At 37.5% G+C, this 126,134-nt stretch overlaps 49 protein-coding genes across 49 annotated transcripts in view; 24 read left to right on the plus strand and 25 right to left on the minus strand.

Annotated features, from left to right (window-relative positions):
- The first annotated feature begins 1,573 nt into the window (after positions 1-1,573).
- Positions 1,574-2,128, plus strand: EV154DRAFT_33737 (uncharacterized protein). The gene has a single exon (XM_051595007.1). The coding sequence runs from the start codon at positions 1,656-1,658 to the stop codon at positions 1,965-1,967; it is 312 nt and encodes a 103-aa protein (XP_051461523.1). The 5' UTR covers positions 1,574-1,655; the 3' UTR covers positions 1,968-2,128.
- A 161-nt stretch (positions 2,129-2,289) lies between these two features.
- Positions 2,290-3,851, plus strand: EV154DRAFT_536219 (uncharacterized protein; the record flags this gene model as incomplete). The annotated part of the gene is made up of 3 exons (XM_051604119.1): positions 2,290-2,619; positions 2,711-2,981; positions 3,055-3,851. 3 exons carry the CDS (start codon positions 2,290-2,292, stop codon positions 3,849-3,851), a joined length of 1,398 nt encoding a protein of 465 aa, XP_051461524.1.
- Positions 3,852-4,202: 351 nt separating this feature from the next.
- Positions 4,203-4,903, minus strand: EV154DRAFT_495937 (40S ribosomal protein S9). Its single transcript, XM_051600097.1, has one exon. The coding sequence runs from the start codon at positions 4,776-4,778 to the stop codon at positions 4,209-4,211; it is 570 nt and encodes a 189-aa protein (XP_051461525.1). The 5' UTR covers positions 4,779-4,903; the 3' UTR covers positions 4,203-4,208.
- Positions 4,904-5,042: 139 nt separating this feature from the next.
- On the plus strand, positions 5,043-6,086 carry EV154DRAFT_495938 (60S ribosomal protein L21-A). The gene is made up of 4 exons (XM_051600098.1): positions 5,043-5,278; positions 5,417-5,573; positions 5,633-5,826; positions 5,894-6,086. The coding sequence occupies exons 1-4, from the start codon at positions 5,260-5,262 to the stop codon at positions 6,004-6,006; spliced, it is 483 nt and encodes a 160-aa protein (XP_051461526.1). The 5' UTR covers positions 5,043-5,259; the 3' UTR covers positions 6,007-6,086.
- A 7-nt stretch (positions 6,087-6,093) lies between these two features.
- On the minus strand, positions 6,094-8,214 carry EV154DRAFT_495939 (MIF4G-domain-containing protein). Its single transcript, XM_051600099.1, has 3 exons — positions 7,768-8,214; positions 7,001-7,702; positions 6,094-6,935 (listed from the first exon to the last, which is right to left on the minus strand). Exons 1-3 carry the CDS (start codon positions 8,170-8,172, stop codon positions 6,141-6,143), a joined length of 1,902 nt encoding a protein of 633 aa, XP_051461527.1. The 5' UTR covers positions 8,173-8,214; the 3' UTR covers positions 6,094-6,140.
- Positions 8,215-8,312: 98 nt separating this feature from the next.
- Positions 8,313-13,840, minus strand: EV154DRAFT_599336 (transcription factor/nuclear export subunit protein 2-domain-containing protein). Its single transcript, XM_051607108.1, has 5 exons — positions 13,445-13,840; positions 13,241-13,368; positions 12,689-13,163; positions 12,524-12,619; positions 8,313-12,466 (listed from the first exon to the last, which is right to left on the minus strand). Exons 1-5 carry the CDS (start codon positions 13,826-13,828, stop codon positions 8,378-8,380), a joined length of 5,172 nt encoding a protein of 1,723 aa, XP_051461528.1. The 5' UTR covers positions 13,829-13,840; the 3' UTR covers positions 8,313-8,377.
- Positions 13,841-15,397: 1,557 nt separating this feature from the next.
- EV154DRAFT_413690 (uncharacterized protein) lies at positions 15,398-17,248 on the plus strand (the record flags this gene model as incomplete). Its single annotated transcript, XM_051595576.1, has 7 exons — positions 15,398-15,492; positions 15,570-15,620; positions 15,672-15,784; positions 15,905-16,106; positions 16,169-16,221; positions 16,428-16,973; positions 17,049-17,248. The coding sequence occupies 7 exons, from the start codon at positions 15,398-15,400 to the stop codon at positions 17,246-17,248; spliced, it is 1,260 nt and encodes a 419-aa protein (XP_051461529.1).
- Positions 17,249-17,967: 719 nt separating this feature from the next.
- EV154DRAFT_495947 (uncharacterized protein) lies at positions 17,968-19,479 on the plus strand. Its single transcript, XM_051600100.1, has 3 exons — positions 17,968-18,978; positions 19,029-19,150; positions 19,209-19,479. The coding sequence occupies exons 1-3, from the start codon at positions 17,981-17,983 to the stop codon at positions 19,376-19,378; spliced, it is 1,290 nt and encodes a 429-aa protein (XP_051461530.1). The 5' UTR covers positions 17,968-17,980; the 3' UTR covers positions 19,379-19,479.
- Positions 19,479-21,667, minus strand: EV154DRAFT_548398 (ribosomal protein S5 domain 2-type protein; the record flags this gene model as incomplete). The annotated part of the gene is made up of 7 exons (XM_051604801.1): positions 21,536-21,667; positions 21,332-21,474; positions 21,206-21,277; positions 20,646-21,148; positions 20,121-20,590; positions 19,879-20,064; positions 19,479-19,817 (listed from the first exon to the last, which is right to left on the minus strand). The coding sequence occupies exons 1-7, from the start codon at positions 21,608-21,610 to the stop codon at positions 19,479-19,481; spliced, it is 1,788 nt and encodes a 595-aa protein (XP_051461531.1). The 5' UTR covers positions 21,611-21,667.
- Positions 21,668-22,303: 636 nt separating this feature from the next.
- Positions 22,304-24,440, plus strand: EV154DRAFT_536224 (uncharacterized protein; the record flags this gene model as incomplete). The annotated part of the gene is made up of 8 exons (XM_051604120.1): positions 22,304-22,405; positions 22,471-22,791; positions 22,849-22,887; positions 23,319-23,523; positions 23,588-23,787; positions 23,850-24,086; positions 24,141-24,293; positions 24,360-24,440. 8 exons carry the CDS (start codon positions 22,304-22,306, stop codon positions 24,438-24,440), a joined length of 1,338 nt encoding a protein of 445 aa, XP_051461532.1.
- Positions 24,441-24,693: 253 nt separating this feature from the next.
- On the plus strand, positions 24,694-27,314 carry EV154DRAFT_599341 (uncharacterized protein). Its single transcript, XM_051607109.1, has 3 exons — positions 24,694-26,144; positions 26,201-26,319; positions 26,359-27,314. Exons 1-3 carry the CDS (start codon positions 24,832-24,834, stop codon positions 27,174-27,176), a joined length of 2,250 nt encoding a protein of 749 aa, XP_051461533.1. The 5' UTR covers positions 24,694-24,831; the 3' UTR covers positions 27,177-27,314.
- Positions 27,315-27,365: 51 nt separating this feature from the next.
- EV154DRAFT_436883 (uncharacterized protein) lies at positions 27,366-28,598 on the plus strand. Its single transcript, XM_051596835.1, has 5 exons — positions 27,366-27,498; positions 27,557-27,812; positions 27,881-27,960; positions 28,018-28,105; positions 28,170-28,598. Exons 1-5 carry the CDS (start codon positions 27,422-27,424, stop codon positions 28,461-28,463), a joined length of 795 nt encoding a protein of 264 aa, XP_051461534.1. The 5' UTR covers positions 27,366-27,421; the 3' UTR covers positions 28,464-28,598.
- A 1,461-nt stretch (positions 28,599-30,059) lies between these two features.
- On the plus strand, positions 30,060-32,659 carry EV154DRAFT_33959 (uncharacterized protein). The gene is made up of 3 exons (XM_051595008.1): positions 30,060-31,949; positions 32,113-32,406; positions 32,478-32,659. The coding sequence occupies exons 1-3, from the start codon at positions 30,138-30,140 to the stop codon at positions 32,484-32,486; spliced, it is 2,115 nt and encodes a 704-aa protein (XP_051461535.1). The 5' UTR covers positions 30,060-30,137; the 3' UTR covers positions 32,487-32,659.
- A 754-nt stretch (positions 32,660-33,413) lies between these two features.
- On the plus strand, positions 33,414-34,548 carry EV154DRAFT_34002 (uncharacterized protein). Its single transcript, XM_051595009.1, has 4 exons — positions 33,414-33,661; positions 33,722-33,796; positions 33,853-34,229; positions 34,292-34,548. Exons 1-4 carry the CDS (start codon positions 33,497-33,499, stop codon positions 34,347-34,349), a joined length of 675 nt encoding a protein of 224 aa, XP_051461536.1. The 5' UTR covers positions 33,414-33,496; the 3' UTR covers positions 34,350-34,548.
- Positions 34,549-35,232: 684 nt separating this feature from the next.
- EV154DRAFT_548403 (uncharacterized protein) lies at positions 35,233-35,964 on the minus strand (the record flags this gene model as incomplete). The annotated part of the gene is made up of 2 exons (XM_051604802.1): positions 35,233-35,793; positions 35,865-35,964. The coding sequence occupies 2 exons, from the start codon at positions 35,962-35,964 to the stop codon at positions 35,252-35,254; spliced, it is 642 nt and encodes a 213-aa protein (XP_051461537.1). The 3' UTR covers positions 35,233-35,251.
- Positions 35,965-38,549: 2,585 nt separating this feature from the next.
- EV154DRAFT_495960 (uncharacterized protein) lies at positions 38,550-39,049 on the plus strand. Its single transcript, XM_051600101.1, has one exon. The coding sequence runs from the start codon at positions 38,560-38,562 to the stop codon at positions 38,902-38,904; it is 345 nt and encodes a 114-aa protein (XP_051461538.1). The 5' UTR covers positions 38,550-38,559; the 3' UTR covers positions 38,905-39,049.
- A 1,529-nt stretch (positions 39,050-40,578) lies between these two features.
- Positions 40,579-42,027, minus strand: EV154DRAFT_477572 (uncharacterized protein; the record flags this gene model as incomplete). The annotated part of the gene is made up of 7 exons (XM_051598113.1): positions 40,579-40,655; positions 40,733-40,906; positions 40,948-41,127; positions 41,210-41,327; positions 41,440-41,466; positions 41,541-41,651; positions 41,953-42,027. The coding sequence occupies 7 exons, from the start codon at positions 42,025-42,027 to the stop codon at positions 40,579-40,581; spliced, it is 762 nt and encodes a 253-aa protein (XP_051461539.1).
- A 1,841-nt stretch (positions 42,028-43,868) lies between these two features.
- On the plus strand, positions 43,869-44,639 carry EV154DRAFT_477573 (uncharacterized protein; the record flags this gene model as incomplete). The annotated part of the gene is made up of 1 exon (XM_051598114.1): positions 43,869-44,639. One exon carries the CDS (start codon positions 43,869-43,871, stop codon positions 44,637-44,639), a length of 771 nt encoding a protein of 256 aa, XP_051461540.1.
- Positions 44,640-44,985: 346 nt separating this feature from the next.
- Positions 44,986-46,858, minus strand: EV154DRAFT_536226 (uncharacterized protein; the record flags this gene model as incomplete). Its single annotated transcript, XM_051604121.1, has 8 exons — positions 44,986-45,052; positions 45,082-45,150; positions 45,186-45,329; positions 45,469-45,572; positions 45,757-45,911; positions 45,962-45,997; positions 46,069-46,159; positions 46,823-46,858. 8 exons carry the CDS (start codon positions 46,856-46,858, stop codon positions 44,986-44,988), a joined length of 702 nt encoding a protein of 233 aa, XP_051461541.1.
- Positions 46,859-50,306: 3,448 nt separating this feature from the next.
- On the minus strand, positions 50,307-50,754 carry EV154DRAFT_34023 (uncharacterized protein). Its single transcript, XM_051595010.1, has one exon. The coding sequence runs from the start codon at positions 50,702-50,704 to the stop codon at positions 50,471-50,473; it is 234 nt and encodes a 77-aa protein (XP_051461542.1). The 5' UTR covers positions 50,705-50,754; the 3' UTR covers positions 50,307-50,470.
- Positions 50,755-53,099: 2,345 nt separating this feature from the next.
- EV154DRAFT_458057 (uncharacterized protein) lies at positions 53,100-54,774 on the plus strand. Its single transcript, XM_051597433.1, has 5 exons — positions 53,100-53,353; positions 53,406-53,919; positions 53,977-54,140; positions 54,200-54,290; positions 54,349-54,774. Exons 1-5 carry the CDS (start codon positions 53,245-53,247, stop codon positions 54,410-54,412), a joined length of 942 nt encoding a protein of 313 aa, XP_051461543.1. The 5' UTR covers positions 53,100-53,244; the 3' UTR covers positions 54,413-54,774.
- Positions 54,775-55,728: 954 nt separating this feature from the next.
- EV154DRAFT_495991 (t-SNARE) lies at positions 55,729-56,710 on the minus strand. The gene has a single exon (XM_051600102.1). The coding sequence runs from the start codon at positions 56,685-56,687 to the stop codon at positions 55,752-55,754; it is 936 nt and encodes a 311-aa protein (XP_051461544.1). The 5' UTR covers positions 56,688-56,710; the 3' UTR covers positions 55,729-55,751.
- A 114-nt stretch (positions 56,711-56,824) lies between these two features.
- Positions 56,825-58,193, minus strand: EV154DRAFT_495995 (uncharacterized protein). Its single transcript, XM_051600103.1, has 6 exons — positions 57,876-58,193; positions 57,745-57,811; positions 57,521-57,672; positions 57,413-57,464; positions 57,233-57,328; positions 56,825-57,174 (listed from the first exon to the last, which is right to left on the minus strand). Exons 1-6 carry the CDS (start codon positions 58,149-58,151, stop codon positions 56,864-56,866), a joined length of 954 nt encoding a protein of 317 aa, XP_051461545.1. The 5' UTR covers positions 58,152-58,193; the 3' UTR covers positions 56,825-56,863.
- EV154DRAFT_599349 (uncharacterized protein) lies at positions 58,176-59,177 on the minus strand. The gene is made up of 3 exons (XM_051607110.1): positions 59,038-59,177; positions 58,816-58,941; positions 58,176-58,721 (listed from the first exon to the last, which is right to left on the minus strand). The coding sequence occupies exons 1-3, from the start codon at positions 59,112-59,114 to the stop codon at positions 58,286-58,288; spliced, it is 639 nt and encodes a 212-aa protein (XP_051461546.1). The 5' UTR covers positions 59,115-59,177; the 3' UTR covers positions 58,176-58,285.
- A 68-nt stretch (positions 59,178-59,245) lies between these two features.
- Positions 59,246-61,127, minus strand: EV154DRAFT_542074 (threonine ammonia-lyase, biosynthetic). The gene is made up of 4 exons (XM_051604504.1): positions 60,840-61,127; positions 60,672-60,760; positions 59,536-60,598; positions 59,246-59,455 (listed from the first exon to the last, which is right to left on the minus strand). Exons 1-4 carry the CDS (start codon positions 61,087-61,089, stop codon positions 59,322-59,324), a joined length of 1,536 nt encoding a protein of 511 aa, XP_051461547.1. The 5' UTR covers positions 61,090-61,127; the 3' UTR covers positions 59,246-59,321.
- Positions 61,128-61,776: 649 nt separating this feature from the next.
- Positions 61,777-63,714, minus strand: EV154DRAFT_559555 (uncharacterized protein; the record flags this gene model as incomplete). The annotated part of the gene is made up of 9 exons (XM_051605557.1): positions 61,777-61,886; positions 61,945-62,125; positions 62,304-62,415; positions 62,486-62,514; positions 62,625-62,720; positions 62,988-63,207; positions 63,294-63,386; positions 63,444-63,595; positions 63,664-63,714. The coding sequence occupies 9 exons, from the start codon at positions 63,712-63,714 to the stop codon at positions 61,777-61,779; spliced, it is 1,044 nt and encodes a 347-aa protein (XP_051461548.1).
- A 1,602-nt stretch (positions 63,715-65,316) lies between these two features.
- Positions 65,317-66,518, minus strand: EV154DRAFT_496016 (uncharacterized protein). Its single transcript, XM_051600104.1, has one exon. The coding sequence runs from the start codon at positions 66,414-66,416 to the stop codon at positions 65,361-65,363; it is 1,056 nt and encodes a 351-aa protein (XP_051461549.1). The 5' UTR covers positions 66,417-66,518; the 3' UTR covers positions 65,317-65,360.
- Positions 66,519-68,198: 1,680 nt separating this feature from the next.
- EV154DRAFT_536231 (uncharacterized protein) lies at positions 68,199-70,338 on the minus strand (the record flags this gene model as incomplete). Its single annotated transcript, XM_051604122.1, has 6 exons — positions 68,199-68,282; positions 68,356-68,796; positions 68,871-69,215; positions 69,294-69,805; positions 69,871-70,080; positions 70,146-70,338. 6 exons carry the CDS (start codon positions 70,336-70,338, stop codon positions 68,199-68,201), a joined length of 1,785 nt encoding a protein of 594 aa, XP_051461550.1.
- A 652-nt stretch (positions 70,339-70,990) lies between these two features.
- On the plus strand, positions 70,991-74,427 carry EV154DRAFT_458075 (potassium/sodium efflux P-type ATPase). The gene is made up of 3 exons (XM_051597434.1): positions 70,991-71,519; positions 71,587-71,843; positions 71,906-74,427. The coding sequence occupies exons 1-3, from the start codon at positions 71,055-71,057 to the stop codon at positions 74,379-74,381; spliced, it is 3,198 nt and encodes a 1,065-aa protein (XP_051461551.1). The 5' UTR covers positions 70,991-71,054; the 3' UTR covers positions 74,382-74,427.
- Positions 74,428-75,254: 827 nt separating this feature from the next.
- EV154DRAFT_536233 (uncharacterized protein) lies at positions 75,255-77,615 on the plus strand (the record flags this gene model as incomplete). The annotated part of the gene is made up of 5 exons (XM_051604123.1): positions 75,255-75,363; positions 75,845-76,101; positions 76,172-76,785; positions 76,997-77,443; positions 77,579-77,615. The coding sequence occupies 5 exons, from the start codon at positions 75,255-75,257 to the stop codon at positions 77,613-77,615; spliced, it is 1,464 nt and encodes a 487-aa protein (XP_051461552.1).
- Positions 77,616-78,173: 558 nt separating this feature from the next.
- EV154DRAFT_496031 (uncharacterized protein) lies at positions 78,174-80,040 on the minus strand. Its single transcript, XM_051600105.1, has 4 exons — positions 79,933-80,040; positions 79,754-79,866; positions 78,655-79,676; positions 78,174-78,592 (listed from the first exon to the last, which is right to left on the minus strand). Exons 1-4 carry the CDS (start codon positions 80,000-80,002, stop codon positions 78,376-78,378), a joined length of 1,422 nt encoding a protein of 473 aa, XP_051461553.1. The 5' UTR covers positions 80,003-80,040; the 3' UTR covers positions 78,174-78,375.
- A 2,760-nt stretch (positions 80,041-82,800) lies between these two features.
- On the plus strand, positions 82,801-84,395 carry EV154DRAFT_496036 (mitochondrial carrier domain-containing protein). Its single transcript, XM_051600106.1, has 7 exons — positions 82,801-83,165; positions 83,229-83,312; positions 83,372-83,594; positions 83,661-83,730; positions 83,785-83,880; positions 83,936-84,114; positions 84,169-84,395. Exons 1-7 carry the CDS (start codon positions 82,978-82,980, stop codon positions 84,310-84,312), a joined length of 984 nt encoding a protein of 327 aa, XP_051461554.1. The 5' UTR covers positions 82,801-82,977; the 3' UTR covers positions 84,313-84,395.
- A 2-nt stretch (positions 84,396-84,397) lies between these two features.
- EV154DRAFT_458083 (HAD-like domain-containing protein) lies at positions 84,398-85,245 on the minus strand (the record flags this gene model as incomplete). Its single annotated transcript, XM_051597435.1, has 3 exons — positions 85,067-85,245; positions 84,732-85,001; positions 84,398-84,673 (listed from the first exon to the last, which is right to left on the minus strand). The coding sequence occupies exons 1-3, from the start codon at positions 85,193-85,195 to the stop codon at positions 84,398-84,400; spliced, it is 675 nt and encodes a 224-aa protein (XP_051461555.1). The 5' UTR covers positions 85,196-85,245.
- A 345-nt stretch (positions 85,246-85,590) lies between these two features.
- On the minus strand, positions 85,591-88,654 carry EV154DRAFT_436916 (uncharacterized protein). The gene is made up of 3 exons (XM_051596836.1): positions 88,502-88,654; positions 88,000-88,440; positions 85,591-87,930 (listed from the first exon to the last, which is right to left on the minus strand). Exons 1-3 carry the CDS (start codon positions 88,557-88,559, stop codon positions 85,688-85,690), a joined length of 2,742 nt encoding a protein of 913 aa, XP_051461556.1. The 5' UTR covers positions 88,560-88,654; the 3' UTR covers positions 85,591-85,687.
- Positions 88,655-89,166: 512 nt separating this feature from the next.
- On the minus strand, positions 89,167-92,066 carry EV154DRAFT_413823 (uncharacterized protein; the record flags this gene model as incomplete). Its single annotated transcript, XM_051595581.1, has 7 exons — positions 89,167-89,771; positions 89,839-90,148; positions 90,216-90,594; positions 90,648-90,725; positions 90,774-91,246; positions 91,302-91,476; positions 91,534-92,066. The coding sequence occupies 7 exons, from the start codon at positions 92,064-92,066 to the stop codon at positions 89,167-89,169; spliced, it is 2,553 nt and encodes an 850-aa protein (XP_051461557.1).
- A 1,025-nt stretch (positions 92,067-93,091) lies between these two features.
- EV154DRAFT_575046 (uncharacterized protein) lies at positions 93,092-94,686 on the minus strand. The gene has a single exon (XM_051606446.1). The coding sequence runs from the start codon at positions 94,531-94,533 to the stop codon at positions 93,238-93,240; it is 1,296 nt and encodes a 431-aa protein (XP_051461558.1). The 5' UTR covers positions 94,534-94,686; the 3' UTR covers positions 93,092-93,237.
- Positions 94,687-95,232: 546 nt separating this feature from the next.
- On the plus strand, positions 95,233-96,370 carry EV154DRAFT_496043 (ribosomal L27e protein family-domain-containing protein). Its single transcript, XM_051600107.1, has 5 exons — positions 95,233-95,324; positions 95,525-95,579; positions 95,814-95,982; positions 96,040-96,124; positions 96,194-96,370. Exons 1-5 carry the CDS (start codon positions 95,298-95,300, stop codon positions 96,266-96,268), a joined length of 411 nt encoding a protein of 136 aa, XP_051461559.1. The 5' UTR covers positions 95,233-95,297; the 3' UTR covers positions 96,269-96,370.
- A 415-nt stretch (positions 96,371-96,785) lies between these two features.
- Positions 96,786-97,824, plus strand: EV154DRAFT_599362 (ribosomal protein S2, flavodoxin-like domain-containing protein; the record flags this gene model as incomplete). Its single annotated transcript, XM_051607111.1, has 3 exons — positions 96,786-96,918; positions 96,980-97,056; positions 97,117-97,824. 3 exons carry the CDS (start codon positions 96,786-96,788, stop codon positions 97,732-97,734), a joined length of 828 nt encoding a protein of 275 aa, XP_051461560.1. The 3' UTR covers positions 97,735-97,824.
- Positions 97,825-98,918: 1,094 nt separating this feature from the next.
- Positions 98,919-100,203, plus strand: EV154DRAFT_34484 (GTP-binding protein Ryh1). Its single transcript, XM_051595011.1, has 9 exons — positions 98,919-99,068; positions 99,145-99,203; positions 99,265-99,334; positions 99,397-99,413; positions 99,480-99,552; positions 99,609-99,720; positions 99,781-99,865; positions 99,923-100,001; positions 100,055-100,203. Exons 1-9 carry the CDS (start codon positions 98,996-98,998, stop codon positions 100,117-100,119), a joined length of 633 nt encoding a protein of 210 aa, XP_051461561.1. The 5' UTR covers positions 98,919-98,995; the 3' UTR covers positions 100,120-100,203.
- EV154DRAFT_34538 (uncharacterized protein) lies at positions 100,061-102,016 on the minus strand. The gene has a single exon (XM_051595012.1). It carries the CDS (start codon positions 101,694-101,696, stop codon positions 100,287-100,289), a length of 1,410 nt encoding a protein of 469 aa, XP_051461562.1. The 5' UTR covers positions 101,697-102,016; the 3' UTR covers positions 100,061-100,286.
- Positions 102,017-103,030: 1,014 nt separating this feature from the next.
- On the minus strand, positions 103,031-105,790 carry EV154DRAFT_599365 (Dolichyl-phosphate-mannose-protein mannosyltransferase-domain-containing protein). The gene is made up of 8 exons (XM_051607112.1): positions 105,599-105,790; positions 105,406-105,522; positions 105,329-105,343; positions 104,883-105,265; positions 104,466-104,809; positions 103,832-104,410; positions 103,456-103,773; positions 103,031-103,399 (listed from the first exon to the last, which is right to left on the minus strand). The coding sequence occupies exons 1-8, from the start codon at positions 105,758-105,760 to the stop codon at positions 103,065-103,067; spliced, it is 2,253 nt and encodes a 750-aa protein (XP_051461563.1). The 5' UTR covers positions 105,761-105,790; the 3' UTR covers positions 103,031-103,064.
- A 115-nt stretch (positions 105,791-105,905) lies between these two features.
- On the plus strand, positions 105,906-107,122 carry EV154DRAFT_458105 (dihydrouridine synthase-domain-containing protein; the record flags this gene model as incomplete). Its single annotated transcript, XM_051597436.1, has 4 exons — positions 105,906-106,043; positions 106,111-106,759; positions 106,813-106,908; positions 106,966-107,122. Coding segments are annotated over exons 1-4 (1,008 nt in total), but the record flags the coding sequence as incomplete, so codon positions are not given.
- Positions 107,123-107,691, minus strand: EV154DRAFT_458107 (ribosomal protein L34-domain-containing protein). Its single transcript, XM_051597437.1, has 2 exons — positions 107,556-107,691; positions 107,123-107,498 (listed from the first exon to the last, which is right to left on the minus strand). Exons 1-2 carry the CDS (start codon positions 107,660-107,662, stop codon positions 107,297-107,299), a joined length of 309 nt encoding a protein of 102 aa, XP_051461565.1. The 5' UTR covers positions 107,663-107,691; the 3' UTR covers positions 107,123-107,296.
- An 890-nt stretch (positions 107,692-108,581) lies between these two features.
- EV154DRAFT_496062 (cation efflux protein) lies at positions 108,582-110,280 on the plus strand. Its single transcript, XM_051600108.1, has 7 exons — positions 108,582-108,822; positions 108,878-108,973; positions 109,052-109,188; positions 109,256-109,296; positions 109,356-109,458; positions 109,516-109,579; positions 109,638-110,280. Exons 1-7 carry the CDS (start codon positions 108,600-108,602, stop codon positions 110,069-110,071), a joined length of 1,098 nt encoding a protein of 365 aa, XP_051461566.1. The 5' UTR covers positions 108,582-108,599; the 3' UTR covers positions 110,072-110,280.
- A 44-nt stretch (positions 110,281-110,324) lies between these two features.
- On the plus strand, positions 110,325-112,160 carry EV154DRAFT_496064 (uncharacterized protein). The gene is made up of 4 exons (XM_051600109.1): positions 110,325-110,486; positions 110,544-110,949; positions 111,010-111,122; positions 111,177-112,160. The coding sequence occupies exons 1-4, from the start codon at positions 110,356-110,358 to the stop codon at positions 112,081-112,083; spliced, it is 1,557 nt and encodes a 518-aa protein (XP_051461567.1). The 5' UTR covers positions 110,325-110,355; the 3' UTR covers positions 112,084-112,160.
- Positions 112,161-112,959: 799 nt separating this feature from the next.
- On the plus strand, positions 112,960-114,212 carry EV154DRAFT_548427 (uncharacterized protein). Its single transcript, XM_051604803.1, has 5 exons — positions 112,960-113,099; positions 113,164-113,200; positions 113,284-113,313; positions 113,376-113,869; positions 113,942-114,212. Exons 1-5 carry the CDS (start codon positions 113,040-113,042, stop codon positions 114,188-114,190), a joined length of 870 nt encoding a protein of 289 aa, XP_051461568.1. The 5' UTR covers positions 112,960-113,039; the 3' UTR covers positions 114,191-114,212.
- A 1-nt stretch (position 114,213) lies between these two features.
- Positions 114,214-116,573, minus strand: EV154DRAFT_496070 (malic enzyme). Its single transcript, XM_051600110.1, has 6 exons — positions 116,046-116,573; positions 115,774-115,985; positions 115,507-115,690; positions 115,377-115,436; positions 114,634-115,307; positions 114,214-114,572 (listed from the first exon to the last, which is right to left on the minus strand). Exons 1-6 carry the CDS (start codon positions 116,494-116,496, stop codon positions 114,264-114,266), a joined length of 1,890 nt encoding a protein of 629 aa, XP_051461569.1. The 5' UTR covers positions 116,497-116,573; the 3' UTR covers positions 114,214-114,263.
- EV154DRAFT_496073 (uncharacterized protein) lies at positions 116,574-117,928 on the minus strand. Its single transcript, XM_051600111.1, has one exon. The coding sequence runs from the start codon at positions 117,877-117,879 to the stop codon at positions 116,866-116,868; it is 1,014 nt and encodes a 337-aa protein (XP_051461570.1). The 5' UTR covers positions 117,880-117,928; the 3' UTR covers positions 116,574-116,865.
- A 4,890-nt stretch (positions 117,929-122,818) lies between these two features.
- Positions 122,819-126,134, plus strand: part of EV154DRAFT_496075 (Metalloenzyme, LuxS/M16 peptidase-like protein) — a 4,089-nt gene continuing 773 nt past the window's right edge. The window contains exons 1-9 of the mRNA XM_051600112.1: positions 122,819-122,897; positions 122,962-123,220; positions 123,276-123,540; positions 123,612-123,943; positions 124,004-124,093; positions 124,153-124,318; positions 124,422-124,810; positions 124,883-125,236; positions 125,316-126,134. The exon at positions 125,316-126,134 is cut by the window's right edge and continues 773 nt beyond it. Coding sequence (XP_051461571.1) covers positions 122,851-122,897; positions 122,962-123,220; positions 123,276-123,540; positions 123,612-123,943; positions 124,004-124,093; positions 124,153-124,318; positions 124,422-124,810; positions 124,883-125,236; positions 125,316-126,134 — 2,721 coding nt within the window. The 5' untranslated portion in view covers positions 122,819-122,850. The remainder of the gene's footprint in view (positions 122,898-122,961; positions 123,221-123,275; positions 123,541-123,611; positions 123,944-124,003; positions 124,094-124,152; positions 124,319-124,421; positions 124,811-124,882; positions 125,237-125,315) is intronic.

Below are 126,134 nucleotides of genomic sequence, written 5' to 3' on the forward strand. Positions count from 1 at the left end.
TCCGCCTCTAAGTCTAAATAGTGTAAACTTTAACAGTCAATCCACTTATCAGTATTAAATATTATTGTGGCTTGCAAAAATGATGATCACATGGGTTGTTACTACAGTAATTATTAACAAATTAATCACAAAGGTTGATTTGTCATATTAGAAATGTCAAAAATGTATGTTAATGGTTACACAACCTTATGAGCGTCGCTAAAAAAAAAGACAGGCAGTTATGGTATAAACAAAAAATGACAGTTACTATGCAGAAAGACAGTCTTCCTTAATACCCATACCTTCGGAGTATTCCTATATGTGTTAAACTTACTGACAAAAAATATGGGGCGGTTCTAAGAGTAGTATTCAATATAAATGCTTACCTACCTTATTTCTCACCAGAGACCTGATTTTTAAGGAGTTCTAGGTTGCTGAGTCAAAAAAAAAAAAAAAAAAAAATCGTCTGGAAGGATGTATGCATCAATGATCCTTTTGGATTTTATAGACACGCTAAATTGTCAAGATAAAAGCAAAATACGATTATAAAGGAAAAGCCGATAACTTTAAAGCCCACTCATATTTATAAATAACAATGTGATGGAGAACGGATTTCTCTTTGAATCAGCAAACTGATTTTACAAGATAGTCACTTTATTTAGGTAATGCTGTGTGTTTCGAAATAAGGTAATTATATTTTAGGTCTCACCAATCTTTTTGGCGCTGTTAATACTCCTAAGAAACAATAGTTTTACAATCAACACTTTTACATATATAAGAACCCTAAAACCTACAACTATTTATCTATTGGAAGTTCAAATCAACATATTTTTATATAAATTTCATTAGGCAATGAATTTGGATCCAGTTCCAATAAAAGATCACTGAAAAAATAAAGCATTATCAGAAATCCGCTCAATCTTATAACATTAAAATTTTTTTGGCATCACTTGATAGTAGTGTAAAAACTGGGGGTGTTTTAGTAAAGAAAGTGGATTGTAGGTATGAAGACCCCTTTCTATTTTTCTAAAATGCATGTACCAAAGTTTAGAATTTACTAAACTTTGTTAATAATTTTTCAAGTAAAGTTATACTTTGGTATGGAATAAATGAGCCTTTATTTTTAATTTCAAGTTGCATTATTATACCTTGTAAAAAACCCAACGAGTACCTTAAAAGCACGTATTATTATGCGAATCTGTAAGAAGAATAGAACTAGAGTAAAAAAAAAAAAAAGGACAGTTCAGGCGATAATCAATCAATGCAATCCCCTTTTTAGTGCGTACAATTGTCAAAAGAGACTACATTGCTATACTACTGCCCCATTGCAAAACCACCCAAAGAGGGGGGGGGGGGGGAGAGAAAAATAAAAGGTAATGAGAACACAGTAAAATAAATAGAAATAAAAAAAACTCAAAGGAGAAGCAGGAAGAGGAGAAAAAGAACGGAAACAGCCAAAGTACATTTTATTTCTTTTACATATTTAAGGTTTTACTTGTAACATACATGCTACTAACATTAACAACAAGGGGAGATTTAGAATTAGTTTTTATAAAATCCTAAACTTATTCTTTCTCTTTAACTTTTTAACAGTCTTTCTTTTATACTTCCCTCTCTTTTGTAAAAAACGTCTAATTTTTTTGTTGTTGTTGTAATCATAAAAAAGTATTAACACCATGAAGTTTCTAACAACGAGGAAACTTCAAATTGCAGTACTCGCAATTCTCGGATTAGCGAGTGCTCAACAACCAAGTAACAGTACAGACATTGGAGCGCCCAGCTTACCCAACGCATCGAGCGCGCCCAGCGTACCTGGAGCACCCAACATACCTAGTGCACCTAATAGCGGCGTTAGTCCCAGTAACATCACCGCGATGAAAGCTCCTCCAAGTAAGTTACCTGTGATTATGTACATCATGATCTGTGCTAATGCTTTATTGACTCAGCTTTATGTACGGCCTATCCTGACAATGGTATATGTCATGTGAGTATACAAATAAACATTGTCAAATATCATACACATTGACTAAACAGAGCTGCATTTGAACGTATAAGGGATTTGTCGATTACTCTGTGTTTACAAAGGGAGCCCCTGTTGCCATGATTGAAAAGCAACTTGGACCACTCGTGAATATGAGTCGTTTACTAGGTAAAGTTGCGCCCAGTTGTGTTGATGCATACTATCGATACTCTTGCTCTCTTGCGTATCCCAAATGTGGTGAAAACGGAGCTGGTAAAGTATTATTATTTCGAAAGTATTTTACCCCATAAAATGAGTATTTATGCAAAAATATTTTAACAGGTCCAAAGATGGGGTGTCAGTCAGCTTGTCAGGATGTGCAACATGAATGCACAAATATCTTCATGTTGACTGGCAAGGGTGTTTTACCAGATTGTAATAAAAAATCACCTCTTACTGGTCAACCCCTATCATCTGATAGCAGTTGTAATGCGATTGCACCTCAAATTGCTGATCCTCATGCTTTTTACAACTTATCTGCCATAACGCCCGGTGTTGTGATGGCCGAGTGCCCTGCACCATTTCTTAAAGACCCACTTGCAAAAGCAGGAACCACCGATACCACCAGTACTATTTATTGTCGCGCTGGTTGCTGTATCCCTTGTCCAGCTCAAAATTATGTATGTACTGATTCTATCTCCCTTCCACAACTCCCCCCCCCCCCCCTGGATACATTTACTAAAAAACAAGTACAATTCTTTATTTATTTAGTTTTATCCTGAAGGATGGGCCGTGCACGGATTTTTAGCCACTGATATTCTTCGTTTTATATCTTCGATTGTATCCTTCTTTATGCTGGTCAGTTATCTGGTATTACCGGATAAGCGAAGACACCCTTCTCTACTCATTTTAAACGTGTCAGCAAGTATCTTTTTATTCAGTATGGTAGTGTATTTTTCAATTGGTAACCCACAAAAACTTCAATGCGCCAATCTTGTTTCTGTAAGCACACAGGATAATAACATTTTGTGCGCAACACAAGGTCGGTTTTTTTTTCTCCTTATAAATATATATATATATATATATATACTCACACACATTGTATATGTACATAGGTGCTATTCTAATTTTCTCATCCCTGTCTACATGCTGTTGGAGTGCTGCTCTTATTGTAAATCTTCATTTACATACTGTATGGAACCTGAATTTCTTCACGAATCGTTATGGTATTCTAAACATTTTATGTTGGGGATATCCCACCGTGATTATGATCGTTTCAATTGCCATGCATCAAATCAAGTTTGAATTTGCCAATCTTTGTCTTGTCTCTGTAGACCGTATCTTTGAGATATTCTTCTATCCCATGGCAGCCGTCGTCTGTCCTGCTTTCTTGATCCATATCGCCACGTTTTTCTATATTGCTAAGATTGCTATCCAAGAAGGTGTTCAATCAGATATGTCACAGTCGATGTCGCGCACCTCCATGACCAATCCTACACCGGCACGTCGTCATAAACATGTCATTACGGCTGTACAAATTCAGTGGCGTGCGTTGTTACTTGCGATGTTGGCGTGTGGTACTGTAGTGTTTTATTGGATCTTTTACTTCACGCAAATTCATCGTGTCGTGGACCTCGAACAGGATCGTACGATTACGAATCACTGGCTAGAATGTATGCTTTCACCGGGTGGACATCAAGATAGTTGTGTTACGATTATTAGAGATCATTTGCCTCCGTATGGACTGATGATGGCAGCAGAAACATTGGTCAGTACACAAGGTATCTGGTTATTTGTTATTTTCGGAAAGAGATCACTCTGGAGAGAATGGAACGATTTAATTTACGATTTACGAATTTCGTTTGGTTCAAGAAGAAAGGAAAAGAATGGAGAGCAATTCTTTGCGCTTTAAATTCAGGCTTAATAAATTAAATATATAATAAATAATAAAAAATAAACAGTGGGAAGACGACATCTCAATTGCTAATACTCATAAACCTATACACACATTTTGGACAAACAAAGATATAAGAAGAAAAAATAAACGAGCAGGGATTCCCTCTCTTACCAACTATAAATTTGCCTCCAAAACACGAGTGTGTAATCGGAATATGATACTGTGATATTTAAACAAAGTTTAAATAACGACAGGTGCTTTGCAATTGAGATGAATCGATATAAAGACAAAGATAATTCTTTGAAGTTACGGAAAAAACATCAATTTGATTTATTTGCAAAGGTTCATATGTAAAGAAAAGAAGATAAAGATTTACTCTTCATCATCTTCAGCAGCACCACCGGCAGCAGCAGCTCTCTTTCTCTTGACACGACCGGCACGGCCACCACCAAGGGGAGAGGTTAAAGCGAAATCAATGTGCTTTTGAGAGTCCAAACGAACGATGAAAGAGGGAACGTTGACGATTTGCTTACCGACACGGATGTGACGTTGACGGATGAGGACACGAGCATGATGGATAGACTTGGCAAGTCCCAACTTGAAGACTTGGGTTTGGAGACGACGTTCCAAGAAATCTTCAATCTTCAAAGCAAGAACGTAATCGAGCTTCATACGAGATTCATCAAGGACACCAATACGCACAAGACGACGGATAAGGGCGTTACCTTCGAAGAGACGACGAGGATCCTTCTCATCCAACTTTAAAAGTTCACGAGCAGCACGACGAATCTTGGAGAGAGTAAGTCCGACTCTCCAGATTTCCTTCTTGTTCTTGAGACCGAACTCACCAATCAACTTGAGTTCTTGATCAAGACGGGCAGCCTCGAAAGGACGCTTGGGGACGTTAGAGGTCTTGCTATAAGTTCTGGTAGTACCGGTCATACTAGAAAGTAGAGTTTAAAGAGAAGGAGCAAAAAGTCTTTTCGCAAACTTTTTTTCTTGTCTTATTCAAAACAAAAAAAATTGCCAGTACCAATTTAAAAAAATTTTCGCTTTCAAAGTCATCCCTTTTTGATTGGCTCATCCATTACAAGCCACAACTCTTCTATTGTACACATATGTCCCATCCACTTTCATTACTTCCTCCAAGCCAAATTTTTAGCTCGTAGAAATTAAGATCATCAAAATTTAACTCTTGCAAAATTAGGAATTTCTAATTTTCTAACCTGTTTGGATATCCTATTGTTCCCAATTCTAAAAACAAAAAAAAATAACCATTTGCCTTCTTATTTTTGGAGTGCGCGCGCACGCGGGAAGGGAGGCTAAGCCACATCAATTTTTTTTTTCTTTTCTGAGCCTTTAATAATAATTTTTTTCCTCTCCAACATTTTTTTCGGTCTCTTTCCATACCACTTCGTACAAGATGCCTCACTCGTTCGGTCGTAAGTATTATGCATTACAATAGACGAGTTTTATTAGGGAGACAAAATAGACGACACACAAAAAAGAAAAAAATAAAAAAATAGACAATTACAGTTTTTGTTGATGCGTTTCTTTTTTTTTATATTTATAATGAACAGTTCGCGCTCGTACCCGCCACATGTTCTCTCGTAAGTTCAGAGAGCATGGTTCCATCCCTCTCACCACTTACTTGAAGACCTACAAGGTTGGAGATATCGTTGATATTAAGGCTAACGCTGCCGTCCAAAAGGGTATGCCTCACAAGTTCTACCACGGGTAAATATAGAGTTCAGATAGTTACGAGAGAGTTAAAAGGCTAATAATACAAATTTTAGTCGTACCGGTGTCATCTACAACGTCACCAAGTCTGCCGTCGGTGTCCTCGTTCACAAGAACGTTGGTAACCGTTATTTGGAGAAGCGTGTCAACGTCCGTGTTGAACACATTAAGCACTCCAAGTGTCGTCAAGAGTTCTTGGATCGTGTTGTTACTAACGCTCAAAAGAAGAAGGAAGCCAAGGAAGCTGGTGGTAAGTTGTTATTAAATATAATCTTCTCGTCTATGATTCAATGGTACTGATTTTATCTTCATTAAAGTCTCTTTCAACCTCAAGAGACTCCCTGCTCAACCTCGTGAAGCTCGTCACATCTCTACCAAGTTCAATGTTCCTCAAACCATTGCTCCTATTGCTTACGAGACTCTCTTGTAAAGAATTAAACTTTTTTCTATTTCGAGATTTACATCGTCTCCTAATTTAAGTTAAAATAAAAAAGTTTCTAATACTTTAAATTTTTTTTTTTTTTTTTATTATTATTGCATATTTTTTTTTGTATACATGTATATTTAACGGCGGCGAGGAGGAGTGGAGCTACGACGACGACGACTATGACCTTCGTTGCGATGACGACGAGTGGACGGACTACGACTGCGACTGCTTCCACTGCTGCTAGAACTACGGCCACGACGGCTACTACGACGACTAGGACGACGACGACGAGAGCGAGAATCAGAATCACTTCCACTACTACTACTGCCACTGTCACTGTCACTTCCACTACTGCTGCTGCCAGAAGAACTATCGCTATCACTTCCGGAAGATGAGCTGCCTGAAGAGGAGCTGACTTCACGTTTCATCATTTGTTGTGGGGCTGTTCTTAACCAATCACGCAATTCCTCCGTCAATGCACCCAATCCAATACTTGTCCAGTAATTGATGGCAAAACGCGTATTCTTTGGGTTGTCCTTGGGAAACATACCTGACAAACTTTCCAACATGTAAGGATCCAATAGACGTTCCTTTAATGTCTTAAGACCCAAGAACTCACTGATCTCTTGGAACAAAATTTTGACAAAAATACGAGAAGCAGATGTTGTATCTTCTTCCGTCAATCGAATAATTTGGAATGCTGTCCAAGGAAGAGAATCCGTATTAAAAAGATGCGCAAATAATTTACCAATATTACGAAGTCGGTTCGTTTCATATCGATGAATCGTGTCGTAAATCTCGTTGAATGCGTTCGTAAAGTTTTCCACCCATGTACGGTTCATCTTACAGAAACGTTCGGCCATTAACCCATAGTATTTCAAATACGTACGTTCTTGCGAGGCACATTCAATAATCATGTTGCAAAGTTCGACCTACATGTATGCCACAAATCAGTTTTTCTTTTTCCTAGTTAAATATAAAATCCTTTCCTAATTACCTCATGTCCTTCAGGAATATGTAATTTCATCAATTTATGACAAGCTTCTTCAAAGTTGACACTCGACATGACAGTTAAATAAATCTTTCGACGCAGTTCAATAATATCGTTATTTGTCTGATCCATAATCTCCATCTTGTTTTCTTCTTCATCATCCTCTTCATCATCTTCACTGGCACTGCCACTCTCATCGTCGCCCGAGGACCCACTCTCATCCGACCCATCTTCACCTAAAATCTCTGCCTTGATGGCGCTGTATTTTGCTTCATTCTCGTCATAATTAGGATCATACTTGAAGATATTCAGCATCTCTTCCGCATCAAGATCGTCATCATCCAAACTAATGTTATGCGTAATCTGATCATCTTCTTCCACCAAATCAAGTTCTTCCATCACAGGTTGATTATCCTTGTATTTATCTTTTCGAACCTGGAAAAGCACTTCAATCATGTATTGAATACGTTTATCAATCTCTCCTTCATGTAAAACAGCCCGGAATCGTTCGTAAATCGCATTGTTCGCCTTAGGACACACATTAGCTAAAAGCGCTCCCACTTCTCGCATAAAACCAACTGCAATTTCCACAGAATCATCCGTAGGTCGTTCCAATAATAGTGCTAAAATCTGAAGCGCCAATACCTTGTCAGCAATAAGCTGGTTTGTTAAATGTGCAATAAACATGGTAGTCGCCAAACACGATGTCTACACATTGGTAATATATGTATGTTTAGTTTTTTCTTTTCTTGGGCAGCGCAAATATTTCCTACCTTATCATTACGTCGAAAGGCTCTTCTAAATTGGAGCACAAGACGTGTCAAGAGAAGAGCACCGACGGCAGGTAGCTTGGTATTGACCACCGCCGTCACAGCCGCGTACACAGGCGTAAAAGGCAAACTTGCAGTCTGTGCCTTCATCATACTACGACAATAAAGTCCTCTTCCTCTCACCAGGTTTTCTCCAAACAATTCAGGTATAATCATTTTCACATTGGACGTGTTTACTTTATTGATGAGACCATTGATGCTTTTCTTGAGTGCTTCCCAAGTAATCCGTTGATATTCTTCAGTGGTGGTATCTTTGACATTTTGTTGCATTTGACGCAAACGATGAGGTGGAATGTACGCTCCTCCCGCTCGCGTTGTGTTTACTTTGGTCTCTAACTCGCTACTCATTATTTCTTTTTTTTTACGTACACTAAAAAAATTAAAATAAACAATAAAAAGAAAAAAAGAAAAACACTAGAAAAAACTGGGCCAAACCCTTTTTCTCCCTTTCACCCCCTCCGCACTAAAAAAACCGTCACACAAGCACACACATTTATAAAAAAGCAGACTTTTTTGTTTTGATTTATTGTTATCACTAACGGGTACTAAAGACTTAATGTCTACGGCTGCGGTGGTCTCTACCACGTCGATCATCCATTCTTCTGTCAACGGGTCTTCTGTCATCTGAACGTCTTGAATCTCGCATTCGATCATCCAAACGTCTATCTTCCCTAGGTCGTTCAGGACGAATATCTCTTCTCTTATCCGGTCGGTCTGATCGATCTCTATCCGATTCTGCATTTCGCTTCGTGCTACTTCCTGAGGCAGATACAGAGCGTGACATACTTGATCCTGCACGTCTATCATCATGACGACTGGAACTACTCGTTTCAACTGCAGACGAAGACGAGGATGCTGGTGGTGGTGGTACTGTTGATGCTGCGGTAGCAGATGAGGAGGAGGATGTGCCTACACGAGAAGATCTGATTGAAGATCGATCATCTACACGCATGTTACTACTACTACTGCTTGAACCATTGTTTGTAGGTGGATTACTAGGCCCAATACGTGAAGTCACTTCTTTTCGAGGAGAAGCAGAATCACGAGCTGTATCTCTGGCTGCTTCTCGAATGGCATCTCGTGCAGGATCTCGTGTACGTGCAGGCTCTCGGAAAGGTGTATCGGTTCGACTAGGGGCTTCCTTAGGTGAACTTCTTCTTGAAGATGTACTAGCAGGTGTACGACGGCGATCACTTTCATCGATACGAGGCGATTTCTCGGATCCGCGACTACTACTACTGATAGTCGTATCTACATCACGCGTACGTTTTCTTTCGGAAGGTGGAGATAAATCCGCTTGACTTCGACTACTGCTATTACTACCGTTACCATTCACAGTGTCACTATTGCCGTTACGTCGAGATGGACTAGTTGGCTTGGAGGCAGAGGAGGAAGATGAGGATGACACATGCTTGATTTCATCACGTCGAGATTCGGTTTCTCTTCTTGTTTCAGGTTCACGTCGAGTATCCGTTTCTCCTCTTCTGGTCTCAGGTTCTCGTCTGGTCTCTGTCTCTCTTCTGGTATCTGTATCACGTCTGGTATCAGTATCGCGTCTGGTATCAGTATCGCGTCTTGTATCAGTATCGCGTCTTATATCGGCATCACGTCGACTACTATTTTCAGTATCACGTCGACTACTTGTCTCAGTATCACGTCGACTGCTGGTCTCTTCACGCCGACTGCTTGTCTCTTCACGTCGACTGCTTGTTTCGTCACGCCTTCTGGAAGATTCTTCACGATCACTGGATTTGAGAGCCGAACTTTCCTTATTCCCGGGTGTGATCTTGATCTCGACAGGTGGGGCAGGAGGTGCTGGTTCTTTCAATCCCATGAAGTGATTCTTGGAGACCCATTTTGTCTTGTACTTTGCAATTAAACCAATATAACTTCTAGCCAGCACCTTGATGTTTGCTCTTGATTCTTCCTCGGATAACTTCTTGACAATGGCTGCAATACCTTCACCGTTTTCAGTAATGGCGGGGAAATGAGGGATAAATTGTCGCAATACTAAAAAGGCGTTCTTGATCAAGTGAGATTCATCCGATTGAAGTGCTTGTTCAATTGCTGTATACAATCGTAAATGCCATTTAGCCAACACACGTTGGAATTCATTAAAGTTTAATAAATCTTCTTTAGCCACACCATGTTCGGATGGATTCGAACTCCAATTCTTTTGGAACCCAATCAATTTATCACCCTGTGCTTGCTTCAAATAATGCTTCTCATCGGTATGCCACGAAGCCATCTTACTAACTATCTTGAACATGAATCTGGAATGAATCGTGGTTTCATATTCACTAAACGCAATGAAATTCACCGGCAAATGTTCTGATAATAATTTATCAATCAATGTCAAACTCGAGAAGTTCTTGGTATTAATGCGATGCATCAACATGGAGAATTCATAGCAGAAAGTTGCATCCAATTCAGATTGTGTACTACGCGGTAATAAGCAGTATTGCAAGATGTTATTAATCAAATCAATACGATGCATCGAACTGGGGAACCAGCGTTGTTCAGAAGATCCAATCACAGCCATCACTTTTTCTACATGTGCCTTATGGCGTGGTAAATCTTCTCGAAGTGCTTCCAAGCTTGCTTGAGCTTGTCGTTCCGTCTTGCGTGCATCCGCGATAGGACGCCCATTCACATAAAATGCTGATCGTGTGTCTTGGCATTGTCGGATCGTTTCTGTATGACGCTTCATCGCAGCTTCATAATGCGCAACAGGGCAATAAATATCGTACAGGCTTAAAGACCAGAAAATCACATAGAATTCAGATGTAAACATGCTGGGCACGGGTGGATCATTTAAGATGGCAGACACTGTTTCTACTAAAGGTTGGAAAACAGGCCAAATTTGACCATCCACTACAGGTGTATCAATACCACTGGCAATTCTGTATCGTGTCTTTGGTCGATTAAAGTTCATAGCTACATCCAAAGGTAAACCATATGCATTGACAAGTACATCGACATTAGGGATTAAATCATTGTACTCCTCTCCCTCGAAAAGAGACGTCAATAGTTCAAAGTATTGTAATTGTGTTTGATGTACTCGATCCAACTTGAAACATCGATCACTGGCAGGTACACCTAATTCAGCTGTACATGCTTCTTCCAGTCGGTATAATAAAACCAAGATTTCAAACCCTACATTGTTTCGACGTAAAGATTCCTTGAGTCTATTCAAGACACGACGTGAAGCACGACGGTTATCCACCGCAATAGGTAAGAAGGCTTCATTCTTGAGGAAATCAGAACATCCGGCCGCTGTGATTTGATCATCTGTACATGCACTCGCCAAGATTTCAATACCACCCATTTTTGTTACGAATTCATTCAATAACACCAAATCAGCAATAGAATCATCTTCACGTAATCGATAAGCCAAGTAGCGTAAAAGGGGAGTAGAATCAATATCTTGCTTCTTGAATAACATGCCCGTGAATACAGCCAAAGCACGAAGCCAAGTAGCTGGCATACCATCATCGTTCTGCTTTTTCTTTTTCTCTCGACCAGGACCTTGGGAACCGGTCCATTTCTCGGTCAGGACATAACCTAGTACATCATAGGAGAAATCACCTAAATAACGACAGGCATCTGCCATTAAGGGTGCCATATTATCAAAGTTTTGCACTTGATCCAACACCACGTTAAACACAATCATGGGATTTGAATGCGCTAATTTTCCAAGGTCTCGTCCACAGCGGCGAATATTATTTTTTTCTACACGGCGCATCACATACTTGACAGATCGTTCCACACGCGCCTTTAGTAATTTCGTCTCGATATTCTTCTTGTAAAATTCAGTTCCCCATTCACCATAGAGACAGTATCTTTCTTGGAAGCTAAATCGACAGAGGATTTCCCAGATACTAGCCATTGTACCCGGGTTTCCTTCACTGAAGGATATGGCAGGTAATAGAAATTCTCTCAACATGTTGAGGCAATGTATACGACACCCGGGAAATTCACTTTCACGTTCAATCAAACCGCTGACAATCAATACCAACTTTTGTACCAACTCGGTAGCTAAATAAGTCTTGTACCCAGCTAATCGCATCAACAACATGAATTTGGTGGTCAGATCTTCAGGTTTTTCACAATATTCCAATTGATCTTTCCATTCCTTGAAGAAAAACACATAACGTTCCATTTTGTGTAAATCTTGTGTATCGTTTAAAAGTGCATCTGTCACCAACACACGTTTTAATGGCACCATATGATCCGTGGGTATCTTGGGGTTCAAATCATCGGGTGTAGATAAGGCTGTTTTCAATTTCGATTGATATGATCTCTCACTGAAATGATGGTATAATTGCTTTGTCTTTTCGGGTACGAAGTTTTCATAGGCTGGCTGAAGTACCACATCACATAATCGATACACATCATACTCTAATTGAGGATACATCTCAATTAACTTTTCATATTGGGCTGACAGAATTTTAAAATTATTCATATCGCCCACAGAAAGCAACGCTTTTACCAGTTGCACTACATCGATACAATTATATGGTTTCTTCTTTTCTTCTGCCACTTCTTGACTACTACTGCTGGTCGTTGTAATCGGTGTGGCGGGGGCGAGAGATCGTTTGACTTTTTCAGTAGCGCCCTCTTCACCTAATGCACCATACATCTAAGAATAAAGTTATGAGACACAATAAAGATATATATTAACGTGTACTCCACTTACAGCTAATTTACCACCCGAGTTGGATTTGATTTCTTTATTCATTTTTGCAAGATATTCAGTCTTTTTAGCGGCCATCTCTTCAGGGTAAGGCGATAACTATAATGGTATGAAAAGAATCAATTAAAGGGGTTCTTAATCATATATATATATAAGAGGTTAACCTACATGAGTCAATAGATCACCCAACAGTATAAGGTTGTTCTTCAACAAGATAGCAATGGCCAAGAACAATTCTCGAGGAGCTGGAATAGATTCTTCATGATAATTATAGAATCGGAAACCAAACAATTGAGCCATGATGGCACTGGGGTTGGTAGGCGTCTTCTGGTCTCCTTCAACCGTTGATTTTTGAATCCAGCCTGATTGTTTGATCAATTCCACCCAAAATTTATAATTGATGGTCAATTGCTTGATAAAGAAATCCAAGATGATGTCCAACACACGGTTCGGGTCAAGATAAAAGACACCAATACGCGAGGAAATAATCTCCAGGAATTCAGGGATATGTTCCATAGGGGTAGGTTCTAATTTGCCTTGCACATTGATTTGATTATCAATACTCAGTCGTGTCAAATCATTCACCAAGCCCGCATATCCTTCAATATTTTCTCGAAACAAGTTGAACTTATTTTGCTTGTATCTTTGTGTATGTGTATGTGAGCGAGTGCGTGTTAGTGTGTCTGCGTTGCATGTCTGTCTCTTTCAAGGTAAACTTACAACATGGATGTATTCAAACGGACAAGACGTCGGTCAAACAAGGCCTTGTTAGGAATAATGTTGGCATCGGCCAATAACTGACTGGAAAAATGCATTTTACAAAGTCCAGTGCTAATTGCTCCAGATTCCTACATGGCAACAAAGAAAGAGTTCGTTGTTTAGCATGTACTGTGCATTCTGAGAAGGAGGCAGAAATATACATACCACAAGACCATTAACCATCTTGATCAAGTTTTCCTTTTTACGAAGGTACTCTGCCAATAGATCAGCATTTTTATCCTTGAGTTCACGCACGACTTCCAGGTCGATATCCTCAGACTTGAGTGAGTTGAGAAACAAGGTTTGAACGTCCAAGGAAGGAAGGAGGAAGTGCTCTTCTTCATCCTTGACCAAGGCTGTGACAAACTTTACAAATCCTGCAATGCTGCGCTCGCCGTTATAAGTATCATTACACGCTCTAGTAATGTTGGAACGAAAGGAGCATGCTTTGCCTACAGCAAAATCCCTAGCTGCCACACGTGCATTGTCGTATTCAAATACAAAAGCAATTTCTTTAGGATACTTTTTCTTATCCACTTCGAGTGCCATTTAGAAATGTGTTGAATAATAAAAAATAATAAACTGTGTGTGTGTGTTGTTTTTTTAAAAAAGCAGTTTAAAATTAAGCAGTCACTACACTGGTAAAGTGATAAGCGTGTGTGGAGATAATGATTAGGGTAGAAGGCGAATTGTAATCAAATGGGCGCTATCATGTCAAGATCTTTGGCTGAGACAAAAAATAACTACTTTAAGCTTTTTATGTCTACAGAATTAAAGTCAATCAACAGTCAAAAGGCCGAAGTATAGTCTCATCCGAAAAAAATTGCTTTTTGGTTAAGTAGTAAGCTTCAATCAATTAACAGTCTTAAGAACACTATAATCATTATATTAGAAGACATGATAGCTTAAGCATATTGTTGCATTTCTGAAGAAATTGGACCAGGTCAGATTTGCGTGTTGTCAAACCAGCGAAGTCAATTGTCAGTGACAATTGAAATTCGGTAAGTAGTGGCCGCTAAAAGTCGCAAAAGATCTAAGGTGAATTATTTTAATCTAAGAGGAATCTTTGTAACACCTCGCTGTATTACATTGTAGAATAAATAAAGTTAAGGATTTACAGTGAGGACACCCAAAGACGTCCGGGGAGTATTTTACAGTAAAAATTTATCAATCCGTGATAAATCTGATTGCTTTATCAAATAGTATAAAAGTTACCTGTGTAAAACTGGATTTTTTAATTCTGATAATGTCCGTATTTACGAAAGTTGTTCATTATAAAATAGATGTATTGCAGTCCTTGGGATGACGCTGGTTGTAGTGGTATCACGTTTTACAACGAGTTCGTCTGAAGCAGAGCTGTTTGAACCAAACACCATGTCCACGGAAGAAGCTTTCATCAACTTGTCTACCATACATAGTAAGTAAAATTTAAAGTGTAAACGTAAAATACAACATTTGAAAAGGAATCATAAAATATGAGAAAAATTAACCAAATATTAGTTTATACCAAAAATCGTGTGTCATATTTTTAACTTTTCTTCTAATAGTATTGGTATTCAACAAGGAAAAATTGCCATTTGATGGAGGATAGGGCAAAGCACTGATTAAATCAGCCACAAACCACAAATTGGCACTAAAGGTACTGTCAATGATACTTGATCAAACAATTAAATGTTACAATTCATTAATTATCGAAAATGTACCATTCTAATTGTTTTGGTGTAAAAAAATGGGCATAATTCTTTGGGTCAATTAAATTTAACCTATTGACACCTTTCTCTTGCTTTAAAATGGCAAACTGTTAGACATAAAGGGACAAATAGATTTGTCTTTAAGACAATTATTTTTGGCAGAGTGTCATTAATTTTTGTTCATTTTTTTTTGGTTACGGACATTTAATTTTCTCAAAGTGTAATTTTACCTTCTCACTGTATTCTGGGTTTTTGAATCACCTGGGCCATTTCTGATTTAATAAAAAGAGAGACACTATAGGCCAATCGTTTCATATCCAGGTGACGCATGGGTGAGCGGATTTTCGGATTAGCGCGATTTTATATAAATACTTCAACTTTCTCTTTTTTGTTTTGTTATTTTTTTCTTTTTCTTCACTATTAAACAATGGATGAGACGGTAGCCTTGTTAGGAAGGACACATCAAAAACCATCCTCATGGTATCCTATTTTCACCATGTTTTTAGTGGCATTCTCTGGAGGGTGAGTTTTTAAGTGAAAAAAAAAAGACAGTAATTTTTTTTTTAACAATGGAGAGCTGCATTTTTTTTTCTCTTCAGCGCTCTACTTGCACCCCATGCTCAATTTTACACAGAAATTTTCTGCAGCAGGTAAAGCAAAACCATATGGAAGGTCGTATTTTGTTGTTGATGACAAAATAGATACTACAAGTCAGAATCTGATTTCACTTTACCTGCCAATTGTTCAATACCACCTATCCAAAAAACCGTTTCCAAAGCACAAGCTTTAATCATGTTTTTAACTTACGGATCCAGTAAGCTGTGTTTCCCTCCTTAAATTAAAAAAAAACCTTAAATTTTCTAATCTATCATTAACTTTTTTTTAAAAGCCTTGATCGGTGCAGGTTACTATGGTCGCTTATCCGATATCAAAGGTCGCGTACTTGTATTAAAAATATCCACCTGGGGTACACTTATTTACGTCTCGTGTGATTTACTTACCGCCAAATACCATGAAACCATTGGTATCTCCTTGTTATTTATCGGTCCCTTGTTACGTGGTTTAATGGCTGGTGAAGCCGTACTTATGGCGGCCGTCCAAGCTTACATTGCCGATTCCACAGACCCTTCCTCCAGGTAAAAGTGGAATTACACCTCACTCATCTTTAAAATATTTATGCTCATTTCATTCTTGATAGAACTGTAATCTTTGCAAGGCTAATGTCAAGTTTGTTTATTGGTGCTGCAATCGGTCCCTTTGTTGGAAGCTTAGTCTTAAAAGTTAGTATAAACAGACTTAAACAATAACAAGCAAAACTAAACTTTATTCATACTTGTAGCACACAGGAAATCTCGTCAATGTATTTTACATTGCATGGATCGTTGATTTTTGCAACATGTTGTACGCTCAATTCTTTATACCCGAGTCCAACACATTTGCCATCTTACAAAGCACAGGTCAAATCACAACACCACCACCACCCAAGACCAGTCTTTGGGCCAAACTCAATATTTTTTCTGCCCTTGACATCCTACTAAACAAAAAACCTTTACCGCATATGAAACGTTATACTTTACCGTTTATTGCGCTTTCCGAATTCTTGTTAACACTTGTCAAACGTCCACCCTTGTTATTGTATGCCATGTTAAAATTCAATTGGACCGCGTATGAGGGCAGTGTCTTTTACACCTACGCTTCACTCATGCGGCTTTTTATCATGATTGGCGTCTTACCACTTCTCACCAAAGTCTTTGTGCGTCCTCGTGCATCTTCAGCACTCTCCTTTGATATCTGGATGGTGCGAGGTGGCATTGGCATGGACGCCATCTGTTTGGCTTTATCTGGCTTGGCTTCCAACGTGACCTTGTTTGTCTTGGCCGGCATGTTACAGAGTGTCTCCATGCTGGCACAACCTTCCATTCGCAGTTTACTCACCAATCTGGTGGAACCAAATAAAGTGGGCGAGCTTTTGGGTGCCATGGCTATCCTTGACTCTATTGCTAGTAAGTTTTATATCTACAACAGTATTTCATATAATATTACTTACACATACACACTCTTCTTTTTTCCAATCAAAGTGGTGATCGCGCATTTGGGCGTAAATACGATATATAGTGCTTCAGTAGAAACCATGCCCAATCTGACTTTTTACCTGTGTGCAGACATTGCTGCTGCCTCTTGTTTAGCTGCCTTTTTTGTGCAAGAGAGTAACGATCAACAAATAGTTGAAGATGAAGAACACATTAATATCACCACTCATAAATTATCTACCGTGTAATAAATATAGATCCTCTCTATCGGTAAAATAAACTGCATATACCTTATTTTTAAAAGATTTAATTTTTGAAGGTCTGCCTAATGCCTCAGTACTCCTGCATCCTGTGGATAACATGATTAACAATAATGCTAAAAAAGGGTTTCTACGTAAACATTCTTTTCGCATCACCAAAAAAAAAAAAAAAAGAACAACAATAAACGTTTAATTCCCATGGTAAGATGAACAAAAACTCATCATTCCCAAAACCTACTTTTTTTTATTATCATTATTTTTCTGAAAAAAAAAAAATCAAGCTACCGTACATTATGGTAACACCGGCGTTTAGTTTAAAGGCATATGCCATAGATACTTAGTTGATACAAAAGAAAAACTGTTGTCTCAAGACAGATTATGACAGCTAAAAAAATTAAGCATATAACGTCATAAGTGGTGACACAAGTTTACGCATGAACACTGAACGCTTAGAAGATTTACACCAACAATTTTTTTTACATAAGGGGGTTTGAGGCGGGAAAAAAGGTTCTTCGCGTCTTCTTCCACCAAATAAACCCCAAGTAGCTGTTAAATCAGAAGTTCTTAGTATCCTAATTAGTTTACAGGGAGGAGTTTGGTCGTTTGCTTGTTCGTGAAGTCTAAAAAGGTGGGATGATGAATTGGGACCAGAAGTCACAGACATGGTATATAAAAAAGTAAAAATAAAAACTTTCTTTCTTGCCAGAAAAAAAAAAAAAAATGCAGCCAGCCTTCAAGTCGAGAAGACAACAAAAGATTTGGGAAAGAGAGAGAAGAGAGGCCGAAGAGAAAAAAAAGAATGCGAAAACATATGTAAATCAAGCACCATTTCGTTACTGTGAAAGAAACTTTAAATCTAAAGTGAGCAAACCCGATTTCACTCATGTCATTGACTTTACCGATATCAAAGAAAATAACACTTTAGAAAACTATGAATCCATTGTGCCAGTTCAATTATCGAGTGATTTGAGATCACTTTCGAACGTCTTTGGTGAATCGGACCAACCTTGTAGAGATGCCTACGTCTTGAAAAACATGCCGGGACTTATTGTCATTCCTAACGCTTTCACTCCAAAGGCACAACGCCACCTGATCAGCCAATGTCTTTCTGTTTATCCACGTCCACCAAACACCTCCAATCTTGATACCCATTACGTTGTTCCCGATTCAGGTTTATGGCCTTTATACCAGGGACAAGAGAGTGGATCTTTAAAACCAACCGACCCGGGTTATTACGTACCGAAAAGAATCATTCATGACAGCGACAGTGACATTGACTCTGCAACTTATAGCGATTCAGAGGAAGAGAAAAAAGATCCCGTTACTGCTTGTTCTATCGATTTTAAGCCCATCATTGACGATCCTAAACCAGATCCATTACCCGCACCAGGCGTTCCTTTATTATCACCCTCTGAAATGACCAGAAAATTACGTTGGATCACACTGGGATATCAATATCATTGGCCAACAAAGACCTATCATCTTAATCGTCGATATCCCTTCCCCAAAGATGTGTCCGATTTGACAAAGGCTGTAGTTACAGCCGTTGAGAACATTGGCTATGATAGTGGTGATGATCGAGCTTGGCTGAATCAGTACAAAGGATCGGATTTTAATGCAGAGGCAGGTGTTATCAATTACTATCAGTATAGAGATACTTTAATGGGTCATGTTGATAGAAGCGAGTTGAACATGGAAGCTCCCTTGGTCTCGCTCAGGTAATACACTGCTCAATAATTCCTAAGTGACGATATTAACATGTCTACAGTTTGGGACAATCCTGTATATATTTAATAGGAGGAGAGACAAGGGAAACGGTGCCTCTAGCTTTGTATTTAAGAAGCGGTGATATTATCGTGATGACAGGTCCTTGCAGAAAGGCTTTTCATGGTAAGAGTAAATGATCAATCTGCTTTGGATATATCCTGTAATTAATATATCCGTTTAGGTGTGCCGTTAATTCTCGAGAATACGCTGCCTGATTACTTGTCTAATAACAATCAATATGCGGACTCCCCGGACTGGAAGCTATTTGGTGACTTCATGAGTACTTCTCGTATCAATCTCAACATTAGACAAGTGTATCCAAAAGGAGAACAACATGAGAGCCACTCATGAGCAATATACTTATACTAATTCTATAATCACAACCCCCACTCTTATCCTTTTTAAAGATCATTTTTCTGTATCTGTAAAAATAAACTAATACATACATTTATTAATTATCATACACCATAGGGATTAACTCTATAAAGACGAACCCTTCGCTTTCTAAGGCACGTCGAAGCTTCAATAAATCTTTTTGCTCTGAAGCGTTACCATTCCACATACCAACCACCGCACCTCCACTACCTGGGAATTTAGCAGCACAGTTATGTTGTCTTGCTAACTCAATCATTCTCAAGTTGGATGCACCCACTACTGAATCACCATAAGTCTCTCGTCGGAGGTCAAAATTGGAAGACATCAAATGAGCAAAGTTCTTGTGGTCCCCAGCTTCTAAACTAGTACGTGCTTGTTCAGTAAATGATGCAAACTTGTTCATAGCTTGAATAATCTTTGGATTTTTTTTTTTTTGGGTTATTATGAATTTAAAAGAATGGTATGCTAGCACTCACCTCTTGATCACCATTTAAAAATCGTTGTTTTACTTTACTATGCACCTTACCCGAATCGTCCGGATCAGCAACATAAGCCAACCATAATTTAGGTAGCAATGAGACATCCAACTGCTTGTAAATTCCATGACCGTTTTTTTCCATGTACTCCTTATTGAAATCCATGTATACCAATCCACCAAATGCCTAGACCCAAAGTTATCAGGAAAGTCAACTTAAAATATTTGGATGATGAATCTTACTTGGATGACTCTGTCCTGAAGCCCTGCTGCAATTCCTAATTCCTCTTGCTCTACCTTTAAAACAAGACTTGCTTGAAGCTCCAATGGAATTTGTTGTTCCGTGACACCATAAAACAAGATCAACATTTTCCAAAGAGCAGTAATAATAGCTGAGGAACCTGCTAAACCAACTTGACGAGGAATATTTGTTTCAAACATCATTCTGAATCCTTGTCGGGTATCAATACCAATTTGATGATCCTGACAATGACGAAAAAATACTTTACAGCATGCTTGTAATAAGCGGTCACCAGTTTCATACCCATCAATCTCGGATACACCCACTAAGCATTCCATGGAAGAGAATTTGTGTGGATCTGAGACAGGATTTGGTAATATAGTGATGGCTTCCAGCTCCTTGTAGGTTGGGTTGTTAGGGATTAAAGTGACTTCTGCCCAGAAGTTTGATACAAGCAAGGACATGGTTTTTCCTAAGTAATCATGTTGGCTTCTTGTCCATAATTCGTTTAGCCTTTACTTTCTTACCATAGAATCCATCGCTTGGGTTGCCCATTAATCCGACACGAGCATAAGCCTTAATATGGAGAGGCTCTGTTTGAAATTTACAGACTTTAGAGCGTTGATCTAACTTGTGATCAAGACAAGAAACCCAATGCTCGATATAAGATGTCAATGTAACCTTAGGATCTACATAGTCAAAGAGAGGGGAAGCATGTTCATTTGACTGGTAAGTGGATGCCTGTGCTTGAATATACTTATCCAATTCATCCTGCCAATTTAAACGCTTAAGTGCCAAATGTTTTTCATTATAATCATCCAATCCGTTTAAAACTTCTTGACTCATACCAAATGCAAAAGGGAGTTGTGATTGGGTGTGCAGGATGAAATTGCTGGATTTGTAAAATGCGTTTTTAAATTCTGAAGAAAGAGTGTCGGGATCACAAAGTAGGTCGGCCGAAGTGATAGCAAGATCGCCTTGAATTTGCTTCACACGGTGAACAAATGCAATGTCGGACAAAACACCAGTACTTATTTTAAAGTTTAAGTCAATAGTACCAGGACAAGGAAGAATAATATACAATTACCTGAGACCACTATTAAGAATATTGAGTCTTGGGAAATTTACACCACTAGCCCAACGTTCGAAATGCTTAAAGCTTTTTATAAGAAGTGAGTACATTTGGAGTGCTAATAAAAAGGTCATACATTACTTGTACGCATTGGATACGATATAGATATCATTAAATATCTCCTTGGCATAATCATACCACCAGCTGAGTGCAGCTCTTCCAGAAACAGGTAATAAGCCCTTCGGAACACCTCTAAATCTTAAGAAATTAGAATCATATCGTGCCTGAGAGTTATAAGGAAAGATGTTAGTAGTCTTTTTAGGGGAAATTTTAAGATTTTCTCACCTTAATATCACTTTCAATCTGTGTAGTCTCGATAGTTGAGGCTAATATAACCAAAGTTTTTCCAACTGGACTCATGGGAATGTTGTGCAATGAAGAAAGAAAGAAACGGGAAAAAAGCAAGTGGAAATTAGCCCTTTAAACGGCGTTTCAATATGTTGGAGGAGGAGGGCATTTGGGTTAGGCTGTTCCATATAAGCCAACTCCGCCTTACTGTTCAGGACAACAATTTTGCTCAAGAACAGCCTTATAGTTGGATAAATCCAAATCAGACAGCATTTACGGTAACATGGGGAGCCAGAAGACCAACGTGTTTGCTCAATAGAAGTTTGTAATCATGAAAAGGGCATGCAAGGTAATAATAGAGCTCTTAACCCACAATTATGAAAAGCTTCGGAACATTCGATACGGTGCTGAATTTTTACTGCAGTGGATAAAAAGCCCTGAAAATGACTAGGTGCACGTTATATTACGCCTTCATGTTATAACGAAGGATGATTGGTGTAGGGTATGCATTACATGGTGCCATATGATACTGATTGCATTAGGTCTAATGTATCTGATACTTGATACGATTCTATATTTTCATATAGAAGAAGGACTCTCTCCTTATTGAGCCGTTGCCTCTGTTGATAAAATGAGGCAGCAGGAAAACAGGATAATAGTTTTGATTGGCTCATGACTGCCAAGCAGAGCTTTTAATTGTTTAAATAAGGCTCCTTTTATATTGTATTTCCTTTCTCCCCTTTATTCTTTTTCCGTATTACCGCCATGAGTGAAGATTATGTACAGTGGGATGTTCATGCAACAGCGGATGTTTTTACACCCCGTATGGAATATGATGACCCGCTTCAACAGTTTAATGAGTCAGAGGTTAGTTTGTGTTTGTAAAAGAGGTTGCAGAAAGAGAGAGGCCAATGCTAAACATCAAGTTATAGACACAGTATTACGCACCGTATAATACACATAATACTACAAATGCAAACCATGTTGTTGTAACAACACCACCTCTTCCTCCAATTATACCTTCTTCTTCACCAATTCTTGATTCGTTGGATTCTTTACCTAGCAGAGCAACACCCACACCCACACTACCACCACCGACAGTATCAGCACCAGTGTCAATACCTTCAAGCTCAGCAACACCTATCCCAGATACCATTGACGAAATATTACCCATGAAGATCATTATTAGTGATCCAAAGAAACATCAAGATGGAGCTCAGGGCGTCTACGTCACTTATCTTGTTACAACAGCAGTAAGGAATTATATTAAAAAAGGGGAGTATTATATTAATTTTTGGTTTTAAAAATAGACTTCGGTAGAAACCTTTAGTTCAAGTAAACCAAGACCGGTGCGCCGAAGATACCAAGATTTTGATTGGTTGTATGCAACATTATCATTAGAATTTCCTGCTTGTATAGTTCCGCCATTACCAGAAAAACATCGTTTAGGTACAAAAAAAAAAGAAAAAAGAAAAAAAAACTTTTTTTAACGTTGCATGAATATTTTGTAAGAATATATAAAAGGTGATAGATTTAGTTCCGAATTTATCCAAAGAAGGTTATTAAGGTAAGAAATAGTTTGCACACATAAGCAAAAGAAAAATAAGCCAAGTTTTTCTTATCTCGGCAATAGTTTGCAATGGTTTTTGGATAGAATCTCCAGACATCCATTATTACAAAAATCGCAATGCACTCGTATTTTTCTAGAATCCATCGATTTCGTAAGTTTTTAAGAAGAAACATCAGGTAATTATATACTGACACGCACCTATCATGATAGAAAAATGATCAAAGAGCGCAAACACGTATTATTCCACCTTCTGCAACATTATTTGAATCCATTGGTGATACACTGATAAATGCCTTTGCAAAGATTAAAAAACCCGACGAAAAATTCGAAGAAATGAAGGAGATGGTGGGTAAATTAGAAGACAATTTAAACATAGTTGAGCGGTTATACATGAGAATCAACAAGAGACAACAAGGTAATACATTGTGAAAGAATGTGAATTTTCGTAAGGCTATTTCCTTAATAACTTGGATAAATAGATTTACAAAATGATTATGCAAATTTCGCCAGTAGTATTCAAGGATTATCAGCCTTGGAAGCCAATATTACCAACTCACTTCACCAATTTGCAGAATCATCCAAAGCTTATTCACAAGCCATGAAAGAAATGACCGAAAAGGAAGAGCTTCAATTCTTAAATGCAATTCATGAACTATTAGCCTATTGTAACGCTGCCAAGGTAATATCTGCAAGTCAGTAACGGGATGATATTTATTGATCTATATTGTATATTGTAAATAGGAAGTATTAAAGGCAAGGGATCAAAAACAATTAGATTTCGAAGAATTGTCGGGGTATTTGCATCAGACGATTCAGGAACGAGAAAGAATACAACATCCCGAGAGAAAATATAGTCAACGTAGTGGCGGATTACACATTACTGAATATGTCACCGACAAATACAACGACTTCATTGGTGTCAATCGGGAGACATTAAGGCGTGATAAATTACGTAAATTGTATGACCGAGTTGCCGAGGTAAGATGACTTGGAGTTTGAGAGAATATGAAATTTTAATTACATATTGTGTAGTTACAAGGCGAGGTTGGTAGAACAAATGATGAATCCAATGGATTTTCTATGCAGGTCATGAAGGAGTTTGATGTATTTCAAAAGACAAAGACTTTAGAGTTGAAACAAGGCTTACTTGCATATGCTGACTGTCATATTGCATTCTTCCAAAAGGTAACCAAGTAGACCACCACTCTAAAAAGAGCTTTGAAAATTGACAGGTGTTTGTGATATGTGTAGGGTACCGAGATCTGGGAAAAAGTTTTACCTGTATTAGAAAGCATCGATGGTGTCAAGGGTGATGGTCCTGTACAAACCTAATATACCAAAAACACTCTTTTTCTTCAGGAAAGTAAAAGAAAATGTCCATACTTTTTATAATTTATTGCCCTTTTTTTTTTTAAAAAAAAAAAATTAAGCTTATTGGGTTTCCCCTTATCCCCAATACTCATAAAAAAAAAAGCTACGTCACAAAATCAGAGATATAATGAAATGGTGCAGTGCAATTAAAAACCCTCTCTCTCTTTTTTTTTTTTTTTTTTTTTTTTTTTTTTTTTATTATTATTATTATTCACTTGGGGAATAAGGATTTAGAAGACTTTCCTCCCTCGCCTCCCGACCCTCCCTTTTTTTTCAACTTTGTACATAACAAAACCACCTCAATTCTACACTTTCTGTACGAGGAAAGCACCGATCATTATATAAATACATCATGTCTCACGGACCTCCTCGTTCGTTTCCATCTCTCAATTATCCAGCTAATAATATACCTCGACAACAACAAGTCATAAATGGTCAACAACAAAACTATCAACAAACACTGGTTACGAGTACAGGTCCTTCACCTACTCTAGGTCATTTGGGCCCAACTACAAACAACGTTTCTACCAGTGGCAGTAATAGTCCTAGTAGTAATACGGATGGTAGTGCCGGAGCTAACAGTGGCGGCGGTGTCAGCAGCGGTAGTGGTGGTGGTGGTGGCGGCGGCGGCGGTGGTAGTAGCAATAACAGTACTACTGGTACTACGAGTGGTGGAAATGGTGGCGGTGGAAACCGAGGTATTACTACACCCAGTACAACACAAGAGACATTATACTGTGATAGTTGCCAAACCTTTCGACATGTATCCTTCTTTCATGAACGAGATTTTAAGTATAATGTGTGTAATATCTGTCATACGCGTGAGTTACAAAAGAGGAAACATCAAATGGAAAGATTCGAGCTTTATGAGGAACAACAAAGGACTTATAAACAAGGTAGATATACACAACCAACACAACAACAACAGCAACAACAACAAATGTACGCAACACCACTCCCTATTCAGCAGCCCCAAATACATTCATCTGCCCCTATAAATCTAGGAAACAGTAGTGGTACCGGTAGTAATCATGCTTCTCCTCTACCACCCCCTCAAACCATATCTTCACCTCAGATTAAACAGTCACCACCACCTCCTCCTCCCCCACAACAGGCCACATCATCCTCTAACTCCTCCTCATCATCATCCTCAGCAGCAGCAGTAGCTACTTCCATGATGCTAACTTTGGCTCAAGTCAATAACAATAATAACACTACTAATAATACAAGTCCGAATACAGTCACCACCAACAAATCTCAAATGTTTTCGACTCCTGCTATGCGAAATCAGTCGCAACTCCAATCACACATGCATTCACAACAAGTAATGCAACCTGTAAATTTACCGGACCCAGTAAAACACGAACCTCAGCAACAGCAGCATCACCAACAGCAACATAATAGCTGTGGATTATCTTCTATCGTCTTACCTACCACAACAATTCATCGAAATACCACCTCCTCATCTGCCGAAAGAGCTTCACAAGATGTGATCAATTTTGAAACGTTTGTTAGAGAATTAGAAAAGGAAACAGAGTTTGACCGGAAGCAATATCATCTTGATATTGCTCCCTTGATGGAAAGTATGGGAGAAGGTGCTGGATTTACTCAATTAGGTAGAGGTATTTGTGAAAAAGTTTTGGAAGGCACAAAGTTCAATTTCAGGTAAATTGTTTAAAAGCAGGGTTAAGGGAACAGATCAATAACTGTTGATTATGTAGTTTGAAAGATCGCCGACGCTCTACAAAGAGCCCTGATACATTATCTACCCTCCGTTATTATTGTTCTCAAAGAGCCGATACTGCTAAACCGAGAAAAGTTGAACATCCAAAAGCACAAAGTAGATATGATTGCGCGGGCGCACTGACCATTATCATAGATCTAATGAAAAAAACAGCTCATGTAACGGTGATCCATAAACACGCTCATCCTCCATTCGTGTCACAGCATCATCACCATCATCAGCAACAGCAACAACAACAACAGCATCAAAAAACAAAAGTGAAACAGACACCTTCAACACTACATCAACCATGTCATTCCCAATTAGCTTCGCATATGCAGCAACAGTCCCCACAACGTCATCATTCTCCTGTAAGCCAACACTTGTCTAACCCACATCAACAACAACAGACACAGCAGGCTCAAACCCAAGCTCAGGCCCAGCAACAAGCACAAGCCCAAGCTCAGCAACAGGCTCAGCAACAGGCCCAGCAACAAGCTCAGCAACAGGCCCAGCAACAAGCACAACAACAGGCCCAGCAACAGGCCCATCAACAGGCCCATCAACAGGCCCAGCAACAGGCACAAGCGCAAGCCCAAGCGCAAGCCCAAGCGCAACAGCAGGCACAGGCGCAAGCCCAAGCGCAACAACAGGCGCAAGCCCAGGCACATCAGCAAGCACTCCAACAACAACAAGCACAGCAGCAACAACACATAAGGCTAATGAAGCAAAGACAGGCCAAACAAGTGGATAGCCAATTTGATTTATTGAAACAAAAGATTGCTGATATTGGTATTTTAATTGAATCGCAACAACAGTATGGTAACAAAGATTTCTTACAGACAGCTACGGAAGCTTTGGCAGGGGCAGACGAAATGTTGAGTGCGTGTAAAGCGATGGAATCCAACGAGTTAGACACCCCACCTAATAAGTATACCGTCCATTATAATAAACGAGGGGATCACTTTGTATAATAAGAATAAGCGTACAGTCTTTTTTCATATTTTGGGATTTGGTTCAATCGGAAAAAATAAATGTGTTGTAGTGTGTATGTAGTGTGTGACTTTGAACCGGAACATTAAAAAGGAGGAGAATTGACCTAAATTAGCGACTAAACTAAATAAAGTTTTTTCAAAACGATTATAAAAAGATTTCGTGTTTGTCAAATACTTTTTCTTTTTTTTTTCTTATACACTCTTGAATTTTATTAACACAAAAAATGTCTGCTAACCCACTTCCTACTCTCCCTGAATTCAGTCTTAAAGGCAAAGTTGCTGTCATCACTGGTGGCGCAAGGTAAACTAAAGGGCGGGCCCACCCGTGCGCGTGTAAACATACTAATGTCATTAAATAGAGGTTTAGGCTTAGAAATGAGTAAAGCCCTTGCTGAATCAGGTGCCGATGTTGCCTTGATGTACGTCTCTAGCGATAAGACCCATGATATCGCTGCCAAGATCGGTAAAGATTATGGTGTTGTCTGTAAGGCTTACAAGGCCGACATCGCTGATGCCGAACAAGTCACAACTGCCATCGATCAAATCTATAAGGATTTTGGTGTCATTGATATCTTTGTTGCTAACGCTGGTATCAACAGTGGTGGTGCTGCCGAGGTAAGAAAAGTGTGATTATATAGACCCCCTCCTCCGTTTTACTAAGTCGCGTTTTGATGATGGATCAGACTTATGATTTAAAGACTTGGCAAAAGATCATGGACGTCAATGTCAACGGTGTCTTTTACAGTATTCAAGCTGTATCCAAGTAAGTTTTAAGGAAATCATACATTTTTGTTATTGTGCTGACCTGGTTTGTTTGTAGATATATGCTCGCTAAGGGTAAGGGAAGTATTATTATTACCTCATCCATGTCTGGTCATATTGCCAACCGTCCTCAAATGCAATGTGCTGTAAGTTAAACATAAACAAAGTCGAACGATATAAAGCCCCATATTAAAACGTGATACTCTATAGTATAACACCTCCAAGGGAGCTGCCACTATGATGACCAAGGCTTTAGCTTCTGAATGGGCCTTGAAGGGCATCCGTGTCAATGCCATCTGTCCTGGCTACATGAGAACCGAGTTATTAGATGAGACCTTCAGAAACAACCCAGAATGGGAAAAGACTTGGACTGATTTGACTCCTATGGGTCGTATCGGAGATGCCAAGGAGCTTAGAGGTGCTGTTGTCTTCCTTGCTAGTGAAGCCAGTACTTATGTTACTGGTTTAGAGTTATTTGTTGATGGTGGTTATACCTGCGTTTAAATTTCGCGTTATCTTTTCTCTCCTTCCCTTTCAACTGTATTATTATCCACCCATCTATTGTTTTCTTATCGATATACTTTTTTAGTTTCTTAAAATGACACAATAAAGTAGAATTTAGAAAAAACTCCGTCTAAATTTTTTTGGTTACGTAACATTGTGAAGCACTTTTCACTTTTTTGTTTTTGTTTACAGAACTCGATTTATTGTTAGGCTAAAAAAACTTTCAATCTGGATACATCTTCATGGGTTGACAACGGCATACAAATCATGCAAGCTTATCGGCTCTTATCATCACTTACGTGACGTAACAAACGATAGCGGAAAAGTGCATTAAGTAATTTTAATGCAGGATAGCACATACTATGATGTCAGACTAAAAGAAACTAACATCATGTTTCAGTCGAAAGAAAGGGGTGGTGGCAGTAGCGTCAAAGCATTTTCAAAGTGCGACCATGTTGATAGTTCAGACGGCGTAAATGTTTGTGGCTGGTTCCTAATGTAAAGTTGATACCGAGTTTTAGATTAGGTCTTAGCCGGACACAGCTCGTCTGGTGTATAAAAGAGTTTGGCGTACTACGGGTATCGTGTAATAAAGGAATACGCGTGTGGGTGTGGAGGGGAGAATCTTTTTTTTTTTTCAAACCAATGATCTGGATTTCACCTGTTTATATATTAGTGTGCACACGGTATAAGCAGTGCTCATTGTTTTTGGAACCGTCTTTCTTATCCTTTCGTTAACATGTGTATGCCTTCGAAAGTAAAAAATATAAGCAGCAGCATACGCTACAAAAAAATTGTCCTTTAAGCAAAACTTTTCATCAAATGTTTTGTGGTACAAATTATAAATTGCCTGCTTAAGGTAAACGGGGCACTGGATCTTTAAGGTTTTCACTGGGGCATTTTTTTTTTACTATCTTTTTTTTAGAGTTTATAATATATTTCTTATTTCAAATCTTCGAAAAACAGATCTACGATTGTACTTTTTTATAGAAAGAAACACTACTTTTATTCCAGGAGTAATAGCTCATGCGAAGTACAAAACAAACATTACGCCGATGTGGGTTGCGCCATACTTTTGAACACACAAGCGGTTTGCTATGGTCAGGTTGCCGGATGCACGATAGTACTATTGCGTGTAACGATATTAGACTGTCAATCATTCATCAGGCTTAATATGCGTCCAAAAGTTTTGTGGTTTTCTTTTTTTAAAAAAAATCCAGATGATTACATTTCTCTGGACAAAACAAATAAAGTGCCACTTAACCTTTATGGCTCATGGACCAGTAAACTTGGTTTCTTCCCGGAACATAAAAGCCACGTATAATTACACAAGAGATTTTGTGGCACATAAAATTATTTGAAAGAACTGTAACAGTTCAAATCACTTACGATTATCATGTCATTCTCAAATGCTTATACAGTGTCTTAAGCATTGCTTTGGTTTGCGTGTTGTATGAGAATTAATGCGTTGATCTACAATATTATTGGTGCTACTGTTGACAAAAAAAAAAGCTTGTACGATCGTATATTTGGTGGTGCGACTAGGTACTCCGACAGGCATGTTACAACAATACCGTACAAACAGTCGGTTCCCTTTTCCGATTTCCTTTTATCCCCCCCCCCCTTTTCCTCTTTCTTTACCATTGAACAATCCACTTTAAATATTATTGATCTATGGGGTGCTTCGAAAAAGGACCATCCATGGAGGCGGGAGGCGGTATAAATGAACGTATGGAAGTTTCTTCTTCTGAAAAAAGAACTATTTTCGACCAAGATCAAGCTCATGATGTTATACTGTTTGATATTTCTTGCAATAAAAAATGGGCAGCTTATGTCACTTATCAGAAATCTAAATTGACGAAAGACTCAAATGTTACGAACGAAAACAATGAAGAACGAATTTTTATTACAAGGCGTAAATTTTATGAAGTCGATCAAAAACATCCATCTTATTACGAGGCTGAGCCCACAGAACCAAGTGTTGTTGAGCATTTCAGTCTTGAAATAACCGAACATGTCAAAAATGCGGGGCTTAACCATTGCAAGTTTTTATCAGTATCCCCCGATGGAGAATACGTTGTCATGTCATTTTTTGAAAGAAATATGATTGGAGAAATCCCTAAAATCAAGGAACCTGAAAACAAGCACTGTCTCATTTTTGAAGTTCAAGATAACAAGAATTTGCGTCTTAAAGATAAAATAATATGTGATGGTCGTGCTGTGTTTATTGGCAACGAGACGTATCAACTTGCCATCATTAGTACAAATGTTGTTGAAGTCTATGCTAAATTTCCCGGCAATCTTTCAGTCACTGATGTATATGATTTGTCCCCATTTCTCTCAGGAAAACAGCAACATGAGGAGCTTCGCAAAGATGACCTGTACATCCAAAATGCCTCGTGGGCTGATATCGTAACACACTCAGAAAACGCTGATATAAAGAGAATTATGATGCTTTCTAGGCATATTCGGCACAATATTGTGACCACACATTTTGTTGGAAATATTGCCCGTGTTTGGTCTATCGCAGAGGATGGTGTTCGTTTTACCTCGTTTCGTGCCAAAGAAGAAAATATTGTGGCTTTCTCTAAAAACTATAAATACACCGCCACGCATTTGGAAAATACTAAATCAATCAATATATACAATGTCAAAAGTGGATTACTCGTTTATCGATTAAAGTCTCAAGCGAAGTGGAGCCCAGAATTTAAAGTTTCACACATTCGATTTTGTTATGGCGGTAGATACGTTGCCATGTCAGGCATTGAAGGTGACAATGTTAGCTTTGAAGTCTGGTATATCGAAGCCGAAAAATCGATCTACAGAAAAACCATTCAAGCTAAGACATCTCTAGGCTTAACCCGATGTAAAATTGTATATCCATTTGTCACACGCGGAACCAATGAAAATGGCATCAAATGCTTGAAAGGAATTTACACATGTTTCGAGAATGATAAGGCGATTACTGGTTTTGTCGAGTTAAAAATCGATCAAAAAGCCGAGATTGATTGGCAAACTGGTCAAAGACAACCTTATAGAGGAGGAAATTTTGAGATATACAACAACTTGGGGGATTTCAATGGACTTAAAGGTGCTTATATTGAAGCGGATAAAAAGGAATGTATGATTCGTTTTGGTCAACATACAGTACAGCTTTGGAAGTTGGCAGAGGGTAGAAATCAAAAGAACTCACCCATTACCGACGAAGACGAATTACTTTATATCCGAGCTTACAAAGGACCAGATTATGGTGTTGAGTATTCATTTCGAGAAAATTGGCAAATTCATGATTTTAACAGCATAAGGTTTATCCAAGGAGAACCATCTGGAAGAGTATTAGTCAACATCACAGAGAACAAAGATAATCAATCTGATTCGACTTATCATACCGAGGAATTATTTTTACCTCTGGAGGAACCCGCTAGTAAGCCTGGCACACCATGTTTTGAATTATCTACCACCATGGATTTGGACTCAGCTCAAGAGGTAACATTGCAAAGATTTGATTACCACAAGCTTGAAAGTGCATGTCAGGCATTACATTTCCTAACACATCATACCGAGGAGCTGAATAAAAATAAGGTACAAAGAACTAATATGAAAAAGTACAAAAAATAGCAAATAATCTTTCTTTCAAACCATAATTTAGAATAATAGAGATATGCTGCTTTCCAAAACTGAAGCTATCATAAAATCCGCGGTAAAAGATATTCATAAAGAATCCAACTTTTTTTCGACAATTTCAGGAAGTAGAACATTGGCTATGCTTGCTTCATTTGAAAGTGGAAGAGAAATTATCAAATTGATTATTGCTAAAGAGCTGCCTATTAGTATATTTAGTGATCCTAGATATGTAAAGGATGTGGGGATTGAAGATGATGAACAATTCTGGATAGACCAAAGACAAAGGGCTTTGGAATTCTGGGTAGATCAAAAGCAAAAGGTTTTAAAATTCTTTGTAAAATCGAAAAACAAAGATGTAAGTCCTGAACAGTCTCGAATCGATACCTTTAGCTCTTCTAGAATTGGTGCACAATCGGAGCATGACGTGCCTGCCGAACCAGAAACAGAATATCGAAGTTCTTCTGTAAAAACACCATCAACCGAGAAATGTGCAAATCAGTCTATTGCAGGAAATGAAAACGTTTTGACCGTCTTAATTGAAACCCTCAATTATGATCTATACAAGCTGATCTTTAATCGTATTTTACTTGATTCCAAGAATCTCGGTCCTGGTTGTCTTTCCGCCTTAACAGATGCTCTTTTATTTCTACAAGAAGAAGGAAATTCAGGTTAGCATAATTTTGAGCAGAGAGTATTTTCGTTATTCATTATTAATTATCCTCTTAGATCTTTTGCTTTCCAGTAGTGAGAAATTGTCATACTTAAATATTGAAAAAGACAACTTGGGTATCTTGTTATCTGAAATGGAGCAAATTTTAAAAGTCAAAACTATGCAAAAGGAATATATCCCTAGTTTGAGAAATCTTGAATCTCATGCAATGATGGAGCAAATAAAAAAATACAGCGGATTACGACTACAGGTATTTCGATTGAAACAGAAAATTCATAATGATAAATTCAATGATATTGTACACAACTTGCATACATGCTGGAGATATTCTGTGGTCTACCTTTGGAAGAAATTATTTAAAGAAGCCCGGAAAGGTCTCGTTGGATCCGGAAAAGTATGCGTCGTCCCTCTTCCTCACTTCAACACATACAGTAACCTCCCAGAAGACCGTCCACCAAACACTAAAGAAACTTATAAGGAACGCAGTGCATTTGTAAAAATTGCAATGGATCAACACGGTAATAATATATTCCAACAGGGTGATACAGTTCTTGAAGTTATGTTACAGTATAAGTGGAAGACATTTGCACGATGGAGATTCGTCTATATTTGTTTGATTCATGCTATTTTTTATGTATCTTATTCTACAGGCGTATTGTTTTCCCAGGAATTATATGGTCACGACCCTGAAGAAGACTTTGTATTGGAAGCCCCTGGTCAAATCGTTTCGATAGTTTTAATGAGTCTGGCAATTCTAATTCTTGTGATACAAGAAATGCGTCAATTCTGGAAAACACATAGCAGATTAGAGTATTTTCTTTCCGGCTATAATTGGATTGATATATCTGCATTTGTGTTCCCTATAATAACGGCCATTCAATTGAAGTATAAATGGGACTATTTCGTACGTTAACTTCAGATTTTGAAAAAAAAAAAAAACTTTTACTGACGTAAATTTTTATAGAATGAAGTTTGTAGTGTCAGTACTTTAATTTTATGGACACATGCCATTTTAAGACTACGTGTGATATCGTATTTTGTAAGTTTACAACTACATTTTGACATAATGAAATACTGATTTAAATTTTTGGAAAGGGTGTCACACTCGAAACCATTATTCAGCTTTGTAAGAATGTCACTTCTGTTCTTTTTATTATGCTACTTGTTATCCTGGCTTTTACACAAGCATATATTGTACTGTTGCGTCTAGAGCCCGATGAATACTTTCAAGAGAATTATGGTGGTAATTATGGTGTTGATCCCGATGATCCGTCTGGTGAAATTAGCGTTGCCAATGTCAGCGCTGATAACGGATTTCATAATTGGTTCAAAGCATTTTCCCAAGTTTGGTTTTTCATATATGGTGTGTGGGATCCATTAAATGATGGTGATGCTGGCGATAGCAAATTTCTCATGTGTATATCTATTCTATTCTCGCTTATTACAGTATTGATCTTCTTCAATTTGGTCATGTAAGTGCGAGAATTTATACACTTGCTTAAGGATTTTTATTAACAGTTTACAATTCATATAGTGCTCTCATGTCTAGTACTGTCGAAGAAGTGAAAAAGCGGGGTAAAAAAGTTTGGTAAGTCACCATCAGTTGTAAATTAAAACTCCAAGAAATTAAATGCTCCTCGTAAATGTTTTTTTTTTTTTTTGCACATGTAGGGTCAGCCATTTTGCTGGTATGTAAAACCATTGTTATATGCAATCCTGATGTATTAATGTTTTTATTTTTACGCATCTAGCTGTTGTTTCAGAAATTGAATATCTTTGGTGCTTAAATGGTGCAAGACATAGTAGAAAAAATAACCCAATCTTTATCTATTATATTGCTACCGAGGATTCTGTCAAGAAACGCAAGGAAGCGCTTGAGACGGAAACCAAAGATCTTAAAAAAAAATTGAAAATCCCCTTACCAGAGACAGAAATATCACATACTTAGGCCTTACGCAATTGATTTTAGTTTAATAAAATACCACCGAGTTATCTATTGGGCAAGGAATGGCTCATTATGATGCAAGTAGAAATATTCGGACAAAGACAATTGATATGTATGTTCTCTATTGTCCTTGCTTTTTTTGCCGCATATACCCAAATTTCTTTAAAAGAATAAAAACACAATACACCAAACATTGGATCCATTGACAACCTGTTTAAATACGATATGGTTAAATAGACTCGGCTAGTATTTACTAGACATGTTTGACGGATCATTCATCTGTTGTTATACTAATTACCCCCCCCCCAACGCTGTAACAGCAGTTGCATGAACAACCTGCATTTAGAAAAAAAAAGTTTATCTTCAAACTTTTTAGTGGCACAATCTATTTTACTGGATAGATTTTTATTTTCGTTATTTTTACGTTAAAACTTGGATTTTATTACACTACTTTGGTTAATTATCATCGGCGATTACAGCACAAACGCCATAATACACTTTTTAGGCATTAATTGCTTTATCCTCTTCATCGGCCACAGTTAAATTGTTTTATTCCTCATCGTTTTCCTCTTCCTCTTCTTCATCCATATCATCTTCATCTTCATCTTCATCTTTATTGTCATCTTCGTCTTTATTGTCATCGTCGTCTTTATTTTTATCTTCGTCTTTATCGGTTTTGCTTGCAATATCTTTGTCTTCGTCATCTCTACTTTCTTCATCTTCATTTTTACCATCGCTATCGGCCTCTTCTTCTCGTCTTTTGATAGCATTAATAAAGGTTCTAGAATTGTATATCCGATCCTTTCTTTCATTGGGTAAAGTGTTTTTGATATCTCGTTTTTTTAAAGCTTCGTCTAAACCTCTACGACTCAAGTAAATTCTACCGCTTTCTGGGGCTTTATTCGGCTTACTAAAAGAATCAGCGGCTCTAACTTGAACTGAAACATATTCAGATGTCACCATCATAACGGTTGCACAAAGGCAGATTAGGATACTACAGGAACGCATCTTGAGTTTGGTAAATGTACTGTAGTAAATATAAATATAAAATACGGGTAGAACCGCAATCTTTTTATAAGTCATGCGAAGAACTATTTACATCAATGAGTCCCTGTCTGTTCTATTAACATTATAAAATTTGATATGGGTGCTTCCAAATTACCCCTAAATAGCGCATGCAACTCTATTACGGACAGACTAGCTTCATGAACATGCATCTTTAACTCCTTCAATCTGAAATGATATGCGTATTTTGATGACATGCATGAATTTAAACCTGTTGATCTGCATACATCTCCAGAACTATTATTAAACTTAGAACATGCCTTTAACCTTCAAATATCTACACTTGCCAACAGAAATATATATGTAGATTATTTTAAGAAGCAGACCAACAGACACTTATACTATGAAGGTTTTCATTATAGTTATTTACTATAAATGAAAATTTTTTGAAAAAAACATAAAATCTTCTCACATATTTTTTCTTTTTCAAAGAGACAGGCTCATAGTGCTATATTGTTTTCCTCGTTTTTAATTATACCTGACTAAGTGCTTCCGTAGATCGAAAAGTAACGGAAACTATTTAGGGAGCTCGTTTTTTTTTCTTTGGTGCCCGTATATTACAAATAAATCAAAAGCATAGAACGATTTATTACATTGCAAATGAATAGCGCTCGTTATCATAATAGTATGAATTGTAGCGATGTAAGACAAAATGCAATATATGATTTTATAGACCTCCATAGCATTTAAACTTGAAGTTTTATTAGCATCTATATATACTTAAGAAAAAAAGTACTACTAAACACGACTACTTAGTTTATAAAGGATCAGATACCATGAGTTGTAACAAAACTTTTAAGACAAATACGCCCAAATTTAGATGGTAAGAAGACAGATAGTTAAACGTTATCTGCAAGAAATATTTTACTTCGATTATAAAAAATGAATTTCCAAATTTAACGAATTGAATTATAAAAAGTTATTTACTAAGTATATATCAAAAGTCCATAAAAATCCATAATAATATCATCTATAAGAAGTTGTTATAAAAAGTTCGTGGAAAGAGCTTCTTCGATCTTTGGGCCACTTCATAACAAGAGACTGTTTTACAGTGGTTCGGTTTATGAATATTAGGAGAACTATACATCCCTCACTATTTTATATTGCTTTATTAATGAAAACTCTGGGAAATAGAGTTACCAAAGAAACTTGAGCATTTTGGTGTGCGCTTGTTCATTGTACATCCATACACCATCTACAAGTCTTTGCGTAAAACAATTACAAAAGGGGAATATAAAATGTGGTCTAAAAACTAAATATCTTTCTTAAAGGAATGTTAAAATATAGCACATGGGATGATTTAATGGAGTTAGATTTATGTTTAGAAAATGGGAACGAATTCCTTGTCTGTGTTAGTTAATGACCACTTTACACATCATTTATAATAATAACGGATCAATATCAATAGGCCGAATAAAATATGGTGTAAATGGCTCGAATACTCGACATTTGTATACAGCTACATAGATATGGATGTATAAGGGCCCTGTTTAGGTACCATATAATAGTATAGTTGAAGGACAATTGGGCTAGCAGTGTCAGTGTTTATGCAATTCAAGCGCTGTTGGATAAAAAAGATATCATTACTTTATGTTTGAGAAATCTTTAAGAAAAACATAATAAAATAAAACATATCCGTATTTCATAAAACAGTGGAACTGCTCAAAGCATAGTTAGGTAAAAAATGGTTACACACTAAACTGAACACATCATGATACACAATCCAAAAATATCTATACAACGGTTAAAGCTAAATATTAGATATTGTCATTCTACTAAAAAATGTGTTAAAAAAATCCTTCTGTGTTAAACATAATGCAATAACCTTGAGGATTATATTTTTAAATTCAGGCCGATTTGTTTGGGTCTTCTATAATAGATACTAAATTAAAGGTAAACACTTTTAAAAAAAGCTACGTACATAACTAAGAGCTCTTATATTAATAGAAAGATAAATTTCAGAATTGCCGGAAATATAAAGTGTAAAGCTTGGTTCTTTTGAGGGCATGTTAGCAGCTGTATATAATATGTATGATTTATTAAAATCGCCCATAATTTTGCTCCCAAGGAGGGTCTGCAATATGCTATGACTTGTGCGAACAACTCTGTCTAAAAAAGTTATGCATATAAAACAAATTGTGACTCGATGTTTTTATGCTGCATACTATTAGCAGAATCTGTCAAAACAAATTGTATCTTGATACCAATTATTAATTTGTTTTGGTTTTATAATTACCAACAGATCAAAAGATTGATTAATGAAAAATATCTATTGATCGTTTGAAAAATTTAGGCTCAGTATAATATGTTCAAGACAATCGAGACCTGTCTCCATGTATCATATAACACTTTGGAAGTGTAAACATGTATGCAGCGAATCCTCGTTCTGCAGATTGTTTTACTCCAAAACAAGTGTATTAATAGACCCGAGATTGAGTAAGAGAATATGACGATCTATAATGAACGAATAATTTAAAACCTACCAAAATATTCTGACCTTACTTTTGTCATTCTAGTCATTTAGTGGTATACTACCTTCTATAACGGCATAAGCTATAAGATGCAAATAATAAGTGTCTTTTGATTATTTGTATGGCCATCGTACATTATCTTAGAAATGATTTACAGCTATTTGTTTCTTATGGTGTATTTAGAAAACAACACAAAGTACAGTTTGCATAGTGTAAACAATTCTAAATCGCACTCGGCGTAAATGACTGTTCTTTTACAGTCTTATAAAAGAGGTATGCTTTTTGTAATTTTTTCTCGTCATACATTCTATTTAAATAGAAATGCATTTATTTGGTATTTCTCTGTGTTTGGTTGCTACGTCCATGGTTATGGCTTCTGTACAAGCCTTAACTCCAGCTGATCTTTCGTCTTTATCTAACCATAAAAGGCTGCTAACATATTCAGACCAGGTATTAGCAGGTGGTAATAGCCGAAGATCTATCTTGGCTCGCAGAAGAACAGGCAATGTAAAAAGAAAACGGGATGTCAAGAACGCTCCAGCTAATACAGGAGTTGACCAGGCTCAAAATACCGGTGCTTCAGCTAATCCTGTTAAAAGCAGTCAAGGTGGAGAAGGGGGTGAAAATGAACCGGATGAAAATGAACCAGATGAAGATGAAAAATAAAGCATTCATGAAAAGCGGTCTTTGCCATTAATTTTGAAGTAAATTCAAACCGCTGTGCAGCTCAGAAATTTTTTAATAAAGTCGTACAATTGAACCAATGAATTGATGGCATTTTCTTTCAGTCGATGCTAATGAAAGAATGAAGCCTTCTATTAAATGATTTTTATTATTGTACCCAGCGTGTCCTTCTTAAGAACATCTTCACCCAATAGAGTCCTACAATACTGTTTTAAACAATTAAAAATACGTGTATTCATGTGTGTTCGAAATGCAATGTTCTATAGTATGTAAGTCAGAAAATAATAATAAAAAAAAAATGAAGAAAAGGCTTGGCAAATGGTAATAAACAGAATCTTTGATTTGAAGATACCATCTATACTCAATTATAGTCTTCTCACATCATGTCAGCTTTCCTCCCTCAATTTTTTTTCTCCAACTATATAACCGAATGCATTTTTTAAACAGCCATAAAAATTTACCTCCAATTATCGTCAACCTGGCCTCTTTTCCGGACGATAAAACACTTAACAATGCTTGTGAAATTACCATGGTTGTTCCTTAATCCATCATCATTCATAAAAATTACTAGTATTACGGTGGCCAGGCTGAAAATTTCTATGGCCCATCGAAATACAGGGAAGAAATGTCATGGTTATCACGAAACGGGTCTCTTAGGGACAGCCAAATTTTCTTAGGGACAGCCATTTTTCTTAGGGACAGCCAGGGTGCGCGTAGTCGTAATGTTGGGATTATGATACTTAAATAGACACCAAGAGGTCAATATAACTTAACAACTTGAAATATATACACGTTTATTAAAACCAACATAGTGTAAACCAGTATATATGTTTTACAACTTACTTTCAACTTCTCGTTTGGACTTTACCTTAATATTGCTGCGTAAGATTAAGATCAAACGAGCTCAAAGGCGAAAAAGGGAAGATAGAATTGTCAAAATAAGTATAAATCGTTTAATATACATTTATTCGTAATTGCTACATTGTTTTTGATTGTATATCCTTGTTACCAGGTCTACAGAACATCCAAATCACAGATCTTTCGTTGCGACTACGTGCACTTTGGCTGTCCCTAAGGAAAAATTGGCCGTCCCTAAGAAAAGCGATCACGAAACATGTGCTGCTTGCATAATTCAATGATTGGGCAATTTCCAAGACAATTGGTATATACTATTAAATAATACATTTTTTTAATCAATAAATCAAATTTTTCAGTTATAATTTCTATAGTTTTTGCCTATTTTTTTATGATTTTTTAGGCCTGATTTTTATCGCTTTTCTAGGCCATTCCGACCTGTGTAATACGCACTCCAATAAAAAGTGAAATAACTCCTCCTGGTCATACCGGTACATATAAGGCGAAATAATTCCTCCCCGCTCATACATATAAGGCAAAATAATTCCTCTCCGCCCTGGTCGTACTAAAACTAAAGTTTATCAAAAAATTTGTTGGACTTTATAAGTCTTCGCCAGGGAGACGAAATAAATCCAGGATTAACCCCGAGTAAAACCTCTGTGAGAAAGTACAAGGATTAGTTCCAGAGCAAGTAAAAATGTAACCAAAGTGCAACCAAATCTGAACACAATAACTTTATTTAAATAGTTTTTAATTTGAAATTCACCTTGGAAACTACGAGTAAATAAATACAAAAACCAATTAAGTACAACAAGCACTCCCGATTTTGACATTACCAAAGTCTGTAGTCGCACAAGCATTAAAAAACAATAACTGCCCTACGTAAGAAAATTAAGTCATTTTAGTAGAAATGTCTACCTTTGCGTTTATGTTTACACTTTGATTACATTTTTACTTCCCCGCTCTACCATATTAAAAATGAGTTTAATGTTAAATCTCATTCGGTGTGATGTCCAATTGCCATGCCAATTTGAACCACTCCCTCCTGATAATTTTTCCCAGGACAAACGAATATTCAACTTGTTGCTATAAGTCAAGTGTCCCTTAGTTTGCATACCGCAGATTCTACCTTACTAATTCCATATTCAGATCATAAAGAGGAAAGAGTACCTTTGGCTAGTGACATAACTTTTAGCCCATCACCCACGCATAAAAAAAAAATCCAAGAATCTCGGACCCCATTTTCGGGCATATCCATAATTCGAAGACCAGCCTTAAACCTCAACTTTTTTTGTTTCCATGGGACAGAAATAGTGTCCTCCCTATACGAAAAAGTTAAACTACGTTCATCTAATGATACATATTTGTGTGTATTTATATGTACCAATGCAACATATACTCTTTGCCATAGAAAAACGATTCAAAGATATACCCCCAAAATTTGGTCTGGTGATCTGATTCAGAATACTTTGATCTTGATTGAGAATTGAAGACATGTGGCCTGTCAACATGAAAGGATAAGCTATAGAAAAGAACATGTTTGTTAAGCACTTTTTACAGAAAAAAACATGTTTTGTATTACACATACATATGGTCGTATATTTTCTTGACATATCGCATACGGGTACTGTCAGGTTTTATTGAGTCCAGCATTGTCTTTACCTTGGTCAAAATCCTGACATCTACCTTCTTTATAGACAAATAAAGGTACATAGGTCAGTAGAAAATCTAAACGTATATCTGTTACTATACTGTAAACTTACTTTTTTAAGCAAATCGGTAAATGTTTTTAAGTTTGGCTGGCGCTCGGCATTTAAGCGTGTCAGGCTTGTTTTAAGCCGTAGTTGGTGATTTAAGCAGGAGAGACAAGATCTCTGGTATATATTTTTTAAAAACGGCTGACGTAATGGAACCAAAATAATCCAATTGTATCATTAGAGATGTCTAAAATATCCTTTAGAGAAATACTAAGAGAGATAAAATATATTTCAGTGTAAGTTTTAGTGCAACCATTACGGACACAATTCACTGGAATTAACCCCTACTATCAAAATGTAGTGACTACTTTCAGTAAACCGCTGCGGATCCTCTAATGCAATAAAACAGTTAGAATGTGCATTGTACTATTAAGTTTTCACGTTACATTTCTGTTTCATTAAACATTCTGTTTCTTACTAATGGTTTTAAAACATTTTCAGTGGTCCCAGCTTCAACTAGTTTTTCAAAAAGTTCGTTTGGATCAGAAGGCATTTCACTGTGAGGAAGAAAATATGTTGTTGAAAAAGAAGCGTTCTACACTGAACCAGTTCTTATGCTTCATCAAATAATATAACCCCGATTTGGTTTTGGCTGATTTAGTGCAGACACCTATTATGCAGAAATATCTAGACCTCTGTATTTTTTTCAAACGTATTTTTTTATACCACTTACGGCAATTCTAGCTAAGACCAACGGGCCAGTATAGTTACACCTATTTACAGTGCAATCCCTGCTATTCACAGTCTGTGAATTCCAAAACTCCAAAACCCTGCCTAGGAGGTCGCCCTCCTATAGCAAAGACTAGCCTCAGCCGCAATATATCTTTTTCGATTTAGCGTCTTTTCAAAGAAACAAGAGTTATTACTAACTAATCTTTTTACGTTATCGGTTACTTTCATACGATAGGAGAAGTATATTAAGGGAAAAGATAAGAGGAAGAATAAAGTGTGTGAACCAGCTTTATTTGTAGGCTGATAAACAAGAGCTTATTCTTTCGTCATCCATGATGTTTGGGCCTTTACTTATAATAGAAACGTATGCAAAAAACCCTTAAGCAAATCGGAACTTGGTAGTTGTCTATCTGCGTTTTAGTAGTAGCTTGTAATGACAGTACAGCAGATTTTATGGAAGACAGAAATCGGTCATCCTATGAAGTTTAGACGATATGGCATGTCAATCGACGTGTAGACTAACTATCACGGGATTCTAAAAAATACGTTTGAAAATAATACAGAGATCTAGACATTTCCCCTATTATGCCAGCATACTTCCCAACACCAGTTTGTCAACTATGCTCACATCCATCCGAAACTCTCGATCATTTTTTTTTTTTTTTTGAGTGTCCTTTAAAACTGTCCGTTTGGCAACATATCTGGTCAACCAAAAAAAACTCAAGCTTTCGTAAAGCGTCCCGTCAATCAACCAAAAAACTCAAGCTTTTGCAAAGCGTCCCGCCAGTCAACCAAAAAAAACTCAAGCTTTTGCAAAGCGTCCCGCCAGTCAACATCACTACATCTCCCCATCCTCTATCACTTTGTCGACCGATATCCTGTGTGTTAGTCTTCATACTTTTCTTGCCCTCTTGCCCAATATGCCACTTCTTCCTGAATCTAGCCTTCTCGCTCTTTTTGCTACTCTCAAATCAATTTGGTTGGGACATGGGACTTTTGTCTTTAATGTCACTCCTTTTAATACTACTTCGACTATATCCCTCGCGTCCAAAAAGATTTTGAAATCGCAACATGAAGCGCTTCTTCTCCCTCCTATTTTTTCTGAGGACAGCTTATACACCTCTATTGGTAAGACTTTCTAGTGCTTAGGCTTCCGCTAAAACTGCTTTTATTTTTCTGAATTTCAAACTTGTACACACTTTAACTATAAAAAAAACACCAACTCTAAAATAGGTCCCAGATTTGAAGTCTCAGGAAATGTTTCAAGCCTGATTCCCTTTTCTTTTTCTTTGCATCAAAGCTACTAGAGATTCTGGCAGACTACAACCCCTTGATATTGAGTTGAGTTCAATCCAATTGCGTAGAAAGAGCGCATTTTCCTAAGCTGGCGTTTATTGATCCTCAACCATGTAAATAAGTATGCTACGGCGGTGTAAAGCCTAAGAGCGTAGTATAAGAATTGAATAAAAAGAAAAAAAAATGTTATTTATTTAGTTATTGTAGTACGAGTTTCGAAAAATTGTAGTGAGACGCATGAGACGCGTAGCTATAAAGCGCGTAGCCACGAGGCGCGTAGTCGATGAGACGCCTAGCCACGAGGCGCATAATCGATGAGACACACGAGACGCATAATGAGACGCATAGCTATGAGGCGCGTAGTCAATGAGACGCATGAATAGTATAGCCACAAGACGCGAAGTGCGTCTCAATATGTCTCTCATTATGGCTCTCACTATGCGTCTCACTGTGGCTCTCACTATGCGTCTCACTGTGGCTCTCACTATGGCTCTCACTATGCGTCTCACTGTGGCTCTCACTATGCGTCTCACTATGCGTCTCACTGTGGCTCTCACTATGCGTCTCACTGTGGCTCTCACTATGGCTCTCACTATGCGTCTCACTATGGCTCTCACTATGCGTCTCACTGTGGCTCTCACTATGCGTCTCACTGTGGCTTTCACTATGCGTCTCACTATGCGTCTCACTATGCGTCTCACTATGCGTCTCATTATGCGTCTCACTATGGCTCTCACTATGCGTCTCACTGTGGCTCTCACTATGCGTCTCACTGTGGCTCTCACTATGCGTCTCACTGTGGCTCTCACTATGCGTCTCACTGTGGCTCTCACTATGCGTCTCACTATGGCTCTCACTATGCGTCTCACTGTGGCTCTTACTATGCGTCTCACTGTGGCTCTCACTATGCGTCTCACTGTGGCTCTCACTATGGCTCTCACTATGGCTCTCACTATGGCTCTCACTATGCGTCTCACTGTGGCTGTCACTATGCGTCTCACTGTGGCTGTCACTATGCGTCTCACTATGCGTCTCATTATGCGTCTAACTATGGCTCTCACTATGGCTCTCACTATGCGTCTCACTGTGGCTCTCACTGTGGCTCTCACTGATGCTCAAAAACGGTGTACAAAATAAATTTTATTAGTAGTCTGTCAAAACTGATTTACTTGAAATATAAGTTCATAATCAGGTATTTGAGAATTTCGATAAAAATATTTTATTGCATAGGTTGACTGCAGACAGTGAGGTATGGCATATATTCTCAAGAAAAGCAGTTGATTCAGGAGTCAACCTATCTTCTTTTATTCACGTATTCACTTGAAGTCGAAGTGAAAGGCATAACAACTACATTGTCATGATTCAAACAGGTGTTAAGCCATTTGCTGCTATCCTTCGGGTAATTGCGTTCCTGGTTTGAAAACACTTGCTTTTTAACCTTTAGGATTTGTTGTTTGAATTGCCATATTAAAACGATCAATGGTTAATTGCTCCTAGTAAATTGAGATATGTCACTTGATACAGACAGATCTTTAATTTTTGTTATCCTTCTGATATAAGGTGTGGGTTTGTCTGCAACAGCAATGTAATAGATAGGCCTGAAGTCTGGATTCCAAATACTGAGAGATCTTGGTGCTCGCTCTGATTACTAGTGACTAATTTGTCTAACATATCTTTCATCACATTTGGCATTTTATCCTTCCTTCTTTAATTGTCTTGGTGTTAAAGTTGTGAACAGCAGTTTCTCCAACACCATATTCATCTGCGTATTTGTGACCAGCTTTTTCTTCTCTAGCGATCAGATCACACTTGTAACCAGTGATAGATCTTGCAATTATTCCTTAAATCCATTCTACTTTATCCATTTTTTAAAATGTCTTGTACTGGCAGCATTTGCGGATCCCCCACTATAAAACTATAACATTAGTAGACGGTTATTTATACCGATCCTTTTTTTTTATTCTACCGAAAAACATGTAGTGCTTCGATGTCATCAAATATGGTGTCAATGAGCGACCAGACATGGCTATCGCACCAAGTTTCTTTTTGGATCTTCTTGAAATTTCCTGACTCATAAAGTCTCACAAATGAAAAAAAAAAAAGATGTTTGACCCCATCAAAGTCATGATATTTTTTTGAATCGTAATCATGTTCCCCAATCCTGTCCCTTGAGAAGCCGTGCTCGGAGATCTTTGGCATTATCGCAATTATAGCCATTGTCATAGTTTGCTAGGTCTGTAGGTAAAGGATCCACAAAGTCGGTCAAGCTATTTTGCCTCATTTCATTAATTTCTTCTTGTGTAAAAACTCCTTCTTTTAAATGGGTCTTGTCATCAAAATCCAAAATCGTTGAACAAGCAGAATGATCAACTAGGCAAGATGTGCTGACTTTTTGCAACATGTCTTCTACTATTTTACCTGTTGATAGTTCCATTTGTTTTTTTTTTCTTCAAGTCGACCAAAGCTTTCTTTCAGAGCTGAGTGATATCGTGGTACTAATGTAAAAAAAGTATACATTTTTTTAAAAAAAAAAAAATACATAGACACTTACATCGTAAATGCGTACCGTGTGCGTTGGCGATGTGTTTTCTTAATGTATCCAAGTCATCCTCGTATACACTGCAGCATACACAGGCGTATTTGTCTTTATAATTGATCTATAGCTTATATGTTATCGACGTAATCATTTTCTTCGACTTTACCAAAAAAAAAAAAAAAAAAAAAATGAGGTGAACATGCATGCCTTAGAATAACATCCACACATGCCCACCGAAATAAAAATTAAAGAGTGTAATAAATGGATTTACTCCCAATAGTTACGACACAAAATCGTATTTATTTTCTTTAATGACATTCCCAATCATATACTTTCTACTCGCTTCCTACATCAAGTGCCAAACCTTACTTCGAACACAAGATGATTTCTCAAGGACTCTCCCCTTCGATATTGATATCTTGCCACTTTTTGTAACCCTGAATCAATACCCAATGAAACATTCTCTCTATACTACATTGGTGGTGATGTGGGGCCAGTATTCCTTGTTAGCATTACATTGGTGATGGGAGACCGGTATCCCTTGTGTACTACATTAGTAGTGTGGGAGCATCCTTTCTTGTACACTACGTTGGTAATATAGGCCAATGAATCTTGCAAACACTACATTGGTAGCGTGAACTAGTCTATCTTGTTATAGTAGGAGGTAAAGTGGTCAAATTTACCTTGGAGTGGATGAAGGAGGGGCCCAAACGCTTTTAAAAAGACATGTTTCATGTCCGCTCCTTGATTTCAAAGTCAAAGAAAGTTTTTCGAACTAACTGACTGTTAAATAATGTTGTTGCTGTTTGACATGGACCATGCCATTCTTCAATTAAACAGCACCATTTGTATACAAAAGAGCAAGCTGCAGTAAAAAAAAAAACACTTGTATTATGTATTGACGCTTCGGTAGTATAACTGATTCATGTAAAAATAAAAGAAGCCAAACAAAAACAAAATAAAAGATGGATTCAGTTACGTCTGTCTGTGCAACCCCAAACCATCAACGAGACACTGACAGACAATAACCAAGTTCACGACTTTTTTGTATGTAATCCTGGAGGACTATTTTCAGATGTTTCTGTTAAGAGTAAAGGTTTAAAAATGATGGGGAATGATAAAATAAACTATGAAATCGTCCTGACATAACCTCTTGTTTATCATTATAAATAGCACGTAATCTAATTTTGCGATATTACGACTGAGTGATCTGTCTTTTGTACAAGATAGAGACCTCTTGGTTTAGGCTCTCAATTCGGTGTGTAACTATGACACACTGTAAGAAGAAAAGTTGGACCATGTAACCAATACGACCTCTCCAATTCATATAATCTATATCAACAGCTTCCCTTTTAGTGCTATTCTGAATTTATTGTATGCGATTGCGGAGTTTATGTGAATGTTTCTCTTGCTTTATTGTTGGTTACATCAATGTAGTTAGGCATAATTAATAAAAACCAGTTTTTTTTTTGGACGAATTACTGATTAAGTGTAACTGTAAAAGTTATATTCAAACAAACTTCAAGGCTATCAAATTTTTATGGGAGCAAAGGAGACACCTGTACCATTTTATTTTTATTTTCTCTGTGTCTTTTTTTTTTAGAGTCACGCAATCTTTTTGTTGTATGTTTTAGACAGAACCATACCAAAAACCTGATTTATTGTACGGTATATACCAAAGTTGTTATGGGAACTGATCTAGTCTGAAGGGTTTTTATTTATGCATGGAAGGATCAAGATAACGAATGAAATAAAGCTAGCGGTTTTTTGAAGATGGCAGCTAATATCTCTACTGTACAACATCAAATCGTTCAGAGTCCTTAGATCAACCAATCAGTAACCACAACCCCCTTTTTTTTGTTCACGCCAACAAGACCAGTAAAGAGGAAAAATACTCGAGATGCCAATGAAGACGATGATTATATTTAATTTTATAATTTGAATAAAAAAGTGATACTTTATAAGAATAAATCCGTGTTTTCGGATTCATGTCCGTTTTAATTCTTGAGAAATTTTTTTTTGTGTATGACTTGTGCCCAGCATGGACTATAAAATAGAAAGAATCTTAAGAAATCAAGGGATGAATACTGTAAATCAGGCTACTCAAAACAAGAAAGAGAATGTTTTGTCAATTGTGCTCCCCTTTCATCATCGCTGACACATTTATCACAACACGAGTGCTTCCTAAAAGTTAAAAAAAAAAAAAAAATGCTCCGAGAATCAAGATAAAAAAGATCAACTTGTGCTACACCTTTCAAGCAATTTCAGAAAAACGATGTTGATGCCAGTCAAACATCTTTTTTTTTTTTTTGGCTTTGATGATTGGCAGATAACCTTTCTTTTTGTTCAATACTAAGTCGATACTATTGAGAAACATACTTTATCGAATGGGTAGATAAGGGATTTGACTATCTATCTTATCTTGCTACTTGTAGCTTATAAGTTCATCGTTATCCGCCCTATATCTAATAATGTAGAAGCGGATATGTAAAAACTAACGCCGCCTTTTAATTATGTATCTCTAATTGCATCAGATGGTCAAGCAGTAGCATTGGACGACAAGTCCGCCTCCTAAATTAAGGTTCGGCTTTTCCCCCCTCATGAGCATGGTAACATTAAGATAATTGAATGTTTACGTGATAGAAAGTGGTTGTCCCCCCTCCCCCCAACAGAGTAAAAATGACTCTTTAGCGGAGTTTTATAAGTAAATAAGTGCCTTGCGTGTGACTAGAGAGTCGATTTGAAAGAAATGACCCAAATGTGCAGGTGTTAAGTTACACATGTGTGCCTGGTCAGATGATAAATGCCTTGATGACAAAAAAGATTTGGCGTTTATAACAAGAATTTGAACACAAAGCCTCGGCCCCATTTTGATCCTAGTGCTACGAATGCAGCACTTTTTATCTTGTGCAAGTGATTCGCGGTCCCCCGCTCTTTGGGATTGTGATCAACAGGCGAAAAAAAAAAAAAGAGAAGTCAATTGATGGACGATAAGGGTGTTTCAGGACGGAAATGAAAATGTAAGTCCCACAATTAAATCTATTACAACTCCGCACATAAAATATTCGACACTTCCGTTTTGAGCCAAAAAAATAAATAAACCTACTCTTTCTTCGTTCAACGATTCTTTCATATTTTATTACACAATTTATCATGCCACTTACTGACATTACTAACAAAGTCTCTAGAAAAAGCAAGGAACTTTCAGATTTCGATCGTGGAGTCATTTGCGGTTTGGCAGAGCATGCCAAATGGACAGGTACCCAAATCAGCAAAGAATTGGGCGTTCCTAGAACAACCGTTGTTACGATTATAAAAAAGTATCGAACTGAAGGGATCACGACTGTCCAACCTCGTCCAGGAAGACCAGCAAAGCTGACAGCAAGAGCTGAGCATCACCTGACGCTTTTAGTTCGAAGGGACTCCTTTGAACCTTTAAGTGTTCATATGCAAAATCTTGCGAAGGCTACCGATCCAATCAGCCTGACGACATTGAGGAATGCACTTCGCAAAAACGGTTTTTATTCTTGCAGACCTTCCAAAAAACCGTTTTTGAGTCTTAGACATAAAAAAACGCGAAGAGAATGGGTCGACGACAAGATGAATTGGACATTAGATGACTGGAAGAAGGTAATCTGGTCCGATGAGTCGCGATTCGCACTCAGGCACAACGACGGTGGTGTGAGAGTTATTAGAAAGAAGGGTGAAAGGTATATGGATAGATTTGTTTTACCAACATTTAAATTTGGTAAGGGATCAGTGATGGTATGGGGATGTTTTTGGGCAGGCGGTTTGGGCCCTTTGGTGACACTAAAAGGGTCTGTCGATCAAGAAAAATATGTCAATTGTTTAAGTCAAAACTTTCTCCCTTGGCTTGAACAATTGACAGAGAAATATGGTCATGACTTTATTTTCCAAGAAGACGGTGCCCCATGCCATACAGGAGGATATACGAGGTGGTGGAAAGAGAAGGCTGGGATTGCAGGCTTTGAGCGATGGCCCGCTCAAAGTCCCGATTTGAATCCGATTGAGAACCTTTGGCGCCTCCTGGGACAAAGGATTGCTAAAAGAAGAGCCCAGCTTCAAAATCTTAATGAATTGGAGGTTGCACTTCATCAGGAATGGAAGTTGTTGGGGGATGAAGTGTGTCATAAGCTTGTAGAAAGTATGCCCGATAGATGCCGGGCAGTAAAAAAAGCTCGTGGCTCAAATACCACTTATTAACGTAAATAAAAAAGTTTCTTTTTACAAAATATATATATATATTGCTATTTTGTCAAGTTTGGTAGAATTTGAGATACCTTTTATTAACAAGTTTTTGGTTTTAAAAAAATGCATGACTAAAGGAACTCAAATTTTTGTGAAAAGTGTCGAATATTTTCGGTGCGGAGTTGTAAATGCATTGATTGCTTTTTTTTGTGTGGGATTGAAATTATCCTGCTGCTACTACTGCTGCTACTGCTGCTGCTGTTACTATTGGAGACAACAAATGGTGAAATCTGAGCTTGATTTTGGTACGACAAACAAAGACACACATCATGGATTGCCGTGTAAATAAATAAATAAATAAAAAAAAAAGAGCAAAAAGAAAAAAAGAAAAAGAGTCCTTTTTCAATAAAAAAGAAGAGGACACTGAAAAAAAAAAAAGTTTTTTTAGCACGTACATAAAAAAAAGTAGAATGAGAGTGGAAAGAGGAAAAAGAATGCCGGTTTCACAAATGCATCTACCAAGTTCCACACTATTATTTTTTACTGGGTCCCTTTTTATTATATTTTTTGCGTTAGAGGAGTACAATTATCCGAGCCAAACATAAATTATGTGATCGCTTACTTTTTTTTTTTTTTTTTTGACGTTAGTCTGACCTGTTAGTTTTACGGCTAAAATATCAACTAGAAGCTTTTAGAATAGCTGATTTACAAAAAAAAAAAAAAAGGAGAGGGGAAGGGAGGGTGGGACTGTAATTCTGTACAGTTAAGGTTTCTGTGGATTTGTATGCCCGGTCTATAACTGTGTGACTCATTGTAACCGCTCTTGCATCTCTACTCTGATTGAACCAGCGTTCAATTAGAGTAAAAGAATATGGGTGGTCGGGCGATCTGTCACCAGCAAAAAAGTGGTCTATTAAGTAATCAGTAGGGCGAATCAATGCATTCACCCGCTAAAAAAGTAATAAAACTCAAGGGGAATGGTTGAGTTTTTATTTTATTTTTTCTGATAATATTTAAGACTCCCACGGTGTTACGACCGAGCCAGACTTGAAAAGAAAAAGGTACCTAATTCATTATAGGTAATTTGACGTGATTTTGGGTATTTTATTCTAATAAGTTGTTGATGTTTTGAATGAATTGTAAGTGTGGCTATGAGTAAATTACTAGAAAGTTCCTTTTCATTTATGATTTAAACAAAAACTTTAAAAATTTGTGTCTGAATTGAAAAAACTTTTGTGTCTGCATTCCAATTCTTTAGTCTCATCCCAATCTCACGTCATACAAGTTAATGTGTGTGTGTGTGTATGTGAGATAAAGCTTCCATTAGGGCCAATTCATGGTGAACCCCAAAATGAAAATATACTTGTGATACAAGACTGGATTCAATACCGCCCACCCACCCCTACACACACAAAGTTAAAAAAAAAAGAAAGGCCGCGCTTATAAAATACTCTACTTCACCTCCTATAATTGACATTGGATTGAGTGAGAAAGGAGGTCAGTGCCAAAAAAAGATAGATGGAACTGTGCACGATATACAAGGTATATTAGTCACAGACGATCTCTTTATTTCTCTCTCTCTCTCCTTATTTCTTAGCAAATAAAGAAACATTTATATTAAAAAGAAATTTAATATTAAAAAAAAAAAAAAAAATGGTTACTTGGAGACAGCAGAATCCGATTCGATAATGATGGGATAGTCACTTCCAATTGCACGTCATTTTTCTATTTTGCACAACAGTACAATGTAACACACTTGAGTTTAACGTAAAATAATAAAAAGAAAGACTTTGCAGCATATAGTGATGTTATCATTATTATCACACAGTGTATAAACCTTAATTTTTTTGGCTGATAGTTAAAAAAGATTCTTTTTTTTTTTTCAGTATGAGGGGGCACTTGTCATATGACACAGTTACTGTGTTCGATATACGTAGTAAAATAGACTTTTTTTTTTTTTGGAGCAAGAGTCTGTGTGAGAAATAAAGATGTCCGTAAAAAACAAGGTCCATTCCGGTAATTAGAGTTTGAGGAAAATAAAAAATTTTTTTTTGAGAGGGGTATGTCGTACGTTTTAAGCAAATGGATATAGATCAAAAATTTGGTTTTTTGGTCATACAAAAAAAGATATGGGGACTTTGTTGGTTACCTATTTTTTATTTATATATTTTATTACTATTATTCCTTTTTTTTTTTTACTGTATGTAATAATTCAATGATTGGTAAACATGAAATAATAAACACAAAAAGATGATAACAAAAAAAGATAATGCAATATAAATAAAAAAAAAAAAAAGAAAGTTGGCACAAGTGGGGAACGGACTCTGTAAATTTCGGTATCTCATAAAAAATTCAAGGTCCATTCGCCGAGTAAAGGGATACAGATATCACAAGAAGAAAGAGAGTAAAAGAGGTGCTGGGGTAGATTTTATTAAGAAGGAATACCCATGACAAGGGTGTGGGAAAAGTAGTTATAGTCTTTAATGCAAAATAAAAAGATAGGTTCATAAAATAAGTAGACTTGATTATTCTGGGTGTGGAATGATTCCGGGCGGATATTGCAGAGAATTCAAACTCCAGGCATAGAAATGAAAGATCCCTCCTCGTACAAACAGTAGGACAATACAATATCGGTGCATGAGAAAAAAAAAAAAAAAAAAAAAAAAAAGGCTGGTTAATTCCAAGTGCCTCATAATTCATTGGTTCAAAGAATATAGATCGTATTTGACGCGAAGCAACTAAAAAAGAAGCACTTTCAAACCCCCTTCAACATTTTTTTTGCTTTAAATAAAGATACAACTTTTTTTATTTTTTCCATTTTTTTTTTTTTTTTTTTTTTTCTTCTTTTTTTTCCTTGTTCCTTTATCCCTTTCCCCCCAAAAAAACTAGCACTTTCTTTTTTTTTTTTTCTTTACGGAAAAAAAAACCCATCCACTTTCATTTCTTTGAACCTCAACCCTTACCAGTCCTTACTAAAAACACCCTTCCTTATTAATAATGAATAAGCTTCATTGGTCTTCCGAATATCTTCATGATTGTCCTGTTACTCACCAACCATACATGTCTAAAATGGAATTAGAGCAACAAGCTAGTTTAATGTATCCTGGTAATAAATTACATATATTAGTCATATTTCTCTTTCTAACCTCTTGTTATAGTCTCCCCCTTCTACGCATCTACCATTGCTTCTCCCTCTGCTTCACCTTTATCCAGTAGTGGTGTTATTTACGGTGATTCCTTTGTGACCAGTCCCTATATGCACGGTCAACATCCTGGTAGTCCTGACTCATTAATGTCTGGATTATCTTCAGCTCCTCTTTACCCTCAACAACAACAACAACACCACCATCAAATGCCCCCTCAACTCGTCCAATCCTCTTCTACTTCCACCGTCCATTCCACCAACAGCACTTCTTCTTCTTCCGCTGCTGCTGCTACTGCTTATTTAAATGAGACTATTGCAAAGGCTTCAGCATTGCCTGAATCCTTTTATCCCGAGTTTCTTCAATATTCCAAAGAATCCTTTGAGCAATCCACTACGCATCGCATCAACAACAAGAAGAGAAATAGAGCTGATGAAGATGAAAAGGTCAAGTTTTCCTCTTCCTCTTCTTCCTCTTCTGAGGATGATGATGAAGATGATCAACGTCCCTCTCGCAAGCAAAAAGTCGAGTAAGTGTGCTATTATGACACGTATTAAGATAATATATTTAAACAATTATTTTATAGACAACAAGATGCTACCTCCACTGTCACCGAGTTGAGACGCCAGATTCATATCCAATCTGAACAGAAGCGTCGTGCCCAAATCAAGGATGGCTTTGAGGACTTGCGTACCGAGTTACCTGCTTGTTTGAACAAGAAGATGAGCAAGGTTACCTTGTTGCACAGAAGTATGTTTTCTCTCTTTTTATTAAGTGCCGTTTACTGACCCTTTTTTTTTTTTTTGCAGCTGTTCAGCATATTCAGCATTTAAAGTCTACTCAAATGACAATATTGGCTGAGCTCGAACGTCTTGTCCAGGAAAATGAACAGCTCCGAACGTAAGTCTTACCTTACAGATAAAAAGAAACAGAGATACTAATTATATATTTTATGTAGTTTCCAACAAGGTGTGTTACAAAAGCAAGCACTTGAAAATATGTATTCTATTGGAAACATCTAAACTCCTCGATCTTTTCTTTTTGTATTTTTCAACTTACTTTTATTTCTACTTATACATAGCACACATATAACCTTTTAATACCCTCTATAGACATCCCCCCTTCGCCCTTTTTCTCTCTTTTTAAAGTTGGTTTTCTTAATCAAAGCTACTTTAAAGTGAGAGAAAAAAAAAAGGACTCTCTCTCTCTCTCTTTTCTTTATTAGACCCATTTCTTTTTATTTTTATGTAATCTTTCCCAGAAAAAAAAAAAAAAAAAAAAAAAAGAAAAAAAAAATCGCTTTTTTTTTTGCCTCTTTTTTTTTTTATTATTTTCACCTATGATAAATTTTATCTACACACAAAAAAAAACCCACTCTCACCCCCTTTTATGCTTTTTTTCCCCCTCCTCTTTTATCCTCTTTTTTTTTTTTTTAAAATGAAAAAAGAAAATAAAAACTTTTTTTTTTATATATAATAATAGTACACGCGCCAACCTTTTTTTTTTCTTTAGCCAATCGGGGGATAGACATGTACCCCCTTTTTTTGTTACTCGGCCCATTGACGTTTTTTATTTTTATTTTCTTTATCAAAATGCGGTTTTACATCTAATCCAATCCATTGGAACTTCAAAAGAAAGTAACAGATCATACAGTTGTCATGTACATATGCCGTATTTTATCCACTTGTTGACACTCCTAAACACTATATGGGGCGCTGATGACTGTTGGTTGGTTGGTTGGAAGTTGGTACCACTACTTGTTCTACCCTAAGTGATCAATCCAATAGAACACAGACTGTAACAACACATGGAGCATGTTGACATTCCGAGTGCATTTTTATTTATTAAAAAAAAAAAAAGTAGTAGAGACGTGCATTCAAAAGGTAGTGACGATGTGCATCCAACATAATGCATGTAGATACACCTTACTTTATATTCGGGATATCTAAGAATGGAGGGCGGAGTAGGGAAAAGAGTTTCTTTTTATTAGCGTCTCTCTTTTATGACCGAAACAACATTTTCCCTCTCTCATCTGCTTCTTCCCCCCTCCCCTTTTCACTGACACATGTCCTCCCGAATAAATTGATTCCTTACTACTAAAAAAGTAAATTTTGTCCGGCCGCTTGAAACTTTTCTTGTACTGGAATTTTAAGCTGATTAAAGAAAGGTGGGATATAAGAGATGAAAAAAAAAAAAAAAAAGGATTAGCACAATGTGTGTGTGTGTGTGTGTGTGTGTGTGTTATGGATTGGGCGCAGCGAACTGTACATGATTACACAAGAGTTTTTTGTGCACTAACAAAGAATATAGTGTTTAATTTATTAAATAAGGAAAGGAGAGAGAGAGAGAGAGAGAGAGAGATTATTGAGTACCATTGTTATTATTATTGTTGTTCTTTGGAATATAAATGGCTAGAATAATGGCAATGATGACCAAAATAATAATGAAAATACCAAAGCAAATCCACTTCTTACGACGAGTAGCAATAGCAGAGACTTTAGCCTTTTCAACATCTTCATAACCAGTTTTGACATACTCTGTAGTTTCAGCTGCACTTTGCTCAATCGTCTCTAAAACCTTGCCTTGAGCTTCCAACATATCCTGCATCTCCTCAAAGAGAACAGAAAGCTCTTGGACACTCTTGGCTAATTTACGGATATCTTCATGACGTTCCTGAACGGCATCGAGGGTATTTTGAGCACCTTGACGTCTATAATCACCACTAACTGACTGCATTAACTGTTGAGCAAAGACAGCTCCTCTACCTTGTTCAGCACTAGCAATAGCCTGTTGAATCTCTTGTGGTGTTGCATTAGGGTTAGCAATCTTAATTTGTCGTTCCAATTGTTGTCCCTCTGCTCTTTGGAATTCACTAGCTACTCGACGATGATTCTCAATAGCATCCATAAAGTTCTTGGTGACAGTACTAAAGGCATTCTTTCGCATAGCTAAATCCGTATGACGACTGGTGGGTTCTATCTCCTTTAACTTTTGCTTTACATGTGTCATAATTGTCTGTGTTTCGGTTGTTAGGTTATCAATGTTCTCTCTGTTTCTTTCCAACTCGGACGCATCAGCTGTCTGAAGTAAGCTGGATTGATACGATTGGATACGAGACACGTTCTGGTTGATTTGTTTGATACTTTCACGCACATGCGACACTTGGTTAAGAAATCCTTGTACTGAAGCAATCTCGCCTGATGAAGACAAAAGAGGTCGCATCTCATATCCTCCTCCTCCATTGTTGCCGAGATTACTTTGTTCCTTTTGAAGGTCACCCAATCTATTAACGCTCATCTTAACAGCAAAAAAAAAAAAAATATGTGAAAAAGAAGGGGAGAAGAAAAAAAATGGAGAGTCGGTGTTCAATGATCTATTTTTACATCAAAGGGAGGGGCTGAGCCAATGAAAATGGGCTTGGCAAAATAAATATGTAATTTTAAAAAAAAAAAAGTTTTTTTTATTAAATTTCTCTACCAGGCGGTAGTGTATTTTTCACCTGTCTCTAATAGGCCAACAGCTAATTTTAAAGCACTCTCGATATTCTGGTTTAAAATGCCTCCCTGCTCTATCTTTTGACTTGTATTTTTCACATCTTCTAATAATTGACGTTGTTTGGACTCTGCATTGATAATAATCGGTAACTGTAATAAAACTTTACATATCGTAATGGATAATTGCATACGTCTCCATAAACTGAAATAAGAAAGTGTTCTTAGTTCGTGTTGTAATTCGTATAATCGCATCAGCTCAAATTGAACCACCTTGTAATATTGATGTGTAGCTGCTCTAGACTGTTAGTTTCTTTTTTTTTTCATTGATTTTAAATACACATCATTTACACTGGAATAGCTCTCGCATCTTCTTGAAACCAAGCTCGATCTGAAGGATGGCGTCCTCTGTGATATGCATACCGGGATTAGTCTCGTTCAGCGCATCTGTATACCCAAAAAAAAAAAAAAAAAAAAAAATTAGTCAGGTGATCATGATGAGTGCAACAACAACTTCCATATCCTCTTTACGTATAAATGCCCGCATTGTTTGAAACTCTCCATCTAACATTTCATTGAACAGCTACAAGAAATATGTTAATATCCTTAAAGAGAGGAACCCTATTTTTTTTTTCTTACTTGGTGTAGCACACGCTGTAGGGTGTCATTAGGGTTGTCGTCGTCGGAATTGACAAAGGATGCCGAAGTGGAGGCAGTGCCTTTATGCTTTGATACATCGTACATGAGTTTGGATGACGGATTACTGAGTGTTTCATAGGCTATCGACAATACTACAAGGAATCATTGTAAGTCTATAGTAACAACAACTTTCAACACACACACACACACACACACATGCTTACGTTGAAAACTCTCGGTGGCTCGAGGATACGATGGCACAAACTTATCGGGATGACACACTCTGCTCCTCTTTTTTTTTTTTATTATTATTTAAGCATATAGAAATCAAGTATCTATTCTGTTTGCTGCTTACTTTAATGTACGCTCTTCGCACGTCTTCTGGAGTCGAATCTTTCTTGATTCCGAGAACACGATAATAGTCGGGTGCAGATAGAATTTCATCCACAAATCGGTATTTCTCTTCCTTTTGTTGAGTATTGATAAACGGCATGGTGTGTATAGTGGCGAAATGAAGGAAAAGAAATGAAGAAAGAATAATAATAATAAAAAAAAAAAGAGAAACAGGATATAAACAAAGGGGCAGAGACTTTTTCTTAAAAGGAGGGGGACACCCAAAAAAGATAAACATGTGAAAATTTCATTATTATCTTGTGAAGAATTTCAAAATAACAGAAGAAAAAAAAAACTTGTGCTTTTTTTTTTTTTTTTATACATTTCTTTGCTTTATTTTGTTTATTACAGTATTTTTATATAAAGAAAAGCTTAGATCTTTTGCATAGCAGCAACATCGACAGATTGAACGAAATCCTCGAATTCCAAAATCTTGTCAGACAAATCGTCCAAAAGAACCTTATCATCTTCAACAACACAGTTGATTTGGAGCTTCTTGATACCGTAACCAATGGCAACGAGTTGAGAACCACCCCAGAGGAGACCGTCCATCTCGATGGACTTGACAGCCTTGGTCAATTCCTCCATGTCAGTCTCATCATCCCAAGGCTTAACCTCAAGAGTAACGGTGGTCTTGGCAGTAGGCTTGGGCTTACCGGCCTTCTTGGCGTTGTATTCAGCAACACGTTGAGCCTTGAGCTTCTCAGCTTCCTCATCAACTTCCTCATCGTCGGAACCGAAGAGATCGAGATCATCGTCTTCCTCAGCAGCGGCAGCGGGGGCAGCAGCAGGAGCAGCAGCAGCATCCCTTTTTTAAAGAAATAGAATATTAGTACATTGATTTTTTTTTTTTCTGTCTGTGTCGCGCGCGTCTCTCTCTCTTCCTTTATCATTATACTCACTTGGTGATCAAACCTTGGACAGCGGCAATGTGAGCGTACCATCTGGCCAAGTGAGGATAGGCCTCAGCAGAGGGACCTTCGCTCAAAGCGGCAAAGACAGACTTATCAGCCTCGGATGCTTCAGCACTATATATTGTCTGATTAGATTACGTAAAAAAAAAACACGGGTTTTTTTTTTTTTTTTTTTTTTTTAAAAAAAAAAAAATGATGAATGATTTTTACCCCTTAACGTAGGAAACGTTCTCGAAATAGCTATCGAGGATCTTGTAGGCCAAAGGAGCTTCGAGAGTGAAAGACATTTTTGAAAATAAAAAAGTTTTTTGCAAAAAGAGAAAAAAAAAAGCTAGAAAAAGATTTTAACTATCCCTTTAAAAAAAAAAAAAAACTTTTTCGGTCCTCCCATCACTCTCATTGGCTAAGCCACCCACTTGTCATTTTTTTTTTTTTTTTTTGGCTTATTTTTTTATAGTGGGGGAAATTTTTATTATTTTTTATTTTATTTTTTTCTAGCATAAAAATGATTTGTACACTGTGTTATCAGTTTCTTCGATATATTGATAACCAAGTCGTGTTAAATAATCATTGAACTGCTCAGTATCCTCAGGAGGCACCTGCACACCCAAAAAGACCTTACCAATATCTACAATGATGAAGGATGAGTCACGATATCCAAAAAAGAAAAAAGGTTTTTTTTTTTTAAAAAAAAAAAAAAAGACTTACCGTCGCCATGGTTACGATAATGGAACAAGGAAACGTTCCATGTGGAATCCAAGCCAACCAAAAACTTGATTAAAGCACCAGGACGTTCAGGAAAGATAAATCGAAAGACACGTTCATTGACAGGTCTTGTGCCACCGACCATATAACGTGCATGAGCCTTTGCCAACTCGTTATCACTCACGTTTAAACTCTTCATACCCTGAGCTGACCAACCATCCATGACCTGTTTCACTTCAGTCTCGAGATCTTTTACCTTGAATGAGATGTAGATGTGTGCGTTCTCCTTATCGTTATAACGGTAGGAGAACTCGGTGACGGCACGAGGAATGACCTGATTGATCATATTCATGAAACTTCCCGGTTTTTCTGGAATAATGACTGTACAAAAGGCCTCTGTTTTCTCACCCAATTCTGCTCTTTCGGCAATAAACCTCAAACGATCAAAATTGACATTGGCACCCGACACAATGGCCACATGCACATCTTTTTTCGTCTCGGGATGTAACACCAGATACTTTTTGATCGCCGCTAAGGCAAGTGCACCCGTAGGCTCACAGACAGATCGCGTATCTTCAAATACATCCTTGATAGCCGCACACACCTCGTCGTTCGTTACAAGCACGACATCATCAATCAAACTCTTGGCCAATCGATAATTTTCCTCTCCGACCATACGGACTGCCGCACCATCCGCAAACAATCCAACCTCATCCAACACCACACGTTCATTGGCCTTTAAACTTTCATTCATGGCACTGGCATCGTGTGCTTCCACACCAATGATCTTGATATGAGGAGCGATACGCTTGACATAACTGCCAATACCAGCCACTAGTCCTCCACCGCCAATAGGGATAAAGATGGTGCTAATGTCATTCAAGTCATGTTGACGTAAAATCTCCATGCCAATCGTGCCTTGACCAGCAATCACATAAGGGTCATCAAAAGGTGGAATGTCTAAAAGTCCCTCTTCTTTTGTTAATCGCGCACATTCTTTTTTTGCCTCGTCAAAGTCGTCACCGTACAATACCACTTCAGCGCCTAATCGTGCGACATTACGCCACTGTGGATATCCCTGTCAGTTTTCCTATATCCATATCTATATGTGTGTCTGTATGTAAATTTAAATTCTTTACCTTGATGGCGGGTGTGGGTACGGGCATGACAATTTTGGCTTTGATGCCTAATTTCTTTGCGGAATAGGCAACACCCTGAGCATGATTACCTAAGTAAAATAAAAAGGGGGATGTCAGTCTCTTGTGATATATAGAACATTTAAATATAAAAATCTATATAAAAATTACCGGCAGAGCAGGCAATAACACCACGCTGCTTTTCTTCAGGAGTTAAATGAGCCATACGGTTGTAAGCACCACGGATCTTGAAGGAAAAGACAGGCTGAAGATCTTCTCGCTTCAGATAGATTTTGGACCCAAGCTTAGAATTCAGGTTGAGAGCCTCCTGCAGTGGTGTTTCTTGAATGATGTCATACACTCTGGCAGTCAAGATCATGCGCAGATAGTCGGGTTGTTCATTAGTTGTAGTAGTAGTCATTATTTGATAATATAAGGGAGAGAGAGAGAAAAAAAAAAGTGGGAATAAAGGGAGAGAGCATTCATCTTGCTCATATAGATTTTTTTTTTTAGGGTGGAACGGAGGTTCAATCCATACCAAAAACTGCACTCTAAATGACTCAGTAAAATCCAGTTACTTTTATTGGTTATTCATGCATTTGAAAATCCTGCCCACATTTTTTTTTTTAAATTAAATTTTCCAGTAATAAAAATTAGTTTGCCTAAATGTTCGTAGTTAATTTGCCCAAGCTCTCCAAAATAATTTGCTTAACTTTTACAGATAATTTGGCCAAACCAATGGTTAAAAAAGTGTTACAAGCACATAGGAAAAGCATTGGATTTTTTTTTTTATTACGATTTATTAAGAAATTTGATAGCAGATCAGTTCTTTCTTTCCCGTTTCCTTTTGGGGTTGAAGAACGTCGTCGGCGCATGGAGTACTGTAAGTTCTTTATATGAACCACGCATCATATTTAGTTGGTCTTTGATTGCTTTTTTCTCCAAAAACTGGTGTCACCACGTCCAACAAATTCAAATTATGTTGCTTAAACAGATATAGCCAGTGCAGAGTATCCTTAAACTCCTCCAGAATATTCATAGTGTGAGGCAGAACAAGCTCACCAACACGACGGTTGACTATACAAAAAATTCAATTAAAAACAGCTTGTTAAGCGAAAAAAAAAGGAGCAGGAAAGAGTTGATTGTCAATATTGGGAAGGATATTGACACAATGTGCATCAGATACTTGTGTAAGAGTAAACATAACACCGACGAAACCTATGTTTCATTTTAGTTTGTGACAGAAATAAAACAGCCCATCTAAAATGCAACTTACCGGCCCAGTCCATGCCCAAAAGGGACAAGTTATCATGATGAACAAGTTTAGAGAGATTATGTAATATTGCACTATTCGTACAAATGTTTTTAATTCGCTGTTGTTCAATAACCTTTGCTGTTGTAGCTGGCTTCTTCCACTCTGAGCTACACATTTCTATGTCAGACCCTTCGACAAGTTGCTGTCATTGTTTTGTTTGTATTTGCTTACAGCTTATCGTTTCATCATTACTAATCACCGTATTTACGATGCGAGGAGATGAGGGAGGACTGTCAACATAACAAAGGTATGTAAAAGGATCCCGTTTTCCAGTTATTAAAGGGCGTCGGTTGCCCTCGCCGCTTGTAAAGATAACTGACGATTAAATCAATTCTCCTTCCAATCAAATCCTTCTTCTCATCATCATCATCATCAGATGCTCTCATATTGACATTTCGGGCATCCTTTGTTGCTTCAGATGTGTGCTCACCGCTATATACACAATAAAAAGTTTTAGGATCATAGTGATAAACCAAGCATGAGCTGTTTTAGGTGAACTTACTCAATCAATCTCAAGGGATGGGGGTACTTCTAAACAGGATATCCAGAACGCAAGCTGTTTTTCGGTAACATGTGAATTCACTTTCATTACTTGATTTAGTTTCGAACTTTATGATCACGTAATCCGACACATCCAATACCTTTACTAATTCTTTATCGTGGTTCTTCACCACCAACAAACCAGTTTTCATTTTGAAAACCTCGGCTCTCGCCAGGTCAGCGTCATGGCTCGGACACTACATAAGTAAAAATATTATCTGATTAGCAAATCGCATTACAGAGTATTTACAAATTTATTTACCGCAACGAAACTATCGAAGATCCCTCGTAATTTTTTTTTTTTTTTTTGGTTATACCGTGTTGTAGCTTCGGTTACGGTGCAGCTTCTAGCCAAATGATTACCATGAGCAAATCAAAGTGTTTGAAGCAGGCTCTTAAACTTGAATGTGTTAGGATGGAATAATGAAAGATGACTTTAGCCCCTATTTCGTTGGTCTAAGAACTTCGTTAGAGGCGAAATTCTTGGGATTGACCGAAGACAGACTAATGCATTCCAAACGAGGTGCGGAAGTGATGGAAGAGATGTAGCGGTTTTTGTTCATTCGACGTTTACTACCTAAACTAGCTGATTCACCAATGGCTGCTTCAACTTCCTTCAACTTGTCAAAATATGACTCAATCATAGACCAAATATGCGACTGATACCAAGCTTCACGATGAGATCTATCCTTATTGCGAAGGCATTTGACCCAGGACGTTTTCATTGATCTAGATCTAAAGTTAAGGGATCAAAGATGATCAGTTCATACAATGCTTTAATGCCAGTGTCTTGTCTGTTGAAGAACTCGTCGAATACTTCCAATGTACTACCATCGAAGTATATGATATGACTCAAAGACAACCTATATTACAAGTAAGTTATTGAAGTGTGATCTTCATGTAATAATTGAAGGATTTACTTTAAAGCGTATGTTTGAGCTAATTTTTGGGTTATTGACAGGAGTTCATACGACAAGACATCCAATGCATCTGCCAGTGTTTTCGGCTGGTGGTTTAAGATCTTAGAGTTTAGCTTTCTTATTATTTCCATAGATACAGCACCACGCTTGAGCTATAAAAAAATAAATATTCACTTAAGAGCCTATACACAAAAATACAAGGTGATCAATTTAAACTTACATAATCGTATCCCGCTTTAAAAACCAATGATTGAAAGTCCTGAATAAACATTTCGGTTTAGAATGAATGAAGTAATCATAAAAGAAAGTAAAAATAAAATAAAACTACATTCACGGCAGCTGTACTATTTTCCTCTTCATCCCCATCGTCCTCTTCTGCAATTATGTCTACCTTTTTTTTTTTCTGTACGCAATCAATGAAATAAGATACAGTTGTGAAATTTTGGAAAAAAAAATAACTAGGTATTTACCTTTATTCTTTGTAATTGACTGTTGTTGTTTTCAATCAATGATAGTGCGAAATTTGGGTGTATTTTTATTTTTTATTTACCTGGTTTATGGTTTGACGCGTGGATAAGTAGTTTGTTTGTGTCTGAGCTTGGATGAGCATTGTTGGCTCAGTAGTACTCTGTTGAGAATTATTTAGGATCGATTTCTCATGTTTTTCAATAAGATTGTTCCAATTTTCAATCCACCTTTTACGGAAATGTCAGGACCTCCGTAATTTTTTCAAACGTATTTTTTTTTATACCACTTACAGGAATTCTAGCCAAGCCCAGTAGGCCAGTATGATTACATCTATTTACAGTAAAATCCCTGCTATTCACAGTCTGTGAGTTCCAAAAGCTCATAAACTCTGCCTAGAAGGTCACCCTTCTATAGCAAAGACTAGCCGCAGTCGCAATACCGCAATGCTATCTTTTTTCATTTTAGCGTCTTTTGAACGAAACAAGAGTTACTACTAAACAAACCGTTTTACTTTATCGACTGCTTTCATACGATAGAAAAAATATGTTATCTAAGGGAAAAGAAAAGGAGAAGAATAAAGTGTGTGAACCAGCTTTATTTATAGGCTGATAAATAAGAGCTTATGTCAGAATGATTTATTTATTTGTTTCATCATCCATAATGTTTGGGCCTTTACTTAAAACAGTAAACCACCCTCAAGTAAATCGGAACCTGGTAGTTGTCTATCTGCGTTCCAGTAGTAACTTGTAATGACAGTGAAGCAGATTTTATGGAAAACAGAAATCGATCATCCTATGGCATGTCGATCGACGTGTAGACCATCACGTGATTCTAAAAAATACATAAATACGTTTGAAAAAAATACGGAGTTCTAGACATTTGTGGGATTGTTGTTAAACTTGGTTTTCAAGAGGTTGCTCAAGTAAGAGTATGTAGCGGCTTTATTGCAATTTCGTTCCTCCTTAGTAAGATCGATGCACGTATTAGAATCTCACATCCCGTATTTAGTGCTTGTTAAATAATCGAAGACAGTTACGGGAATCATTTGGGAGACCTTTACAAGAAAAGAGTTGATAAAAAATATATATATACATTAAAAACAAATGATATATTTATAATAGTCTCTAATGTCTGCATTATGATCTTGTCGAGTAACCAACTTCTATAAATTGCTGTACACTGAAAAGTTTATCTTTTATGAGGTTGAATATTTGTAACATTGGTTAGGCCAAATTATTTGTAAAAGTTGAGCAAATTATTTTGGAGAGCTTGGGCAAATTAACTACAAATATTTGGGCAAACTAATTTTTATTACTGGGAAATTTAACTTTACACAATTGACCAATCTTTTTCAAAAAAAGTGGGCATAATTTTCAAACACTCAGTAAATTGAGACTCAGTATGCAAAAAAAAAAAAAAAAAAAAAAAAAAAAGTATATATGTAGCAGCTTAAGCGATTGGCCTTGATTTGCGCTTCCATTCATAGACAGGTTGTAGAGTAGGTGGTGGTAATACATTAATAGCAGAGGATAAATGAATTTCAAATCGACCCTTTTTAATAAATGTATCTTGGTGATGTTTCAATTCATGCAAGATGGGAGGCATCAGGATGGTATCCCCGCCTGGTTTCCTCCAGAACTGATTATCCCATATCTGATGGCCCTCCTCCTCTTCTTCCTCTTCCTCTTTGTCTGCAGTGTAGTCGGGAGGGCAGTAAATACTGCTGTGATCACTGCCTCGAATCATGGAACTATGACTGATACGAGAAGTCACAATCAATGAGGGCAAGCGTTCACTATCATCCTGTCCACAGAACGTACAAATCTTTTCCTCCATGTGCTTTCGTGGACACTCTTCGTCTTCCGATAGAATACGGATACCTGCAATGTCTGCAAATTCCTTGGCAGTCAAGTCTTCGGAATTCACCGTAATGTTGGAAGACGAGATACAGGAGACATGCGAGTAGTGACGTATATGCTGCTGTGTCTTTTTCCGATTATTATTATTGCTGCTGCTGGTGGGCTGAATGGGCGTACTGTTTGTGTGTCGATGTCCAATCAGTGGTTTCTTCAGTATGCTTGTTTCTTTTCTCCCTGTGGGTGCCTGAGAGAGTAGTGGTGGTAGTGGTGGTAGTGATGGTGATGGTAAAATACATGATGTAGGCTTATTATTATTATAATTGTTGTTGTTATGGTTGTTGTTATGGTTATGGTTATTATTATTGTTGTTACGAGAAGGATGATGTTGGGGATGCAAATTTTGATTGTTACCAAGACTCTTTTGCTGCTTGTATCTGTTATGTTCAAAGAGAGCGTCGTTGGCAAACGGATGAGGATCTTCTGTACGAAAGAAGTCAATGAATGTACTGAGAGAGGATCGTCTGTCTGTATGGCGTCTCTTTTTATGAGTGTGAAAAGGGTTTGTGAGTTTATTTAACATGGCATTGAATTTGGACTCTTTTTTTCGATTTCTCTTTAAGGAAAGAGTAGAGAAAGCGTTGGTCATCACAGATAGTGGTGGGAATTTATATAGTGTCTATTAGAAAGGGGGAATATAAAAGGGAAAGCTAAAAGAGGAGAGATAACAAAAGGAGAAGATGCCAAAATATATACCCAAAAAAAAAAAAAAAAAAAAAAAAAAAAAAAAGGGACAAAGAGGAGTGTGAGAGAGAAAGAGAAAGAATATGCAGAAAGAGAGAGAGAGAGAGAGAGAGAGAGAAAGAGAAAAGAAATAAATAGAAATGTTATTGACAATAAATAACTATTCATTTACTACTTGTTTGTGCTTTAGAATACAACCATGAACAAGCGGCTAAATCACGTTCTCAACGCACAAACGTTTTTTTTTCCGCATGATTTTTTATAACCATGTCTCATACCTGGTTACTTTCTCTTTTATATGAGACCTAACACTAATCAAAAATTAAGGGGTTATAAAACTTGTCATCTACAGATATGCAACAAATTGATTAAAAAAAGGTCTGGACTCACAATGAACCCTTAGAGTCCATAAACAATACATCATCCATGTGTGCGTGTCTAATTTAATATAAATCCATGTCAAAATAAAAGCTATTTATACACACACACTCTCTCTCTCTTTCTTTTTTTTCTTTATACTCACGTGTACATGATTAGAGTGGAATAGAATAATTACTGTCCACTTTACTCATAATGTATGATAATTAAATAACTAGAAAAGACTGCCCTCCTAACCTCTTTTTAATTAACTCTTTTAAAATGATATAATAACAGTCATCACAACAATCACGCTTCTCATTTATGTGTGTATCAGTCTCTGCATAAGTATCCATAAAGCCTGATGCTTGTATTGTACATTACCCGGTATCATTCATTTCCTGTCTCTCCCCCCAGATATATCCTAACGGAATTCAATAAATCCGGCATCCAAACATAAAATATGGAATCATTTTTTTTTCTATTTTATTTCATGCCATCCATGTATGTCTATGGGGGATTACACGTAGTATTTAAAAAAAAGCCTCTCTCTTTTTTTTACTCTTCAACTTTTTTAGATTGAAAACAAATAATAATAAAAAAAGACAACAAAACGGCATATGGAAAGAGAAAGTAAATATGACATTGCATTCTTTTTTTTATTATTATTATTATTTTTACGCCCTATTGACCAATCACAAGACATTTTTCAAACACGTATTACATTGCATTTCTTTTCATGCCCCCAACAACATATTTCATTTAAAATAGTAGTTAGAAATCTCCTCGTATATATTGATTTTTTAACCTCCTTATCTCTCAGACACAGACAATGGATCATTTTAGTAGATTGCTAGAATTTGATTTCGGAGACTTTATTTTTTCTATTTGTGTACATATACTATGTAATGCGTTTGTTTGATGACATGATGACAAAAAGGTTAAAAAAAAAAGAGAGTGGGCTAAACGGGAAATGATCTAACCATGATGTAAAATAGATATATATTATCCCTTTAGGGCAAAAATATCATTTTCAGTTTCTACACTAAAAAAAAAAAAGGAGTGAAAAGGAATCCCAAGAATTTAGCTCTCCAGTTAGTGCGGTGTGTGCCCTCAAGAATTCTTTTTTTGCTTTTTCCGATAAAGAAATAGAACGTAAAGAATATCATGTCGATCCCAACTCTCTGCTAAGCTTTTTCTTCTATTTCTATTGGGAACGTCATTTTTTCTAAATTCTGGGTGTTTTAAAACACAGCCTCAAAAAGAAAATTATACGTTTTTTTATATTTATTTGGAAATGTGATTATATATAAAAAAAAAAGATGATGATTTATTCGTCCTTGACTTCTTCTTGGACAGGTGGTGGAGGAGGAAGAGGATCCTCAGAAGGAGGTGGGGGAGGAGGTGCCATACCCTAAGTGGATAAACAGATTAGTTTTTTTTTTTTTTATTATTATTATTTTTCTTTTCTTTTTCTATCAACTTACCCAGGCATCACCTTCGGCTGGTGGTGGGGGAGGCGCTTGTTGTTGCCATGGTGCAGCATGACCACTCGAAGGTGGTGGTGGTGGTGGTGCTTGTTGTTGTTGTTGTTGTTGCCATGATGTAGGGTCAGCCACCTGAGAAGGATCATAATATCCTCCATACGCTGCGGCTGGAGGTCCATAAGCATTGTAGTAACCAGCACCGCCAGCACCAGGTGGAGGTGGCGCACTATAACCATATCCTGCCCCATTGTTAGACCAAGGGGCTCCCACTCCACTATCTTCCTTGGGAGCAGCATAAGTGCTGGGTGTAGACCATGGAGGTGGTGCACCTGTGCCTACAGGAGCTCTGGGTTGTTGCCATGGTGGAGCAGACGATCCTCCCGGTGTGGGCGAAGGCACCGCGCGTTGCTGCCAAGGTGCAGATCCACCTTGTCCACCGTACTAATCATAAAAGAGTTAAATATAAAATAAAAAAAAAAAAAAATAGATGACAAATATAATAAATAAAAACTTACAGGTGTGGGCTTGTTACCGCCTTCAGGTACAGACTCACCCAATTCAGCCATGAGATTCATGTATTCACTGTCCAATTGAGAATCGCGTTCACGCGCTTGATTCACCAGTTCTGGGTTATTACGCTGGGTACAATCACGCGCAATATGACCTCCACCGCCACAGATATGACAGGTAAGACTGGTCGTGACATTTTGACGCTCAGGACATTCGTATCGACGATGACCAGAGGCACCACAATTTAAACACGTTTGGTTCTCATCATCACGTAAAGTACCGTTCAAAGCAGCCAACTCACGCAACTGGTTTCTCTTCAACTCGTTCTGACCTTCAGGAACAGAGGCAGACTATTTTTATATATATATATATAGAAAGGGCAAAGAATGAATACAAAAGATAGATGATATATAAAAAAATAAACTTACAGTTTCGATGACCTTTTCAATGAGCTTGACGGCCTTTCTGACTTTATCCTCCGTGTCTGCCGTGACAAGACAATGCAAATCTTCCTCTTGACCTGAATTAGAAGCAGCATCTGTTCTCGACTTGCCTTCCTTTACAGATCCACGACCACGAATACTGATTTTGGCGCCAGACTCAGACTCCATACTCTTCAAAGTGTTTCCACGAGGACCGATCAATTGACCGATAAAGTTGATTTCGGGGAACTCCTTGTCAGGGATATAGACCTTTTCTTGGGTCTTGGTGGGTCGTTTGTAATCGGCTGGGGGTCTGAAGTTGGGAATGGTCTTGATGGCAATCTCCATTAAGCGGTGACGTTCATCCTCCAACTTCTTTTTGTATCTGGCTTCTCTCGTATTAATACGCTTACCATCCGCATTGTAAATGGGTTCGGGTGAAGGAGATCGTGCTCGCTCCGTAGGCGTGAAATCTCCAATACGTAACTTTCGATTGATTTCTTCCAAGCGGATTTGCACTTTATTTTTACCATTAGTACTCTCTCTTTCTCTCTCTTTCTCTTTTGTAATCAAGTCAACTTACACAAATACTTTTCTGATTGATCCTTGGTCAACTTGGTAACCGAGGTGGGTAATCCAGGCATAATCACCTTTTGTTCATCACCCCAACGACTCTTGCGCTTTCGCTTACGTTCAGCTCCATCATCTTCTGTACGAGGAGGCGATTGTGGTGTAGGTTTAGAGGGAGAGGCTTGCGAAGGAGGGTAGGCGTATTGTTGAGCAGAGCGATGAGCTTAAAGTGTGTGTGTGTTATAGAATTAGTTACAGGGTCATTTATATAAAATTAAAAAAAGGGACTTACAGCCAGAGTAACCTCTGTCTCTACCTCTGTCCTCTTCATGATGGCCTCCTCTTCTATCGTTGGAATATCCTCTACTTTCTCTTTCGTCGTGGTGACTTCTTCTATCGTTGGAGTAACCTCGACTGTCTCTCTCTCTTTCTCTGCCTCGGTCGTCTTCAGGACCCCCACGTCGTTCGCTTGATCCGTCATTGAAACGTCTCTTTGCTCCCAAGGGAGTAATGTTGGTACCTACATTTTTATTGAGTTATTCCCCTATTCTCTTTTCCATATTTGCTTTGTACTTTCTCTTTCTAAGTACCTGTTGGCTTATACATTTTTTATACTTTTTTTAATATATGCAACCAAAAAAAAAAAAAAAAATTTAAAAAAAAATAAACGCGCGACCACCTTTTAACACCCAAAAATATATGTGAATAAATATAGGGTCAACGACACACACACACACAAAAAAAAAAAAAAAAAATCCTGTTGCGAGAAAAAAAAAAGGCGTCACATAATAAACGTCATCAATCCCAGAAAAAAAAAAAAAAAAAAAAAAGAAGAAGGTATCCATTATAATCACATTTCTATAAAAGGTAAAAAGTAAACCAGGTGGTATGGTTTGCTTATAAATGGGTAGTTTGCCATTTTACCGAAAAAGAAGGTTGAGAATTACCCAGATCAGAACAAAAAAAAATATTTTTTTTTAGGTTGCGAGCGGAATCTGAGCCAATAAAAATTCTAGAATCTGCATGTTCACATGACGAGTTTCACATCAAACAATTCCTGTCTTTCTGTCAATGGAAAATATAAAAACGCATTGTTTACTTCTAACGTAATCTCTTCTTTAACTTCTTAGACTTTTTTTTTTATATATATCCACATATAAAAAAAAACCCCTTTATTATACACACATACACACATATATGAATCAAAACATACCAATTGATAACAATGATCAAGGTGACAGAGACGGTGCACCCAGAATTCAATTCGATGAATCCCAAAAGAAGGAATATCAAGTCCAGCATAATGAAAAGTTCTCGCAAAAACCCTTAACTCGTTCCTCTACCGGTGCTAGTTCCAATGATTTCGATACCAAATCTGTTCGCAGTGTGCTCATGAACAAGATGCACTTGGTCAAACGTAGAAGACAAAGTGTAGATAACCAAGAAAAAGTAGAAGGCCCGCCTTATCATACCATGGATCTCGATACCGTCAATGGATTGCTCAAAACTGATCTTGAAGATGGTCTTGATGAAGACGCTGTTCCCGAAAGAAGAGCCCAATACAGCTATAATGAAATGGAAGGTGAGGGCGGTGTCAGTCCTGTCAAGCTCATGATCAAGCAGTTTATGAACATCATGGTCCTTATTCTCCTCATTGCTATGGTAAGAATTACGAATACAATTAATCTCTTTGTTTTGTAATGTATCACTCACAATCATATTTAAATAGGTCGTCTCGTTTGTGTTTAAAGACTACATCGAAGGTGCTGTAATCTGTGCCATCATGTTCCTCAACGCCATTGTAGGCTTCATGCAAGAATTCAAGGCCGAAAAGACCATGGACTCTCTGCGTCAAATGGCCTCTCCTACCAGTCAAGTCATCCGTAACGGCCATCAAAAGACCATCCCCACTCGGGAATTAGTTCCAGGTGATATTGTCATTTTAAAAAGTGGCGATGTCGTAGGTGCCGATTGCCGTATCATCGAGTAAGTTTATAGTCTATACAAACATTGGAGTAATTTAAACTAACATCACTTGTCTTTTATAGAGCCTTCAATATGGATATCGATGAAGCGTTGTTAACTGGTGAAAGTATGCCCGTCAATAAAGTCTCAAGCGTCATTCAAGGCGAAGAGGTCCCTTTGGGTGATCGTATCAACATGTGTTACTCCAGCACCGTCTTAACCAAGGGTCGCGGTAAAGCCATCGTCACCGCTGTCGGTATGCAAACTGAAATTGGTAAGATTGCTAAGCGTCTTTTGGACAGTGGAGACAATACCAAGACACCCCTCCAGAAATCCCTTGACCGTATGGCCCTTGTCTTGTTGGCCATTGCCATCGTTTCCGTCATTATTGTATTTGCCGCCGCCAAGTTTAATATCACCAACGATGTGGTTCTTTACGCTATTTCTACCTCCATTTCCGTCATCCCCGAAGGCCTGGTGGCTGTCGTGACCTTGACACAAGCGTTTGGTGTACACAGTATGGCTCAATCAAAAGCTTTGGTGCGTCGTTTGGTTGCGCTTGAATTGTTAGGATCTGTGACAAATGTTTGTTCTGATAAAACGGGTACACTTACCCAATCGAAAATGGTCTTGACACGTTTATGGCGTCCTAGCACTGGTTTTTATTCTGTCTCTGGTTTGGGCTTTACAGTCGATGGTGAAGTGACTTCAGAAACCGATGGTACAGTGATCACCAAAGAAAATATGGACGCTGGCTTTCAAACGATGGTCAATACCGCTGCACTCTGTAACATGGCGGAACTCCGTAAAGACAAGAAAAATGACGAATGGTCTGGTATTGGTGACCCCACTGAAATTGCGCTTCAAGTGTTTGCTCATAAATTGAAGAATGGTAAGCCTACTTTGGTCAAGAAGGATGCACCCGACAACGAAAGCTGGAAGTTAATCTCTGAATACCCTTTTGATTCTTCTGTGAAACGTATGAGTGTTCTTTGTCGTTCTCCCGAGGGATCCCATATGGCTTTTCTGAAAGGTGCAACGGAGCGTGTGCTCGAAAGTTGCTCTGGGATGCTCATGTCCGATGAAGGTGATATCAAGTTTATGTCCGTAGAAGAACTGGAAGCGTTGGTCCTTCCCAAGGTGGATACTTTAGCACGTGGTGGTCTTCGTGTCCTTTCCTTAGCTATGCGTCGTATCAAACATGCCGGTGATATCGCACATGATACCTTCAATCGTGAATTCATCGAACGCGACATGATCTTTTTGGGTTTAGTCGGTATCTATGACCCCCCACGTCAAGAATCCAAATTGGCCGTAGAAGAATGTCATAAAGCAGGCATCACCGTACACATGTTAACAGGTGATCATATCGCAACAGCTACTGCCATTGCACGTGAAGTCAGTATTGTACCTGCTACCTATGGCCTTGAAGAAGACGTTGAATTGTACAACAGTATCAAGGCAACCGCTAAACCTCATTTGGGAGACAATAAAGAAAATTTGGTTATGACCGCACAACGCTTTGACAAGATGTCTGAACAGGAAATCGATGCTTTACCCGATCTCCCCTTGGTCATTGCTCGTTGTAGTCCCGATACCAAGGTTAAGATGATTGAAGCCCTTCATCGTCGAAAGAAGATTGCTGGTATGACAGGTGATGGTGTAAATGATAGTCCCTCACTCAAAGAATCAGATATTGGTATTGCTATGGGAGAAAATGGATCGGATGTAGCTAAACAAGCAGCAGATATTGTGCTTGTGGATGATAACTTTGCTACCATTGTCAAAGCCATTGAAGAAGGTCGTCGTGTTTTTAGTAATATCTCTCGTTTTGTCGTTCACATGGTGTCTGGTAACGTTGCTGAATTAACCCCTTTATTATTGGGTCTTGCCTTTATTGATCAAACCGGTGGCTCTGTCTTCCCCATGACTCCCATTCAAATCCTGTTTAACAACATCTTGACCAGTTCACCACCTGCCATGAGTTTAGGTCTGGAACCCATTCATGCCGATCAAATGTTGGAACCTCCCCGTTCTTCAAAGGATGGTCTCTTTAGAGTGTCCAATTTGGTGGATATCATGTTCTATGGTATCACCATTGGTGTGATTTGCTTAATGAACTTTATTGTCGTACTCTATGGTTATGGAACGGGTGAATTAGGCCTCGATTGTAACGGACACTACAATGATACATGTGACGAAGTTTTTCGTGCTCGTGGTGCACTGTTCGCTACTTTAACTGTAATCGTCTTATTACATGGCTTTACCTGTCGTGATCTTCGTAACTCTACTTGGTCTATCTCTGCTCTTAAGGGACCTCAAAACAAGTACTTATTCTGGTCTACCTTGTTTGGTTTTATCTTGTTGATTGTCGCCTTGTATGTACCAGTATTGAATACAGATGTCTTCCGACACAAGCCTATCACTTGGGAATGGGGTATGACCGCTGCTTCTGTCGTGGTATATATCTTGATTGCCGAAGGTTATAAATGGTGCAAGAGACATTTTACGCTTACCGCTCGTTCCAGATTCCGTTATTCCTTGTCATTCAACCGCTAAAATATTTAATTTGTCTCTAATTGTTTACACACACACACACACACACCTTCTTTTTTGTACTATATATCTTAATATTAATAAAAAAAACTGTTATTAACATGATAAATGCTGTGATTAAATAAGGGTAAAAGCAAATATTTTTGGACAAACTTATATTTGTTTTCAGACAGGCTTATAATTGTTTTCAGACAAACAGAAATATATTTCGGACAGTCGTAAAAAGATTTTCAGACACATGTAAAAGACAATCAGACAAGATATCCATCCCAGTCAATACAATCTTTTGTGTCGATAATGTTACAAAGAATTTAAAGAGGACATCAAATTATTTTCAACCAACACTTCACGATTTAAGTGAGAAAAAGGTTCCTACACTTGTGCAGATAATTGGCATGATCTACCTGTGATGTAATGATAGAGGCAGGATGTTATTTGGGTAGGACATAGCGGAGGAAAAGATAATGATAGAGAATATGACATAGAAAAACGTACGGCGGCGAAAAACAACGGGTAAGTGATCCTAGATTATGACTACGCGCACTTTACCGGTCCTAAAGAAAAGCGTAATCATAATAATCTATTTAATCAAACTTTGAGACAGCCAAAACTCACTCAACAAAGTTTGTTTAATACGACTTATATTATAAATGAATAAAGTGATTTACATGCCTACAATTATCATACCCAGCCTACTACAAATAACCTCACTTCATGGCATATAGATACAATTTGATATAAAAAATAATAACTTTGGTTTGTACAAATACTTTGATAAATTAATAATAAGCAGCGGTCACATCAAATATATATATATCAGCCTGATGTCGATTTAAACAACAATTATGTCCTTTTCTTTCTAATTTCTAAAACGGGATGCGTACACCAATTTATCCTGAAATTGAAGCTTTTATACAAACGAAAAAGTTGAAAAAATATGAAAGCCAACAACAGGAAACTGCTAGTGAGACCATTAACAAACCAAGTAAAAGAAAGAAAGGTAATATAAAAGCTTTCTTCAATGTGTTTATAACTAAATCTTCCCAAAGGTGTAAAAAGAAAAGATACCCCAGAAGAGAAAAAGGCAAAAAGTGATGCAAAAAGAGCTAGAAATGTTGTCCCAAATACATCGAGTCTAGTATGTAAGTCCTGCGGTCAAAATGGCCATGCATCTGCTAGGTCCAGAGAATGCCTGAATTATAATTATACAGTAAAAGAATTGATTCAACAAAATCTGGGTTCTCAAAATCAAAGATATACAGTCTCCATACCTCTCAAGTCATTCATGTCTTCAGTAGATGAGAATGCGAATAACACTGCGGTTGAAAAAATCAAAAGTCTTTCAATGTTTTTGCGAAAAGTTACCTACAACGCTCAGCTTTTTGTCAACTTTTATATTTTGAAACATCCAAACAGTTTGCCTAATGAACTATTGAAACAAAACTTTTGGTATAGCGTATGTAGAGTGGTGTACCAAAATTTATCAGTTCAAAATTTTCAATCACAATATCCACTTATTCCCCACCTCGCCGAAGTATGGGATGAGCTTAACGGTGTTGAAGGCGTCAACTTGACAGTTGATAAAGGAAATTTAACTCTTTACGGCCAAGTGGTTTCATCCGCTTGTGAATCTATAGCTACTTGTTATAACAACTATTATATAGAGAACTTTGAAAATATTATTGCAAACTACTTTATATACATGATCCGTCAAGCATTTCATGTAAGTGTAAAACCTTGTTAAATATATATATATATTAAAAACTTGACATCAATTATTATTTTTTTAAAAGGACATAAAAATGCCCATAGTAAAACATATAGTATACGAACATGTGCTCAATGTACTATTTTCTCCAGGACTGGGAGCCATCAATTCTGACAATATTTCCACTTCTTTGAACAGTGAAGAGCAAGAAAACATTTGTACGTTTTTAAACCCATTGATATTGGAGATCAAGAATCGTATACCAGCATTTCCTGTGACAAAGGCAACTCTAAATAATGCCCCATTCAGCATTATGCCAGTATTTAAGCACATTCTGGAGAAATATGAGTCCTTAATTGTGGAAGCACCGCTACCTGTTCCTGTCTCTCAATTGGAAATCATCTCACAAGAACAATCAGACGAGACCGATCAAGTAAATAAAAGACCAAGAAAAAAGAAGAAAGTAAAAAAAAACAAAAACGACAACAACGGCGTAAAAAGAGATTTCCAGCCGCCTCGTCTCTTCAGTCTATTCCCGAACCCTGGCTTGCATTGGCGTTTCGTTAAAATAGATAGCCAAAATTTGACTGGTCTGTTTCCGACGGCTTCAATGGAACGGTTAGAGGAAGAAACAGTTTTTGAATACACCCAAAGATATTTTTTTTCCCGTTTTAATTTTGCTAAAATAAACATAAATACGTAGGTACATACGCTTTTAGCAACAAATAAACCTGCTAATTTTCAACTTGTATAGCTTTGAAAAATTAAAAAATTTACCTCAACGAAAAGGAAGGATGTTTATTAATAGCCTGTACACAGATGGGTACACTTGTAGGATTTCTTTTTGCCGAAAGAGATACGCAGAATCTCCTGTGAATGAAACTGCTTTGGAGCTGCAAGATTTCAATAGTGAAGAAATCGATCGTTATTTTAGACCTTGCACAGTAGATCCCAATAGGAAAGATGCTTTTGTGTCATTTCATGGTAACACGGATGTTAGGCGGCTTTCATCTGCCGAATATTACAACATGAATGGAAGTGCCAATCGTATGAAGTTGGAGCAAGACAGGAAGAAAGAACAAGGAGTGCAAAAAATCGAGACAAACATACCTTCTGTAAAGTCAGCAGTTACTGATAAATATATTACGCATGTGAAATACATGATGCAACATAAGGACACACTATTTAGTTTTTACAATTTTCAGACAGCAAGAGTCAAATGGTGTAATTACATTGGAAAACAGCGTGCCCTCCAGGATGCTGTAAATATCCTTATTAACGGATCAAAGAAGTACAATAAAGGACGACGGATGAAAACAAGAAAAAACAAGAGAAAAAGAAGCAAGACAGCTGCAAAGTATCAAAGCAACACCCCTCAAGCCGGATCAAGACAAAGAAAAAGCGCATCCAGGTATTACTCACATATCCATGGATGTTGTTCCTCTTCTAATATTTTTTTTTCTTTTTTAAAAAAAAAAGAAGCCACAAAGAGAAATTTGAGGAGGGTGACAAAAGTAAAATGCCATTGATAATTTTTGGGGACGGTCTGAAGAATAAAAGTCACGTAAAGATCAGTGGGATTAGGCATGGCGTCTCTGAAATGATATACAGACAGTTGAAGCTGCGGGAAAAACTTGGAGAGTTATTGCTACTTGACATAGATGAATATAAAACATCAAAGGTGAAAGATATACGTGTCTATAACATGTAATTACTAATACAATGTCATTTCTTTCTTAGAACTGCAATAACTGCCTAGAAAGTGGTCTAGAAAACTTAAAGTATAAATGTGGAACGGACAACCGATCAATCCATCAAATATTCTTCTGCAAAAAATGTAATATTCGTTGGAATCGTGACGTTATGGCTACGAAAAACATGTACACCATTGCCACCTCAATTTGGAGAGGTGATGGCCGACCCGATGTCTTTAAAAGACAAAGCGCCACCTACAATGTGGTTGCCACGCCCTCACCGGCGATGGCTTAAAGATACCTACAGGTAAAAAAAAAAAAAAAAAAAAAAAAAAAAAAAGTCTAACACTAAATCTGAATTTCCATTTTTATATCGTCTGAAAAAGGTAAGCAAATGTTTGAAAGTGAATTTTTATTTGTCTGAAAAAAAACTGATGTTGTCTGAATTTGAAGTGTAAACACTGTAAATAAGGGTAAAATAAATTAAAATGTTGTGTTTTTTCCAGTAGAAAGAAAGAATAAAAGAAACTATTTCTACAATGGTATATTTATCATGAAATGCGAATGTATTAAGAAGTGGGGGTATTGTTATAATTTATGCTGTTGCTTTTCTTCTGGTACCAAAAATGGACCAAATTTTCCATTGATTTCTTTTACTAGAAGCCTTTTCCAAAGACCTCTTGTTTTCTTCCTGAATGGCATTTAGTTCAGCCATACGCTTTAAAGCTGGCTCGTAATTTTCATTGGCAGCCATCTTGTAGTAATCAGCAGCAAGAGCTAAATTGTGATTCCAACCATCTGCCTTAAAGAACCTATATATGTATGTAGGTTAAATATTTATGTAAATGCCTAAAAAGCAGTAGATAACACATACATCTCTCCCAGCATATATCTTGCATAATTTTGTGGGGCATCTTGCTGACTTGCAGCTTTTTGATAATATTCAAATGATTTAATCAAGTCTTTAGGTACACCCAGACCCTGCCTGTACATATCGCCTAAGCACGTCTGACAATAACCTAGACCGGATGGCCAGATATCATCACCCAATAAGCACCAAAGATGAGCTTGTTCATAATCTCTCTTGATACCTTTGACTTTTCCTTCAAAATAAATTTTGCTCAATGTTTCAATCGCTAATGGGAAACCTTGTTCTCCTGATTGAGTCAACCAAAAGACCGCCTGTTGAATATCTTGCTTCATTGCAGGCTGTGTGGGTGGTGGGTGTAACAAGACATCGCCCACAATAAACTGACAGTACTGTTCACCAATACTTTCAGCAATACGACGAGCATATTTATACGCCTTTTCAATGTTTCGTGGAATGGTTTCACTTCCCTCATAATACACTCTGGCCAAGTCAATCAGAGCTCTTGAATCCGTACTATTATTGCCATTGCGTCTTGATTGTTGATTTTCAGCTACGGATTCATACAATTCTAAACTCTTTTCGATGTTGTATTGCTTGGGGTATTTAAAAGGGTCGCCCAATATCTTTGCCAGTTCTACACCGGCGCCCTCATGAGATAATTCAGAGGCCTTGGTCAAGAAAGTGACACCACGCGGTATATCTTGATCAATGCCTGTACCATCCACATACAAGACACCGACCAAGTAACATATATGCTTTAATATCTTCTTTTGTTTTTTATCGTCTCCTTCAGTCCATTGAACTTGAGCTCGTTGAATGATGCGTTCTAAAAGACCCATAGTGTTGTCTTGCTCAGTCAACACAATCAGCTCAGAGACGCAAGGAGCTAAAGCTGCTGAAAGTCGACGGTCAAATACACTTCTGGCCCATAAAGTGGCTTCTTGTGAATCACGTTGAATCAGAACATTACCAAGGTCTCTTCGATCTAGTATTGTGCTCAGTTTAATCTTTGCTTCTACATCACCCTATAATTCATGGCGTTAGCTTAATGAGCTTTCTACTTGTGTCTATATTTATTCATATATATATGTATATGTATTACTTTGGCTGCTTCCATGCGTAGGTAACGTAAGGCTTGTTTAGCAAGTAAGTGTGTTTCTTTGGTGTCTGGGTTGGGGTGTGTTTCGACCGTGGCATTATTGATGAGTTCGACAGCTGTAAGTGTCCAGGAGAGTACGTTCAGTTTTTTTTTCAAGAAAAAGGTTAAAGATGAGGACAAACCTGTCAGTAAATGGAGCTCGCTTGCTGTGCCAGCAAATAAAGAATGTATTGCTTGATCTGCTGAATCCATTTCTATTAAAACAAAAAGGTTTTTTTTTTATCAAAGAGAGAAAAGAAGCAAAAAAAAAAAAAAAAAGCAAGACATCTAAATTGAAACCCAAAAACACGTGGTAAAATAATCAACCCTTTTTTTTTTTTTTTTCTTTTAAAAGAGTCTCATTGTCCAGGCCCAGACAATAACGTATAGAAACCAAAAAAATACAGCCTTCTGATACGTGTGATGGGATAAAAGCGTCTTTATTTTCAAGCTAAAATAGTATAATTGCAAACGTCTAAAAAAAAATGTTTGTTGTCACAATTTATGCGATATTTTTTTTTTACACATCCCACTTTTAGAAATGACCAAATATGGTAATTGTCTTTTTTTTCTGTGTTCCCTACGAAAACCCGGTTCCCAACATTGAGTGTTTGCCGATTTGATATTGGTTTTTGACTACAGATTTGCGGATAGTTGATTTTATTTTGCGTACAAAGATTTTTATCAAGCGGATAACTTTCCCATTTCGTACTCTCAGAGCTTTGGCTCAAGAGCCAGACATCTATCGAAGAACGCATACGAATGGCTTATCCAATTTACACAGTCATCAACAGATATGGTTTTGGCTGATTCAATGATTCTAGCTCTCAGATTGTCATCTACAGTCAAAAAATCTCTCCTAATACTATCCTTGACTTTGGAACAGAACAACTCAATAGGGCTCAAAAATGATGAGTAAGGTGGCAAGTATGTGGCTTTATATCCGCGCGATTCGATCAGACTCTGAACCTCAGTAACTTTATGAATGACAGCGCTGTCCCTATACAGCTTCTCCTACTACGAGTACATACTTCTATATTAAAGATTGCATGAATGGACTACATATAATATACGAGTGACAGTTGGATACATAATGCTATACCACTAAGTTACGATATCAACGATCGAGAAGAGAATCTTCTCAGATCAAATCAAGAATTATAAGAAAGAGAAACTTAATATTAACAGTTCTCTCAATGGATTAGCTACCCAGAAAGATAATAGAGCAGCTATTAATATAAATGGTTCATTTACTTATATATTGATATAATTATACAGCTGATAAAGTGTATAAAGAAGCAGTGTATGAATTAATGGATACCTACTTTCTACAACCAAATATACAAATCTCGATAAAAGATTTTATAATTGGGATCGTATTTCATTCATTACAAAGATAATGAATAAATTATCAACTACAACTATTATGTTCTATTGCCAATCACATTTAACAAACAAGTATGCATCATTTACAGTAACCGTTGCATGATAAATAGGTGTCTCGTAACACTAAAAATTTATTAGGATACTCTTGCTCCCGCTGCACTGATATGAGACAGCGTTAACTGCCAAAGGTGATGAAAGATATGTTAGATAATTTGCTTACAAGTAACACCGCAAAATCCCAGAGACGGTCAATTTTTGGAAAATAGTTACCCGTCACGGATTCGGTCAAAATCATTGTTAACCTTTCACCGTAATTTGCGGTGTAATCAAAACGAGTCCAAAGACCTCTCAGTATTTGGAATCCAAACTGCAGGTCTATCTATAGCACTATTAGCTGCTGATAAACCAACTCCTTACATTACAAGAGTAACAAAAATCAAAGACCTGTCTATATCAAGCGACGCATCCCACTTTACTAGGAGCATTTACCGTTGATCGTTTTAATGGGAATTTAAACAGCAAATATTAAAAGTGAAAAGCCAGGTATTTTCCAATCAGAAACATAATTACCCATAGGACACCAGCGAATGGTTAAACGCCTGTTTAAATCATGACAATGAAGTTGATATGTCTGTCACCTCGACTTTAAGTGAATACGTGAATAAAAGAAGAAAAGTTGACTCTTGAATCAACTGCTTTTCTTGAATAAATTGTGAGAATACATGCCACACCTCATTGTCTGAGGTCAACCTATGCAATAAAATAAAATGTTTTTATCGAAATTCTCAAATATCTGATTATGAACTTATATTTCAAGTAAATCAGTTTTGACAGACTATCTAATAGTTTTAGTTTATGTTTCCGGGCTTATTTGTGGTATAGAAGATCATTTTCTCAAAGAAGGTTTTCATATCGGATGGTACCGATGAGTGTAAAAAAACAAAACAAAAAAACAAAGAAATTATTTTTGATGTTTAAATACTTTTGGTTGGGAAGGGGTAGACGAGGATAATTTTTTTAGAACTGCTTAGACTGTTGAGAAATTAAATGAGGTCTTAACACCCCTAGTTTTTTCTTTCAAATGACTATATGAGTGATTTCTACTTTAAAGTCAACTATAAAGAGTGGTCTCCACTATTGAAATGGTAGTTAGAACTATGAGCTGAACGTACATGCCCTCAGGAGGTGTTTTTGCTTTATGTCTATGTAATTTAACACCATAGGAGGGTGGTGTCGTTGTGCAAATATTTATAATTATGATATCATCCATGTATTGAAACTGCAAAAAAAAAAAAGGGTGAACGGTTGGACTTGTATCATTACGCAAAGTGAGCTATAAAGCTTATGGTTCTAATAATGCATCCCATGTGTAGGTGATGCCTGAGTTCGGTAAAGGGGTAATATTGTGGTTACTTCTCTCTCTCTTTCGGAGTTAAAGATACGCCTTTTCCAACGCGAGTCATGCTTACTTAAGGTTTTTTTACCCATATAGGAACAAACGGCAAATGACAGGGGAAGGTGGTGACCCATGCAAGAGTAATACGGTAGAATACCAAGAGTTGAAAAAGGCATTGGTATAAAGAGATGAAGATAGAAGCAATCAAATAAACTATAAAGCAAAGACATTCTCAAACAGAACTTTGTATTTTTGGCAAATGTTTCGGGGGTTGAAAATAATGATGGATTGTTGACACAAACAGAGGTCATCAATCGTAAAGTCAAAGGTGGGGAGAGTTTTCTGAAAGGGAAGCCTTTTCTTCTTCTGTTCACTCTTTTTTTTTTCAGCAGCAGCAACAGCAAAAATGTCAAAACACGACAAAAGAAGCCCAGCTTTACATTTAACAGGAGGAGCATTGTCTGGCATGGCAGCATGTGTGTTACTTCAACCACTGGACTTGATCAAGACACGATTACAGCAACAACGCCAGGATCACTTGGCTTTTTTGAGAGAAGCAAAGAGTAAAGGCCTATTGGTATCTCCTCAAAAGAGGTAACAAGCAAAGAGTAAACGATTCTGTTTGGAATTGCCAATGTTTAATGAATTAGTTTGTAGCAACATTTACACTACTGTCAAGGATATTGTCAATAGCAACGGTTATAATGGACTTTGGAGAGGAACTGTACCAACCATTATGAGGTAACTATAGAGAGTTTCACGCCCCCAAAAAAGAATAAACAACTGACCCCAAGCGGAAGAAATGTACCTGGTTCAGCCTTGTATTTTTTTGCTTTATCCGAGGTTCGAGACATTCTTGCCAACACTAGAGGCACCTGGCAACCTTGGTTAAATAAAGCAGGTGTCAATGGCGAAACAACAGCTGCATATCAACGTTATGAAAATTTATTCTCTGGCTCTACAGCAAGAGGCGCTGTGGGTTATATGATGATGCCTATCACAGTGGTCAAAGTGAGATATGAGGTATGTACATGTAGATTATATCGGAAACAAATTTTTTTTTTGACTCATATTTTTGTTTATAAAAAGAGTAATTTCTATAATTACACAAGTTTAAACCAAGCATTTAAATCAATTATCAAAACAGATGGCATCAGGGGTATAATGTGTAGATTTAATCAGGCCCCTTACCGGTATTAATATGTACAAATAGGTCTGTTTGCTGGATATGGTGCAACCTTTATTCGTGATGCTCCATTTGCTGGTATCTATTTGTTCTTTTATGAAGGATGTAAGACTTGGGCCAATGGTAACTATCTATTTTTTTCTATTTTTTGTCATCATCACATTCATCCTATTGTAAGAATATTCTATGCGTCAAAATTTACCTATCGCGAATGCACTCATTAATCTGGGTTCCGGAGTCGTTGCCGGTATGGCTGCTACTTGTACTACACAACCATTTGATATGTTGAAAACGCGTATGCAGCTTAAACCCATGATGTATAAAAATTTAATACAATCAGCAAGAAAGGTTTACATGGTAAGTTGGATATCGTTTACATTATTCCAACATGTTGTTAATATTCTACGATAGGAGGAAGGTTTGATGGGATTCTTCGATGGTATTAGCGTTAGATTAATCCGTAAACCACTCAATTCAGCTATTTCATGGACCATTTATGAAGAAGTTGTTCGTTGGTATGACCGTAAAGACCAATTGATGAGAGAAAAGCTTTAGTATTTATCATCAAATATAAATGTACATTATCCCCCCCCCTTTTTTTTTTCTTTCTTTGTAATAACAATAGAGGATCCAATTTTATTTATTCAATCGTGTTTGAAATTACAGTTTTGTAGCTACCATCAGACTGTCTTTCAATATGAACACTGTCTAAGCGTTCCACAATCACAGTTGCTCCAGCCTCTCTAAGTTGATCCACGGTGTGTGTAGTCGTGCATGCAATACACTCCATACCAGCTGCTATCGCAGCCTGCACACCAGCAGGTGCATCTTCAAACACCAAACAGTCCTTGGGCTCTTTTCTAAGAATCTTTGCTGCTAATAAATAGCCTTCAGGATGAGGTTTACCAAAAGTCAACTATAACGGCATGAGTATCTACAGTCATCATTATCCAAAACCATGACATTTTCTTTACCTTATCGCCCGTAGCCATTTCTTTGGGCACGTGAATATTGAATTGTGATAATCTGCTGACAGCCATTGTAATAGTGCCAGCCGTATTGACAGTCCAATCTTCTGTAGGAATGCTCTTCAATAAATCAAGGACGCCTGGTAATACAGTCACACCTTCTGTTTCTTTGGCTAAACCTCCCTCGAACTTATTCACGTAATCCACGGTTGCAAGTTCGGGCGTCCAGCGTTCCAAAGTTTCAATAGTTCTACGTCCATGAGAAGTAGCAAGGATCTATATAGAATTCTATCAATACACACAAATTGCGCGTTTTTTTTCTGCCTTTAATTACACTGTACCTGTTCAGGGTCCAAATTATGTTCCAACGCAAAATTTGTCCAGTACTTGACAACAAGAGGTGTGGTATCTATCAATGTACCATCGAGATCAAAGATAAATGCTTTGGATGTGAGGGTCTTGGTTGCCATTATTATTATTATTATTCACAAAAAAAGAAAATGCAAGTTGCAGATAAACGGGAAAAGATGTCATTTGGAATGTTTTTTGAAATACGGGGTTTTTATCAACGGGAAAAGCGGGTTTCGACGGGGTTTATACTTTTGCAATGAATACGTAATGAATTAGACAACAATAAAGTCATTTTCCTAGCATAAACATATAGATGGTGTCTATATCGATGTATATATTGTAGCACATTACTTACAAAATGTACTTTTTCAGACATGTACCATTATTTTGGGTTTATAATATTTGTTTAAGGTTAAGGATTGATACCAGTTACACTGGTACTCTTTATCTGTATCTCCTAGTAATTTATCCGTGGGTATAAACTTTTACCGAACTTTTTAATTAGAAACAATGGTTTATTGTTTAAAATGAACTTTATTCTTTAGCAAAATCAACAACAAAAAAAATTAAGAGTGGGTAAAATAGAAGAATTAAAAGGAATGGGGGGAAATTTACAACTTGCTTTCACGAGCAGGGGCGTTTAATTCGACAGCAGCGTTTGAGATAGCAATCACATCACGCTCAACTACACGAGTTTGGAAGATGACCTTGTTACCTTCCTTCCACATGGAGGTCTCAAGAGTCTCACCAGGGAAGACATGCTTGGCAAAACGAGCCTTGATACTCTTGAAAGTTTCAGGATCGTTGTTACCAAAGGCCTTCAAGACATGCTTTCCAGAGATACCAAAAGAGCAGAGACCATGAAGGATAGGTACCTTGAATCCACCCATGGCGGACATCTCGGGATCAATGTGCAAAGGATTGTAATCACCACTTAAACGGTAAAGAGCTGCTTGATCTTCGTTGGTCTTTTCAGTGATCACAGCATCAGGCTTACGGTCAGGAACAGCGTTGGTAGCAGTAGCAGCACCTCTATCTTCTCCCTTTTGCTTACCACCAAATCCACCACTACCACGAATAAAGAAAGTGAATTGATTCTCAAAGACAACTTCGTTGTTTTCGTCATAGGTGGTGACACCAAGAACAACAGAGGCACCCTTACCCTTATCAAGAATATCAATAATGCGAGATTCAGACTTAAGAGTACCGCTGGTAGGAATAGCCTTCTTGAGAGACAAGAATTGTTCACCATGTAACAACATCATGGGGTTGAAGTTGGGAACGATATCTCCAAAAGGAACTGAGTTCATGGCAGCAAAAGAAGGAATGACACCGAAAGTAGGCAAGACGCTGAAGTTGACATCGTTTTCGTAGACAAATTGAGTATCGGTACGCTTACAACCGACACCTAAAGCATACAAGATAGCTTCACGTTCCTCATAGGTGAAAACGTTAGGCTCGAACTTCAATTTCTTAGCACTCTCAACATCAAGAGATCCCTCAGGCTTCTCTTCTTCTTGAGCAACGTTACTAAAGTTATCCATGAAACCTTGGAAAGAATCTTGGGTGCTGTTAGGGTTAGTGGCACGACCATCTTCGAAATCAATGATACGAGACCAAGCTTCGGCAACTTGTTCGGGGGTTAATTCGCGGTTAGCAGGGAAACCAACACCACCGGAACGTTGCCAGCGGACCTTGGCAACCCATCCACTACCGACCTCAAAGATACCACCAGTTTCTTCGTTACTGCTGTGACCGAGGAAAGCAACAAGAGGAGCAACATATTCAGGCTTGAAAGCTTCAACCATCTCGGCAGGCATAACAGTGGCAGTCATACGAGTACCAGCATTGGGAGCAATGACGTTAGCAAGAATGTTCTTACGTTGACCTTCAAGAGCCAAAGTACGAGTGAAACCAACAACACCAAGTTTAGCGGCACTGTAGTTGGTTTGACCAAAGTTACCGTATAAACCGACAGCAGAAGCAGTGTTGATAATACGACCATACTTTTGCTTGACAAAATGAGGCCATGCGGCTTGAACAACCTTGTAAGTACCTCTTAAATGAACACGGTGCACGAGGTCCCAATCGGCATCTGTCATACGAGCAAAAGATTTATCACGAAGAATACCAGCATTGTTGACAACGATATCAACACGGCCAAAGGCCTTGAGAGCAGTCTCAACAACCTTATCACCTTCCTCAACAGAGTCGTAGTTAGCAACAGCCTTACCACCAGCCTTACGGATCTCTTCAACAACAATATCAGCAGCACGGCTATCGGCACCTTGACCACCAGCAGAACCTCCAAGATCGTTAACGACAACAGAGGCACCTAATTTACCAAAGAGTAAAGCATAAGCCTTACCAAGTCCACCACCGGCACCGGTAACAACGGCAACTTGACCATCAAATCTAAGAGGTTCGGCCTTGGGGTTAGCTTCGGCAGCCTTAGCACGTTCCAAAAGAGCCAAGAAATCAGTATCCATGACAGAGGTAGGATATTCGTTGTTCTTTTCAAAATCGGTGATTTCTTCCCATTTGGCACCAACAGCAGCAGGATCAAAGCTGTCATCAGCCTTGAAGACAGCACCAGCAGAACGTTCCCATCTCAACTTGGAAATGAATCCACCACCCACTTCAAAGATACCACCATTGTCTTCGGTCTTCTCGTGACAGAGGAAACCGACAACGGGAGTGACATATTCAGGCTTAAGAGAGGCAAGGATCTCAGCAGGTAAGACAGTTTCGGTCATTCTGGAAGCAGCCATAGGAGCAATGGTGTTACAGTGAATGTTATCCTTGGCACCTTCCTTAGCTAAAGAGTTACTGAAACTAGCAAGAGCAAGTTTGGCTTAAAATAAATTATGCAATCAGAACATATAAACAATAATAAAAACAAAACATTCCCACAATATCTTACCAGCACTGTAATTAGCTTGACCAAAGTTACCGTATAAACCAGCAGCAGAGGCAGTCATGATGATACGACCATACTTTTGCTTCTTCATGATGGGCCAAGCAGCCTTTGTGACGGCATAGGAACCCTTAACATGGACAGCCATGATAAGATCCCAATCGGCATCAGTGATTCTAGCAAAGGATTTATCACGAAGAATACCAGCATTGTTAATAATAATATCGACGCGTCCAAAGGCCTTCATGGCAGTTTCGACAATCTTTTCACCGTCTTCGACAGAGTTGTAATTGGCAACAGCCTTACCACCAGCCTTCAAGATTTCATTCACAACAACATCAGCAGCCTTGGAGCTGGAGCCATCACCAGTGTGGGACACACCAAGATCGTTGACAACAACACTGGCACCACGGCTGGAAAAGTAAAGTGCATAAGCCTTACCGAGTCCTATAAGGAATATTAGTCTTGTCATTCCAATGAGGCATTGTTTGCTCAATGAAAAACTCACCTCCACCAGCACCAGTTACAATAGCAACTCTTCCATCATAGCGAATATCGTTAGTCATATTTGATATTTATTTTTTAACTTGTGAAAAAAAGAAAAGAAGAAAAAAAAAAAAGGAAAAATCAAAGCGTTAAAATGAACTGGAAAAAAAGAACCGTATTTATAAGTGCAATTACTTTCACATGAAAAATGTGGGGGAAAAAAAGAAATTCGTGTATCACATGATATGCCTGAACCTTTTCAATAGAGCTCAATTGTAACTATCTCCTTATTGCTCATATTAAAGTTTAGTTAGTCTTTATAGCCTAAATCCGATATATATTTAACATGTGTGTCTACTTCTTGTCACCCTGGCCGTTTAGAGGATCACTGAACAAGTTACTCCGACAGGACATAAAGGCAAAAGCGAGCTGACTAAACATATCATGAATTAATGGGACAATGAGCTCATTTCAGCTTCGTACGCCATTCGAATCTTCATTAATTGCCATATCGATGAAGTACTCGGTCTTTCTTATGACATTTTGATGGCAAAGTGTAAAAAAGATAATCTTTGGGTAACACAACGCTTACATGATTATATATACTCTGCCCCACATGTGTGTAACCAGTTTTCACATGTCATTTATTAAACATTACAATTGGGATATGTGTGCGTGAGTATCCTCTTAATTTATTTCTACCACACTTTCCCCAGAAAAAGGGTTCACTGGATAAACATTAATTATCGGTGGTGATCTCTCGTCATTTACTTGGATACGAACAGTGATCCTGGAGAACATGCCTAATCGTTGTAAGCATGTATTTTCTTCAAGTACTACAGGCGGAACAAGCAAATCATCATTTTCTACCATATCATCGACATCCTTAAGTGTTAAAGATTCGATAGGAATATCGACATCCAAATCGTCATCACTATAATCATCTTTGAGGATTCGTCTTTGAGCGTACATTTTCTCTTCATTGTGCATTGTGACAGGCACACCAGCTTTCCAGAAAATGTCCAGCTTATGGGTTTCTTTATCATAGTAATGTTGTTCAGTTGGAAGATCTTCCACGTGAAATTTTTTTTCAAGTCCGTACAACGGAACATAGACTTCGTATGTCTCTTTACCGACATAAATGACATCTGCCTTTGTATATACAGGTCCTTTTGTTTCTTGATAGTTTGATAGATATTTGGCAAGGTAAAGGCCGATATTCGTATCTTGAGCGTTCTTTGCAGCATCTTTCTTGGAATTACATTTGAATGTCATCTTCTGCACAATCCTGCCTTCGTATACACCTGAACCTGTTATCATGTTAGTAAAATAGATATAAACGTTTTCTCTCTTTGTAACGAGCAAGAAACTTACTATTGTTTTCTAAGGCTGCTTCCAAAATTCTATGAACAATGACATCTGCATAACGACGTATGGGCGAGGTAAAGTGCGTATACATTTTTTCGTTCAAGGCATAATGAAGATACTTTGAAGAGTCGGCACTTCCACTGCTGAAGTACTTCGCTCTTTGCATACAACGAATAGCCAAAACTAAGAGAACATCCTTTACATCCTTATTCTTTATCTTGTCAAAAGATCGTTGTAGTTCACCAGCGGTGTTACCAGCAAAATCAAGACCGAGCTCTTCTGTCAAATCTAAAAACTTGTTCTAAACAAAACATGTCAGTATTTAGGTACGAGGTCTTTTGACCCGCCATTTTTTTTTCTTTTTTTACCAAGCGTCTTTCCAATGGCGGTTCATGCTTACGCAGCAAAGATGCTTGTGGGTACACAGATGCAATTTTTTTTGCGACACTGATATTGGCACAAAGCATGAATTCCTCTACCAAATGATTAGCATCCTTTGATTCAAATTTCTTGACAGATGTAGGTCGACCCTGCAAGTCTAATTCAAACATTAACTTGACCGAGTTTAAAGTAAGAGAACCACTTTGGAATCTTCGACGGCGCATTCCCGTGGCAAGGCTATTGAGCATAAATATATCACCAGAGACAAGTCGAAGAAGGTGAGAGTCGTGCATCACTATGTCTCCAGACATTTCCTGACCGTCAATTACACATTGTGCGTCCTCGTAGGCTAATTTGGCGCAAGATCTATCCGAGCATATTAGTATCTGGTATGAAGCTTCCATTTATTTGCTTAGTACCTGATGACAGTCTTTCCGAACCACGTATCAACAATCTTTCCTTCAAAATCCATTTTCCAAATAACGGAAAAGGCCAGCCTAAAGTACATTAATAAAGAATTATAATACTATTTAATGAGCAATTACCTATCAACACCTGGATTCAAACTACACAATTCTTCGCAAAGAATCGAAGGAAGCATTGGGATCACACTATCCACAAGGTAAGTGCTAGTACCACGTTCGTAAGCTTCGGTATCCAAAGGAGAACCTCGCTTCAAGAAATATCCTACGTCAGCAATGTGGACACCCACTTCGTAAAACCCATCGGCCAATTCCTTGATATGCAGAGCATCATCAAGGTCCTTGGCAGTGCTTGGGTCAATTGAAAAGATGCGTTCGTTACGGAGATCTCTTCTTTTCTCAATCTCGCTTTCAGGAATACACCAAGGTAAATCAGGAAGGCCACGTAGGGCGACACTGCTGAATTCGGTGCGAATAATACTGTTGTCGGCTAGAATTGCTTCCTTCTCAGTCAACAAATCGCCTAATGGACCAATTTCCCTAATGATTGTTCCAGTGGGGAAAGGGTCGTTGATTGGCCAATGTGAGATCGTTGCCTAAACAAAAATATTGTTGAGTATTCCTTTAAAAACGAAGCAAAAAAAAACTTACGGAAAATAATGTATTGCGGTATATATCTGGATTTTGTAGCAAATCGTCAGGAATATCCTTATTACGAAGCACTAAAAATGGGACGCGTAAGTCGTTTGGTTTAAACCAAGCAACTCGTAGAGGACGATTGTTATCTAAAAGAGCAGTATTGGCAAATCGTGTTGCTGTAATGGTACTAAATAAATATTTAGTTTCTAATTTTTCTATTTATATGAGTGTGGTAGAAATTTACCCAGCAAAAGTGAAATTCGGTGATCTTTCTAAAATAGACACAACCTCACCACAGTAAGTTGGTTTATGTCCCTCCTCAAGCTGTTCCACATCAACTTCTTCTTCGACAAGACTTTCGATAGTTGAGTCTATATTGTCGTCCAATTCGGCAGCAGCCTCGACTTTTTCATTATGTTTCTTTTGAGCCCGTTCTTTTCTTCTTTGAGCTTCACGTTCCTGTCGTTCATTCCATACTGTTTCCACATCCAGCAATCGTACAACTACATTATCGCCATGGAGTGATCTGTTCCGACCGGTTAGCCCACTGATATATACATCTGCATCCAAGTCATCGGGTATGACATAAGCATCATTACGATTTTTTGTTAACCGTATAATTCCTTGATAAAGTGATCCTTCTCGAATTCCTTGCTGTGCAGCTTCTGGGCTGATATACGGTTGGAACACGTTCTTTCTACTGGAGTTGTTATAATCATCAACGTGACGATAAGCTCTTGGTTGTTTGGGAGAGAGTGGACCGGCAGCTTTTATCATAAAGTTAGTTTTTTTTTTATGTTATTGTTATGATGATCATGTCTTACTTGATCGCCAATTATTTTCTTTGGCTGCCTGACGGTTGTTCGTATCTACGTTATCGTTATCAACTCGACGTTCATTGCGTCTGCGGTTTGTGGAAGTTGTATTATGTCTGTGGTTTGAGGAAGTATCATTATGCCTGCGGTTTGAGGAAGTTGTATTATGTCTGTGGTTTGAGGAAGTATCACTATGTCTGTGATTTGAAGAAGCATCGGTTTGTCTGTTGTTTAAAGAATCATCATTTTGCTTATGATCAGAAGTAGCATCAACTTGTCCGTAGTTCAAAGAAGCATCAGTATGTCTGTGGCTTAAAGAAACACCAGCTTGTCTGTGGCTGGAAGAAATATCAGTGTGTCTGTGGCTGGAAGAAGCATCTTTGTTTCGGTGGCTTGAGGCAGTATGAGATTGTCTTTGACTTGAAGAAATATCAGTTTCTCCTTGATTTGGCGAGACATCATTTTGTCTGTAGCTTGGTAAAGTATCAGTATGCCCGTAATTGAATGAAGCATTGTTTTGCCCGCGGTCTAACAAAATATTATTTTGTCTATGCTCATTACTTAATGCGTTTTCATTTTCAGCTTGAATTTGAACTGTGCCGACGTTATTTGATATATTATTTTCTAAAGAATTCTCACAGATACTTTGCACATGATCGTTTCTATTAGAGCCGTCGTTTGACGCTTGCCGGTTATGCCTTGAATGTCGTGCTGTGATATTACCCCCGCCGTGTTGCCTACGAGGTCTGTAGTCTTGATCGCGTTGACGTGGAGGCAATCTCGACGAACTATTGTTTGAATGATCGTTATGACGAGATCTGCTCTCGTAATTTGGTTTTCTTTCGGTGTCTTGAGATTCTGCAAGAGGATCTACACGTTTTCTTCGCCAATTGCTAGATTCGTCCGCAGTTGATTTATATGTCTAAAATGGAAGCTTTAATAGAGAGTCCGAATACACAATTTATGAACGTGTTAAAAAACTTACGCTGCTACTGTCATTTTTAGAGCTCATTTTTTTCACGCTTGTTTTTGTTTTTTGTTTCTTTTTTTTTTTCAATAAAAAGTTTAAAAGGACTAGGAAAAGACCAAAGAACACTGTAATTTTTAAACTTATTTTTTTTAAAGCTCCTCCCTCACTTTTCCTTGGAAGCATTAATGCTATGGCCTAAAAATGCGCAGTTATAAATAGAGGGCTCCATGTCCTCCAATGCAGCTAATCCCCAAAAGTTTATGGACGGCGACCGAGATAGTAATAATGTAGGCACTGTTAGCATAGTAGAGGGACCGATCGATCCAATAGAAATCTCACGTTCTGATTGAATGGACATGCGTATCTCGTTCTGGGCATCTAGTAACAAACTCAACTGGTGACTTGCTTCCAACCGCGATTCTTGATCAGACCAGATATTTGCCTCATCCAATTCTATCTTGGCTTTTTTATCGGGCTTTTGTAAGGATTTAGACATAGCCAATGTTGCTTGATAAAGTTCATCGTGTTTGTCTTCTTCTCGCGTCGATTTTGGCAGCTTCTGTGGTCTATTTAAAAAGATTGGCTGTTTCGTTGCAAAATCATTACTTGAGTTACGGTTATACGTTGTAACCGATGATCCATCTAGGCAACGGTTGGCATGTTTTTGCCTTTGATTTATGGTGAGATATGTAATATCCCGATTACAGACACTACATATACTAGTCTCTTGCCTATATTCGGCACTAGATATACAACCCATTACATGCTCTTGTCGTATGTCTGTGGATGTAATGAATGTCAAGTCGACATCACAGATAGGACATTCATATTTTTCCTCGAAGTCGACTTTAATATCATAGTTCTGATCTTCTTTTACTTTGTATTTAAATTCTACATCACTAAAAGTCTCTTCTTTTACTTCGTATTTAACTTTTACGTCACCGTCACCGTCAGTTTCATTTTTATATTCTAACTTGACTTCAGCTTTCTCTTCCGTTTCACATTCATGCTTTAATGTGTCTTTAAGACTTGATTTATAGTTATTGCTCTCTGGAAATTCTTGTATTGATAGCACTGTGTTGGAAATTGTATGGCCTATGTCTGAATCAATTATAAAATCTGCTTTACTGAGATCCATATTCTTGATCGTTAGGCTTGTTTCTTGCAATGAAGTCGACGATTCTGGGATCGATGGCGATGCAGTTAAATTTAAAGTAGTAATTTGGTCCGGTTTTTCTTCCTTTACTGGATATGTTGATTCAAAAGGCAGATCTTTCGAATCGTGATTATTATGTTTGTCTTGCTCATTGTGGCGTAGTTCCTGTTGTGATGATGACTGGCCACACTCTTTCTTTTGTCGAGTTTTACGACGAGAAAGTGAGATTCTCTGCTTTGTACTGGTTTTTTCGGGACCTGTTTCAAGAGATCGTTTACATTGTGTGGTATTAAATTCGCTCATGTCCGTAGGCTTTTCAGTTACAAGGGAGAAAATTAAGAATATGACGTTTTAATGGCTGCAGTCTACGGAATTTAAATCGCTCTTCCCAAGACTTTCAGTTTGTTGACCAAAGTACCGCCCTATTCATACATACAATTGACCCTCATAGGTCTAATCATATATTTTATTTGAATATAAACAGTGGTAAGTTATCTTTGCTTCAGTGCAATTTCTTTCCAGAATTTCAATGGTCAGGATATCAGATGACATATAAATTGGATTTTAAAATATCATGGACTAGTAAATATTTGGAGAAGTCTTTGTGACCTGAGGCAAAATGCTTTACTGTCATCAAACGTCCGCTAATAATATGTTCTCCCTAGGATTCAGCATTCCATTACTTGCAAACAAATTATTACCCAAAACGATTATCTTACATGTCATGACAAAGAAGAACACACTTGCTTATCTGATCATGCTATTCTGTTGCAAGTAAAGATGAAGTCTTTATTCTTCTCTGGATCATAACCATTAGGGCCTTTAGTATCAGTTATTTAAAATTATACAGGTAATTCACATGGTACTACTCTTAGAGAACATGCCATATACAATTTTTAAACAACTGTTCGATAATTATAAACGGTTGGCAAGCCAAAAAGCAAATGTGTCGGAGTTTTAAGGAATTCTATTTGCGAAGCCGGACACAAGGGATTATCCACCAAAAGAGAGCCTGTAGGGCAAAAATAGATAATCTCCCTCTTCTCTTTGACAGATCTTCAACAACCATGGTCAAGTTCATCAAGGCTGGTAAAGTATGTAGAAATCACCACAGATACAGACCACGCACAAAAGATAAAAAAAACCTGGATGGATGATTCATTTTTGGATATGAGAACGAGAAATGATACACAAATTTTTTGTGTGGTGAGGGTGTCCCCATTGTCCATCCCGTGTTTTTTTTTGTTGATATTTTCTCAATTTCCAATTTGACTTATGCTTTTATGTTTTGTAGGTTGTAGTTATTTTACAAGGTCGTTATGCCGGTAAAAAGGCCGTTGTCGTCCGTAGTACGTATTTACATAAAAATAATTGAAAGAGGCAGAAAATTAGCAGAGAGATTCAATTGTGCTTCAACTCGTGTCATTCAACACCCAACTATACACCACAAACATACTTTAAATTACAACACAACGATTCGATTTAAATTAAATGGAAAGCACAATTCGAGATTCTATTTTCTTCTAGTTTTCTTGCCTCGAAAAAAAAAAGAGAGATCCAATAATTAAGTACTGTTGTTATAGACCATGACGAAGGAACCAAGGATAGACCTTACGGTTATGCCGTCGTTGCTGGTGTCGAGCGTTCTCCCCTCAAGGTCACCAAGGCCATGGGTAAGAAGAAGACTGCCAAGCGCTCCAAGGTTAAGCCTTTCGTCAAGATTGTTAACTACAACCACATGATGCCCACTCGGTATGTATTACAGTGAAGTTTTAAGGAACCGTGATTTTCGGCTAACCTTTTTTATAGTTACGGTTTGGAATTAGAACAAATCAAGGGTACCGTCTCTGCTGAGACTTTCAAGGAACCCACTCAACGTGAAGATTCCAAGAAGGTAATACTATATGGATAATAAAAATTTAACAACATAATGATATTAACTATGTTTTTTTTAAAAAAATAGGTTATCAAGAAGCTCTTCGAAGAACGTTACCAAACCGGTAAGAACAAGTGGTTCTTCAGCAAGCTCAGATTCTAAGTTTTCTACCCCACATCTGTCAATTTTTTTTAAATTAAAAAATTCTCAACCTTTTTTTTTGTTTGTTCTCCAATAAATATTAAATCTCTTCCATTAAAAAAATAAGCTATGTTTTTATTCATGTTGTTGCGCAGCTAATTCGCCTTGTAACCGACTTCAATTGATACGTAGCTTAATATTCAAATAATGCATAATTCTTTGAAAGCTCCCATATGTTAAAGGAGTTATTGCAGTTTTTTAAGAAAGAAGGTCACGCGTTTAATTTTGCGGGCCGGAGGTCGGGAATTCGTTTTGGCTTTTAAACAGAGGGTGGGGATTTTTGCTGTCTGCCAAATTAGGCGAGGGGGGTGATGGGGGTGGGCAAGCAATGTAAAATTGTCGTCAGTGGTACAGTCAGATTAAGCCTTCTCTTTCCCTGCACATCAAGTATGTATCCATCCATCCATCCACATGCTACAAAAATAGCAATAGTGAAACAAACAAATAAGCAGTAAATGTTAATCTATCCCTAATAGATATGTCTCGTGTTCCTTCCGCTCTTAACCCCACCGAAGAGGATATCCAACTCCTTTTGAGTGCCCAATGTCACATTGGTACCAAGAACGCCAACACCCGTATGGCTCCTTATATCCACAAGCGTCGTGCTGATGGTAAGCACCTTAATTAGACCATCATTGATTCCGAAATGTAACTAAATCGTAATTATTCTAGGTATCAACTTGATCAACATTGGTAAGACCTGGGAGAAGCTCATCTTGGCTGCTCGTGTCATTGCTGCCATTGAGAACGTAAGTAGATCTTTTATTTTACTACATAGATCCTCTGCTCACACTTAAGTATCTTTACAGCCCCAAGACATTGTTGTCGTCTCTGCCCGTCCTTATGGTCACCGTGCTGCCCTTAAGTTCGCCAAGTACATTGGTGCTGAAGCCATTGTCGGTCGTTTCACTCCCGGTACCTTCACCAATTACATCACCCGTTCTTTCCGTGAACCCCGTTTGGTTATCTGTACCGATCCTCGTTCCGATTTCCAAGCTGTCATCGAAGCTTCTTATGTCAACATCCCTGTCATCTCTCTTGCTGATACCGATGCTTCTCTTAAGTACATTGATGTTGCTATCCCCACTAACAACAAGGCCAAGCACGCCATTGGTTTGATCTACTGGCTTTTGGCCCGTGCCGTCCTCCGTCTCCGTGGTTCTTTGGACTATGAGACCGCTTGGGACGTCATGGTTGATATGTTCTTCTACCGTGATCCTGAGGATATCGAGAAGGAGAATGCCGAAGATGCCGAAGAGGGTGACTTTGCTGCCACCGCTGAGGCTGCCACTGGTGAGTGGGCTGTTGAAGGTGAGGCCTCTGAAGGTGTTGCCGGTATTGCCGCTGCCGCTGACTGGTCTGCTTCTCGCACCACCGATTGGGCTGATGAGACCGAAGCTCCTGCTACCTCTTCTTGGGAAGCCTAAATTTTATCTTTTTTAAGATCCTAAATCCTCCCCATTTATGGGATAAAATAGAATAAAATTAGAACTCACATCATATTTGAACCTCTCTTTATTTTTTCATGGAATGCGCTTCATTATAGGTATATGCTACTGCTTATTCACAGATAAAAGATTATAAAGTTTGGTATTGTATTCAATAGGTAGGCCCATTGCTATTTGTATTAGATACGTTGAAAAACTGTAAGTGTCTATTTGCAGATATTTCGAAGAAGTAATGGCACAAAAATTAGAGCTTTTAAATAAAATTTATTCAGGCACTTTTCCCTTCCCTCTTTGTTTTCTTGTATGTATTTATTAGAATTCGTCATTAGATATATGATTCTGAATGTTGGGAGGAATACATGAAGCAACGCCAAAAAAGTTATGCATAAATCCTAGCGGTTCAATAACGTACGAATTTTTTCTGACGCTTCAATAATAACTGTAGTTATGACATCAAGAATTGATAATTCAAATTTGATTAGAGTGGCCTTACGATTTATTTACTTTTTCTTTTGATGGCAATTTAGATACAGAATTACGGTTACACTCTGTAGATATCTAAAAGCGGATCTCATTTTATGGATCAAATGCTAAAATGACGCCGAATCTTGCTTCCAAAGATCCCTTCGTATCTGTAAATATCTGAAGTGAAGTTCATGATTAGAATCCATTTTTTAACTGCAATGAAAAAGATGCACTCCAATTTTCGCAAGACATTGTTTACTATAGTAAGTCTAGCTTATAAAATGCACATACATAGGTGGTGACAGGCCTTCAAACAAGCATCAGCAACTGTCCTTTTATGACTGTTGAAAAGATGTTAAAAATACAGCAGCTTGTATGGTATTATCTAAACCAAAAGTGACTGACCCGGTATGTTACCTAAAAAAAGATTGACCATTTATTATTATTTAGACTGTCAATCTGTTTCTTTTACAGGATATGCAAGGAATTACTGCTATAACTGGCATTCTGCAGCTTCAGGTGCTACAAGGTTTCATAATATCAACTGTTTAGATTATGTCACGACTATTTATGGAGGCGGATCGAATTGTTCTTTAATGTATTACTGCTTTTCAAATAAGGAGATGACATCCCTTGAGATTGTTACACACACAATATATTAAGGAAAAAAAATTATACACAAATTTTCATTCTTTTTTTCTTTCAGTTATCCCAAACTCCCATTCTCTCTCATTTCAATACACATTCCTTTGTTTTTCTCGTAAAAAAAATCAAAATGGCAAACAACAATAACGACTTTGGTAATCCTTTGAAAAAGTTTAAGCTTGTGTTTCTTGGTGAACAAAGTGGTAAAGTTTTTTTTATAAAAAGCAAGATGATGAGTACTTTTGTCCTGAATGTTCTTTTTTTTTTTTTTTCGTTTAGTTGGAAAGACCTCACTCATCACTCGTTTTATGTATGACACTTTTGATAATACTTACCAGGTAAACAGCATAGTTATACATCCATTCTTTTTTTTTTCTTATGTATTTAATCATGAGATAGGCTACAATTGGTATTGATTTCTTATCGAAAACCATGTATCTTGACGATCGTACTATCCGCCTCCAATTATGTAAGTGTGGATTGTTTTTTCTTTGTTCAATTATTGCGTACTAATGATTCCACAATGAATAGGGGATACTGCCGGACAGGTAAAATAATTGATTCGAATTGGATGAGAAAGGTCAGGACACTAAAGCAATTTTTGACAAGCATAGGAAAGATTTCGCTCGTTGATCCCAAGTTACATTCGTGATTCTTCTGTGTGTGTTGTTGTGTACGATATTACAAGTAAGTACAAATCGTGTGTTCAGTTTCCCACCGAGATTGTAACCGGTTTGATATAGGCCGAAACTCATTTTCAAATACATCTAAATGGATCGATGATGTTCGTGCTGAGAGAGGAACGGATGTAATCATCGTCCTAGTAGGAAACAAAACGGATTTAAATGATAAAAGGTAAAGAACCATAGATTGGTGCCTTGAATAAATCTTGCTTACGTAAAAAAATCGAATTAGACAAGTCACTGTGGACGAAGGAGAGAAAAAGGCAAAAGAGTACAACATTATGTTTATAGAAACCAGTGCCAAGGCGGGTTATAATGTAAGTGTAGTACTTTGTTTGTGAGGAAGTACGTTGCATATTAACTTATGTCTACAGGTGAAAGCTCTCTTCCGTAAGATTGGAAATGCGTTACCCGGTATGGATAACTCTTCTGAAGATAATCAAAGGGAACAATGTGAGTGTGATTAAAAGCAAACAAATAACTTTATTGACGCCTTGTTGTAATAGTAACCAAAGTGGATTTGACTGATTCATCCGCCCGAAAAGAAGAAAGTAGCGCGTGCGCTTGTTAATTCTTTATTCATCCCTATTATTATTCCTCCCTACCCCACCTCCTGAGATACGATATTCCCAGATTTATTCTTAATTCCTTTTAGTGCATAGTTACCCCCCTCCTTTCCTTATATAAAAAACAAAAACAAAAACAAAAAAACAAATGGAGAAAACACATTTATTATTTTTAGGCTTTGGGGATTTTTCGTTTTTTATGACTCATGGTGGCAGACATTCTGGCATCTTCTCGCGCTAAATGCTCCAAATTACGCGCAGATGCTTCTGCGTGACTTCGCTTTGGGTATCTAGCCTTGGTTGGTTGAGAGGCAGACGGTTTGTGTTTCTCGTATGTTGTATCAAGTTCAGATTCGGCATTCGTTTCTTGCTGGATTTCCATATGATTAACTTCAGTTTCTTTTGGTACATATGTTGTTGGGGATAATACAGTACTGGGAGGGCTATTTAACGACACTTTCTTTGATGTAATAACATTTAAAGGTACGTCTTTTGGTGTGATATCATTTAAAGGTACATCTTTTGGTGCGATATCATTTAACGATACGTCCTTTAATGAAACTTCTCTTGGCGATGGATCTTTTTGTGATGTATCTTCAACTTCCTCGTTATCTTTTTCGGTATTAGGTACCTTGTTATTATTAGGTGGTGTGGGCTTGCTTTTAGGCTTCCTTTTGTTTTTGGGCTTAGATGATGAATCCTTTTGAGCTGTATCGTTTTTATTCTCGTTATTTGTTTTCGTATTATTTCCCTTATTCTTCTTGGCTTGTGTGGGATTGTTTTTAGGCTTAGATGATGGTATTATGACTGGTATTAGCGCGGATTCATTTATTGGAACAGAAGGCGGAGAGACCGGAGTTCCTTTAGGTGTCTTCTTTCGTATTTTCTTCGCGGTTTGCGTTGTCATTGGTGTTATCATTAGTGTTGACTTGGCTGCTTTTTTTGTGGGCTTGTCCTTTGCTTGAGTAATAAATTTATTTTTGAGAGGAGTGGTTTCGGTTTTTCCTGATCCTCCTTTAGGACTCTTTGAAATTTTTTTAGACACCCTGTCTATCTCTTGCAGCGTGCTGTTGATCTCATTTTTATATTGTTCGATATTCTTTAATGTATCAGATTTCTTATCCTTTATTGGATCAGTTAATTCTTCCACATATGGATCCTCAGGTGAATCCTCTTCCTCAGGTGAATCCTCTTCCTCAGGTGAATCCTCTTCCTCAGGTGAATCCTCTTCCTCAGGTGAATCCTCTTCCTCAGGTGAATCCTCTTCCTCAGGTGAACCCTCTTCCTCAGGTGAATCCTCTTCCTCACGTAAATCCGCTTCCTCAGGCAAGTCCTCTCCCTCGGGTGAGTCCTCTTCCTCAGGCGGTTCTTCTTCCTCGGGCGGTTCTTCTTCCTCAGGCGTGTCTTCTTCCTCAGGCATATCATCTTCCTTGGGTACATCATCTTCCTTGGGTACATCATCTTCCTTGGGTACATCATCTTCCTCGGGCACATCATCTTCCTTGCGCACATTATCTTTAGACGCATTGACATCAATTTCTTTTTGAGAGAAGGCCATGGCATCCCTCATAAGACCAGTCATCTGCTGATTGTTTTCGATGATTTCAATGTTACTGCCAGTCTCTTCGATGAGCTTTTCTTGATCAAAAGTGGAATCAAAGTAATCGCAAATGACTTCCGTATCGAAATCGTCTTCATTATAAACCACTTCCGTGGCATTAAAACGATCTCGACCAAAAAAATTATCATCACTATCACTACTGCTGTTGGTAGCAGAAATAATATCTTGATCGGATTCGTTTTCTCTGTTATCTATCAGATTATTTTTGTTATCTGTTGACTTTTCATCGACGGGTCTAATGAAGAAAATGAAAATGTCAATGTAATTGCTCGGGAGAACGCACAAACCAAGACATACGTTGGTGCTGTTTCCTCTTCTAGATCGCTTCTGGCCAGAGAAATAGAACTTTGTAAAAGACTATTGATAGACCTATATGAGTAAAAAAAAATGAGAAAAAGCTTATACCCTTAAGCCTACATACTTTGTTTCTGTTGCTTCTTCGGAATCACTATCGTCTTGAGAAATATAATTTCCCTTGAGATGAACCACACTAAAACGTTGTCAGTGAGAATAAATCGACGCGTCTTATATAGACATACTCTGGTCCTTCGGCATAGAGTTCAATATTTTCACCTGCTAAACAAGTAATATCTACGACTTGTTGCTCAATCTTTTTGTTCTTATCATATTAATATCATTGTTTTCTTGATAAAGTTTGGGTCTACCTTTCGAGGGATTAGCGAGCATAAAATGTGGTCCATGCCACCAAATTTCATGCGCACAGAAGTCCGTTTTTTCTTCTTGAAGCTAGCTAAAGAAGCCTAATTTCTTTGTATAAGGATAAGCTTTCGGCAATTGAATGTCAAAAAGTTACCATGGTAATTTTGCAAGAAACATTGTTGTCTAATTTATATATCTTTCTGGGTTTAAGGGCCAGTCCTAAGCTGTCGTGTTAATGCTCTAACTCTCTCGTTCGAATCGGTCATTAAAACATTACCCCAAAGTCCTCGAACTTTCATTGCTCAAGTAAAGAAGGCTTATTTTTTTTTTTTTTTGAAGCGTGTGACTTTGAGGAGAGGCGAAATTTTGACCAATCAGCATCAGTCTACTAATTTATCTCTGATAGATATCTTATTATTTATGATAGATCAAGTACATATGTAAACAGTATCACATATTGTGTGTTAGTCACGTCAAATAACTTGGTTGTTACCAGAGGGTCACTCGGCATAACGGCGATACAAAAATGCCACTGAATGAGTTATCATTGGCACACATTTTACTGTTTTGATTTCATCATTCACAAATAGAGTTTTGAACACATTGTAAAACATATACATCTTAGAAAAAGATTTCTTCGTTTATGCTACTTTTTATTTTATTGAAATATTAGTTGAAATTCTCAATTAAATTCCAAGTACTCAACCAGAGACGATTTTTGTATTCATTAATATCCCCTTCCATACCAAAGGAGAAGGGGCTAAAAAAGATAAAGTTTGAAACAACTAGAGTGAACACAAGACCATATGCAGCTTGACGTGTTTTGGCGTTGGAGCTGACTAAAAAGTGTTCCATTAAGAAGGGAACCATAAAGACACTAAAATAAAGTGCTGGGAAGTAATGATGGATATATGTAACACGGCCCATCATGAAGAACGGAACATAGTGAAAGAACCATCCAAAGAATACCAGTTTTCCTACTGACACGAATTGTGTCCATCGTGCTATTTTACATGTTAGCAATTTTATTAACAGCATAAAATGCGAGGCGGATTCTTACCTGTATTCATATCAACAATTTGTCGCTTCTGTCGAACAATGTAGGCTGCGATAGAGAAGGCAAAAATAAAGATAGAGATGAAAGAAGGCCACCAAACAGAAGGATTTCCCAAAAGATAATATTTGATGTTGGCATTATCCCATCCGCACATACGTAAACCGACAGTAACCATAGGCCATTCAGTAGGTCCAGATGATAAAAGATCATCCTTATCAGGATCAGGAATCAATGCGTTGTTGGAGTTCCACATGCCTACATTTAAATGCCAGAAATCTTCAAAGAAGCTGGTTTTATAAGCACTAGTAGGTGCGGGTGGCACTAAACGAATTATATAAGTACAGAATATGCAAAAAATAAAATAAAGAGTATACTTTACAGTTTGTGTTATAATGCTCCTCAACGTTCCACCAAGTGTGTGGGTCGGATGGGTTACTCTTTCTTTCACACGTCACTTCTTGCTGTCTAAAACCCCATTGAGGTAACGCAATATTACGGGAGGCCAAAACACAATCCAAAAATACGTGGCGAAGACGGAAGCGAGAAGTTAATGCTTTGACGGTGTTGGAATCAATACCAGAGATATCTTTAACAATCTCAACCTTCCAATTATCTTGGATATCGCCAAACATTTCAGTACCATAGGCACTTACCTCCCAATGCTTAGTAGAGATAGGTGCATTGATAGGATGACTATGTAAATTACGACCGGTGAGTTGATGATTAAGACGAATCACATCACCATCCTTAACGAATCTGATTTCTCCATTGTCCTCTGGCATCATATTATTGGCGTCACGAGGATGACGTATTTGCCAATTATTGTTGGCATCTCGGTAAGTGTATCCTGTAATTTGTTGTTGTTTGGAACCATCAGGATAACTACTAGGATGAGAATGCAAGAGACCGCCACCATAACCAAAGTTTTTTAAGGTGATGTTGGAACCAAAGGCGATTTCTTTAAAAATAGATGTAAATAAACAAATCGAGTTTTTTTTTTCATGGAGGGTTACCTAATGGATTGTCCTTAAAGACGCTTCCATTTAATCTAGCTTGAAAGAGAGATCCCATATTAGCATCACCCGGACCACTGTTACTCAAGATATAAAAATGAGCAGCAAAACTAGCTAAATAAATCGACATTGGTAGTGCCAGCAAACAAGCACCACGGGCTAACCAATGAGAAACATAGACTTTTTTAGGCATCTGAATGTCGCCCAACATATCCCACAGATCTTCCAGTGTATATACGCCGGCCAAAGCAACAGCAAATAATCCAACCCATTTGACACTTAATACACAACCCAACGATACACCAAGTCCGCAAAGCCAGGTCCACCATTTTAATGAGAAGGATCTGTAACAAATAAATATGCGTTAAGGGTGACGTGTGTAACCAAAACATACGATTTACCCGTCGTCCCACTTACTCGTTTCTTTGCGCACGAAATCCTGCCAAAGCCAAAAAGGTGGCACCAGTAAAGAACAACAGCATGGAGTCCAGCAAGACAAATCGGCTGATGGTTAACAATGCATTATCACATAAAACCATGGATGCGGCCAGTACGGAGGCATGCACCGATAAATTGAATTGTCGAGCGGTACAGAAAGCAACAGGTACGAGCATGGCACCCCAAGCTGCGTTAAAGATACGCATGGTATCGATATCCAAATCATCAGGATAAGAGATACCAGAATCGAACGAAAATGAGCCATTGTAGTTTGCTAATTTTCCTGAAAATCCTACTAGCATTTTTCCAAGAGGTGGATGGACATCAAAATAGAATTCATTTTTCAAGTAGTAAGAGCCAAACTATAGAAATTAAATACGTTAAAGAGGAGAACATGAAGGTAACCAGAGGGAGGTTAAGCATACCTTTCCGAAATGTGCCTAAGACAGACATAAAAAGAGAGTTAAGATATGTGTCAGATATAGGCTAGAATACTACATACCTCATCCCAAATAACTTTTCTTGATCGGCCAATGAGATGAAAACGTGTATAAAAAGATAACAGTGACAAGACGGACAACGCAATTACATTTTGATATGTATACAAGAAAGTCAAGGCCTATGTAAAAAAAAAAGTATATATGTTAAAGAAAATCGCGTCAAATCGGCACGCGTTGAAAACAAAAATGAGGTACCTTGTTATTGTAATTCTTTCTAAAGACCTTACCATCCTTTTCAGAGATGGTGGGACTGAACTTTTCATCACTTAAAGGAACGGGTTCATAAGTATCAGAATACTTTGGCGGTGGAGAATCCGGTGCCTGAGAAATATTATGTCTTCTCTTTAAAGTATCCATGAAAAGAGAAGAAAAAGGAACAGTTTTTTTTTTTTGAACGGTTAACAAATATTTATAAACTTTTTTTAATTTAACATAAAAAACAGAAATTGCATAAATGAATTATTATGTGACCCTTTTTTTTTGTTGTTGTTGCTCTTTCATATTTTTTTTTTTTTTTGTTTACTTATCAATCATGACCTTTTTTAGAAGATTTATCACAACATCATGTCGGCACATGCATACTCTAAAAAGATTAGAGCGACCCATCAGTGTAGCACCAATGGTTGATATCACTACCCCTGTATGCCCCTTATTTTAAATTGCTTTTGACATATTTGACAGCCCTATCGCTAATAACCCCCCTTTAGCAATTCTTGGAATTGTTACACATCATTTCTGGCAAGGACCGTTATGATTATTACACCGAGATGCATCACTGTCAAGCGGTTCTTCATCATGCCGATCATTTAGATCGCTTTGTGGGGAAACCTCGACCCAACATTGTAGTTCAAATAGGCGGTTCCAATGTGCAGGACATGGCAAGGGCCACTAAATTGTTACAGGATTACGGTTACAAACATGTGAATATCAACAATGGCTGCCCTAGTCCTAATGTACAACATGGTAGTTTTGGAGCTGTCTTAATGAGGACCCCTGATCTAGTAGCTGACATGTTGTCGGCCATGATCCAGCACAATGTGACAATTCCAGTCACTGTCAAGTGTCGAACAGGTGTTGATCATCAAGACAATTTCGACTTTTTGCAAGGTTATGTTCAGACTTTAATGAAAAGCGATAAGCCACCCCCTCATTTGATTGTGCATGCCAGAAAATGTCTATTAAAAGGTCTATCACCCAAGCAAAATCGATCAATACCTCCATTGAATTATGATCGGGTGTTTGAACTTTCAAGGGCATTTCCCGATTTGCCCATGTCAATCAATGGTGGCTTTACAGAGGTGGATGAGATCAAGTCGGTTTTAAAAAAGGTGGATGGTTGTATGATTGGTAGAAAAGGTAAATTGTGGGTTGTGATTGGAGGTGGGAATATGATGCTCAATGTTACTTAGTGATGGACGACCCTGTATTTCTTCAGTCCCTAGATCAGGGTATATATGGCGATACGATTATAAAATCGATTGAGCAAATCACAAGCGAATATTTAGGTAGAATACAATATTACAAATACAAATGTGTAAGATCTCTTACTCCAAATAATATAGACTATGCCGATAGACTCTACTCCAAACGCTTGGATAAAGATGAATACGGATTACCTCCTGCCACACTCATGGTGCGACCTTTAATGCCATTATTCAAAGGTCGCCAAGGTCGAAATTTCCGTCGTAATATTCAAGAAAAGCTAAAGCATGATAAATTACCTAGTGTATTTTCTTCCATTGTATCTTCCTCTTTAATATAAAAAAAAGTTCTAATTTGTTTTCTCTGTTTAATAAGCGTAAAAAAAAGCGAGGGGGAAATAAATGTACAGGTTGAATACTTTGGATGTGTTGTTGGTTGAGAGATAGAGTGTATGTGTGTGCGGAGAATGCTTTAATGAGATAAAAACTTTCTACCCTTCATACGACGTCTGATAATAACACGGCGACCTGTCTTTGTGGCTAAACGGCCTAAAAATCCATGTCTTCTCTTACGAACAAGCTGAGAAGGTTGATAGGTGTTACCGTATGTGACGAAACGCATTTGTGTTGCAGTGTTCATGGCACTGCTGATAGGGTTACGGAAAGCTCCCATACTAGATTCGATCAATGATTAGTTTCTTCATGTCAAAAAAAACACAAAAAAAAATTACCTAGCAGATAAAATGCTAGAACCTTGGGTAAGCATAGAAGGACGTGTAGCGTTCATGGCAGCAACACCAAATCTAGCTGAGGCCGTTGACCATAATTGTTGAAACATTCTGAAAAAAAGAGACAGAGTTATTGGGCTATTCCCCTGCTCTCCCCTTGTTGAAGCGCTGGGGGAATTTAACAAGTCACTAATCAAAAATTTTGCCTTGATTGGTTTGAAATTTTGCACAGGACAAATATGGGCAAAGGAGTCCTCGAGTGAAGTAACCAGGGAAACCAGATAAATAAGGTCAACCGATTAACCTCTCAACTTTAGGAAGAACATAGCAAAATATCCTTAAAGGATTTTTTAATTTGATAAATATCCTTAAGAAATAAGACAAAATACAGTCAAATACGTTCAAGGGAACTGTTACTGAACATTAGAAATCTACCTTGCAGCAGGAATCTAAAGTACAGTCAGTTCCTGAAACGGCAAAAAGGTATTTCTAATATATACACGAGAGTACGAAAACAAGTTCCATCATAACAATATATGGCATACGGGACAGTGACATTATGTCCAAATAATAATTTGTTTTTAATTGGAGACATATTAAAAAAAAACTGGTCATAATGCTGGAATTTTCGCTCAGTAAAAAGGAAAAGAATTTCTTACTGAAACCGTCAAACTCAAAATGATTGTTGAGGTTTACATTGGAAGTTAGGTCAGTAATTATGACTTTTAAATAGTTCCCTTTTTTGTAACAATTGTCTCTGGCATAGTGTATTGATGAAAATCTACAGCAAATCAAACGCAAAAATTTCAAAATTTTATTTGTTGTTCCTGCCATGTTATTCGTTTGAGCTCTGTTTAGAACAGATAGGACATTCGTTTCGTTACGTCGAAAAATAGTAAAGCTTAATTTTTCATGCTGTACAAAACAAGGCTGCAGTTCATTTCATTGGCCGAGATCAATGCCCCCAAATAGCATTATAAAAAATTATTTCTTTTTTTTTTCCTTTCTCACTTTTTTTTCTTTCCGATATCTATCTTTAACAATATAATGAATAGTACAAGTACGGAGAGAGATCCTCTCATTAGTACAGTTCCTTTACCAAATGGATCGGTTGTTTCTTACACCATCACCCAAAAGAATTGTTCGAACCTTACCTCCAAAGATCGTGAGGAAGCTAAATCAACAAAGAAAAAGCTATGGTTTGCAGTCTGTTTAGCCTGTTGCTTCTTTGCTACGGAACTAGTAGCAGGATATTTTGCAAACTCTTTAGGTAACTTGAGAAAAACAAGTTATTGTTTTTATTGTGCTTAATTTATATTGTATAGCTTTGATGTCCGACGCGTTTCATTTGTTATCAGACGTAGCTAGTTTTGTTGTGGCTCTTGTAGCCATTTTTTTGGCAGAAAAACCACCTACCAAGAGTAAGTCTTTTAAAATTTTAGGGCTGGTACTTTTTTGTTTTTCTTTGTTAAGTTTAAAATAACAAAAGATAAATTTAGAACATAGTTTTGGTTTTCATCGTGCAGAAGTGATTGCAGCTCTCATGTCCGTCTTAACCATCTGGGTTCTTACTGCTTTTTTGGTGAATGAAGCTATACAACGTATTAAAAATCCTGAAGTAATCAATGCAAAACTGGTAAATTACATTCTAATCTGTACCACCTCGAACGAGTATTTTTTTCTAAAAACATTCTACTAAATAGATGTGCATGACGGCTGCTGTTGGTGTACTTGTCAACGTGGTGTGAGTATACATAAGATGGATTTTGAATAATATTGGTCACTAATATTTTTTCATAAAAGTTTGGCCTATGTATTGGGTGGACATCATCATGGTCACTCGCATGATGAAGAACATGAGCATGGCCACGTCGAGAATGAAACAGGGGAGTCTCTTCCTCATAAGGTAAAAACTCTATCGGACTTTTTCTTTTGACACTTTTTGCTAAATCTTTTGTCATAGGAAGCTAATATTAACCTAAGAGCCGCAGCACTCCATGTACTGGGCGATCTGTTAGCGTCTGTCGGTAAGAGAAAGAAGTAGAGATGTGTATCTTATCTTCCAGTCTAAATGATTATTTATAGGTGTCTTTATCTCTTCCATCATTCTCATCTATAAGCCTCATTTGACTATTGTTGATCCTATCTGTACATTTGTTTTCTCTATTTTAGTATTATATACAACCTACCATCTTGTTAAAGACTCGCTTGCAGTTCTTATGGAGGGTGTGCCTGGTAATATTCATCCAGACCTGATTGAAAAGTCCTTATTGGGTCTCCCCGGTGTACTTGCGGTCCATGATTTACACGTCTGGACATTATCCCCTGGAAAATATTCATTGACAGCACATATCACTATTGACAGTAGTTCTGGTGCAGATTATGATGACATATTATCCAAAGGCCAACATATAGTTTGTGATCTTTACGGTGTGCACCATTCAACTCTTCAAATTGAGTCTGATGATACGGCCTTTACAAGTCATTGTAACCCCGAATTATGTGCTCCTAGATCCTAATGAGCTTTAATTTTTTTAATATCATATTTCATACTTTTGTCACATTTACATGAACACCCCCCAATTCTGACACATACTAAAAAAATACGCTATTCTGATTGGTTCCAGCTTTTTCAAGCTAAACATTGCTGAAGTGATGATGATCATATTTTTCAAAAATAAAAATAAAATGCTTTGGACGTTACACACGTCTCGCCTATATATATTTCACACACAAGGAATTAAACTTTCTCCTTTTCTCCTTTCCTCCTTTCTTAAATACAGAGAAAAAAAAAAGCTAAAAAATGACCATACAACAATTTATCGGTGCTATTGATCAGGGCACAACTTCAACAAGATTCGTTATATTTGACCAAGATGGCAAACTGTTAACCTATCATCAAATGGAATTTGAACAGCATTACAGACACCCAGGGTAAGATTTACTTTCTTTGATCTATCATTTCTTTCTTTTAATCACCTTTCTTTGTAGTTGGGTGGAACATGACCCCTATGATATACTGGCTTCCGTTGACACATGTATTGAGCATGCGGTGCGAAAACTCTCTCTGTTGGGCTATGAGGCCTCCTGCATTCAATGCGTGGGTATCACAAACCAACGTGAAACAGCTGTAGTCTGGGACAGTCAGACTGGGCAACCTTTGTGTCCAGCCATCGTCTGGAGCGACAATCGAACGGCTCATACTGTACAGGAACTGGCTAATCAAAAAGATAAAACCCAAGGCATCAATGCTCTTTTACCCATCTGTGGCTTACCACTGACCACTTATTTCTCGGCAGTCAAGTTAAAGTGGATGATTGAACATGAGCCTGCTGTAAAAGAAGCCTATGAAAATAATCGATTACAATTTGGTACTGTTGATACTTGGCTGATTTATGTAAGCAAATACTTTTTTTGTTTTGTTTTATAAAATATTGACTTTTAATCTTCTTAATAGAATTTAACAGGTGGCGTCAAGAATGACGGTGTTTTGGTAACAGATGTTACGAATGCTAGTAGAACTATGCTCATGGATATTCATACTTTGGAATGGAGTCAAAAAGCCATCGAGTACGTATATAAATATCATGTGCAATTTTCTCCAGTTTCTAAAATTCTTTATAGCTTTTTCGGATTCTCCAAGTTACACTTGGCTAAAATCGTACCCTCATCTAGTGTCTATGGTAAGATCCATTCAGGATCCCTTCAAAATATACCTATATCCGGATGTCTCGGAGATCAGCAGAGTGCATTGGTCGGACAAAAGTGTTTTCACGTTGGTGAGGCCAAGAATACATACGGCACAGGATGTTTCATGCTTTTCAACACCGGAGACAAACCTGTCATTTCCAAGAACGGTTTATTGACTACTGTAGCCTATCAACTAGGGAACGATAAACCCATGTATGCTTTAGAAGGTTCTGTAGCGGTTGCAGGATCCTCAATCCAATGGTTACGAGACAACTTGGGTATCATCAATGAAAGTAAAGATATCAGCACTCTCTCCGAAAAAGTAAAAGATACAGCAGGTGTTTATTTTGTTACCGCTTTTAGTGGATTGTTTGCTCCTTACTGGCGTGACGATGCTAGAGGTACAATTTGTGGATTAACACAATACACAAAACGTGAACATATTGCTCGAGCAACTCTGGAAGCTGTTTGTTATCAATCACGCGCTATTTTGGAAGCCATGAATAAAGATGCTGGTCACCCTCTTAAGTCACTCAAGGTAGATGGTGGTGTTTCCAATTCGGATGTTTGTATGCAAATCCAAGCAGATGTCTTGAATATCCAGGTACATCGACCCCAGATGAGAGAGACAACCGCATTAGGTGCTGCAATTGCTGCTGGTCTTGCTATGGGCGTTTGGAAGAGCGTAGAAGATCTTCAAGGGGTTAACACTGAAGGAAAAACTGTTTTTGAATCGAAAATCACGGATGAAAAGCGAGAACAAATGTATCATGGTTGGAAGGAAGCTGTGAAACGATCATTTGGATGGGCTGATGTTGTGGGAGATCAAGATGATGCTTAAATTATATATATGCATTTATACATATACCTCTATTATACTTTATTACTTAATAAATAATTATATGATTTATAACTCTATATCAAGCCTGTGCAGGGCATTTTCCTTTTGTGTGATCGAATCAAATAGACTTGTCTTGTACGCTCATGTGTTCCTGAGAATGGCATACTTGAAAAAGCTTAATTATCTAATCCTATGATATGTTATCGTTACATATAATTATAGAATATCGCGCTAAAACATGTCATTTATTGGGAACTCTGTATTTCCAAATAATGACATCCTTTGTAACAGCATCAGAGAAAAAACTCACAGCGATTTGTTTTTGTCTAAACTCATTATATACACGTGGAGAATTTTTTTATTTGCTTCTTTTGTTAATATTTTGCCCTCATACAAATTACAGAATTCAACGGATTTTTTTTGTGCGCTATTTTTAAACAATCGTTATCTGGCATGATGTGTTTACGGATTTGCAAGATGTTTATTGGCTAATTATTTTACTCCTAGAAATTCTATTGGCCAGGTTTGGCTCTTCTCCAAGTTCATCTAGTGAATATATTTACTCGTATGGCACCTTGCCAATCAGTAAATAACATTTCTAATTCTAACATACTTGCAAGCCAGTACGCTGTGCATTAAATGTGCTTTCCCTGAGTAGATCACATAATGACACGTCATCCTTAGATTACTGTGTTCCTGTTAGCTCGTTACGTATATTATGTATAATTATAGATTATAAGGCTATTCCTAATTGTAAATAGTCTATCAATCTATTGATTTAACACACAGATCTTATTGTTTCTTTCAGCGAAAAAATAAAAAGTAAATGGGAAAAGTAGAGAAATGCTGTTGAAAGAAAATAATAACCTGGCCTGAGTTGGAAAATACCAAAGCCAAGGAATTTGTGAGGGCCACTTTTTTTTTTTCCTCTTTGTTTAAAAGGAAACTTTGAAATCATGTCGAACAAAAACCAATATAATGTCCTTGTTGACATGGAAGATGCTGCTTATACGCAGGTAATACGGGGAGGATACGCAGTGAGTCTGATTGTAACAATGGCTGACGACTATCTTTTTGTAGCCTGCAACGATTGAGAGTGATGGTTTAGAATTTCAAGGTAAATCAATGAAGAGACACGATAAAGGGGTGAAAAAATAATAATAGGAACTCAACATAAAATTTCTTCTTTTGTAAAACTAGACTTTTCAACAAATACGAATAAGACATCATGTATGCAAGGGAAAAGAAAGAATAGATATGTAGATTCACGACTTATTTAATTCATTTTATAGTCCATACAGCCGCACCTCCCCCTTTAGCAGAACCTTCCGGCAATACAGGCTTTTTTGACTCACCTCAACCAAGCAGCGGCAACAACAACGGCAAGCCTATTTGGTCACTTGATTACTACGCTACATTTTTTGATGTGGATACGTCCCAAGTACTTGATCGATGCTTAAAATCCATGTATCCAGTTGGCGATTATGCAGCAGACACATTGAACAACCAACCTGATTTATATGGGCCCTTCTGGATCGCCACATCGGTGGTGTTTTCTGTCTTTGTCTGTTCTTCTTTAGCTGGATCTCTAGCTGCATACATTGCTGGTAAACCTCATGTATATGACTTTACCTTGTTAAGTTTTGCCGTATTCGTTGTTTACATGTACGCCTTTTTGTGTCCCGCTTTGGTTTGGGCTTCTACAAAATATTTTGGTTGTAGACCAAGTTTATTGGAGATCATTAACTATTATGGTTATGGTTTGACGATTTGGATTCCTGTATCTGTAAGTAAAATATATGAGGGAGAGAAAGAGAGATTTTCAAAACAAAATAGTATATACTAATGAACGAAAAAGTTATTATGTATTATTCCATATGATTATGCAAGATGGGCCTTTGTTGGTATTGCATTTGCAATCACATCTGTATTCTTGGTGAAAAACCTGTATATCGTCATTTCTAGAACAGACGCCAAGACATCACGTATTATTCTATTGGCTATCTTGGGTGCTCATGCCATCTTTGCATTAGTGCTTAAAATGGCTTTCTACAGCTATAATTATGTTAAGGATGTTGATAACAATGCAGGCACAGACCCAAAATAATAAAGAATAAAAAATAAGCGATAGGTTTTTTAATTAAAGGGGCTAATGTGTGTGTTTATGCATATTATTTTGATTAAAAGTTATAACCGGGATGGTAGACTAAAGGAACATACTCAGGTTGATAGGCAGAGTTGCGGACTACTTCGCTTAAGATCTCGCCTTCTTCCAAAACAGAGGTGGCTACACCTTCTTCAAAAGCAACCTCACAGACACGGGTTCCAACGTTCAAGGCTACCTCACGCAACTGGCTAACGCCAGGATATAAGATGCCTTGCTTCAACTGCTCGGGCGTAGCCATATTCGCGATTGTACGGGCGGTTTCCAAGAACATGGTGGGTGTGACTCTACTAGCTCTAGATACTGTAATACCTAACCCAAGTCCCTGTGTATATGTTTGTATAAAATTAATACATCGTAATAAAGTATGGAGAATGTTACCGTACGGGAAAACTATAAGAATTGTTGCATTGGTTTGTTTTTCCGATTTTACCGTTGGGTAATAAAACATCCTTGAAAGGACTACCGGAAGCGAATATAGCTCTTCCGTCTGTCCATTTAAAAGCCTCTTCAGCGGTACATTCAGCATGGGTATCAGGATTACTTAAAGGGAAAATGACAGGCTTTTCTTGGTGTTTAGACATTTCTCTGACGGCACCCTCAGTGAAGACACCACGGATACCCGTGAGACCTAACAATACAGTTGGTTTCACTTTTTTGACTAGTTGTTCTAAAGTCATTTGGTCACGAAGGTCATGTTTTACATAACAATGCTGTCTATCATCTAATGGAGTCTCTCTAGGTCTATAGTTGACACTTTCTACATCATCTTTATCGTCATCCAAGCTAGTTGGATTTCCCAACAATCCATACTGATCCAGCATGTAGATCTTGGAATAAGCTTCTTCCCTTGTCTTGACCCGTCCCTGCGCTACCATGCAGTCAATGATTCCTTCACATACACCAACACCTGCTGATCCTGCTCCAACGCAAATAATCCTTTCGTCGGATAAATCTTCAAGCTCCTTACCTCTAGATTTGAGGGATGCCAAGATTCCGGCTAAAGTGATGGATGAGGTCGACTGGATATCGTCATTAAAGCAGGTTATACGGTTACGATCTAACCATATTTATAAAAGAAAGGGAGTTAGTCTAATTAGAATGGACGTTTTGTTTGTTGTTTATTTACATTTTGTTAACAGATTATAAGCGTGAGGGTATTTGAAATCTTCGAACTGGATTAGCGTATCTAAACATTTACGTGCATTATTTCTGTTAGCCAAGATCATAATCCGTCCTATCAACACTTTATTATTTACCTGGCCATCTGCTAGTAATAGCCGTAACCCACTCATCTACAAACGAATAATACTCCTCGCCTTCTAATCGTGGGTGACTCATGCCGAGATACAAGGGATCGTTCAAAAGATCCTGATTATTTGTGCCAACGTCCAAAACGACCGGTAAAACTGCTCTAGGTCTGATTCCGCCTGCAGCAACGTACTATAAAACAAAAGAGAAAGTTTTAGGGCCCCCATCGTCAAAAAAATATCATGTCTCGCTCTCTCGCTCTAATGTCTCCTTACCAAACTAAGTTTACCGATGGGAATCTGCATGCCGTTGGCTCCTAAATCACCTAACCCTAATACTCTTGAACCGTCCGTTACCACAATGACATCAACCTTATCATGAGGCCAGTTGTACACCATGGCAGACATTTGACCGCGGTCTTGGCTAGAGAAATACATACCACGAGAACGACGATAGATGGAATGGGACATTTGACTGGCAAGACCCACTAAAAAACAGAGTAAGTTTTTAAATAATATCATGATTTAGTAGGACAAAATTGAAGTACCTGTGGGAGTATAAATGACGCCAGCTAATTCTTCAAGATGTTCCATTAATAGCTTGTAGTACAATGTCTCGTTTCTGTCCTGTAAGGCAGCCAAAAAGACGAATTTCGATAGTGGGGATTCACAAGCATCTAAATTACGTTTAACACGCAACAACTGTTTATCCATAGCTTGGCAACGAGGGGGGACAAGGCCACGGATAGATAATCTTTCTCTTTCGGCCAGACTAAAGGCAGTGCCTTTGGATAAAAGAGGATCATGGATGACATTTACACCTCTTGAATGCATGACATGGACGGTCTTATCATGTCGAGGATCCGAAAACTCGTGTTGGGCATTGGGGTTACTGTAATAAGAATAGCAACGATTGCCCAAAATTCTGCTTATTTGCTTAGTAGAAGGGGGTCCAACAATAGCAATAGATTTTGATAGGTATTTACCAGCAGAAAGCATGATTGATGCTTTATTTTTTTTTTTAATATGTATAAATATAAAAAAGGGGATACAAATGAAAGAGGGAAAGAAAAAGAAAAAGACGATAATAAATAAAAATAGGATTTAAGCTCTAAATAATAATATTAAGGGTGTGATTACATCAAAGGGGTGATGGGGGGAGGGACGTTTTAGTAAGCGATTTATTTGTTATTTATTTATATATAAAAAAGGGTTGGATTTCATATTTAAATGAATATACATGTGTGTTACAAAGCCAATAAAAAAAAATTGTTATTTATAGTGAAATTATGTATAATAGGAGAATAAAAGGGGTGGGGGTCCCCGGAGGGAGGGTGAAAGGGTGAAAAGAGAGAGAGAGAGAGATTGCTAAGGTTTTATAACAGCAGGTAACAGTTTTCGACTCCCATCATTCGTATCATCCTTCTTGATATCTTTGTTTTTCGGCAGTAAAGATTTCTTATTAGCGCCACGTGGCGCAGTGAGATCTCTCCAAACAAAGCAAGAGTTTCCTGCTAATTGTTTCTTTGGTTTACGCCCTCTTTTCTTTTTGGGTATACTTAGAGCCATATCCATATTGGTGGTCGTGAAGGTATTTATCCCATCTGACATGACAGTATTCTCAGTATAGAACTGAGGGGTATTATGGTTATTTGTAAATCTGTCGCTATGCGTGTTGGAATCAATATTGTGCTTTTGATGAGTTTGTTTGACATCCCACACAGTTGGTTTAACAAAAGTCCAGTTGCTATCTGTTTGTATTTCAGGGCGAGAGGCATTTGGAGGTCTACCACGTTTTCTCTTGGGTCCAAATATAGGGTGATACTCGTCCTTCATGGCTGTGTCTTCTTCGTCGCCGGACGTGGAGGATGGAGGAAGATTTAAACTGGGTGGTTCTGAAAGAGAGCGAAATGTGAACTGATAGGACGGTGATGCTGACGGTGAGGATGTGATGGAGACATTGGATACATTGGACACTGAGCGACAACGACGGAATGAACTGCTGTCGGGAGGAGGAAGTAAAAACGGACCATCCTGTATGGGTGATATCAAGGGTGAGCCTACCATAGATGAGGTTGTGGAAGAAGGAGAAGAAAAGGTCATGATGGGACTTTGTTGATATGGTGAAGTTGCTATAGATAGATCTGGACGAGGCTCTATTGTATTTAATCTAGGACTACCGATCAGCATATTGTTGTTGTTTTCATTGTTGTTGTAATGTGTATCACTGGAATGATTTGTTAACCGTATGCTCGGAAGTTCTTGTGAATTCGAATCATCATCCATACACACCGGAAATAGTGACTTCACTGAAGGTAATTTATAAGAAGGATTCATTGTAGGTGAAGGTGGTTGTAGAAATACTTCGATGGAGTGAACCATTTTTTTTTTAGAAGAAAAATAAAAGGAATAAAGAGAAGAAAAAAAAAAACTAAAACAAATTTACTCTTTTTAGGTATTTTAAAATAAAAAAGATTTCCTGGAATTTTCAAATTGGGGGCCAAATCACGCTCACAGAAAAAAAATGTCCCAATATAGTATTTTACCTGAAATAAAAAGTCGGACTTTCTGATGCATGAGTTAATTGTCACTCAGACTTATTTTCAGGGTGATCATCCATGATGGATAAACAATTTAGTCTGCCAATGCGTATGTCAATCAAAAGTCTGGTCCGAAATATATCAGCTTCTTATATAACTAAATCTAGAACTAATGAATAGTAAAAGCTATGTTTATTCATACCAAATTCTAAATTTATTGAAGCTGCAAACAAAATATGCACTTAATCTACATATTGTTTACATTCGATTTTAAGACGGCGTATTGTACTTCTTTTTTGGCTATTCAAGGCAATGCCTCCCAAATCTAGCATTATTGCGGATGGAACACTACTTACACTCGTACTTATTCCCCCTCCCCACCCCTTATAAAGTAGATCCATTCGTGCTTTGGCATGTTTTAAACCTAATATATGCTGCTTGACGTTTTCTGTGCAATAAGGTCGTCCTCACGCCAAAAAGTTTGAATCGCAAACAAATAGCAATTTAAATTATTGAACCGTATTTTAAACCTCCGTACTGCATGTAAATCATCCGGTGGACCAGTTACATGTGCTCAAATTTAAATCGAAATAATATTAACGCAATGGAGTAGAGAAAAGAAGGATGTTTATTTGGTCAGTATCTATAACGTAGGTAGATCTTGAGCTATTTTTAACACTATCTTATGTACAAAAAACCAGTGATCCGCAGTGAAGCATTTGGAGTCCTTAGTGTATGACTTGTTGTCACATACAGGTATGTCGTCATTGTATAAGATGGGAGAACCGCCAAAAATATATGGTAACAAATAAATATTTGTCTGGTCCATTCAGGGCTGATCGGTCTTTTCTGCTCAATCTGCTAAAATTGTGGGCTGAATAAAAATATAGCGACATCAGTCTTACCATTAACAGGAGATATACCATGCACTGTACAACAGATGAACTCTGGTTAAGCCTCAACAGATACACAAAATTAAGTTGTGAGAAAACCAACACTAATATGTATTTATTAAAACGGTTACTCAAAGGTTACTATTGATTTTAATCTTTTGATGTTATTTTACAACAACTGATATCTCGAAATAATTTAATCAGCTATTTTTCTATAAAACCCATTTATAAGCTTTTCTGAAAATATACTATACATAGAATAGGCACTTTAGATAGTATATTTTTTTGGACCAAAGAGTCACACAACAGATTTCCCCCACATATATTACTCCACTAATTAAACAAAAACCAAACAGGATTTTTTGTCAGTTACCAAGTGTAACCCATTGCCCATTATTTAATTTTAGAAATACCGAGGCCATCTATTTTAATGCCTCTAAATCTATCATTGTTTGGTATCATGGCACAATTCTGACTAAGATTGATTATAAAGGTTTACCAAGAATTTTTAATATTATTTTTTGTTTTGTATTTATCTTTATCGATCCACAATGCTTTCACATTTCTTCCTGTAAAAAAAATCTGCATGCATCGTCTTTTGTGGCGAAATGCAAAACCCCATTTCTAGAATACTATAACACTGTAATATTGCAATAGGAAAAATGAAAAAAAAAGAATCGATTACCAATGATAAATTCCAAGTGCTAGTTCTGTTTTAAAATTTATACTTTTTTGACTCATCATCTTATCTGGACTGAGCAATCAATCTTCTTAAAAAAGCAGCGCTTAAAATGCGTAATTTAAACCGCTTTGTGCAACATAACAAAGTGTCACTTTTAAACGTCCTTCTACTAATCCAAATTGCAGGACCTAGAACTCCCATTTATTTTTCTTTGAAGTAATTAGAAAACGACGGTGAAAACAAAGATTTCAAATTTTACTCATCTATTTGAGCTAAAATAATTTATAAATATAAACTGTCTATCTGGCTCAAAGGTATTTGTAATACGTTACTGCTATGCAAAATTAGGCGCTATCACCGGATATAAGTTTAGTTGTATGTTATCTGAGTAAAAAACCTGCAACTGCTAGTGACTCTTGGAAGAACGACAATTTTAATATGACAACACTCTGTTTAGTTAAGTTTCAAATTCAGATATTAAGAACTACTATTTACGCACAGCTCTTTAGTATGATGGTATCAAAAGATGTTAGTTGGTGTTAAGAAAAAAAGAAAGAAAGTAGAAAACACATTGGCGGGGCTAAAGATAATAGTCGTACAATTGTTTTTCTTTTTCGTTTTTATCGTCTTTCAATGGTACCACGTCATTAAATTCGGCACCTTATAATTAAAGAAAGATGGTTCAAAATAAAAAATATTATGTCAGCAATGTGATGTGTTTATCGTCGAATTCATGGCAAATGATGTTTGCGCAAAACAAGATTTATCATAAGAAAACTTCATTCATTGCATAAATATCTTTCAAGTACCCGATTATGCGTATTAAAGCCCAACCTAGTCATGAAAAGTTTTGAAATAGTTGAACAAACATAAGCCTTTCAAATATAATGTCATTTGCGATAATTTAAAAACTGCTGGACGAAGAAGAAGAAAATACGTACATACTACACGCATTAATACAAGAAAGGACAGACCTTAAAAGGTCTTTATCATGCGTAAAAAATCGGCCGCATGTGCAAACATAGATGAAGCTTTAATCTGGCTCACATTATGATCTGATGACGTTACACAGATTTTTCATTCTTTGACCTCCTATTCATTTTTTTATAGTTTGGTTGTCAGTAATTAGTACAAATAACCTCAGCATTTTATGCTCAATATGATCTATCCTGAAGAAGGCAAATTATAAGAAGGTTACTCAAACAAGTTTTTAAATGATGGTTCAATATTGGAAGCTGAGCTAAATATCAGATGTCTTGTAATTATGAATGGCTAAAAACGAATAGGGATATCAAATATTTATCTGCTGATTTCATTCCCTCGAAAGCACCTTTTTTCTTAAATAATTCTAAAGCTCAATAAAGAAAAGAGTCGAACCCGAAAGTTTATCAGTGAAGTTGATTTGCCTCGATGGCAAACAAAGAAAGAAGTTCAGTTGTCATTCGTCTTCTGTGCTCCATTTACGGAGACAGTATTCGTGGATATCGAATACCGGTATGACTGATTGTAAGATGTCTAGCTTTAATCGGTATATGTGAAGAGGTTTACAACGAAGAAAGTCGTTGACCTATCTGGTCAAACCGCTCCGTACGATATATTTCATGTTGGTTAACAGCTGTATATATGAAAACACAGCCTATCCAGTAGATGGATCGACTCGAATTAAGCAGCGAGGGTTCATTTACTTCGTGTATTTGATTGCGATATACAAAAGGTTAGAGCTGAGAACAGTTCAGTATTCAATTAATAGTTACATCAAAACTATGTGCTATTTGAAACAGCCTTGTGTGTGCAATACATAAAGAATTATGCAAACATCAATGGATCGAAGGTGGACAAACTCCAAACTAAAAAGTATTTTCTCCATTTTATCGCTAAAAACAAAGTACTTTTCGAGTAGTTACCCCAGATAAATGTTCTGGTATTTCTGTCCATCTAGCCCACCTTAGCCCACCGTCTATATATTGTTATGCTTTCGCATATAATGTAAGACGATAAAGTATAATGACACCGAGATGTCCAATTTATTATTACAGTATGAATAAAATCACATCCTGTATCTGATCATGCAAACTTTTACCATAAATGTTTCTGGGTGATTTGTATTTATTTTAAAAAGAATAATTCAATGTTTAAGTAAATAAAAAATCAGTATGTGCCCCATCTCTTGCAGAAGGGTCTTTACACTCACAAAAATTAATATAATTCACGTTCATATGCGAGTATTTCTGCCACAATATGGAATCTATTACTTTGCTATAAACATTTTTTTTTTGACAATATGGTAAATGTGCTTTATAGCTGTTATGGTACTGGTGCTATGTCTTATATATCGATTTAGCACTAATTTTAATTACATTGTAATTGAACCTTAATTTAAAAGAAGAAAAAGTCGGGTCAGCATAACTATCGATAAAAATTATGTCTATCGAACAAAACAGTCTTGAATTCCAACGGACTAACCATTTTGTATCAGTTTTTTCGGTACAAGCTAAGTTATTAAAGACTTTCCGGAGGGGCTGTATAGCTATCGCCTATTAGCTCTGTAAATTGGGTATCTAGAATGGAATTAACCCGTTAAGTATTATTACATGCGATATTTTAATGTCAAAGATATTATTTGTTTTTTATATTTTATGGTATTCTCCTGCCAAAATAGCAACCGATGTTTGTTCAGCTGATATATAGATTTACCGTAAACAAAACTTTAAACACACAGTTCGATCGTGTGCGCTAGACTGAGATCATCCATGTGTATTTATTAGTGGGATGTTATTTATGTACCGGAGTGCTGATTATGTGCTTTTATGAATCCCATGTTAGATATATATTACGTTAGAAAGAAAACAGCCTCGAGAATATTCAGTTCCTGAAAAGTAGGATTTAAGGTTTATCCCATTTTAGCATAAATGAGCGTTTCGAGATGACGTTATGTTTTGTCCTACAATTGTTAAAAGTACACAATTAAGTGACAAAAATTTATGGCTATAGTGAAAACTAAACATTGCAAAGGTTGACTTAAAAGCTGAACTCTCAATCACGATGCTACAATGTGACGAAAACCATAAGGATGTTAGAACATAGCCAATCAAGACATGCATTCTAAGAAGAGGAAACCATGGCGGATGACTGCTCTCTGAGTTTCATTTAATAGCGCGTGTCTGATTTAGTGTTGCGTGTACTGTATTTATGGAAATATAAAAAGGGTAAATAAAAAAAAAATAAAGAAAAAAGTTGAATGTTAAGACTCTTTGGTTCTTTTACTTTCCATCGGATTAACAAACTGTAAGTTTTACTTAAAAACATTGACAAACCTAGTATACATAATTGACGTCTTTCTCTATTATAGTCACTTTTTGCATAATAAATCGAGCTTAACCACCTTTAGATCCTTAATGACTACAAAAGAAAACTCTGATTGGGAACTTGCTTCCCATGGTAACTACTGGACCTACACCCATACTTTAGAAAAGTCGGATAATGATGATCGTGATTACCGTCTCATCAAGTTAGCAACAAATGATCTTCAAGTGTTGTTAGTTCACGATAAAGATACTGATAAATCAAGCGCGGCTTTGGATGTTCACGTTGGTCATATTAGTGATCCCGTAAGTTAATATCGTGTCTTAAGGGACAATACTTGGATATTAATCATATTATTAGACTGATTTGCAAGGTTTGGCTCATTTTTGCGAACATCTTTTATTTATGGGAACAGAAAAATATCCCAAAGAAAATGACTATAATCAATATTTATCTGAGCATTCTGGATTTTCAAATGCGTTCACTGGAGTGGAGGATACAAACTATTATTTTGAGGTTGGTCAAGAACACCTTGAAGGTGCCCTGGATCGCTTCGCCCAATTCTTTATCAGCCCTCTTTTCTCTGATGGCTGTACCGAAAGGGAGTTAAAGGCAGTTGATTCAGGTAGAGTCATTTGGTTTTATTTTTTACAAGAGCCTATAGAAGGTCTTACAAGTACTAACAAACATTCATAGAACACAAGAAAAATAGACAACAAGATAGCTGGCGTATGTTTCAATTGGAAAAATCTCTTTCTAATCCTGACCATCCTTATTGTCATTTCGGTACTGGTAATCTGGAAACCTTATTTGAGAACCCTAAAAGAAACGGAAAGGATATTCGTGAAGAACTTTTGAAATTTCATGACTCTTATTACTCTGCAAACATTATGAAACTTTGTGTGCTTGGAAGAGAACCTCTTGATCAGTTGACAGAGTGGGCTGTAGAAAAATTTAAAAACGTCCGTAACAAGAACATTCAACCTCCTAGCTTCCCTGGACACCCACTCACCAAGAATGAACTTATGGTATGGCGTATCTGTATCGCAGTTTCATTATTTTGCGGCCGCTAACTTCTTGCGAATTAGAAACAAATATTTGTCAAGCCTGTCAAAGATGTTCGTTCCTTGGAAATGACATTTCCTTTCCCCGATCAACGTCCTTTATACTCTGTCCAGGTAATTATTGATCAGTATGAACGAATTTTTGAATACGTAACTCTTACACATAATGATAGCCTGGCAGATACCTTTCTCATCTGATCGGTCACGAGGGCCGTGGATCAATCTTATCTTTGTTAAAGAAAAACGGATGGGCAAATTATCTTCAAGTAGGCACAATTCACGGCGGCATCGGATTCGAATTCATGCGTATTAGCGTTGATCTTACAGAGGAAGGTTTAAGTAAGTATAAAATACTTGAGAGAAACTGCATGTTGCATGTGTGTTTCACACGGGTCGTACTTTGTAAAAAACGATATAATCTCACACTTTTTTTTTATAATAGCACATTATCAAGATGTTATACTTACTGTGTTTAAATATATCAACCTTTTAAAGAAAGATGGTGTTCAATCTCGTATTTTCGAGGAGGTCCAATCTCTTGCATCTCTTGCGTTCCGATTTAAGGAAAAGTATCCCCCATCACAGTATACTTCTCGTTTGGCTGGCTTAATGCAACATGGATATCCTGCTGCTTATGTTTTAAGCGGTCCCAGCTTGATCCGTGAATACGATCCCGAGTTAATCAATGAGAACCTCAGCTGGCTCCGTCCTGATAATTTCCGTATCATGTTGGCCAGTCAAAACCCTCCCAACGGCGTCGAGTATATTCATAAAGAAACTTGGTATGGTACTGAATACAACGTACTTGATTTCGATGATAAGTTGATTGAGGTAAATCTATGATATCAATGTATATATTCCGCGTTATTCTAGAAATATTAATATCTAAATTTGGTATTTTAGTCCTTGCAAACTCTTGAACACGATGACGCTTTAGTTTTACCCGACACCAATGCTTTTATCCCTTCCGATTTCGAAACTTATAAAAAGGAAGTGACTACACCTGCAAAGAGGCCCGAGTTAATTGAAAATACACCAATGCTTCGTTTGTGGCACAAGAAGGATGATACCTTCTGGGTCCCTAGAGCTAATGTCTGGATTCTGCTTAGATCTCCTTTGGCTTACGCCACACCAACTAACTGCGTCAAGACAAGATTGTATACCGATTTGTTGAAGGATTCACTCAACGAGTACGCTTACGATGCCGAAGTTGCCGGATTATGTTATAATATTGAAAATCAACTTGAAGGCATGTTGGTAAGTTGTGTTTTTTTAAGGGGAGGGAGAGGGGGGGGTAAATTTGGGTAGAGCAAAGATAATCTAATGTGTTGTTTAGCTTGCTATCGGTGGTTACAACGATAAACTCCCAGTTTTACTTGAAAAAGTCATTCAGAAGATGCGTGATTTCCAGGTAGATCCCGAAAGATTCAAGTTACTCAAGGACCAACTTCGCAGATCCTACAAGAATTTCTCGCTTGAGCCTCCTTATCAACATGCACTTTATTATCTTTCTTACCTCACACAAGACAAAATGTGGACCAATTCAGAAAAGTTAAAGGAGTTGGATTATATCACAGCAGAGGATATTCAAGCATTTTATCCCACCATTTTGTCCCAATTACATGTTGAAGCACTTGTTCATGGTAACGTGTTAAAGGAAGATGCTCAAAAAATGCTCAAGGATGCTCTCGATACTTTGAAGCCCAAGGAGTTGTTGCCTAGTCAGTTAAACGGTCATCACAGTTTGGTTCTTCCTAAGGGAACTAAATGGGTTTATAAGCGTGATGTAGAAGATCCCAACAATGTTAACTCTGGGATCGAATACCTTATCCAAGTTGGCAATGTCACCCAAACCGACCTTCGTGCTAGGCTCAGCCTCCTGGCACAGATCGCACAAGAGCCCTGTTTCGATCAATTACGTACAAAGGAGCAATTAGGCTATCTGGTATTCAGTGGTGTTCGTAAACAAACTGGATCCATAGGTATGCGCTTTATTTTGCAAAGTGAGCGTGATACAGTCTATCTTGAAAACCGTATCGAAGAATTCTTGGCCAAACTTAGATCGATCATTGAAAAGATGACGCCTGAGGAGTACAAGGCACAGGTTCAATCACTCATCTCTAAGAAGCTGGAAAAAGATAAAAATTTAGGACAA

The sequence above is a fragment of the Mucor mucedo genome (genome assembly GCF_025094135.1).
Source record: "Mucor mucedo strain NRRL 3635 chromosome Unknown EV154scaffold_12, whole genome shotgun sequence".
NCBI lineage: Eukaryota > Fungi > Mucoromycota > Mucoromycetes > Mucorales > Mucoraceae > Mucor > Mucor mucedo.

What these genes read in the sequence shown, in the direction of transcription:
- EV154DRAFT_495960 (XM_051600101.1), top strand. Translation starts at nt 38,560, where the DNA reads ATGCATTTATTTGGTATTTCTCTGTGTTTGGTTGCTACGTCCATGGTT.
- EV154DRAFT_495991 (XM_051600102.1), bottom strand. Translation starts at nt 56,687, where the DNA reads ATGAGCGTTAATAGATTGGGTGACCTTCAAAAGGAACAAAGTAATCTC.
- EV154DRAFT_496070 (XM_051600110.1), bottom strand. Translation starts at nt 116,496, where the DNA reads ATGCTTTCTGCTGGTAAATACCTATCAAAATCTATTGCTATTGTTGGA. An exon ending in CGTCATTTATACTCCCACAG is followed by an intron (nt 115,986 to 116,045) that starts GTACTTCAATTT and finishes TCTGTTTTTTAG; the next exon opens with TGGGTCTTGCCAGTCAAATG. An exon ending in CCATCGGTAAACTTAGTTTG is followed by an intron (nt 115,691 to 115,773) that starts GTAAGGAGACAT and finishes TTTGTTTTATAG; the next exon opens with TACGTTGCTGCAGGCGGAAT.
- EV154DRAFT_34484 (XM_051595011.1), top strand. Translation starts at nt 98,996, where the DNA reads ATGGCAAACAACAATAACGACTTTGGTAATCCTTTGAAAAAGTTTAAG. An exon ending in GTTTCTTGGTGAACAAAGTG is followed by an intron (nt 99,069 to 99,144) that starts GTAAAGTTTTTT and finishes TTTTTCGTTTAG; the next exon opens with TTGGAAAGACCTCACTCATC. An exon ending in AGATAATCAAAGGGAACAAT is followed by an intron (nt 100,002 to 100,054) that starts GTGAGTGTGATT and finishes TTGTTGTAATAG; the next exon opens with TAACCAAAGTGGATTTGACT.
- EV154DRAFT_495937 (XM_051600097.1), bottom strand. Translation starts at nt 4,778, where the DNA reads ATGACCGGTACTACCAGAACTTATAGCAAGACCTCTAACGTCCCCAAG.
- EV154DRAFT_496064 (XM_051600109.1), top strand. Translation starts at nt 110,356, where the DNA reads ATGACCATACAACAATTTATCGGTGCTATTGATCAGGGCACAACTTCA. An exon ending in TTGATACTTGGCTGATTTAT is followed by an intron (nt 110,950 to 111,009) that starts GTAAGCAAATAC and finishes TCTTCTTAATAG; the next exon opens with AATTTAACAGGTGGCGTCAA. An exon ending in TGGAGTCAAAAAGCCATCGA is followed by an intron (nt 111,123 to 111,176) that starts GTACGTATATAA and finishes AATTCTTTATAG; the next exon opens with CTTTTTCGGATTCTCCAAGT.
- EV154DRAFT_496016 (XM_051600104.1), bottom strand. Translation starts at nt 66,416, where the DNA reads ATGACCAACGCTTTCTCTACTCTTTCCTTAAAGAGAAATCGAAAAAAA.
- EV154DRAFT_599341 (XM_051607109.1), top strand. Translation starts at nt 24,832, where the DNA reads ATGTCTCACGGACCTCCTCGTTCGTTTCCATCTCTCAATTATCCAGCT. An exon ending in GGCACAAAGTTCAATTTCAG is followed by an intron (nt 26,145 to 26,200) that starts GTAAATTGTTTA and finishes TTGATTATGTAG; the next exon opens with TTTGAAAGATCGCCGACGCT. An exon ending in TGAACATCCAAAAGCACAAA is followed by an intron (nt 26,320 to 26,358) that starts GTAGATATGATT and finishes CCATTATCATAG; the next exon opens with ATCTAATGAAAAAAACAGCT.
- EV154DRAFT_33737 (XM_051595007.1), top strand. Translation starts at nt 1,656, where the DNA reads ATGAAGTTTCTAACAACGAGGAAACTTCAAATTGCAGTACTCGCAATT.
- EV154DRAFT_34023 (XM_051595010.1), bottom strand. Translation starts at nt 50,704, where the DNA reads ATGTACGTGCTAAAAAAACTTTTTTTTTTTTCAGTGTCCTCTTCTTTT.
- EV154DRAFT_496062 (XM_051600108.1), top strand. Translation starts at nt 108,600, where the DNA reads ATGAATAGTACAAGTACGGAGAGAGATCCTCTCATTAGTACAGTTCCT. An exon ending in ATATTTTGCAAACTCTTTAG is followed by an intron (nt 108,823 to 108,877) that starts GTAACTTGAGAA and finishes TATATTGTATAG; the next exon opens with CTTTGATGTCCGACGCGTTT. An exon ending in AAGTAATCAATGCAAAACTG is followed by an intron (nt 109,189 to 109,255) that starts GTAAATTACATT and finishes TCTACTAAATAG; the next exon opens with ATGTGCATGACGGCTGCTGT.
- EV154DRAFT_495995 (XM_051600103.1), bottom strand. Translation starts at nt 58,151, where the DNA reads ATGTTTATCTTTTTTGGGTGTCCCCCTCCTTTTAAGAAAAAGTCTCTG. An exon ending in TGCGAAGAGCGTACATTAAA is followed by an intron (nt 57,812 to 57,875) that starts GTAAGCAGCAAA and finishes AAAAAAAAAAAG; the next exon opens with AGGAGCAGAGTGTGTCATCC. An exon ending in TACAGCGTGTGCTACACCAA is followed by an intron (nt 57,465 to 57,520) that starts GTAAGAAAAAAA and finishes TATTTCTTGTAG; the next exon opens with CTGTTCAATGAAATGTTAGA.
- EV154DRAFT_575046 (XM_051606446.1), bottom strand. Translation starts at nt 94,533, where the DNA reads ATGAGCGAATTTAATACCACACAATGTAAACGATCTCTTGAAACAGGT.
- EV154DRAFT_436916 (XM_051596836.1), bottom strand. Translation starts at nt 88,559, where the DNA reads ATGACTAACGATATTCGCTATGATGGAAGAGTTGCTATTGTAACTGGT. An exon ending in TGTAACTGGTGCTGGTGGAG is followed by an intron (nt 88,441 to 88,501) that starts GTGAGTTTTTCA and finishes TATTCCTTATAG; the next exon opens with GACTCGGTAAGGCTTATGCA. An exon ending in TCAAGCTAATTACAGTGCTG is followed by an intron (nt 87,931 to 87,999) that starts GTAAGATATTGT and finishes ATTTATTTTAAG; the next exon opens with CCAAACTTGCTCTTGCTAGT.
- EV154DRAFT_548427 (XM_051604803.1), top strand. Translation starts at nt 113,040, where the DNA reads ATGTCGAACAAAAACCAATATAATGTCCTTGTTGACATGGAAGATGCT. An exon ending in TGATGGTTTAGAATTTCAAG is followed by an intron (nt 113,201 to 113,283) that starts GTAAATCAATGA and finishes TTGTAAAACTAG; the next exon opens with ACTTTTCAACAAATACGAAT. An exon ending in CGATTTGGATTCCTGTATCT is followed by an intron (nt 113,870 to 113,941) that starts GTAAGTAAAATA and finishes TGAACGAAAAAG; the next exon opens with TTATTATGTATTATTCCATA.
- EV154DRAFT_542074 (XM_051604504.1), bottom strand. Translation starts at nt 61,089, where the DNA reads ATGACTACTACTACAACTAATGAACAACCCGACTATCTGCGCATGATC. An exon ending in TGTTATTGCCTGCTCTGCCG is followed by an intron (nt 60,761 to 60,839) that starts GTAATTTTTATA and finishes TATTTTACTTAG; the next exon opens with GTAATCATGCTCAGGGTGTT. An exon ending in TTATCGTAACCATGGCGACG is followed by an intron (nt 59,456 to 59,535) that starts GTAAGTCTTTTT and finishes TCATCATTGTAG; the next exon opens with ATATTGGTAAGGTCTTTTTG.
- EV154DRAFT_599336 (XM_051607108.1), bottom strand. Translation starts at nt 13,828, where the DNA reads ATGGCACTCGAAGTGGATAAGAAAAAGTATCCTAAAGAAATTGCTTTT. An exon ending in CGTTTGAATACATCCATGTT is followed by an intron (nt 13,164 to 13,240) that starts GTAAGTTTACCT and finishes ACATACACAAAG; the next exon opens with ATACAAGCAAAATAAGTTCA. An exon ending in ACTCGGGTGGTAAATTAGCT is followed by an intron (nt 12,467 to 12,523) that starts GTAAGTGGAGTA and finishes CTTTATTCTTAG; the next exon opens with ATGTATGGTGCATTAGGTGA.
- EV154DRAFT_496043 (XM_051600107.1), top strand. Translation starts at nt 95,298, where the DNA reads ATGGTCAAGTTCATCAAGGCTGGTAAA. An exon ending in AGTTCATCAAGGCTGGTAAA is followed by an intron (nt 95,325 to 95,524) that starts GTATGTAGAAAT and finishes TATGTTTTGTAG; the next exon opens with GTTGTAGTTATTTTACAAGG. An exon ending in AACCACATGATGCCCACTCG is followed by an intron (nt 95,983 to 96,039) that starts GTATGTATTACA and finishes CCTTTTTTATAG; the next exon opens with TTACGGTTTGGAATTAGAAC.
- EV154DRAFT_436883 (XM_051596835.1), top strand. Translation starts at nt 27,422, where the DNA reads ATGTCTGCTAACCCACTTCCTACTCTCCCTGAATTCAGTCTTAAAGGC. An exon ending in ACAGTGGTGGTGCTGCCGAG is followed by an intron (nt 27,813 to 27,880) that starts GTAAGAAAAGTG and finishes ATGATGGATCAG; the next exon opens with ACTTATGATTTAAAGACTTG. An exon ending in AGTATTCAAGCTGTATCCAA is followed by an intron (nt 27,961 to 28,017) that starts GTAAGTTTTAAG and finishes GTTTGTTTGTAG; the next exon opens with ATATATGCTCGCTAAGGGTA.
- EV154DRAFT_495938 (XM_051600098.1), top strand. An exon ending in CCTCACAAGTTCTACCACGG is followed by an intron (nt 5,574 to 5,632) that starts GTAAATATAGAG and finishes TACAAATTTTAG; the next exon opens with TCGTACCGGTGTCATCTACA. An exon ending in GGAAGCCAAGGAAGCTGGTG is followed by an intron (nt 5,827 to 5,893) that starts GTAAGTTGTTAT and finishes TCTTCATTAAAG; the next exon opens with TCTCTTTCAACCTCAAGAGA.
- EV154DRAFT_496036 (XM_051600106.1), top strand. Translation starts at nt 82,978, where the DNA reads ATGTCAAAACACGACAAAAGAAGCCCAGCTTTACATTTAACAGGAGGA. An exon ending in ACTGTACCAACCATTATGAG is followed by an intron (nt 83,313 to 83,371) that starts GTAACTATAGAG and finishes CCCAAGCGGAAG; the next exon opens with AAATGTACCTGGTTCAGCCT. An exon ending in CAGCAAGAAAGGTTTACATG is followed by an intron (nt 84,115 to 84,168) that starts GTAAGTTGGATA and finishes ATTCTACGATAG; the next exon opens with GAGGAAGGTTTGATGGGATT.
- EV154DRAFT_495947 (XM_051600100.1), top strand. Translation starts at nt 17,981, where the DNA reads ATGCAGCCAGCCTTCAAGTCGAGAAGACAACAAAAGATTTGGGAAAGA. An exon ending in GCTCCCTTGGTCTCGCTCAG is followed by an intron (nt 18,979 to 19,028) that starts GTAATACACTGC and finishes ACATGTCTACAG; the next exon opens with TTTGGGACAATCCTGTATAT. An exon ending in TTGCAGAAAGGCTTTTCATG is followed by an intron (nt 19,151 to 19,208) that starts GTAAGAGTAAAT and finishes ATATCCGTTTAG; the next exon opens with GTGTGCCGTTAATTCTCGAG.
- EV154DRAFT_495939 (XM_051600099.1), bottom strand. Translation starts at nt 8,172, where the DNA reads ATGAGTAGCGAGTTAGAGACCAAAGTAAACACAACGCGAGCGGGAGGA. An exon ending in CCTTTCGACGTAATGATAAG is followed by an intron (nt 7,703 to 7,767) that starts GTAGGAAATATT and finishes ACCAATGTGTAG; the next exon opens with ACATCGTGTTTGGCGACTAC. An exon ending in ATATTCCTGAAGGACATGAG is followed by an intron (nt 6,936 to 7,000) that starts GTAATTAGGAAA and finishes GCATACATGTAG; the next exon opens with GTCGAACTTTGCAACATGAT.
- EV154DRAFT_496073 (XM_051600111.1), bottom strand. Translation starts at nt 117,879, where the DNA reads ATGGTTCACTCCATCGAAGTATTTCTACAACCACCTTCACCTACAATG.
- EV154DRAFT_599365 (XM_051607112.1), bottom strand. Translation starts at nt 105,760, where the DNA reads ATGGATACTTTAAAGAGAAGACATAATATTTCTCAGGCACCGGATTCT. An exon ending in TTTCGTGCGCAAAGAAACGA is followed by an intron (nt 104,810 to 104,882) that starts GTAAGTGGGACG and finishes TATTTGTTACAG; the next exon opens with ATCCTTCTCATTAAAATGGT. An exon ending in GGAGCATTATAACACAAACT is followed by an intron (nt 103,774 to 103,831) that starts GTAAAGTATACT and finishes TAATTCGTTTAG; the next exon opens with TGCCACCCGCACCTACTAGT.
- EV154DRAFT_34538 (XM_051595012.1), bottom strand. Translation starts at nt 101,696, where the DNA reads ATGACTGGTCTTATGAGGGATGCCATGGCCTTCTCTCAAAAAGAAATT.
- EV154DRAFT_458075 (XM_051597434.1), top strand. Translation starts at nt 71,055, where the DNA reads ATGAATCAAAACATACCAATTGATAACAATGATCAAGGTGACAGAGAC. An exon ending in TTATTCTCCTCATTGCTATG is followed by an intron (nt 71,520 to 71,586) that starts GTAAGAATTACG and finishes ATATTTAAATAG; the next exon opens with GTCGTCTCGTTTGTGTTTAA. An exon ending in GCCGATTGCCGTATCATCGA is followed by an intron (nt 71,844 to 71,905) that starts GTAAGTTTATAG and finishes TGTCTTTTATAG; the next exon opens with AGCCTTCAATATGGATATCG.
- EV154DRAFT_458057 (XM_051597433.1), top strand. Translation starts at nt 53,245, where the DNA reads ATGAATAAGCTTCATTGGTCTTCCGAATATCTTCATGATTGTCCTGTT. An exon ending in TCTCGCAAGCAAAAAGTCGA is followed by an intron (nt 53,920 to 53,976) that starts GTAAGTGTGCTA and finishes ATTATTTTATAG; the next exon opens with ACAACAAGATGCTACCTCCA. An exon ending in GGTTACCTTGTTGCACAGAA is followed by an intron (nt 54,141 to 54,199) that starts GTATGTTTTCTC and finishes TTTTTTTTGCAG; the next exon opens with CTGTTCAGCATATTCAGCAT.
- EV154DRAFT_34002 (XM_051595009.1), top strand. Translation starts at nt 33,497, where the DNA reads ATGAGTCTGGCAATTCTAATTCTTGTGATACAAGAAATGCGTCAATTC. An exon ending in TACGTGTGATATCGTATTTT is followed by an intron (nt 33,797 to 33,852) that starts GTAAGTTTACAA and finishes ATTTTTGGAAAG; the next exon opens with GGTGTCACACTCGAAACCAT. An exon ending in ATCTTCTTCAATTTGGTCAT is followed by an intron (nt 34,230 to 34,291) that starts GTAAGTGCGAGA and finishes CAATTCATATAG; the next exon opens with TGCTCTCATGTCTAGTACTG.
- EV154DRAFT_496031 (XM_051600105.1), bottom strand. Translation starts at nt 80,002, where the DNA reads ATGGATTCAGCAGATCAAGCAATACATTCTTTATTTGCTGGCACAGCA. An exon ending in CGAGCTCCATTTACTGACAG is followed by an intron (nt 79,867 to 79,932) that starts GTTTGTCCTCAT and finishes GGACACTTACAG; the next exon opens with CTGTCGAACTCATCAATAAT. An exon ending in AGATATATGCTGGGAGAGAT is followed by an intron (nt 78,593 to 78,654) that starts GTATGTGTTATC and finishes ATACATATATAG; the next exon opens with GTTCTTTAAGGCAGATGGTT.
- EV154DRAFT_458107 (XM_051597437.1), bottom strand. Translation starts at nt 107,662, where the DNA reads ATGTTTCAACAATTATGGTCAACGGCCTCAGCTAGATTTGGTGTTGCT. An exon ending in TCTAGCATTTTATCTGCTAG is followed by an intron (nt 107,499 to 107,555) that starts GTAATTTTTTTT and finishes GATCGAATCTAG; the next exon opens with TATGGGAGCTTTCCGTAACC.
- EV154DRAFT_599349 (XM_051607110.1), bottom strand. Translation starts at nt 59,114, where the DNA reads ATGTCTTTCACTCTCGAAGCTCCTTTGGCCTACAAGATCCTCGATAGC. An exon ending in AACGTTTCCTACGTTAAGGG is followed by an intron (nt 58,942 to 59,037) that starts GTAAAAATCATT and finishes GACAATATATAG; the next exon opens with TGCTGAAGCATCCGAGGCTG. An exon ending in GTCCAAGGTTTGATCACCAA is followed by an intron (nt 58,722 to 58,815) that starts GTGAGTATAATG and finishes TCTTTAAAAAAG; the next exon opens with GGATGCTGCTGCTGCTCCTG.
- EV154DRAFT_33959 (XM_051595008.1), top strand. Translation starts at nt 30,138, where the DNA reads ATGGGGTGCTTCGAAAAAGGACCATCCATGGAGGCGGGAGGCGGTATA. An exon ending in ATTTGGACTCAGCTCAAGAG is followed by an intron (nt 31,950 to 32,112) that starts GTAACATTGCAA and finishes ACCATAATTTAG; the next exon opens with AATAATAGAGATATGCTGCT.